This window comes from Jaculus jaculus, chromosome 12, assembly GCF_020740685.1.
Source record: "Jaculus jaculus isolate mJacJac1 chromosome 12, mJacJac1.mat.Y.cur, whole genome shotgun sequence".
Classification (NCBI taxonomy): domain Eukaryota; kingdom Metazoa; phylum Chordata; class Mammalia; order Rodentia; family Dipodidae; genus Jaculus; species Jaculus jaculus.
The window spans coordinates 55,986,088-56,097,039 of record NC_059113.1 but is presented as its reverse complement, the minus strand read 5'-3'; the positions used below and the strand labels follow the sequence as shown (position 1 = coordinate 56,097,039).

The 110,952-nt window shown below is 43.4% G+C and overlaps 1 protein-coding gene and 2 non-coding genes across 5 annotated transcripts; 2 read left to right on the top strand and 1 right to left on the bottom strand.

Annotated features, from left to right (window-relative positions):
* Nucleotides 1-16,795: 16,795 nt before the first annotated feature.
* Slc5a11 (solute carrier family 5 member 11) lies at nucleotides 16,796-104,605 on the top strand. Of its 3 annotated transcripts, XM_004670169.2 has the most exons (16): nucleotides 16,796-16,985; nucleotides 39,929-40,086; nucleotides 40,820-40,891; nucleotides 45,913-46,017; nucleotides 46,754-46,813; nucleotides 62,243-62,347; nucleotides 71,685-71,790; nucleotides 74,210-74,290; nucleotides 77,820-78,025; nucleotides 92,076-92,211; nucleotides 95,141-95,248; nucleotides 95,583-95,733; nucleotides 101,374-101,542; nucleotides 102,414-102,629; nucleotides 103,438-103,606; nucleotides 104,326-104,604. In XM_004670169.2, the coding sequence occupies exons 2-16, from the start codon at nucleotides 39,952-39,954 to the stop codon at nucleotides 104,529-104,531; spliced, it is 2,025 nt and encodes a 674-aa protein (XP_004670226.2). In that variant the 5' UTR covers nucleotides 16,796-16,985; nucleotides 39,929-39,951; the 3' UTR covers nucleotides 104,532-104,604. The 3 variants fall into 3 exon arrangements, with proteins under 3 accessions (XP_004670226.2, XP_044987069.1, XP_044987070.1); XM_045131134.1 differs by lacking the exon at nucleotides 62,243-62,347 and having other exon boundaries at nucleotides 104,326-104,605; XM_045131135.1 differs by lacking the exons at nucleotides 39,929-40,086; nucleotides 40,820-40,891 and having other exon boundaries at nucleotides 16,798-16,985; nucleotides 104,326-104,602.
* On the top strand, nucleotides 76,178-76,340 carry LOC123453958. Its single transcript, XR_006633119.1, has one exon. It is a non-coding gene; the product is annotated as a U1 spliceosomal RNA (small nuclear RNA).
* LOC123453887 lies at nucleotides 84,864-84,967 on the bottom strand. The gene has a single exon (XR_006633061.1). It is a non-coding gene; the product is annotated as a U6 spliceosomal RNA (small nuclear RNA).
* Nucleotides 104,606-110,952: the final 6,347 nt, after the last annotated feature.

Here is a 110,952-nt window from a genome sequence, read left to right as displayed (position 1 = left end):
CTTCCTGCTCCTGTCATGCAGCACGCTGGACTCTATCCTCTGGAACAAGCTGTAAGCGGAAATAAACCCTTTTCCTTTCATAACTTGCTTCTGGTTGGATATTCTGTCCCGGGGAAAAATAACTGATACAAGTGTGCACTGTCTGCAGCAGCCAGATTGTGTAAAGTGTGCAGACAGGCTGGTTCGGAGGAAGTTCACAGTCAGTGTGGGGAGTCTGCAAGAACTGAAGATAGAAGGAAGCTGCACGAACCAAGGCCTTCAGACATCTGAAATTTTTTTTAAATAGTTTTTTTTTAAAAAATTTTTATTTATTTGAGAGTGACAGACACAGAGAGAAAGACAGATAGAGGGAGAGAGAGAGAATCGGCGCGCCAGGGCTTCCAGCCTCTGTAAACGAACTCCAGACGCGTGCGCCCCCTTGTGCATCTGGCTAACGTGGGACCTGGGGAACCGAGCCTCGAACCGGGGTCCTTAGGCTTCACAGGCAAGCGCTTAACCGCTAAGCCATCTCTCCAGCCCGACATCTGAAATTTTGAAGTCACCCAGCCACTTAGTTGAGAAGCAATGGGACAAGAGCATCTGCCTGACTTTAGACCAGTGGTCTTAGAAAGGTTTTGAGCCGGACGTGGTGACACACATATTTAATCCCAGCACTTGGGAGGCAGAGGTAGGAAGATCGCTGTGAGTTTAAGGCCAGCATGGGACTACAGAGTAAGTTCCAGGTCAGCCTGGGCTATAGTGATACCCTACCTTGAAACCTCCCCCAGCCAAAAAAAGGTTTTTGAGAACCCCTTTAAGCAAAAGGAACTCTCATGCCCCTGTGAGGGAATACAAAGTGATAAAACAACCTGAGAAATGATTTGGATTTGGTTGGTTTTGAAATAAACACACACTGGCCACGGCCTCCAGTCATTTCCCTCCCCAGTCATTATAGAAAGAAAAGAAAGGGTGTGTCTACACAAAGATGGGTGCAATTCCTCATAGCACCGCGGCTCCAGAGATGCCCAAAATGAAACCAATTCCAACAACTCCATCAATAGATAAATGGATAAAAGAATTGCAGTGCAACCATATAGGGGAACTCTTCATACAAGCAACATGAATGAATGCCAAAATAATTATGCCAATTGAATAAATTCAGATTTTAAAGAGTGCACACTACATGATACCATTTGTAGAAAACTCTAGAGCTTGCAAGCATATCCACAGTGATGGATGTCTGGAGATGGGACTCAGGGAAGGTGGCAGCAAGGAGATTACATAGGATACTGGGATCCTAGAAGGGATGATGGATGTGAATGACAGGTTGTGATGGCTTTATAAGTGCGTGAAGATGTCAAGACTATTTTCGTTCATTTTTTATTTTTTATTTATTTATTTGAGAGCAACAGACACAGAGAGAAAGATAGATAGAGGGAGAGAGAGAGAGAATGGGCGTGCCAGGGCTTCCAGCCACTGCATACGAACTCCAGATGCGTGTGCCCCCTTGTGCATCTGGCTAACGTGGGACCTGGGGAACCGAACCTCAAACCGGGGTCCATAGGCTTCATAGGCGAGCACTTAGCCACTAAGCCATCTCTCCAGCCCAAGACTATTTTCAATATGTGTACTTTGTTGTGCATTATTTATGCTTCCATAGAACCTTAGAACCTTTTTCTTTCTTTCCTTCTTTCTTTCTTTCTTTCTTTCTTTCTTTCTTTCTTTCTTTCTTTCTTTCTTTCTTTCTCTTTTTTTTTTTTTTCAAGGTAGGGTTTCACTCTAGTCCAGGCTGATCTGGAATTCATTATGTAGTCTCAGGGTGGTCTTGAGCTCACAGTGATCCTCCTATCCCTGCCTCCCATGTTCTGAGATTAAAGGCATGAATCACCACACCCAGCCCATAGAATCATTTTTAAAACTATTTTTATTTATTTATTTGCAAGGAGAGAGAGGGAATCAGGGAAAGAGAATGGGTGTTATAGGGCCTCTTGCTGCTACAAACTCCAGATGCATGCATCAGTTTGTGCATATGGCTTTACGTGGGTACTAGGGACTCAAACCCAGGCTGTCAGGCTTTACAAGCAAGCACCTTGACTGCTGATCCATCTCTCCAGCCCAGAACCATTTTTATCTTATTTTATCATTTTATTTAACAAAGGTTGTAATCTTCTATCTCCACTACTCTGCCCCACTTTCCCTAAGTGCTCTCCTCAGTGGGGTTGTTGATACTCACTGTTGGGTAATTAAGGTCTTAGTCACTGTACCTTGGGATAGTTCTACTCACTTTGGGGCTCTTACGATCTTCCTGCCCCCTCTTCTGTAATGGTCCCTGAGCCATGACAGGTGTTTTAGCTGTCTTGTTTAGTGTTGTGTTATCTGTAGCCTCTGGGTTTTTGATTCAATGTGTTTTGATTGACCACAGTCTCTGTTGCTGTTCCCTTGGAGCTCATTGCCAGGGTAGCAGTGAGAAAAATACCTGTGTTGCTGCTCCCTAAGCAATTTCTCATGGGTTCCAGCTGATGTGGTAGAGGTGACACATTTTATGGAAGGCAGTCAGCTATCATTTCTTATTGTATTAATGGGTCTTGGGTCTCCTCAGTTTTCTCTGTCATCTGTAAAATAATACAGATTCTTCATCCAAGGGTCAGAGCAGCCTAGATTAAGCAGTCTAGACATGCTTAGCTACTTGAGAGTTTTGGTATGTAATTCCAGTCTTCTTGTTGAGACAGCAGTGGGGGCTTCTCTCTAGAGTCTATACGTTTCCTGGCCTTATGATTCTAACTTGGTTTTCAGTACCATACACACCACTACAGGTGGTGGTTTTTTTTTTTTGTTTTTGTTTTTTTTTGAGGTAGGGTCTCACTCTGGCCCAGACTGACCAGGAATTCACTATGGAGTCTCAGGGTGACCTCGAACTCACGGCGATCCTCCTACCTCTGCCTCCCGAGTGCTGGGATTAAAGGCGTGCGCCACCACGCCCGGCGGTTTTCAGTACCATATATGAGTTTTTCCCCACTGAGTGGACCTCAAGTCCAATCAGATAATTTTTGGTTACTCACATAGGCTGTGTACTGCTATTGCACAAATGTGTCCTTCTTGCCTGGCTGTTTGATTTTGTAGCTTCAGGGTCCCCCACTTATCCAAACTGTTGGTGACCATTGTCGCCGAGCCACTCCCACAGCATCTTCCAACACTGTGAGGGCTAACTAGGCGAGAACTGGCTTTCCTCTTAGTTACAGTGTCGTATTTTATTTATTTATTTTTATTGATGATTTCCATAATTGTAGATAATAATCCATGGTCATTCTATTCCTCCCCCCACTTGCCTCTTTGAAACTCCACTCTCCATCATATGTTTTCCCCTTTCAATCAATCCAAATGCATCTCTGTTTATTTATTTATTTTTGCTGAGATGATCTGTCAATTGATGAGAGTGTGGTGTTGAAGTCATCCACTACAACTGTGTTTGGTGTTGTCTGTGACCTTAGTTCTAACAGCATTTGTTTGATGAAATTGGGAGCCCCTATGTTAGACGCACATATATTTAGGACTGTAATGTCCTCCTGTTGTAGTATTCCTTTAGTCAATATAAAGTGATATTCATTATCTTTCTTAACTAATGTTGGTCTGAAGTCTGCCCTGTCAGATATTATGATAGTGACCCTTGCTTGTTTTCTAGGCCCATTTGCTTGAAACACTGTTTCCCAACCTTTCACCCTAAGATAGTGCCCATCCTTTATAGAAAGGTGAGTTTCTTGGAGACAACAAATTGAAGGATCCTGCTTTTTAAAAAATATTTTATTTTTATTTATTTATTTGACAGAGAAAGAAGAGAGAGAGAGAGAGAGAGAGAGAGAGAGAGGATGTGCCTGGGTTTCCAGCCACTGCAAACAAACTTTAGACCCATGTGCCCCCTTGTGCATCTGGATAACATGGGTCCTGAGGAATAGAACCTGGGTCCTTTTGCTTTGCAGGCAAACACCTTAACCACCAAACAATCCCTCCAGCCCAGAATCCTGATTTTTAACCCAGTCTTCAAGCCTATGTCTTTTGGTTGGGGCATTGAGGCCATTGATAGTAAGAGTTAATTGACAGGTATGTATTTATTTTTGCCTTTTGTTTTGTTTTGTTTTGTTTTGTAGTTCTTCTGGTTTTACCATTGCTTTCTCTTTTTTAAAAAGTATTTTAAGCCGGGCATGGTGGCACATGCCATTAATCCCAGCACTCAGTAGCCAGAGGTGGGAGGTTCGCCATGAGTTTGAGGCCACCCTGAGACTCCATAGTGAATTCCAGGTCAGCCTGGGCTAGAGTGAGACCATACCTTGAACACCTCCCCAATATTTATTTATTTATGTATTTATTTGACTGAGAAAGAGGGAGAGAGAGAGAATGGGTGTGCCAGGGTCTCCAGCCACTACAAACGAACTACAGACATGTGCACCCCCTTGTGCATCTGGCTAATATGAGTCCTGGGGAATTGAATCAGGGTACTTTGGCTTTGCAAGCAAACGCCTGAACTGCTAATCCATCCCTCTAGCCCACCTTTGCTCTCTTGTATTAACTAGTATTTGAGTATGTTTTTTTTTTTTTTTCAAGGTTCCTTATATGTGTGCTTTTCTTTCTCTTCAGCATAGAGGATCCTTTCAAGTATTTTCTGTAGAACTGGTTTTGTCTTCAAATATTCCTTTAGTCTGCTTTTGTTGTGGAATGTCCTTATTTCCCCGTCTATGTGAATGGATAGCTTTGCAGGATAATATAACCTTGGTTGACAGCAGTTTTCTTTCAGAACTTGGAATACATCATTCTAATTCCTTCTGGCTTTTAAAATTTGTGTTGAGTAATCTGCTGTGATCCTGATGGGCTTGCCTTTGTATATGACTTGATTTTTCTCTCTGACTGCTTTCAATAGATTTTCTTTGGTTTGTGTATTTGGTAGTTTAATTATAATATTATAAGGAGAGGTTCTTTCCAGGTTTTGTCAGTTTGGTGTTCTAAAGGCTTCCTGTATCTGCATTGGCATATCTTTCCCAATTTGGGGAAAGTTTTATTCTGTGATTATGTTAAAAATGCCTACTATTCCTTTGGAGTGAAATTCTCCTTCTATACCCCGTGAGATACACCTACATTCTATGTTTATAGTGCCAAGTCTTAGAAAGTGTCCCCCAGAGTGGGGGTCAGGTGTGGTTTGGTCTTGGGGGTGTATAATTGGAAAGGGGTCAACGTCAGAAGCTAAAGTATTGTCTGCAGATACAAACTGAATCCACCTGCTTTAGGAGGGGCTCAGGACATCTGGTTTTAGGGGTGGGAAGGATGGAGCCACACATATATTTGGCCAAGCATTTTTCATTTAATTCTTGTATAAGCCAATAAGGAAAGGTGGTAGATATCCATCTGTCTGTCTGTGCAGCACACCTTCTCTCTTCCAGAAAGACTAATCTGCTTTTCTCAATCATGCTGGGACTAAGAGCATCTGGCCTCAGCCAAGGTGATTGGTGCAGTGATGGGCATGTGATCTGATGGCCACCAATATAGTCATGGTTGGGACTGTTGTTAAATATGCAGAGGGCCAGGCGTGGTGGTGCATGCCTTTAATCCCAGCACTCAGGAGGCAGAGGTAGGAGAATTGCCATGAGTTTGAGGCCACCCTAAGATTCCATAGTGAATTCCAGGTCAGCCTGGCTAGAGTGAGACCCTACCAATGAATAAATAAATAAGTAAATAAATAAATATGCAGAGGAATCTGGTTCCTATTGGACATGAACTTGTGTGGAGATGTTTTCAAGACACCAAAGGAGAAAAGACCTGCTTGGGAGAAAACACAGGACAAACCCCAGCCAGAGCAGCCAGAGCCTGACGTCATTCTCTGGGGCTGGATTCTGCCTAGCCTCAACCTTTGGCTTCTCTGGTTGTGGCAGCCAATCTTTTTGCTTAAACTAAATTTGAGTTGAGTCTGTATAGCTTTCATCTGAAAGGGTGTTGACTAATAAATATATTTAGAGGATAATCATGCCACTTCCCATCTGTGGGCAAAAATTTCTTTTTCTCAAAGCTCGCTCTTTCTTTTCTTTCTTTCTTTCTTTCTTTCTTTCTTTCTTTCTTTCTTTCTTTCTTTCTTTCTTTCTTTCTCTCTCTCTCTCTCTCTCTCTTTCTTTCTTTCTTTCTTTCTTTCTTTCTTTCTTTCTTTCTTTCTTTCTTTCTCTTTTTTTTTAAAGACCAGATAGGTAGACTCAGGGAAGCCTTTCTTGTGAAAAACATTAAATTTTTATACTTCAAAAGGACAGTCAGGGGCTAGGTAAATGGTTCAGTGGATAAAGTGCTTGCCTTGCAAGCTTGAGTACCTGAGCTTAGAAACCAGAATTTATGTAAAAGCCAGAAGTTGTGTCAGGGGGTCTCTAAGCTGCTGCACTTATTGAAAGCAAGAAGGGAGGCAAAAACAGGAGAATTTTCCAGAAGCTCATGGCCCAGGTAGCCTGGTGGACTACCTGGAAGATGGACTGACTTCACAAGGTCATCCTTGTGTACCTTGATCTCCACACATGTACTTGCACATACCCACAGAAGGTTTCCTGCTGGTGGGAAGAGCAGTACATACAACAGAAGCTATTTGTTGACCTGAACCCCAGAGGTCATGTCACATGACCTCCTGCCTTGTTCTCTGCAACTGTCCCCCTCCCCAGGTGAGAACCTGACTTTTTAGACCACTGGTATCAAGCCCAATACGGCTGTGCAGTGAAGGAGGACTGAGTGGAGGAAGAGACTTGGTGTTGCATTCTTAGCTCATTCACACATTCTTCCAACACTACATATCAGTTACCTGCAACAGCACAGCCACCATCCACTGTTCACAATTCTTTGAAAGATCGTCACTTGCTTCGCCTCAGTTTCCCTCTGTGCTACGATGTGTAGTTGAGGTTATTTCCACTTTCTTAGTCATAATTCTTGTTTCTAGATCATCACTCTAATGACACAACAAAACGTTTGGGGGAGGGTCAAGGGGAGAGAGACAGGGAAAAGGAAAGGGAGGAAAAGAGGGAGAGAGGAAGAGTGGGGAGAGATAGGAGAAGAAGGAGGGAGGGAGGGAGAGAGACAGTAGAGCAAGAAGTCTTTACAGAATACCCACTCTGGAGATAACCAACGAGTCCAGAAATGGATTAATCCTAATCAAATTTGAAGGTCCCACCTCCAAATGTCATTAACATGGCACTGCAGATAAGGTCTCAAACACATGAATTCTGGGAACATTAAAATCACAGCACTTGGCTTTCATGAGATCCTGTTCCACTCCAATAAACTCCAAGTGTGATGGAATTCTAGCCTCCCGAGGATGAGCTGCTGTTAACGTGCTTACTTATTAAGAATCCTTGTTGACATATTAACTTCGCTCTGCACTGAGCTTCCGGGTTTATCACGGTCTTAACGCAGATCCCTCAACGCCTTAGCAGTCTCTCCGGGAGGGCCTGCTTTTATCAGAAGTCACCTTTTAACACATACCATGTGGCTTTGGGTTTAGGAAGAACTTTTACAAGAGCTTTAGCAGAGGTGTGGCTTGCATCTGGTTATCATCGAGAGGTGGTTCTCAAACTTTTTGGCCTCAGGAATGCCCTTTTTTTAAAAAAAGTTATTTTTATTTATTTATTTGAGAGATAGAGGAAGAGACAGAGAGAGACACAGAGAGAGAATGGGTGCACCAGTGCTTCTAGCCACTGCAAATGAACTCCAGATGCATGCACCACCTTGTGCATCTGGCTTACGTGGGAACGGGGGATCGAGCCTGGGTCCTTTGGCTTTGCAGGCAAGTGCTTTAACCGCTAAGCCCAGGAACTCCCTTCTTAAATTTATTTTATTTTTTTGGTTTTTTTTTGAGGTAGGGTCTTCCTTTAGTCCAGGTTGACCTGGAATTCACTATGTAGTCTCAGGCTTGCCTTGAACTCACAGAACTCCAGAGTTCTGGGATTAAAGGCATGTGCCACCATGCCTGGCTAGGAACCTCCAATATTGAAAGGCCCCACAGAGCTTTTATAGTCAACCACTCCACCTCTGAACTACACTTTCGCCCAGCGAACTTTCATTAGGTGTCATACATTGAGAGATGCTTACCATATTAGTCGCTGAAACCATCTGCAATAGAACAATAACAGCTTCATTACATGTTAAATGAATAGCATTTCTAGTCAAAGCAACTCTGTTTTCTGAAAAGAATTAATGAGGAAAGCTGTTCTGCACATGCACAAATTTTGTTCTGCTTTGCTTTGTTGTTTCTATTTACAGCAGGTTGGCTTTGAACACATGACCCTCCAATTTCGGCTTCCCAAGTGCTAGGACTCCAAGTGGGCACCACCACATCAGGCTCTGCAAATTTCTTTAACAGCTGGTTTCACAGAAGACAATTGGATTCTCACCTCTACTTCTGTCCTGTCCACTGTTATGTCTCATGGCACAGTTGCTAGAAAATGCCACTGGACACCCTAAACTAACAAGAGGAAAATGAAAAATAATCATTTAGCATTGTGAAAGATATTATATGGGGCTGGAGGTATGGCTTAGCGGTTAAGACCTTTGCCTACAAAGCCAAAGGACCCAGGTTTGATTCCCCAGGACCCACGTTAGCCAGATGCACAAGAGGGTACAAACAGCTGGAGTTTGTTTGCAGTGGCTGGAGGCCCTGGAATGCCCATTCTCTCTTTCTCTCCTTCTTTCTCTGTTAAATTAAAAAAAAATAGATTTCAAAAAATGTTATATGGGGGCTGGAGAGATGTCTCAGTGGTTAACGCACTTGCCTGCAAAGAACCCAGATTCAATTCCCCAATTTCCACATAAAGCCAGATGTACACAGTGGCACATGCATCTGGTGTTTGCAGTGGCTGGAGGCCCTGTAATACCTATTCTCTCTCTCTCTTCCTCTTTCTCTCTCAAATGAATAAAGAATAAAAAAAAAAAAAACTGGAGAGATGACTTAGAGGTTAAGGTGCTTGCCTGCGAAGCCTAAGGACTCATGTTCAACTCTCTAGGTCCTAAGTAAGCCAGATGCACAATGTGTCACAAGCGCAAGGTCACACATTGCACAAGATAACACACATGTCTGGAATTTGATTACAGTGGCTGAAGGCCTTGGTGTGCCAATTCTCTCTCGTATGTGCTCATTCTCTCTGATGAAAATTTAAAAACTAATATAAACATAAACTAAATTTTAAAATTATATGGACTATGTCATGGAATCTTCCTAATGAAATTGCCAGCCAGCTACCATTATTGTACATTGTCCCCCTTTTGAGATAAGAAAATCAAGGCTCAGAACATTTAAGACATTTACACATGGTCATGCATTGAGAAGCAAAGAAGGAAAAATGAGGACCCAGGTTCACTGTCACTTCCCATCTACAGTAGCTGCTGCAGATGAAGGCAATCCATATCTGTGAGATATTGGACCCCAACCTCCATGTTTATAAATTATCCAGGTTTTGACATTCAGTTACAGCAATAGTAAACAAACTCAGTTTTCAATGAACCAAAATTCCCACCAGTATGTCTGTGTTCTCACCAAGAGAGAAAGAAGACAGAAGAAGTTAATTTTTCCCCTTTGAAGCCACTGCAAAGGAATAGGTTCCACACAAAGGCAGCTCCTGGCCAATTTGAAGGAATATGAATCATTTAGGGAGAATGTGAGAGCTAATGTTTACCCAGCACCTGTCATAGGCCACACCCTTCACCTGTGGCATCCGTGTAGCTCTTTCTTATCAAGTGCTATGGATATGTGTTTGCAAGGGGGCATTTAGGAGCATCCTGCATCTATCTGTGTGGGTGGAATCTGAGCAGAGGAGTTATATATGGCTTGTCCAAAGGCTCTCAGCTGCTAAGTTAAGAGTGTGTCATGCTTCTCAAAGCTGGGACTCTTTCACTCACTCACACTTAACCTTCTGTCTAGGAAAGTGGCTCTGTTTCAAGTTGGGTTTGTACTTTCTGGGTGCTGTAAGTAGCAACGCTCAGGGAAGAGGACTGTGGGGTTGGTGAAAGTGTACTTTCTAAGGACTCAAGATGGACTGTGTACACAGCCCAGAGGCAGAATGCTTACCCAGCAGGTAGGAGGCCCTGGGTTCCATCCAAATGCTACCTCCCACCAAAACACAAAAACAAAACCTCAATGAAGAAGAACCCAGGAAGGATCCCATGACCCCAGGCAGACCCAGACTTGCACTTGCATATTAGGAGACCACATGACTGGGGGATAGAGGGAGAGCCATTGGTACCCTGGAAAAGCATAGTGTTTTGTTTTTAATATTACTCATTTATTTGAGAGAGAAAGAGAAAGAGAAAGAGAAAGAGAGAGAGAGAGAGAGAGAGAGAGAGAGAGAGAGAGAGAGAGAGAGAGAGAGAATGGGCATTCCAGGCCCTCTAGCCACCACAAACGAACTCAGATGCATGTGCCACCTTGTATATCTGGCTTTCATGGGTAGTGCACAATTTAACCTGGGTCCTTAGGTTTCGCAGGCAAGTACCTTAACTGCTGAGCCATCTCTCCAACTTAAGCATAGTGTTTTAACTTTGAATTACTTGCCAAGAGTTATCACTGAGGATAGTCCATAAAACCACCCAAACTTTGGAATGTCTCTTAAAAAATTAGAGGCTTTTTCAGCCGGGTGTGGTGGCACATGCCTTTAATCCCAGCACTCGGTAGGCAAAGGTAGGAGGATCACCATGTGTTCAAGGCCACCTTGAGTCTACAGAGTTAATTCCAGGTCAGCCTGGACCAGAGTGAGACCCTACCTTGAAAAATAAAAAAAAATTAGAGGCTTTGGTGACATGAGATATTTTTAGATAGTGATGAATACTGTGTAGAAAATAGCTGAAAAAAACAAACAAACCAACAACAACAACAACAAATCCCTGAGTTCTCACTCTCAGGTAGCAGTAATGCTTCACACATTTGTTCCCATGGAGTAAATTTTAATCATCTCACTCTCCATCCAATGTTGTTTTCCGTGTGTATGTGTGTGTGTGTGTGTGTGTGTGTGTGTGTGTGTGTGTGTAATTTATGTTGGGTGTATGTGTGTGTGTAGGCCAGAGGTTGATGTCACATGTCTTCTTCATTTGCTCTTCACCTCATTTCTTTTTTAAAATTTTTTTGTTGTTATTTTTATTTATTTATTTGAGAGCAACAGACACAGACAGAAAGAGGCAGAGAGAGAGAGAGAGAGAGAGAGAGAGAGAGAGAGAGAGAGAGAGAGGGAGAGAATTGGCACGCCAGGGCCTCCAGCCACTGAAAACGAACTCCAGACATGTGTGGCCACTTGTGCATCTGGCTAACATGTGTCCTGGGGAATCAAGCATCGAACCGGGGTCCTTAGGCTTCACAGGCAAGCGCTTAACTGCTAAGCCATCTCTCCTGCCCCCTGATTTCTTTTTTTTATTGATTTATTTATATACTTTATATTTTTTAAAAATTTGTTTGTTTATTTGAGAGAGAGAAAGAGGAAGGCAGAGAGAGAGAGAGTGGGTGTGCCAGCCACTGCGAACGACTCCCAGCACATGCGCCTCCTTGTACGTCTGGCTGATGCGTGTCTTCAGGAATTGAACCTGAGTCCTTTGGCTTTGCAGGCAAGCGTCCTAACCACTGAGTCATGTCTCCAGCCCACCCTCTTTCTTTTTATAAAAATATTTTACTTTTGAGCCAGGCATGGTGGCGCATGTCTTTAATCCCAGCACCCAGGAGGCAGAGGTAGGAGGATCACCATGAGTTCAAGGCCACCTGAGACTACATAATGCAACTCAGGTCAGCCTGAGCTACAGTGAAACCTTACCTCAAAACAAAAGAATTTTTTTAAAATTTATTTGAGAGAGAGAGAGAGAGAATGGGCATACCAGGGCCTCCAGCTGTTGAAAATGAACCCCAGATGCATGTGCCACTTTGTGCATCTGGCTTACATGGGTCCTAGAGAATCAAACCTGGGCCCTTTGGCTTTGCAGGCAAGCACCTTAATTGCTAAGCCATCTCTCCAGGGCCCCCCTTTAAAAAAAAAAAAACATTTTATTTTTATTTATTTATTTGAAAGAGAGAAAGAGGCAGAGTTATATCTTTATATAGAGTCTCTCACCAGTTTAGCTACTGTAAGTGACCAGCTTGCCCTGAGATCCTGTCCACCTCCTGAGCACTGGGGTTACAGACAGTCTGGCATTTACACGGATGGACAATGGGGCTTTGAACTAAAGTTCTCATGCTTGTGCAGTGGCGATTGCTTTGCTGACTGATCCATCTCCCCAGCACCTTCTCCAGTTCAATGGGTTTTAACAATAATATACACCCATATTTGTGACCACCCAAGTTGAGATGATAGAAATTTCCACTGGCCCAAAGTGCATTTAGTTCAAGCCATGTTCCATCTCCCTCTCTCTAGCTTCCACTCCCACACCATAAAGTCATCCTTCCTACCTTTGAACACCATGTAGTTGAAATCATCAAGTATGTGCTCTTTTGTGCTGCTTTTAGTCAGCAGAGGGTCTGAGGTCCACTGAAGGTGCTGCGTGTGTCTGTAGCTTGCTTTCTCTTAGGTTTGTTGTTGTTTGCTTTGCCATATTGGGATGGACCCAGGGACTTGCTCATGCTATGCAAGTGCTCTACTGCTGAGCTTCAGCCCAATTTGTGCCTCTTCTAGAGTAGTTTTCTATGGAGTTTGAAGACACCTCAATTGTCTACTCATCCACCTGTCCAATTCGGGTTGCTTTTTGTTTGGGAATGCTATGAGTAAGGCTGTGATGGATATTTGTGTGCAAGTGTTTGAGGGAATTAATGTATGCTTTCATTCCTCTGCACTTCCTGGGGGGATGCATGTTCATGTTGTAAGAAAGGTTTAATAGTTCTCCTAAAGATAGAGTAAGATTGCCATGTTAAATGAAATAGGACAGATTTGGAAAGAAAAATGTCATGTTTTCTCTCATAAGCAGACTCTAGATTTATATCCTGTCATATATGTGTGTGTATATATATGTGTGTGTGTGTGTGTGTGTGTGTGTGTGTGTGTGTGTGTGTGTGACATGAGGGTAGAAGGGAAACTACTTGGAGGAAGGAAGCAGTCTAAAGAGAGGTGGGGAGGGGAACAAGCATGTAAATGAAAGGAAAAAGACAGACAGATATCACAGGTTTTCTTTCTTATGTGGAATCTAGATTTACAAATACATACATACAAATGTGTGTATGTGTATGGAACATATACTTACATTTGTGTGTGTATGTGTGCATGTAGGTCATAAAACTAGAAAGGAGCCAGGAGAGGGGAGGAAGAGATCTTAAGTGAGGGGGAAGCAGCAGAACAGAGGGCAATGGAACGCATGTGACTGGAGAGCAGAGGGAAAGACTGTTTAGAAAGGGATAAGCAAGAGAGGGAAATGAGGAAGGAAAATGAATTAGAATAAAGAGAAATTGGGCTGGAGAGATGGCTTAGCAGTTAAGGCACTTGCCTGCAAAGCCGAAGGACCCATGTTCAACTCTCCAGATCCAATGCAAGCCAGATGCACAATGGTGAGGAAGTACATGGTCACACATGCCTAGTAGATGGCGCAAGTATATGGAGTTCGATTGTAGTGGCTGAGGCTCCGGTGCACCAATTCTCTCTCTCTCTAAAATAAAAAAATAAAGAAAGAAAGAATAAGGGAAAATGGCATATATGTATGAAAAAGGAGGAAACAATGTATAGGCCATAAAAGTATTATGGGGGAGACCCTAAGAGGAGAGGGAGATGCAAAAAGAATGATGGGGTGAAAATGAGCAAAGTATAATAATATAACAGATATAAAAATGTCATAATGAGGACTGAAGAGATGGCTCAGCAGTTAAAGGCACTGGCTTGCAAAGCCTGACTGACAGCCCAAGTTTGATTCCCCAGTGCCCACATAAAGCCAGATGCACAAAATGGCACATGCATCTGGAGTTTGCAGAAGCTAGAGGCCATGGTGTGCCCATGCATTCTCTCTCTCTCTCTCTCTCTCGTTCTCGCCCCTCTGCTTGCAAATAAATAAAGTATATTTAAAAAATGGCCAGGTATGGTGGCACACACCTTTAATCCCAGCACTTGGGAGGCCAAGGTAGGAGGATCATCATGAGTTCAAGGCAGCCTGGAACTACACAATGAGCTTGGGTCAGCTTGGGCTAGAGTGAAACCCTACCTTGAAACAAACCCAAACACCAAACAAACCCAAAACAAAGGTGCTTGTTTGCATAGCTTGACTGCCAGCGTTCCGTTCCCTAGTACTCACATAAAGCCAGAAACACAAAGTGGCTCGTGCTTCTGGAGTTTATTTGCAGTGGCAAAAGACGCCAGTGTACCAACTCTCTCTCTCTCTCTCTTTCTCTCTGCTTGTGAATATAAATAATTTTTTTAAATGTTATAATTAACTAAAAACTAAAAGAAGGGCTGGAGAGATGGCATAGTGGTCAAGGCTTGCCTGCGAAGCCTAAGGACCCAGGCTCAATTTCCCAGTACCCATGTAAGTACATGGTAGCACATGCATTTGGAGTTCATTTACACTGGCTAGAGGCCCCAGCATGCCCATTCTCTCTCTCTCTCTCTCAAATAAATAAATAAGATATATATATATTTAAAAATGAGAGAGAGAGGAAAAGTCACAGAAGCAGGTAAAATACTCCAAACGCAAATAGTTTTCCCAAATGACTATAACTTCAAGCCCAGCAGTCAGAGAAACTGTCAGAGGTAACAAGCCAGTAGCCAAGTGTGTCCTATTTGGCCCTCACTTATGAATAATTATGAGATGTTGTAAAACTTTCTGGAATGTTCTAGGTTCTGACACTTTTGGAGCTGGGTCATAGCTGTCTCTCTAGCAGGAGCACACACCCTCCACTTAGAATCAGCTCCCAAACCCTGCTTTACTATTGAAAAGCTTCCTCTTGAGACCCCTGGATTCTGTCTTGGGTTTCCCTGTAAGAAGTCAGGATTGGATCTGTGCTGGGGTTGTGGTGAGCCATCTGTGACTCCCCACTGCCTTTCTTGCAGTTGTTTCCTCTGTCACAGATCAAAGGTCCCTCATCTCCTGCCTGTCCTCCTCTTCCATGCCCAGTTGTCCTTCTGTAAATCTCTACCTAGGCCTTGACCTCACAGAACACATGCATAGTGTTGGCTCAATTGCCAGGTCCCCCTCTACACAGCTGAACAGTGAACACTAAGACCTTGGGTCCTGATTTTAGACCTTAGTTCTGCTTCTCAGTCACTGGTTATGCACCTGTTTCCTCCTTGGGAAAGTGAGAATTCTACAGGACCTGCTTTAGAGGGCTGTTGGGAATATCAAGTGAGAATATACACACTAAGTACTTGGAACAGAGCTTGGCACAGACAGGCACAGGCTTTTGTTTCTCTTGCATTTAAGGTACTCTATGCCAATGCTGGGGCACTGCCAGGGACCCAACTCCCCAGGCCAAGTGACAGAGTCAAAGGATATAGACACAATTTCACACCAGCCAGTAGCTGTTCTATAGTGACCTGTCTGCTGTGGCCTGATACTTTGTTTTAGAAAAGTTGGAAACTCAGTATAAAATCCCAAATTTCTTGACCTAGATTAGTTAGTTTTTTCATTTCTGTGACAAAATACCTGACTAAAACAACTTATGGGAGGAAGGAAAAGTTTATTTGACTCACAGTGTGGGGTTACAGGCCATCGTGTTGGGCATGACAGAGACAGGAATGGCAGACAGTGTTGCAACCACAGTCAGAAGGCAGAGCGATGAGTGCTGGGGCTCAGCTCACTCTCCTCCTTTGATCCAGTCTAGGACTCCAGCCCATGAAATGGCGCCACCCACATTTACAACAGGTTTCCCACAACAATTAACTTAATATAGAAACCCTCTCACAGACATGCCCAGAAATTTATTCCCATGGTGATTCTAAATTCTGTCAAATTGACAATCCAGATTAAGCATCACAGTACCTGACACTGACCTCTGGCCTCCACATGCACATGTATACATGTACACACACACACACACACACACACACACACATCCAGTGTGCCCACACACATAGGTACATTCATATACACATTTGTGCACACCAAACACACATATACACTCAAAAAAGGAATAAACCAGGCGTGGTGACACACACTTTAATCCCAGCACTCAGGAGGCCAAGATGGGGGATCACTGTGAGTTTGAGGTTAGAGGCCAGCCTGAGACTACATAGTAAATTCCAGGTTAGCCTGGGTTATGTGAGACCCTACCTCAGAAAAACCTATACACACACACACACACACACACACACACGGAATAAAAGGAAATAATGATCATCCTAGTTTACAAATGTTAGTAACCAATGTAGATGGTTTTAGGTGCTCTAAGGAGCCCAGGAAGCATTTGCAGTCCTCCTCATGACTATCCTGGTGTCTTGGGCATGATGTGAGCCTCTCTTCATGACTTGTTCCCTCTTGACAGTTTCTCTGGGATCTGGGTGCCTAGCATCTGCTCTGCTTTGGTCTGAAGAATGATGGGGAATTGTCATTACTGTTGCTGCTGCTGTCAGTGGCTGGAAAAGTCTTGTTCCCTTTATGGCCTACAACCCCCACCCCATCTCTCCTCCTCCTCTTCTCCAGCTGTCCCAAGGCTGCCTGCTCCCAGTGTGGAGGCAGGACAGTGTTGGAGTGGAGAGAAGCAGCCCAGTGCCCTAGCCCCTCCCAGCCATGGGCCTCTTGCCAGGTGAGGGCGCTGGCGGAGACCCAGTGAGTGAAGGACAGGCCCCTTTCCCCACACGGTTTTGCTCAGAGTTCAAGGGTTCTTGGGAGATCATTCATGCCTCCTTTAATCCCTGCTCCTGCAGCTGAGGTTGGAGTTTGGAGTTTGACCTATGTGGAGCCTCCCTTAGCAGCAGGCAAGGAGGCAGAGCCACCATTGTCCTCTGACACTTTCTGCTTCAAAGGGACAGAAGCCCAGGAGTCTCTCTCCTCACAGCCACTTCCTTCTGCCTCTGAAGTCCCCAAAAGGCCAGGGCAGTGGAACCTGCATTGGAAATAAGGTAAGAATCCCCCCCCATCCCCAGCAGACACCCGGCCTCTAAGCTGAGAAGCCTCTCAGGGCAACGGTGCTGGCGGAGGGCTCCCACTCTGAACAGGAGTCAGGAAAGACTTGTCCAGCTACAGGCTGAGTGTGGTTGGGGGGGGGAGGGGAGGGTGAGAGGTTGGGGATGGAGCTCAGCAGGTGAGTTTTGGCAGAAAACTGCATAAGCTATGGGTCTAAGCTCTCTTACTTAACCAAATTTAGGGACATTGAGCCCATCATTTTGGCACATAAGCCTCAGATTCCTTATCTGTCAGTTGAGAATATGGAGGTCAGCCTGGCCCTGCACACAGGTGTGGCATGGCAGGCCTCAAAGAGATAAGGAGGGTGAAAGAAGCTACATGGAGCACAGAGGGCTGGAGGGACGCACACTGGGCCCCGAAGCTGCTGCTGACCATTAAGCAAGGCATTTCCCAGCAGCATTGCCAGGCTTTGACATGTTTCACACCCAGCATCTCCTCCAACTGCACCGTGGCCATGTAAGGTAGGCACAGTTACCCCTTATGCATAGACAAAAGCCTGAAGGTATTGAGCAACTTGTCCAAGGTGACACAGATACTGAGGGGCAAAGTTGAGACCGATTCCCCATGCCTGAGAGCTGACCCATCAGACCAGTGTTACACAGTTCTGGAGAATGGATGGTAGATGATTCTCCTTCCAGAAGGAGAGAGGATTCTGGAGCTCTGACTTGGTAAAATGCTGCCTCTCATTTGTTTGTTAGCTGTGTGTTTTTGGAGGTACAATGTGAGGAAGACACATGTGGTCCCTGCCTTCATGATGCTGACAGTACTCTGAGACAAGCAGTAATAAGACAATTCCATGAACCAGGCGATCTGCTTCATTAAACAAATGAGATGCCATATTTGCTATGAAAGAAAACAAAGTGAGAACTAATCTAGACAGAAGCCAAGAGAAGGCAGCTTTGGAGATGTGTGCCAGCTGACATCCAAAGGCTGAGGAGGGTTTATCACAGTGTAGGGGAGAGAATCTTAGGCAGAGGGAATAGAAGGCAAGGCCCCTGAGGCTGCAAACAGTCTTCAAGGAATAGGCAGAAGCAAATCAGGTAACTTGTGTTCAGACACCTTTCTGGCCCATGGGAGAAGGGCTAAAAGGAAGTTAAAAGGTAGCATTGGGAAGAGAGTAAGTCCTTGCTCTTGGCTGGATAGAATGAGGGTCGCTTGGATGAAGTTGACTGAAGCAAAAGTGAGGGAAAATAAACAGATGCAAGGTATGAGTTGGAAGTAGAAGAGAAAGGAACTAGGGGTGAATAGGTTGAGCTGATGGGATGTTTATCTTTGGGGCATAGATAAGTTGCTCAGAAATCACTGCTGGGTAGATAAGATGGCTGGATTGTTGTATGCATGGGTAGCTGTGTACAGGATAGATGGCGTGAGGATGATTTGGGTTTCCAGCATGGGCAGTTAGGACACAGGGCACAGTGGAGGTACCTGCTTGGTGCTGAAGGGCTTGTTCTCAGCCTGCACATATCTAACTTTGAGACATCTGTGAGAGATTTCATGTGGTATTTGGATGAACAGGCATGGGCTAAGGTAATTTCTATTCTGTCTGGAATCACAGGACAAGGCAATCCTGAAGGGGCAAGCTAGGTGGAGAAGAAGGCTCCCCCAGATCACTGCACGCCTGTTACCCTTTGTGGCCCATTTGGAGAAAGCTGCCTTGTGCCTAGGACTTCTCCTACCAATGCTGAGGTTCTTCCTAACAGGCTGGAATGAGCCAGCTCAAAGTCCTGGAGTCTGTCTGTTGGCCTTTAAAAATATATATGTATGTGTATGTGTATACATTGTGTGTGTGTGTGTGTGTGTGTGTGTGTGTGCAGGCATATGCACACATATGCCAGGGTCTCTTGCCACTGCAAACAGAACACCAGAAGCTTGAGCCACTTTTTGCATCAGGCTTTATGTGGGAGATGGGTGGCTGAGCCATCTTCCCAGCTCCTGTTGGCCTTTTTCTTTTCTTTTCTTTTCTTTTCTTTTTTTTTTTCACACAAGTGTAGCTTGGTGAGCCAGTAAGTTTATTATAGTTACTTACAAGAGCATGGCTGATTCAAAGGCAGCTGGCAGTGTCATTTAAAGACTCACCCCAGCATGGGTGATGACTGACTAAAGCTGCATCCCTGGAGCTAAGAGTCTCCTTTCTTGCAAGATAGATGGCTTAGAAATTGAACCTGAGCCATTAGACTTCACAAGCAAGTACCTTTAACCACTGGGCCATCTTCCCTGCCCCATTTTTTATTTTTCACTTATGTTATTTATTTATTTATTTGAGAGTGACAGACAGAGAAAGAGGCAGATAGAGAGAGAATTGGCATGTCAGGGCCTCCAACCACTGCAAACGAACTCCAGATGCATGCGCCACCTTGTGCATCTGGCTTACATAGGTCCTGGGGAATCCAGCCTCAAACTAGGGTCCTCAGGCTTCATAGGCAAGTGCTTAACCACTAAGCCATCTCTCCAGCTCCCTGCCCCATTTTAAAAAGATTTTATTTATTTATTTTTTAGACTTTATTTATTTATTTGAGAGAGACAGAGAGAAAAAGGCAGAGAGAGGGGGAGAGAGAATGGGCAGGCCAGGGGCTCTAGCCAGTACAAATGAACTCCAGACACATGCACTCCCTTGTGTATTGCTTACATGGGCCCCGGGGAATTGAACCGAGGTCCATTGGCTTTGCGTGCAAATGCCTTAACTGCTAAGCCATCTCTCCAGCCCAAAAGATTTTATTTTTATTTTATTTTATTTATTTATTAGAGACACACAGAGAGAGAGAGAGGGAGAAAGAGAGAAGGAGGGGGAAGGAAGGAAGGAGGGAGAGAGAGAAAGTGAGAATAGGCACACCAGGGCTTCTAGCCACTGCAAGTGAACTCCAGATGCATGTGCTACCTGAACATATGGCTTACGTGGGACCTGGAGAATTGAACCTGGGTCCTTAGACTTCACAGGCATGCACCCTAACTGCTAAGCCATCTTTCCAGCCCCACCCTATTTTTTGAGATGGGCCTCACTAAGTATCTCAGGCTGGCCTTGATTTTGCAATCCTCCTACTTCAGCTTTTGGAATGCTGGGATCACAGGTGTGTGCCTCCATTATTTAAAAAAATTATTATATATATATTTTTAATTTTTCATTAACTATGGGCATATTTATTATGGAAATATCATGTGTTGGAACCATCCTTTCCCTCATCTCTGACCCCTTTCTGAAGGGGGACCTCCTCATTGAGGTTACAGGTTATCCTGTGGCTGTTGGCTTTTTTCTAATGATACTTTCTAGCAATTCCTTTCCTAATGATCCCCAAGCATCAACAGGTCAAGAAGCCACAGGGGCTGGCAAGCTCCTTCCTGTAATAGTCCTCTCATCCCCTTTGCCTTGCTGTTGCCTCTCTACCTCTGACTGGCCTGCCTCCACTGCCAGGTTCCATACACCAGGTCAGTTGAAGGCCAGGCTTGTGGCTATGGAGGAACAGGTCCCTCCATGGAACTGGCCATAAAGGTGTAGGATATAGGAAGCTAGCCAGTGCCAGGCTTTCTGTCACACCTGGAATTTTCCTTGCCGAGGGTTCCTTGTCTCGCTCGGGGTGGATAGGGTCTCAAGAGTTAAACCTGGGCGGAGCCCAGTTCAGTCATTTTTCCATGGTGTGGCCTGGGGCTTTTCTTCAGCTTTACCTGCTCAGTGGGGTTTGTCAGAGGCCTGACCTCTTAGCAGTGCATAAAATGAGATCCACATGCATAAGTGGACAGGTCTGCCTGACCACAATGTCCATGCTCTTTTCCTTTTGTCCACTGACTTTATATGAAGGATGGGAGCAGATCAGACATTCTGTCCTGAATCACATGACAGCGAACTTGCTCACTTAGGGACATCTGATCCTTATCCCTGTTTTAGATGGGGAAACTGAACCTCAAGAGATGCTTCTATGCAAGATCACAACATCACAGCTCAGAAGAAGCAGAGCTGGGGTTTGAGTAAGGCAGTGAGGTTCTTTAGTCTTTAAAAATATTATTTTAAATTTTATTTACTATTTATTTGCAAGGGGGGGGGAGAGAGAGAGAGAGAATGCACAACAGGACCTCCCATCACTGCCCAAAACTCCAGGTTCAAGCACATTCTATCCTTATGGCTCTATGTTGGTTTTGGGAAATCAAACTGGGGCTGTCAGGCCTTCCTTGCAAGTAAGTGCTCTTAGCCATTCAGCCATCTCTCCAGCCTCTAAAGTGATGCATGCATTTCTCAGGGAGTTTTGTCCATAATTAAAATTTATAACTAGATGGTAAGTGTCATTTTGTGGTTAGTGCAAGGGAGCCCCCACAACTCCTGCTAATGTATTTCCTGTTCCTTGGCAAAGATGCCGCAATGCACTGCGTATCTTTGAGTGTTTCTAACATATGCAGACAGCATTTAGCACGAAGTATCATTCTGTGGGTTTCATTCCTTTTTCGCTACTGGTGAAAGGTTTCGGAGGCACAGAACTTATAAGGAGAAAAGGAGCCAGCCAGAGACACCAGATGGAACAAATGCATATAGCTTCCAACCCCACCTGTAGCTGTGGCCTGTGAATGGGCTTCTTGGTTTTTCCCTTTGCACTGTGGTGTGGAAAATTTTCACATCTCCCATTGCAGATTATGTAAAAGGCCAGAAGGAAAGGGTGAGAGCTGTCCCTGCTTGACTGAGCTTCCTTTTGTGCTCTGGCCAGTAGGGCAACCTCAAGGGCTGCCTGTTCTGCTTGCAAAGAAAGCTTTTGTCAGGCTGCCCTAAACCCGCCCCTCGGAAATGAGCCCTGGCAGAAGCCCTGACGCTAGGAGGGCAGGCGCCCACCCATAATTTGGCCCTCCTGAGGCAGGCTAGGAGCAAAAACCCTTGTTGCTCAGGTGGGTTCAGGGGCTGTTGTTGGGCATGCAGTGTGGCAAGGGTCTGGGATGAAAACCTGGGGCTGGGGCAGGGTTGCTTTTCTCACTTTGGAAAGCTTGGCACACAGCTGGAGCCTAATAAGTACTTGCTTCACTGATTCCCCAGGGCCTGAGAGAGCTCACTGTGTGGAGCCTGGCTCACAGATGGTACCTAATAAATGTTCTGTTGAGCTTCCTGGGGCCTAGCTCAGAGTCTCCAGGACCTAACCATACAGCCTGGAGCACACAGCTAGTGCCCCATAAATGTTCCACTGAGTTTCAGTGCCTAGCAGAGTCTGGCACAAAGCTGGTGCCTAATAAGAATCTGTTCCGTTGAACTTCCCAGGCTTACCACGGAGCCTGTCATATAGCTGGTGCCTAATGCTTGCTACTCCACAGAGTACTCCCCAAGGTGTAGCACAGAGCGACACGCACATCTGGCACCTAATACATGTTGGTTCCAAAGCAATAGAATCAAGGGTGAGACGAGACAGAGAGAATGGAGGGGAAGGGAGGAAATGACGACAGACGTGCTGGTATGGCAACGATAAGCTTCCATTCCCACTCTGGGTTCCCTGCGGCCTGGACTGTGACTGAGGAGCAAGTGGCACAGCCAGGACTGTTCAGCTCACTTTGATGTCTTGGTATCTCCTTTCTTACCGTAAGCTGAAGTGTGACTGTGGAAAGGGCAATGAGTAGCCCCTGGGAGAGTGAAGCTGCTTGGCATCTACGTGGAATCCACCCACTGCATGCCAGCGAGGTCTGACGTCTGCAGTGCTGAGGGAGGGTGCAGGGCAGAAGCCGAGCCTGGGGCTCAGAGTCTGGGGTCCAGGATGCAGTCGCCTCTGGCCCCATGTCCATGGCACTGGGAAACGCTGATAAGTCGTGCCAGCCCTGCCTGGGCAGTGGCCCCCAAGCATGATGAAAGGCTTGTTTATCTGCCGCCCTTCTCAGTGCCTGGCAGGGCTGGGGACGCTATGGGCTGCTCCCTCCTTACTCCCCTTCTGTGGTCCAGATCTGCCCCTCTCTAGAAGCATCTGCTACCCCCTTTCAGCATGTATCAGTTTTATGTACCTCCTTGAAGTTCCCTGTTTGGGAAGCAGCAGGTTGACAAGCTGGGTTCCTGGACCCCTTATCTGCGCTGTGACTTTAGACCCGATGCTCAAGCTCTCTGAGCCACACTTCCTCATCTGCAGAGGCAATGAAAACATTTCCTTCCCAAAGGAGACCTAACCTTTGAGACAGTCCCCATGGACCTTTAAATCCCCCTTTCCTCCAGACTCCATAATCTTTCAGAGCTGGAATCTATAAAACCTCACTCCTACTCCAGATGGAGTCTCTGGTTCATGTAAGCAAGTCTAGAGCAGGCATCGTTATCATCCTGAATTTTACAGAGAAATTCAGGATATAGATAAATTTCATAAAACCCAGAGCTGGCTGGGGCTTAGGTGAGGGCAGAGCTGGTGGGAATTGGCTTCTGTTATTTTCTCCTGAATTACAGGAAGTAAGAGGCAAGGGAGCTGCGACTGCCCAACACTGGTGAGTCTGTCTCCCTCCTACCTTCCTCCTTCCCTTGCTCCTCTCCTCTCCACAAAAGCCGGGATCAGTGTGTGCCTGGGTCTTCTCTTCCTTGGAGAGGGCTGCCACATAGCAGTCGGAGAAGCTGGCCTCATCACTTCAGCCGAGGCAAGAGCAAGATCCAGCTTAGGGAGAAACAGACATTCAAGGTAACACCAGCCATGAGTTAGGGCCTTGAGGGTGACTGAGAGTTTTTCAAGGCAGCTCCTCTTCCCATAGGGCTGCTTAAAACAAGCGGAGTAAGCTGGGCGTGGTGGCGCACACCTTTAATCCCAGCACTTGGGAGACAGAGGAAGGTGGACTGCTATGAGTTAGAGGCCCCCCTGACACTACATAGTGAATTCCAGGACAGCCTGAGCTAGAGTGAGACCTATCTCAGAAAAAACAAAAACAAAAACCAAAAAATAAAACAAGCAGAATGTGTGTTCTAGGGAATCTTTTGGCTCAATCCACTTCCTCTGCTGTGATCCTTTCCTTTCCTTTCCTTTCCTTTTCCTTTTCCTTTTCCTTTTCCTTTTCCTTTTCCTTTTCCTTTTCCTTTCCTTTCTTTTCCTTTTCCTTTTCCTTTTCCTTTTCCTTTTCCTTTCCTTTCCTTTCCTTTCCTTTCCTTTCCTTTCTAGGCAGGGTCTCACTCTAGTCCAGGCTGAGCTGGCACTCTCTAAGTACTCTCAGGGTGGCCTCAAACTCACTGTGATCCTCCTACCTTTGTCTCCCAAGTGCTGGGATTAAAAGCAGGCATCACCATGCCTGGCTCTCTGCTGTGATTTTGAATGTATGTCTCCTTAAAAATTCCTAAGTTAAAACCTAAATCCCTAATGCAATAACAATAAGAGAGAGGCTTTGGGGAGATAATTAGATTCTGGACTGGAGCCCTCATAAATGTCCACCACTTGAGGACATGCAGAAGCCTTCGCCAATCGTCTAGCAGCTGCTATAGTGATCTTGGACTTCTCTGCCTCTAGAACCATGGGCAACAGTTTTATGCTATTTATAAACTACCCAGGTAAGGTGTTTTTAAATTTTATTTTTCCTTTTTTTTTTTCAAGGTAGGGTTTCACTCTAGTCCAGGCTGACCTGGAATTCACTATGTATTTTCAGGGTGGCCTCAAATTCACGGCAATTCTCCTACCTCTGCATCCCAAGTGCTGGGATTAAAGGCATGCACCACCACACCCTGCTCCTTCACTTCCTTCCTATTTTTTTTTAAATATGTGTATTTTTTATTGTCAACTTCTATACTTACTTAGCAAACCATGGCATTTCCCTCCCCCTCCTCTATTTCCCTCCACTCCCCTCCCCCACTTTCCTCTTCATAACTCTGCTCTCTGTCACATCCCCTCCCTCTCTCCATTAGTCTCTCTTTTAATTTGATGTCATCATCTTTTTCTCCTATTATGAGGGTCTTGTGTAGGTATTGCTAAGCACTGCAAGGTCTTGGATATCAAGGCCAAGTTCTGTCCAGACAGTTGTATGTAAGGAGTGGTACCCTTCCTTTGGCTCTTACATTCTTTCCATCACTTCTTCTGCAATGGACCCTGAGCCTTGGTGGGTGTGAGATGTTTCAGTGCTGGACACTCCTCTGTCCCTTCTTCTCAGCACTATGTTGCCTTTTGGGTCATCCCAGTGGTCATCACCATCTGAAAAGAGAAGCTTCTCTAACTAGAAGTGAGAGTAGCATTAATTTATGAGTATGAACATTAAGTGTAGTGCTTTCAGGGCAATTTGGTGAGAGTAATATGTGCATTTATCCAGAAAGAGCAGGCTTTATACCACTAAGGCTCATGACCTCCCCTGCCATAGGCTTTTGATTAGGTTTTTAGTACTAGGCATGTATTTCCTCCCATAGAGTGGGCCTTCAGTCCAATTAGAGAGCAGTTGGTTTCTTCCAGAGCAGACATCCACTATTGCACTCTTGCACTCATTCAGTCATTTGGCCTGTCTGGCCAAATTTGAGGCTTCCAGTATCCATTGTTTCACTGCTGGTGACTTTTTTTTCTCCCATAAGCCTGCATACAGTGCAGCTTTATCCAGCTTTCAGTTGGCTGGAAGTTGGCTATAGGAAAAGGTTTTCAGCTCAGCACCAGCTAGATTTATCAGTGACTTTGCTGCTCAGGCATGTGAAGTCCTCAGCAGTAGGGTCTTACTATTGCTTCATGGGAAACTAAGGGCCTTGGCAATAGCCTATAATGTTTTGGAAGGAACAGGGACCTCCCTGGCCAACAACTTGCTGGAAGGTATCCCATCCCTGGCACTGAAAATTTTCTAGTAACAATCTATGGTTTCTGGTTGTGCCATTATTCAAGAAAGTAGATTTTCATATGTCTTATTCAGAATATCTTGAGTTTTGATGGACCCTCCCCCACCTTTCTTTTTTTTTAAATTTTATTAGCATTTTCCATGATTATAAAAAAAATCCCATGGTAATTCCCCCCCCCCCCACTTTCCCCTTTGAAATTCCATTCTCCATCATATTACCTTCCCATCACAATCATTGTAATTACATATATACAATATCAACCTATTAAGTACCCTCCTCCCTTCCTTTCTCTTCCCTTTATGTCTCCTTTTTAACTTACTGGCCTCTGCTACTAAGTATTTTCATTCTCATGCAGAAGCCCAATCATCTGTATCCACATATGAGAGAGAACATGTGGCGCTTGGCTTTCTGGGCCTGGGTTACCTCACTTAGTATAATCCTTTCCAGGTCCATCCATTTTTCTGCAAATTTCATAACTTCATTTTTCTTTACCGCTGAGTAGAACTCCATTGTATAAATGTGCCACATCTTCATTATCCACTCATCAGTTGAGGGACATTTAGGCTGGTTCCATTTCCCAGCTATTATAAATTGAGCAGCAATAAACATGGTTGAGCATGTACTTCTAAGGAAATGAAATGAGTCCTTTGGATATATGCCTAGGAGTGCTATAGCTGGGTCATATGGTAGATCAATCTTTAGCTATTTTAGGAACCTCCACACTGTTTTACACAGTGGCTGGACCAGATTGCATTCCCACCAGCAGTGTAGAAGGGTTCCTCTTTTTCCACATCCCTGCCAACATTTATGATCATTTGTTTTCATGATGGTGGCCAATCTGACAGGAGTGAGATGGAATCTCAATGTAGTTTTAATCTGCATTTCCCTGATGACTAGTGACGTAGAACATTTTTTTAGATGCTTATATGCCATTTGTATTTCTTCCTGTGAGAACGCTCTATTTAGCTCCATAGCCCATTTTTTTATTGGCTTGTTTGATCCCTTATTATTTAACTTTTTGAGGTCATTGTATATCCTAGATATTAATCCTCAATCAGACATATAGCTGGCAAAGATTTTTTCCCATTCTGCAGGTTGCCTCTTTGCTTTTTCCACTGTGTCCTTTGCAGTGCAAAATCTTTGTAATTTCATGAGGTCCCAGTGATTAATCTGTGGTTTTATTGCCTGAGCAATTGGGGTTGTATTCAGAAAGTCTTTCCCAAGACCAATATGTTGAAGGGTTTCCTCTACTTTTTCCTTTAGCAGTTTTAGAGTTTCACATCTGATGTTAAGGTCTTTAATCCATTTGGACTTAATTCTTGTGCATGGCCAGAGAGAAGAATCTATTTTCATCCTTCTACAGATACATATCCAGTTTTCCCAACACCATTTGCTGAAGAGGCTGTCTTTTCTCCAATGAGAATTTTGGGCATTTTTATAGAATATCAGGTGGCTATAGCTACTTGGGCTTACATCTGGGTCCTCTATTCTGTTCCACTGATCTACATGTCTGTTTTTGTGCCAGCACCATGCTGTTTTTGTTACTATGACTCTGTAGTATAGGTTAAAATCAGGTATGGTGATACCACCAGCCTCTTTTTTGTTGCTCAGTATTATTTTAGATATTCAAGGTTTTTTGTGATTCCAAATGAATTTTTGGATTGCTTTTTCTATTTCCATGAAGAATGCTTTGGGAATTTTGATAGGGATTGCATTAAATGTGTAGATTGCTTTTGGTAAGATTGCCATTTTCACAATATTGATTCTTCCAATCCAGGAACAGGGGATGTTTCTCCACTTTCTAGTGTCTTTTGCAATTTCTTGCTTGAGTGTTTTAAGGTTTTCATTGTAGAGATCCTTTACTTCCTTGGTTAGGTTTATTCCAAGGTATTTTATTTTTTTTTTGATGCAATTGTGAATGGGAATGATTCTCTGATTTCATCCTCTGTGTGTTTGTTATTAGCATATATGAAGGCTATTAATTTATGTGTATTTATTTATTTTGTATCCTGCTACATGGCTGTAGGTTTTGATCAGCTCTCACAGTTTGCTAGTGGAGTTTTTAGGGTCCTTTATCTATAGAATCATGTCTCTGCAAAAAATGATAACTTGATCTCTTCCTTTCCAATTTGTATCCCTTTTATGTGTGTCTTTGCCTTATTGCTATGGCTAAGACTTCCAGAACTATATTAAATAAAAGTGGGGACAGTGGACACCCTTGTCTTGTTCTTGATTTTAGTGGAAAAGCTTCCAGTTTTTCCCCATTTAGTAATATGTTGGCTGTAGGCTTGTCATAAATAGCTTTTATTATATTGAGATATGTTCCTTCTATTCCCAGTCTCTGTAGGACTTTTATCATGAAGGGATGTTGGATTTTTTCAAATGCTTTCTCTGTGTCCAATGAGATGATCATGTGATTTTTGTCCTTCAACCCATTTATATAATGTATTACATTTATAGATTTGCATATATTGAACCATCCCTGCATCTCTGGAATAAAGCCTACTTGGTCAGGGTGAATGATCTTTTTGATATTCTCTTGTATTCTGTTTGCCAGTATTTTGTTGAGAATTTTTGCATCTATGTTCATGAGGGAGATTGGTCTGTAATTTTCTTTTTTTCTTCTATCTTTGCCTGGTTTTGGTATCAGGGTGATGCTGGCCTCATAGAAGGAGTTTGGTAGAATTCCTTCTTTTTCTATTTCCTGGAAAAGCTTAACAATCAATGGTGTTAGCTCTTCCTTAAAGGTCTGGTAAAATTCAGCAGTGAATCCATCTGGGCCTGGGCTTTTTTTAGTTGGGAGATTATTGATAACTTTTCAGATCTCCATGTTTATTATGTCTATTTAAGTGATTAATCTCATGTTGATTTAATTTAGATAGGTCATATAAATCAAGGAAATCATCCATTTCTTTCTGATTTTCATACTTTGTGGAGTATATGCTTTTATAGTATGTCCCTATGATTTTTTGAATTTCTCTGGAATCTCTTGTGATGTTACCTTGTTCATCTCTGATTTTATTAATTTGTGTCTCTTCTCTCTTTCTTTTGGTCAGATTTGCTAAGGGTTTATCAATCTTGTTTATCCTTTCAAAGAACCAACTCTTTGTTTCATTAATTCTTTGGATTTTTTTTTTGTTTCTATTTCATTAACTTCTGCCCTAGTCTTTATTATTTCTTCCCGCATACTAATTTTTGGTTTGCCTTGTTCTTCTTTTTCCAAGGCTTTAAGGTAAAGCATTAGGTCATTTACTTGTGACCTTTCTAATTTCTTAATATAGGCACTTAAGGCTATAAATTTACCTCTTAGAACTGCCTTCATTGGTTCCCAGAGATTTTGATATGTTGTGTTCTCATTATCATTTGACTCTATAAACTTTTTGATTTCCTTCTTGATTTCTTCATTGACCCATTCATCATTTAGTAGTGTATTGTTTAGTTTCCATGATTTTGTGTATGCTCTATAGCCTTTCTTGCTACTGATTTGTAGTTTAATTCCATTGTGGTCAGATAGAATGCAAGGAATTATTTCAATTTTCCTGAATTTGTTAAGATTTGCTTTGTGTCCTAATATATGGTCTATTTTAGAGAATGTTCCATGTGCTGCTGAAAAGAATGTATATTCTGCAGCCTTTGGATGAAATGTCCTATATATACCTGTTAGGTCCATTCCTTCTATGACCTAATTTAGTCCAGATGCCTCTCTGTTTATTCTTTCCCTGGATGACCTGTCAATTGATGAGAGTGGGGTGTTAAAGTCACCCACTATCACTGTGTTTGGTGTTATCTGTGACCTTAGTTCTAATAGTGTTTGTTTGATGAATTTGGGAGCCCCCATGTTAGGTGCATATATGTTTAGGATTGTAATGTCCTCCTGTTGGAGTGTGCCCTTTATCAATATAAAGTGACCTTCCTTATCTTGACTAATGTTGGACTAAAGTCTACCTTGTCAGATATTAGGATAGCAACCCCTGCTTGCTTTCTAGGCCCATTTGCTTGAAACACCATCTTCCAACCTTTCACCCTAAGATAATGTCTATCCTTGGTAGAAAGGTGAGTTTCTTGGAGACAAAAAAATTGTAGGATCCTGCTTTTTAACCCAGTCTGCAAACCTATGTCTTTTCGTTGGGGCACTGAGGCCATTGATATTAAGAGATATTATTGAAAGGTGTGTATTTATGTTTGCCATTTTTTTTGTGGGTCCGATTCTACCTGTGCTCTCTTGTGTTAACTAGTATTTGAGTATTGCTTCTTTTTTCTAGGTTCCTTATATGTGTGCTTTTCCTTTTCTTCAGCATGGAGGATTCTATCAAGTATTTTCTGTAGAGCTGGTTTTGTCTTCAAATACTCCTTTAACCTGCTTTTGTCATGGAATGTCCTTATTTCTCCATCTATTTGAATGGATAACTTTGCAGGATAAAGTAACCTTGGTTGACAGTTGTTATCTTTCAGAACTTGGAATATATCACTCCAAGCTCTTCTGGCTTTTAAAGTTGTGTTGAATAATTTGCTGTAATCCTGATGGGCTTGCTTTTATAGGTAACTTGATTTTTCTCTCTAACTGCTTTCAATATTTTTTCTTTGGTGTGTGTGTTTGGAAGTTTGATTATAATATGGGGAGGAGAGGTTCTTTCCAGGTTTTGTCTGGCTGGGGTTCTAAAGACTTCATGTATCTGTATTGGCACCCCTTTCCCAATTTGGGGGAAATTTTCTTCTATGATTTTATTGAAGATATCTACTATGCCTTTGGGGTGGAATTCTTCTCCTTCTACTATGTCCTGAATTCTTTTTTTTTTTTTTTTTTTTTTGGTTTTTCGAGGTAGGGTCTCACTCTGGCCCAGACTGACCTGGAATTCACTATGGAGTCTCAGGGTGGCCTTGACCTCATGGCGATCCTCCTACCCCTGCCTCCCGAGTACTGGGATTAAAGGCGTGCGCCACCACCCCCGGCTTTGTCCTGAATTCTTATACTTGATCTTTTCATAGTGTCCCGAATATCTTGAAATTCCCACTCATACTTTTCTATAAGTTTGTTTTTCTCTTTGTTGGCCTGTATTAGATCTGCCACGTGGTCTTCTAGCTTAGATATTCTGTCCTCTCCTTCATCCATTCTACTGGTGAGATTTTTCTACAGAGTTTTTTTATTTCATTAACTGTTTCTTCATTGCTAGTAATTCTGACTAGTTTTTCTTTATTATTTCTATTTCCCTATTTATGTCTTGTATTGCCTTTTTTATTTCATGAAATTGGTGACCTGCATCTTCTTTGATTCCTTTGATTTCCTCTTTGAGTTCCTCTTTGACTCCTTTGATTTGCTCTCTGACTTCTTTGAACATATTTACAATCATTCTTTTGAAATCTTTCTCAGGCATTTCCTCTAACTCGTTCTCACTGGAGGTCATTTCTGATGCATGAATACTTTTAGGTGGATTTATATCGTCTTTCTTTTTAGTGTTTCTTGTGTTATAATGTATATATTTTTGCATCTTGGAATAAGTTAATGCTTGGATTTTCTAGCTAACTGGGTATTCTTAGCTGTATCAATTGATTTGATGTTATATATTTTCAGGGTAGGAGCTTAAGGTGTTAGGTGTGGCTCTTAAGACTCTCAGAGTATCTACAAAGGTACTCCTAGGGGTTGAGTTTCCCTGCTATGGGAGTATTCAAGTAGGCTGAGTGGAATAAAATACAGGTAGATTCTAAAAGTTAACTAAACACTGTACCCATTCAATCAAAAACAACCCCATGTATGTATGCCAGAGTAGTTATTATAACAACCAGATCCTCTATCAACATAGAGGTTAAGATTTATGGTCTGTCGAGGGATTCAAGTCAGCTTGTGACCAAGTGAGACCCTTCCATGATGCAATCCCAGTTACCTTAGATGATTTTGGTCTCAGTCAAGTTGCTGCCTGGGTCGTCGGGCTGCTGTTCTGATTTCTGGAGCTGGGCACTGGCTTTTCCTGCGGGGCAAAGCGAGCCTGGCAAGTGTGGCCCTGCAGGTCAGCACCCCCGCTGCTGGAACTGCTGCTGCTAAAGGTGCCTCTGCTGGGTCTGTCAGCAGCTGAAGCTGCTGCTGCTGGGACCACTGCTCTGCTGCCTCTGCTGCTGCTGCTGCTGGAGCTGCCACTGCTGGAGCCACTGCTGCTGCTGAAGGTGCTGCTGCTGGGTCCATTGCTGCTGGTGCCTCTGTAGCTGCTGCTGCTGGGTCTGCTGCTGCTGCCGCTCCTGGATCTGCTGCTGCTGGGTCTGCCGCTGCTGCCGCTACTTGCTCACTGCCGCTCTCCCTTCACGTGTCCTGAGTTGCGGAGAGCACGGTGTGAGGGGAAGCTCCCGCACCTGGCTTTTCCTGCAGCTGGAGCCAAGCCTGGCCACTTTCTGGTGCGCTGCCGCCGCCGCGGTTGGCGGAGCTGCCGGGCCACATTTGCTGGCCTGTGTGGGCTCTGGATGCTCTGGATCTCTCCTACTTCTCCGCTGCTGCTTCAATTTCCTATACACCTCACTTTTTAGTAAAAGTGGGTATTTTGCTGAGTTTTTTGGTCTTTTTCTCTCAGGCTGCTTTGGCGTGGTACCTACACCGCCATCTTAACCAGAAGTCTCCACCTTTCTTTTATACAATCTCTTCCCCTGACCTCGCTTAGGCCTTTCCCCTCCCTGTAATTTGTTCTTCCACATATATACAATACCATCCCCTTAAGACCTTCCCTCTCCTCCCTCCTTTATAGCCTTTTTCTAGCTTATGGGCCTCTGCTACTGATTTTTGGTTCCAGTTCATATACAAGTCTATACATTTGTAGCTAGGATCCACATATGAGAGAGAACATGTGACATTTGGCTTTCCTGGGCCTGGGTTACCTCACTTAGCCTTCACTGCCTTTCTAATGATCCTTTGGCAGCATTCTTCAACCCAGAGCAGAGGTGTGCAGGGGAGTGTGGGTACTCTTCAGCATGTGTTCTCAAAGTTATGAGAAGAGATTTGATCATGATGATTTGGGAGTACTTCTGGCATTCAGTGGGTGGAGACCAGAGGTACAACCCACTGAACTGTACAGAGCTTCCCTGCATTGCTGAGACTTCCAGATTTCCCACCAGACATGCATGTGGGCAAAAAAAATAAAATAAAATAAAAAAAATTGATAACTATCTGAGTCTAGGATCTCCTTCCAGTTTATAGAGAACACAAGGTGTTGGGATTTTAACTTGTGCATTGTTTATTTGTTTATTTAGCCACCCCCCCCCCACACACAGGATGGGGGGAGAAGTGCACCAGAGCCTCTAGCCACTGCAAATGAGCTCTAGATGCTTGTGCCACCTTGTGCATCTGGTTTATGTGGGTCCTGGGAAATCTAACCTGGGTCCTTAGGCTTTGCAGGCAAGTGCCTTAACTGCTAAGCCATCTCTCCAGCTCTTAACATGTTCATTTTTAATGTTTACACAGTGCCTCAAATATATTCTAGAGAACTTTTAATAAAAGCATAGTATGTCATGATTCTAGCTCAGCCTTTTTTAAAAATAAACTTGGTTTATTTTATTTGAGAGATGGAGAGAGCAAGAGAGAGGAAGACACACAGAGAGAACGGGCACACCAGGCCCTTCAGCTGCTGCAAATTCACTCCAGATGCAATGTGCCACCTTGGGCATCTGGCTTACATGGGTTGTGGGGAACTGAACCTGGGTCCTTTGGCTTTGCAGGCAAATACCTTAACCTCTGAGCCATCTCTCCAGCCCCTCAGTCCTTTTTTGAAAAAAATATTTTTATTTGCAAGGAGGCACAGAGAGAAAAATGAGTGAGTATTCCAGGGCCTCCTGCCACTGCAAACAAGCTCCAGATGCATGTGCCACCTGTGTATTTGTGTTTACCTAGGTACTGGGGAATCAAACCCAGATTGACCTGGAACTCACAGTGATTCTCTCCCACCTTTGTTTTTGTTGTTTTTTTTCAAAGTAGGTCTCACTCTAGTTTAGGCTATTGTAGAACTCACTCTGTAGTCCCAGGTTGGCCTCGAACTCACAGCAATCCTCCTACCTCTGCCTCCTGAGTGCTGGGATTAAAGGCTTGCACCACCACACTGGGATGATTCTTCTGGGATTAAAGGCATGAGCCAGAAAGGCTGACTTTCTAACTCAGTCTTTGTAATATTTTAAATCACAAAGAATATTTTAGAATGTGTATAGTATGTATGTGGACAGATGTGTGTGTGCAAGTATGCGTGAACAAGTGTGTGCATGCATTTGGAGGGTAGAAGACACTCTCAGGTGCTGTTCCTCAAGTAAACCATTTACCTTGTTTTGAGACAGGGTATCTCATTGGCTTGAAGCTCATCAGTCAGGCTAGACAGGGATTCACCAATCTCTACCTCCCTCCCTTGTGCTGGGATTACAGGTGTACACTGCATTTTACATGGGTACTAGGGATTTAACTAAGTCCCTCATGTTTGTAAGGTAATTTAACTCTCTCCCCAGCTCTACAAAGCATTTTTGTAAATTTAAACATTTGGTGTAGACACTAGCTTTTTCCCTTTCCTTCCTTCCTTCCTTCCTTCTTTCTTTCATCTATCTATCTATATATCATCTATCTACCTATCATGTTTTTTGAAGTAGTAAAATTAAACCTAGAGCCATAGTGCATGTTAGGCAAGTGCTCTATCAATGAGCTATATCCCCAACACTCAGACTTTTTATTTTGAGAGTGTCTGGCAAAATTGCCCAGGCTGGCCTAGATTTGTCCCTCTCCTGCCTCAGTTTCTTAGTAGCTCAGATTATAGACCTGCCAAACAGGTTTGGTTTACTCATTTCTATTTTGATCCCTTTTAAAAAATATATTTTTAATGTTTTTATTTATTTGCAAGGAGAGAAAGAGAGAGGGGGAGTGAGAGAATGGGTGTGCCAGGGCCTCTAGTCACGGCAAATGAACTCCAGATGCATGCGCCACCTCGTGCATCTAGCTTTACGTGGGTACTGGGGAATTGAACCCAGGTCCTTAGGCTTTTTAGGAAAGGGGCTTAACCACTGACCACTGAACAATCTCTCCATCCCCTTGATCCCTTTTTAGGGGTATATATATCTTATACATACAAAATTTAATAACTTATAATTTAATCTTTTTATTATTGACAACTTCCATAATTATAGACAATAAACCATGATAATTCTTCCCCTCCCCCCACTTTCCCCTTTACAACTCCACTCTCCATCATATCACCTGTCTCTCTCAATTAGTCTCTATTTTATTTTGATGTTATCATCTTTTTCTTCTATTATTTCGGTCTTGTGTAGGTAGTGCCAGGCACTGTGAGGTGATGGCTATTCAGACCATTTTGTGTCTGGAAGAGTGCATTGTAAAGAGTCCTACCCTTTCTTTAGCTCTTAGATTCTTCCTTCCACCTCTTCTACAATAAACCCTGAACTTTGGAAGGTGTGATAGAGATGTTTCAGTGCTGAGCAGTCCTCTGTCACTTCTCAGCCTTCTGAGTCATCCCAAGATCACTGCCATCTGAAAAAGAGAAGTTTCTTTAACCAAAAGTAAGACTAGCATTAATGTATAGGTATGAACATTAAATAAAGTGTTTACCAGGCAGTTTTGTGAGCATAATATATGCATCTATCCAGACACCAGCAGGTGTTATACCCCTAGGGCTCATGACTTACCCTATTATAGGTGTTCAGTACCAGGCATGTATCCCATGGGGTGGGCCTCCAGTCCAATTAGAGAACAGTTGGTTTCACCCATAACAGACATGCCACTATTGCACCCATTGGCTCATTTGGCCTGGCTGGCCCAACTTAAGGCTTGCTGTGTCCACTGTTGTTTTCCTCCACTGATGACTTCTCTCTCTCCCATGGAGCTGCATGAAGTATAGCTTTTTCCAGCTTTCTGCCAACTGGTCTACACAGAGGAGGTTTTCAGCTCAGCTTCAACAAGATTTCTCAGTGATCTTGCAGCCCAAGCATGTGATGTCTTCAGCAATAGGGTCTTGCCATCTATTCCTGGTGGGAAACCAAGAGCCTTGACAATGGCCTGTAATGTCTTGGGGGCATCAAGGACCTCCCTGGCCAACAACTCACTGGAAGGCATCCCATCCCTGGCACTGAAAATTTTCTAGTAACAATCTATGGCTTCTGAATGTGCCATTGTCCAAAAAAGTAGGCTTCCATATGACTTATTTATACCCTCTTAGCTTTTGATTAATTCTCCCTCACTTTATAACTTAATAAAGACTACTCTTTCTTAATAATTATCCTGTGCTTCTGGGGACAGAATGACTTTTTATTTTCTTATTTCTCTCAAATCCTAAACTCATTCCACACAGTAGGGAAAAATTTCCATGACCCTCTGGGTCTTCTCCTAGAGTTGGGTGAAAACATTCACATGAAGGCATTCAATATGTTGTTTTAAAGACATTTAAAAATACTTTTTGTTTTTATTTATTTATTATTTGAGGGGGGTCAGAGTGGGGGGGAGAGGGAGAGAGAGAGAGAATGGGTGCACCAGGGCCTCTAGTCACTGCAAATGAACTCCAGATGCATGTGCCACCTTCTGCATCTGGCTTACATGGGTCTTGGGGAATCGAACCTGGATCCTTTGGCTTTGCAGGCAAGTGCCTTAACTGCTAAGCCATTTCTCCAGCCTCATTTTTTTTTATCATGAATTGATTTCCTTTGTCATTTATACTATTTACCGAGGTGCTATACACAATATATGTAACATTATACATATATAACATTAATCCTTTCAGTAGTCAACAAAATGGTGTTACAAAATATTTCCTATCAAAAGGGATGGTGTCAGCTACTCTAGGAATTATTAACCTCATAAAATCCATTGAATGACATCTCACTATACTGACAGCACCTTCGTATGTAACTAGCCTCCTCTCCCGTCTAATCCTTCTGATCTCTCTCAATGCTCAGGCAACCTCAGTGTCTTCAATGCTGCTAGTTTGGTCTGACTTTGCTCTCTAGTCCTGCTCATCCATGGGCAGCCCTTACTCATTCTGCAAAACCCAGCTTATAGGTTACATAGTTCCTCCATTATAACTAAGTGGTTCTTTCCTCATTATACCTTCTGGGAAGTAATAATGTGTAGCGAAGATATAGACCATATTAGGAATAGTTGGTGGTGAATATCCCATCTGGGTTCGATGGAGAAGTGCTAAACAAGGTTTGGGGTGGGATTCCTTATTAACACTGCATTTCTTACTTTTGTAGACTTTTAAGGGGAGAGTCCCGAGAGATAAGGCCAAAATATGAAGAGTATATGACTGGGGTTACTGAGAGTTAGGGAGAAGCGAAGGGACATATTGAACAGACTATAAGATCACAAGTCAGATCATCCTGACTGTTGCCCAGAAACAACTAATCTTGTTGTCTCACCTACATGGTGAATCTGTGTACTAGAATGGTCACAGCAGGAATCCTGCAGAGGTCTCTGTAGCACCAATATCTGTCCTTTTCAAGGAACAATGTCTGTGACATAACAGCAGTGGCTACAATAAAATAAATACACTGAGTACAAGACGCTATGCTCACCAGTTCACCTGCAGCTGGGCCTGATCACATGCAGGTAATGCCAGTACTCTGGAGGTTGAGGCAGTAGGATCGAAAGTTCAAGGTCACCCTACCATGCATCAAACAATAAAATACTTGTGAAAATACCTCACAGGCACAATCTTTCAGCAATCTCTAAAACAAACTGGATTTTTAAGAGAGAGGTGAGAGGCAGGGAGAGGGAGAGAATGGGTGCACAAGGGCCTCCAGCCACTGCAAATCCCAGACACATGCGCCACTACATGGGTACTGGGGAATGTAACCTGTGTCTTTAGGCTTCGCAGGCAAGCACTTTAACTGCTAAGCCATTTCTCTAGCCCTACAACATAAACTGTTATTTCTCTGTTTTGTAGAGGTTAAGAAACATGTGCTTGTTCATGGGGCTGGTGAGGGCTGCAACCAGCTCTGCTGCCCTGGAGCTTGAAGTCTATTTTTATTTTATTTATTTATGAGAGAGAGAGAAAATGGGTACACTAGAGCCTCTAGCCACTGCAAATGAACTCCAGACACATGCACCACCTTGTGCATCTGGCTTACGTGGGTCTTGGGGAATTGAACCTGGGACCTTTGGCTTTGCAGGCAAATGCCTTAATGGCTAAACCATCTCTCCACCCTGAGCTTGAATTCTTAATAGACTGATGTTAGTCTGACTCTAGGGTGTACACTACCCAAAACAATATGTGATTGGCTTTGCATAGATTTGCCCCATGACTGAGTGGTGTACTGTGAATGGTGGGAACTGAGCCCTGTCATTCCTAAACCTGGAGGCTAACACAGCATGAAATAAAGACATCAATGTCCCTGTCACACAATCTGGATTTTTTTTTTTTTGCAGTCCTGCTATAGAGGGTTTTGCACATTCTAAACAAGAACTGTACCACTGAACTACTTCCCCAACATCCCAGCAACATTCCAGGAATTTGTTACTTTCTGACTGTTGCTGCACAAATTATCCAAGGCTTAGGAGCTAAAATCACATAATACACTTGTTATCTTACAGTCCTGGAGTGGGAACTTGACATTGGGTCATACTGGGCTCATATTGAGTTTTCAGCTGCAGAAGACATGGACACTCCAGGCCAGAGTCTGCTCATTTACTTTGATCATCTTCTGAAAGGCACTTGCCTCTGGGGACCATGAGCCAGTCCTTAAAGCTAGCAATGCTGAGTCAAATTCATCTCACACTACCACCTCACTGGTCCTCTCTTCAGATTCTGTGTCCATTATAGTTGTATTACACTCTTCTGGGTGATCCAGGCATTCCCCCACTGAAGGACAGCCAACTAGCAACCTTATTTCTGTCTGCAAACTTAACCAGGCAGTCACAGATTCTGGTATTAGCAATAAACATCTTCGGAGCTGTAATATAATAAGAGTCCTTAAGTTGATTATGGAAGTGTCATCTACTAAGAAACAGCTACTAATAGTTGTTCAAGCCAGTCAGGGTGACTCATACCTTTAATTCCAGCACTCGGGGGGCTGATACCTCAGGAGAATCATCAAGAGTTCAATACCAGCCTGGACTATAGAGTGAATTCTAGGTCAGCCTTGGCTACATTGTGACTCTGCCTCAAAAAACAAACAAACAAAAATAGTAGTTCAAAGTAAGTATCCTAGAGTAAGACTGGGTTAAATCCCAGCCCCACCTCTTTAGCCTAGGCACCTTACTTCTCTGTGCATTCACTGTGCTACAAAAAGGAAGAAAATGACAGTGTTTATTTTGCAGGTTAGTAAACACTGTGAGATCCGAGTCATGTGGCAGGTGTGTGTTGAATACAGGGCAGTCCAGGCACATCTGCAGAATAGAAAAGATCATGCCTGACTGAACTTTGGACACAATCTCTGACATGATACTCACCCATCTGAGAGTACCCTGGTAAGGGGAACTGACTCATGTATCTCACTTGCTTCTTTCTGTAAGAAATGTGCTTACTACGTAGAAGAGGACGATGCTGACGCTTTTGTTTCCTTCTAGGATAAGGTTTTACTGTGTAGCCCAGGCTGGTTTCAAACTCTTCCTGCCTCAACCTCCAGAGTGCTGGGATTAAAGGTGTGAGCCACCATACCCCGCATTATCTGAACTATTTGTTCTTTATGTTTTGCTAAGTGAGTAGTTGAATTGCTTTTAAAAAGAAACTGAGGGTCTGGAGAGATGGCTTAGCAGTTACAATGCTTGCCTGTGAAGCCTAAGAATTCATGTTTAAATTTCCAGGTTCCACATAAGCCAGTGATGCAAGTGTGCAATATTGCACATGTCCACAAGGGGGCACACGTGTCTGGAGTTTGTGATGGCTGAAGGCCCTGGCATGCTCATATCTCAATCTCTCTCTCTCTCTCTCTCTCTCTCTGCCTCTGTGTCTCTCTCTCCTAAATAAATAAATAAAAAATAAATGAACTGAGGATGTGACATGGCCTCATGCATGTCTTTACCAAATGGATGAGCAATGTGGATGGATTGACAATGGATGAATGGATGGATCAGTTAACATGAAGGACCGTCTCCACCATATGCCCCTCCAAGCAGGCACTCTTTCTCAGATGCCCCAGGGAGGCAGCCACTGAGAGGGAGAGAAGAGGGATCCTGGGATCTAGTAGCTGACATTCGCTTACTTTCCCCAGCACCGACAGGCTCGTTCAGCACCATGGAGAGCAGTACCCTCAGCCCTGGGCCTCCACACTCGAAAGACCTGGAGGCCTTTCCTCAGAAGAGCCTGGAGCCAGGTGACACTGCAGTGCTGGTTCTGTACTTCCTCTTTGTTCTGGCTGTTGGACTGTGGGTAAGCAAGACAGTGTGGTAAGGGGGTGGGGCAAACAAAATTTGTCTGGACAGAAGGCCAGAGTAAACTCCAACGTTAAGGAAAACAGTACAGAGAAGTGATAAAACTAGCTCAAGGTCACAGAGTAATTAGAATTTACAAATGAGAAAGCCAGGCATGGTGGTGCATGCATTTAATCCCAGCACTCAGAAGACAGAGATAGGAGGATCACTATGAGACTGAGGCCAGTCTTAGTGTATATAGTGAATTCCAGATCAGCCTGGGCTAGAGCAAGACCTTACCTTGAAAAACAAAACAAAAATAAGACAGCTCAGTAGTAGTACCCTTGCTGAGCATGCTCAAGAGCCTGGGCTACGTGCTCAGAACTACATGAAATGAATGAATATTAAGGTTGGGGAGGATTAAATAATCTGCTGCTCATAAATGCCTAGCACAGCGTCTGGAGCACTGTAAGCAATGTAATCCACTATGAGCTATCATAGCTAAGCCCAGACTCGTCACCCATGAATGTACAAGAGACCATGTAGGTTATCACAAAAGTGGGAAAGTGAGACATGCAGAGGTTCATGCCCCCTCTAAAGACATGCACATTAAAGTTTTCAGAAGACTCCTGTGTGCAGAGTATATTTGATGTCCACATCTGCTCCACTCCACCCCACCTGGCAACCATACCACCTGTGGACACCTCTATTGCTGACATTTTCCCCTCATGCACCTGTCTTCTTCCTTACAGTCCACCATGAAGACTAAAAGGGACACAGTGAAAGGCTACTTCCTGGCTGGAGGGGACATGGTGTGGTGGCCAGTAAGTGGACTCTGGTTTGATATAAGTCAGGGCTGGTGATGTAGCTCAATTGCCTATCATGCATGAAGATCTAAGTTGCAGCCCCATCACTGCCAAAAAATGTTTTTTTTTCTTTTTATTTTATTTCATTTTATTGACAACTTCCATAATTGTAAACAATACCCCATAGTAATTCACTCCCTGCGCCCACTTTCCCTTTAAAACTCCACTCTCCATCATATCCCCTCCCTCTGTCAATCAGTCTCTCTTTTATTTTGATGTCATGACCTTTTCTTCCTATTAAGATGGTCTTGTGTAGGTAGTATCAGGCATTGTGAGATATGGATAACCAGGCCACTTTGTGTCTGGAGGATCACGTTGTAAGGAGTCCTACCCTTCCTTTGGTTCTTACATTCTTTCTACCACCTCTTCTGCAATGAACCCTGAGCCATGGAAGTTGTGATTGAGATATTTCAGTGCAGGGCACTCCTCTGTCATTTCTTCTCAGCAACATGGTGCCTTCTGAGTCATCCCAAGGTCACTGTCATCTGAAAAGAGAAGGTTCTCTAACCAAAAGTGAGAGTAGCATTAATATTTGGGTATGGACATTAAGAGAAGTGCTCACTGGTCAGTTTGGTGAGAATAGTATATACATTTAGCCAGCCAGCAGCAGACATTACACCTCTAGGGCTCATGACTACCCCTGTTCTAGGTTTTCAATATCAGGGATATATTCCCTGCCATGGAGTGGGCCTCCAGTCAAATTAGAGGGCAGTTGTTTTCCTCCATAACAGATGTGCCACTATTGTACCTGTTGGCTTATTTGGACTGGCTGGCCAAATATAAGGCTTGCAGTGCCCATTATTGGGTATCTTCACTGGTGATTTCTCTTCTCTCCCATTGAACTGCATGCAGCATGGCTTTTCCCAGCTTTCTGTCAGCTGGTCTATATGGAGGAGGTTATCAGCTCAGCTCCAGCAGGGTTTCTCAGTGACCTTTCAGCTCAAGTATGTGGACTCTTCAGTAATAGGGTCTTACCTTCTATTCCTGGTGGGAAACCAAGGGCCTCAGTAATGCCTATAATGTTTTGGGGGCACCCCTCCCTCCCTTTCTAGTCCCTTTATATCTCCTTTCTAGCTTACTTGCCTATGCTACTGAGTTTTATTTCTACTCACACAGAAGTCCAGTCATTTATAGCTAGGATCCACATATGAGAGAGAACATTCAATGTTTGGCTTAGTTAATCCTTTCCAGATCCATCCATTTTCCTGTAAATTTCATAACATCATTTTTCTTTTTTCTTTTTAAATTTTTATTAACATTTTCCATGATTATAAAATATATCCCATGGTAATTCCCTCCCTCCCCACCCCCACACTTTCCCATTTGAAATTCCATTCTCCATCATATTACCTCCCCATTACAATCATTGTAATTACATATATACAATATCAACCTATTAAGTATCCTCCTCCCTTCCTTTCTCTACCCTTTATGTCTCCTTTTTACCTTAACATCATTTTTCTTTACTGCTGAGTAGAACTCCATTGTATAAATGTGCCACATCTTCATTATCCACTCATCAGTTGAAGGACATCTAGGCTGGTTCCATTTCCCAGCTATTATGAATAGAGCAACAATAAACACGGTTGAACAAGTATCTCTAAGGTAGTGAGATGAGTCCTTAGGATATATGCCTAGGAGTGCTAGAGCTGCGTCATATGGTAGATCTATTTTTAGCTGTCTCAAGAACCTCTTCACTGTTTTCCACAATGGCTGGACCAGATCACATTCCCACCAACAAGTGTAGAAGGGTTCCTCTTTTTCCGTATCCTCACCAGCATCTATGGTCATTTGCTTTCATGATGGTAGCCAATCTGACAGTAGTGAGATGGAATCTCAATGTAGTTTTAATCTGCATTTCCCTGATGACTAGGGATGTAGAACATTTTTTTTAGATGTTTATATGCCATCTGTGTTTCTTCTTTTGAGAACTCTATTTTGTTGCATAGCCTATTTTTAAATGGGTTGCTTAATTTCTTATTATTTAATTTTTTATATTCTTTGTATATCCTAGATATTAATCCTCTAACATATGTATAGCTGGCAAAGATTTTCTCTCATTCTGTAGGTTGTCTGTTTGCTCTATTCACCATGTTCTTTGCTGTACAAAATCTTTGTAATTTCATGAGGCCCCAGTGGTTAACCTGTGGTTTTATTGCCTGAGCAATTGGGGTTATATTCAGAAAGTCCTTGCCAAGACCAATATATTGAAGGGTTTCCCCTACTCTTTCCTCTAGCAGTTTCAGAGTTTCAGGTCTAATATTAAGGTCTTTGATCCATTTGGACTTAATTCTTGTGCGTGGAGAGAGATAAGGATCTATTTTCATCCTTCTACAGATACATAATCCAGTTTTTGCAGCACCATTTGCTTAAGAGGCTGTCTTTTCTCCAATGAGTGTTTTTTTTTTTTGTAAAGCAATTTCTCAAGTGCTGATATTCTATCTCAGGACTCTAGTTCCATATTTTCTAGAAGTCACAGGAAAACTAGAGAAAGCTTAGCTCCCATTTGAATTATTTAAACAAAAATACATTTATTGGGGCTGGGGAGATGACTCAGCAGTTAAAGGTGCTTTCAAAGCCTGATTATTCAGGTTCAATTCCCTAGCCTTCCAAGTAAAGCCAAATGCAAAAAGTGGCACAAGTGTCTGGTGTTCATTTTCAGTGGCAAGAGGCCCTGGTTTCTCCTCATATACAAATCACATGCAAATAAAGAATATTTTGCAAAGCATTTACCAGCTCACCTCAGGGAAGAATCTAGAGCTGTGTTTGTTATAGAGGCTCCAGTGATAATCCTGTGACCTAATGAACCCATTTCTCCAACTATTTTCATTGTCTGCATCTGTCTGTCTGTCCATCCATCATTTACTCTATCATTTGTTTCTTCTTGCCTTCTAGAAGATCTTAATTCCAAACATGCTCAACTTCAATGGCCACAATGGCAGACACTGCTGCTGGCCTCTCATCTCCAGGTCCAGCCCAGCAGGAGAAGAGCACCATCCCCGTCCATATACTTAGATTAGGAGACTCATGAGACAAACCAGGAGTTTCATCTCTGATTGCATTCCCTGCTTATTCCAGCATCAGTTGTCATTTTAGGATAGTTTGTTGTGATGCCTGAGCTCAAACCTGGCTGTTATGCGCAACCCTGTGAGGGGTGTGTGCTGCGTGTTAGAGTGTGAAGGAACACTGGAGGCTATTTTTAGGACCAGGTGGAATTAATGCTGAAAACACAGATAATGAATATAAGTCAGTTCATTTTTCCATTTCAAATGGATCTAAAGGCATTGTCCAACACACAGATACACACAGACATACACACCATGCACACAGACCAAGCATGCTCATGTATGTAAGCCTCTGCTAGCAAGGCTCCACCTCCTAAAGTTTCCACAATCTTCTTCAACAGTGTCACCAGCTGGGGACCAAATATTCAAATGAGCCTGTGGGGAACATGTCACAGCCAGACCACAGTGACAACAATGTGATCTGCATGGTGTATACCTAACTCAGAAGAACCTTCTCTGAAGACTCAGTCAGGCACTATACCAAACCTTGGGCACCTTCGAGGGTGTGTCTTGACCTCAAGGAGCTTTGGGTCTATTGCAACATTCCCAAAGTGAGTAATAGGTCCCCCAAGCTCTGACAGCTGCACACAGATGCCGCATTCAGGAACTACAGGGTACCAGGGGATGTCATGGATGAAAGAAGGCAAAAAAAAAAAAAAAAAAAAAGACTTCAAAATCAGCGAGGGACTAGTTGGGAGGGGATTATGATCCAAGTAATTATGCCATGCATGAAAATATCAATAAAAAGCTTATAAAAAAAGAACAAGGTTGGAAGACTCAGGATTCCCATTTTTAAAACTTACTACTGGGCTAGAGAGATGGCTTAGTGGTTAAGCTTCTTTACTGTGAAACCCAGATCCTATGTGAGCCAGACATGCAAAATGATGCATGCACAAGGTTGCACGTGCACACAGGTGATTCTCATGTCTGGAGTTCAATTGCAGTTGTTACAGGCCCTGGCATGCCACTTCTCTCCCTCTTGTGCATAAAATCAGGCCAGTCTGTTGGGCTGGCCTCAATTAATCAGTTAATCAATCAATGAATAAACTTACTATAATGCTGGGTGTGGTGGTGCATGCTTTTAATCCCAGCACTTGGAAGGAAGAGGTAGGAGGATCGCCATGAGATGACATAGTGAATTCCAGGTCAGCCTGGGCTAGAGCAATACCCTACCTCAACAAACAAACAAAAACACAGAAAACTTTATTATAAAACTGTGGTGAACAAGAAGGTATGATAACAGTAGGATAGACATGCAGATAATGGAGCAGATTTTGTGAGTACCAGAGACTGGAAACACAGAGGTATAGCAGCTCTCTTCATTTCTCTCTCCTCTTCCTCCCTCTCTTCCTCCTCGATTTTGTTCTTCCCCTCCTCTCTTCCTCTCATTTGACCTGCCTACATGTCCTATTCACCCTCCCATTTCTTAGCAGCCTGGCAATGATGAGCTCATAGTGAAACACACCTCTGTGCCAGCTACCTCCTGTTACCCATACATTCCTGCTTTACACAGACCTAGTACAAGGTATCAGCTGAGACTGGATCCCACTTCCAGACCCCCAGCTTAAATGAGGTGCCCACGCCCATCTTATTCAGTTGACTACGACCAGGAATGGTAGCCACTGAGCACAGCCTTGGCCAGTCAGTACAGCATTCCACAAGGAGGGCTGCTTGGTTTGGTGAATTACAAGCAGAATTGGTTTGCATCACGAAACATTCCCCCTGCTATGCATCAGGGATGCTGCATACAGATGTTCAAGCTGGGCAATGTACAAAGATGGCAGATAGGGTAGGGATGGCCCTGCCTTCTTTACTTACCCAGATTTATTGGTCCCTTTGAAGCATGGACAAAACAGGGCAGGGGCAGTTACCCAGACTTCAGCTCCAAAACCTCACCCATCCATGTTCCCACAGGTGGGAGCCTCCTTGTTTGCTAGCAACGTTGGAAGTGGACACTTCATTGGCCTGGCAGGCTCAGGAGCTGCAGTGGGCATTTCTGTTGCTGCCTATGAGCTCAATGTGAGTATGTTGTCAGGATGTAGGAACCTCACCTTTACCTGTTCATAGACCCTGTGAAAGGTGTGAGAAGACTCTGCACCTTAAAAACAGATCTGCAGGGTTTTTGTTTGTTTGTTTGTTTGTTTGTTTGAGGTAGGATCTCACTCTAGCTCAGGCTGACCTGGAATTCACTCTGTATCTTCAGGGTGGCCTCAAACTCACAGCAATCCTCCTACCTCTGCCTCTCAGGTTCTGGGATTAAAGGCATACACCACCACGCCTGGCTTCAGATCTGCAGTTTTTATAAGCACAACCAGTAGGCTTCAAGGGTACCTCTGGCAGCAAAACTTAGTTATGACTCCCCATATTTGCCTGGTGGTGGCCCATAAGTCCCTAACTCCAGTGAATAGGGGGGAGGATAAGGGGTGAAAGTGCTAACTTGTGGGAGCAAAAAACAGTGGTCAATGTGCAACTGGTGGGCATTCCTTACATGCTAGGCAACAACCAGCTATCCTAAAAGTAAATGGCTCAGTGTGTGTGACATTTTTTGTACCCCTAGAATACACCTGAGATGCATTCTTCTTTGTAGCAGAGGTCTCCCTCCCAGGGTGGTTCTCCCTGGGCGGGGAGATTTGCATTTATTAAGTGGTTGGCTGTCATTGAAATAGCTCAGGCTGGGCTGTCTGGGGGTGGGCTGGAAGGGAGCAAGCACCTTGGCTTGAGCCCCGAACCAGCTCTGACTGTGTTTTCTGGGCAGGGCTTGTTTTCTGTGCTGATGTTGGCCTGGATCTTCCTTCCTATCTACATCGTTGGCCAGGTAAGTGAGAGGGGCAGGATGCTATAGCGTGGGGAGACCCTTTCCCTCCCACTTTTAGGCCTGTGTCAGATAGCCACTAAGGATCCCAACAATGAAGTTGAGGATGGAGGCTGGGGAAACATCCTCACCAGTTCCCAGCTAATACATATGTCCAAGGTATACACAGGATATTTAGAGGCTGGGCTCAAAGACAATTTTTTTAAAAAGATTATTTATTATTTTTATTATTAACAATTTCCATGATTGCAAACAATATCCCATGTTAATGCCCTTCATCTCCCCCACTTTCCCCTTTGAAATTCCACTCTCCATCATATCCCCTCCCCCTCTCAATCAGTCTCTCTTCTATTTTGATGTCATGATCTTTTCCTTCTATTACGATGGTCTTGTGTAGGTAGTGTCAGACACTGTGAGGTCATGTATATCCAGGCCATTTTTTGTCTGGTGGAGCACATTGTAAGGAGTCCGACCCTTCCTTTGGCTCTTACATTTTTTTTTTCAAATTTTTTTTACTAACAACTTCCATGATTATAAAAAATACCCCATGGTGATACCCTCCATCCCCCCCACTTACCCCTTTGAAACTCCACTCTCCATCATACCCTCTCCCCATCTCAATCTCTCTTTTACTTTTGATGTCTTGATCTTTTCCTCCTGTTATGATGGTCTTATGCAGGTGGTATCAGGCACTGTGAGGCCATGGATATCAAGGCCATTTTGTGTCTGGAGTCCTCCCTTCCTTTGGCTCTTACATTCTTTCCATCACCTCTTCTGCATTAGACCCTGAGCCTTGGAAGGTGTGATACAGATATTGCAGTGCTGAGCACTCCTTTGTCACTTTTTCCCAGCACCATGGTGCCTTTTGAGTCATCCCAAGGTCACTGCCATCTGAAAAGAGAATGTTCTCTACCCAAAGTGAGAGTAGGGCTGGAAAGATGGCTTAGTGTTAAGCACTTGCTTGTGAAGCCTAAGGACCCTGGTTTGAGGCTTGGTTCCCCAGGACCCATGTTAGCCAGATGCACAAGGGGGTGCATGCATCTGGAGTTTATTTGCAGTGGCTGGAGACCCTGGTGTGCCCATTCTCTCTCTCTATCTGCCTCTTTCTGTCTGTTGCTCTCAAATAAATAAATAAATAAAAATAAACAATTAAAAAAACAAAAGTGAGAGTAGCATTAATATATGGGTATGAGTATTAAGAGAAGTGCTTATTGGGCAGTTTGATGAGCATGGTATATACATTTAGCAAGCCAGCAGCAGACATTTCACCCCTAGAGCTCATGACTACCCCTGTTGTAGGTTTTCAGTATCAGAAATGTATTTTCTCCCATGGAGGAGGCCCCCAGTCCAATTAGAGGGCAGGTGGTTTCCACCATGACAGATGTGTCACTATTGCACATGTTGGCTCATTTGGCCTGGCTGGCAAAATATAAGGCTTGCAGTGTCCACTGTTGAGTATCTCTCTCCCATTGAACTGCATGCAGAATTGCTTTTTCCAGCTTTCTGTCAGCTGGTCTACATGAAGGAGGTTTCGCTCAGTTCCAGCAGGATTTCTCAGTGGCCTTGCAGCCCAAGTATGTGGAGTCTTCAGCAATAGGGTCTTACCATCTATTCCTGGTGGAAAAACAAGGGCTTCGGCAATGGCCTGTAATGTTTTGGGGGCATCAGGGACCACCTTGGCCAACAACTCATTGGAAGGTATTCCATCCCTGGCTCTGAAAATTTTCTAGTAACATTCTATGGCTCCTGAGCATTCCATTGTCCAAAAAAGTAGGTTTCCATATGACTTATTTATATCATCTTAGATTTTTATTAGCCCTCCCTCTACCTTTCCTTTACTCAATCTCTTCCCCTTTTCACCCCCATTAAGCTATTCTACTTACATATATACAATACCATCCTATTAAGTACCCCCTTCCTTCCTTTCTCTTCTCCTTATATCTCTTTTCTAGTTTTCTGGCCTTTGCTACTGAGTTTTCTTCCTACTCACACAGAAGTCCAATCATCTGTAGCTAGGATCCACATATGAGAGAGAACACACAACATTCGGCTTACTGGGCCTGGATTACCTCACTTAATATAATCCTTTCCAGATCCACCCATTTTCCTGCAAATTTCATAATTTCATTTTTCTTTACTGCTGAGTAGAACTCCATTGTATAAATGTGCCATATCTTCATTATCCACTCATCAGCTAAGGGACATGTAGGCTGGTTTCATTTCCCAGCTATTGTGAATTGAGCAGCAATAAACATGGTTGAGCAACTATCTCTGAGTTAATGAGTTCTTAGGATATATGCCAGGGAGTGCTATAGCTGGGTCATATGGTAGCTCTATTTTTAGGTATCTTAGGAACCTCCACACTGATTTCCACAGTGGCTAGACCAGATTGTATTCCCACCAACAGTGTAGAAGGGTTCCTCTTTTCTGCATCCCCGCCAGCATTTATGGTCATTTGTTTTCATGATGGTAGCCAATCTGACAGGAGTGAGATGCAATCTCAATGCAGTTTTAATCTGCATTTCCCTGATGACTACGTATGTAGAACATTTTTTTAGATGTTTATATGCCATCTGTATTTCTTCTTTTGAGAACTCTCTAGTTAGTTCCATAGACCATTTTTTAACTGGGTTGTTTGATTAGTTATTATTAATTTTTTTTTAGTTTTTTGTATATCCTAGATATTAATCCTCTGTCAGATGTATAGCTGGCAAAGATCTTTCCCCCATTCTGTTGGTTGCCTCTTTGCTTTATTCACAGGGTCCTTTGCAGTACAAAATCTTTGTAATTTCACGAGGTCCCAGCATTTAATCTATGGTTTTATTGCCTGAGCAATTGGGGTTATATTCAGAAAGTCTTTACTAAGACTTATATGTTGAAGGGTTTCCCCTACTTTTTCCTCTAGCAGTTTCAGAGTTTCAGGTCTGATGTTAAGGTCTTTAACCCATTTGGACTTAATTTTTGTGCATGGAGAGAGAGAGAAGAATCTATATTCATCCTTCTACAGATACATACCCAGTTTTCCCGGCACCATTTGCTGAAAAGGCTGTCTTTTCTCCAATGAGTATTTTTGGCATTTTTTTTTTTTTTTTGAAGATCAGGTGGTTATAGCTACCTGGACTTACATCTGGGTCCTCTATTCTGTTCCATTGATCTAAATGTCTGCTTTTGTGCCAGTGCCATGCTGTTTTTGTTATGATGGCTCTGTAGTATAGGTTAAAATCAGGTATGGTGATACCACCAGCCTTATTTTTGTTGCTCAGTATTATTTTAGATATTTGAAGGTTTTTTTTTTTTTTGTGCTTCCAAATGATTTTTTGGATTGTTTTTTCTATTTCCATGAAGAATGCCATTGGAATTTTGATGGGGATTGCATTAAATGTATAGATTGATTTTGGTAAGATTGCCATTTTCACAATCTTGATTCTTCTGATCCAAGAACAAGGAATATTTTTCCATTTCCTAGTGTCTTCTGCAATTTCTCACTTGAGTGTTTTAAAGTTTTCATTGTAGAGATCCTTCACTTCCTTGGTTAGGTTTATGCCAAGATACTTTATTTATTTATTTATTTATTTTTGATGCAATTGTGAATGGGAATGATTCTCTGATTTTATCCTCTGTGTGTTTGTTGTTAGCATATAGGAAGGCTGCTGATTTCTGTGTGTTTATTTTGTATCCTGCTATGTGGGTGTAGGTGTTTACCAGCTCTAACAGTTTGCTGGTAGAGTCTTTAGGGTCCTTTATGTGTAGAATCATGTCATCTGAAAATAATGATAACCTGACCTCTTCCTTTCCAACTTGTGTACCTTTTATGTGTTTTTCTTGCCTTATTGCTATGGCTAAGACTTCCAGTATTATATTAATAAAAAATGGGGACAGTGGAAACCCTTGTCTTGTTCCTGATTTTAGTGGAAAAGCTTGCAGTTTTTCCTCATTTAGTAATATGTTGGCTGTAGGCATGTCATAAATAGCCTTTATTATATTGAGATATGTTCCTTCTATTCCCAGTCACTGTAGGGCTTTTATCATGCAGGAATGTTGGATTTTGTCAAATTCTTTCTCAGAATCTAGTGAGATGATCATGTGATTTTTGTCTTTCAGTCCATTATATAATGTATTATATTTATCATTTTGTGTATGTTGAACCATCCCTGCATCTCTGGGATAAAGCCTACTTGGTCGGGATGAACGATCTTTCTCATATATTGTTGCATTCTGTTTGCCAGTATTTTGTTGAGAATTTTTCCATCTATGTAAATGAGAGAGATTGGTCTGTAATTTTCTTTTTTTTTTTTTTTTCTATCTTTGCCTGGATTTGGTATCATGGTGATGCTGGCTTCATAGAAGGAGTTTGGTAGGATTCCTTTTCTTTTTTTTCTATGTTATGGAAAAGTTTAAGAAGCAATGGTGTTAGTTCTTCCTTGAAGGTCTGGTAAAATTCACCAGTGAATCCATCTGGGCCTGGACTTCTTTAATTGAGAGATTTTTGATAACTGCTTGGATCTCCATACTTGTTATAGGTCTTTATTATTTCTATTTCCTTATTTATGTCTTGTATTGACCTTTTTGTTTCATTAAATTGGTTTCCTGTGTCTTCTTTGATTCCTTTGATTTCCTTTCATTCCTTTGAATTCCTTTTTTACTTCTTTCAGCATGTTTATAATCATTCTTTTGAAATCTTTATTAGGCATTTCCTCTATATCCTTCTCACTGGCGTTCATTTCTGATGCATTAATACCTTTTGGTGGATTTATATTGTCTTGATTTTTGGTGTTTCTTGTGTTATAATGTACACATTTTTGTATCTTGGATTAATTTAATGCTTGGATTTTCTAGTTAGCTGCAGTATTATTAGATGTATCAATCCATCTGTTATATAACTTCAGGGTAGGAGCGTAAGGTGCTAGGAATGCCTCTTAAGACTCTCAGAGTATCTACAAGAGTGACCCTAGATGTTGGGTTTGCCTGCTATGAGATTATTCAAGTAGTCTGAGTGGAACAAAATACAGGCAGATTCTAAAATTTAACTAAACAATGTACACATTCAATGAAAAGCAGCACAGAGTTTTTATGCAAAAGTAGGTATTATGACAACCCGATCCTCTAACGAAGTGTCAATCCCTTAGGATGTGTGTTGCCCCACACCCTTAATCCTGTCAACTAGGAGGTTAAGATTTCTGGTCTGTTGAGGGTTCCAAGTCAGCTTATGACAAAGTGAGACCCTTCCCTAATGAACAACAGAAGAGGAAACAAAGCCACTATAAATCAGGAAGCAACAAATAACAAGCCCAAAATATAGCTTATTTAAGAATGGCAAATCTGACCATCCATCAGATTTAACATACAATTTATCCTGATATGGAAGGTGCAATTAGCACTTCTGATTCAAGCCTATATACCAGGCTTATTTGGGGAAGGAGGGCACTGACCTGGTGTATACCTTTTGGGATAATTTTGGTCTCAGTTATGCTGCTGTCCTGCTTGAGTCCCTCTTTGGTGCACTGTGGGTTCAAGCAGGCTGGCTGGGTTGTTGGATCGCTGCTCTGGTTGCCAGTGCTGGGTGTGGTGATCTCCCTTCCCCAGGTCTCTGGTACTTGCTGGTGCTTGTGCTGGTGGTGGGGAGGGGAGACTCTGAATGGTGACTCCAGTACTCCTGCTGGTCCATGTGATCCTCTCCCTTGTGATCTACTCCTTCGTTGTTCGCTGTGATCCTCCCTTCACATTTTGTGAGTTTGTGAGGAGCTCAGGTGTGAGTGGGAAATCCCCTCATCTGGCTTTTCATGCGGCTCAAGCTGAGCCTGGCATCTGTGGCTCTGTGGACCTGCTGCTGCCACTGCTGGAGCCACTTCTGCCTGCTTATGTGGGCTGTAGATGCTCTGGATCTCTCCTACTTCTCTGCTACGGTTGGGAATTTCTTACACACCTCACTTTTTAGTAGAAGTGTGTATTTTACTTTTTTTTTTTTTTTTTTTTTTTGGCTTTTTCTCCCCTAGGCTGCTTTGGCATGGTTCCTATGCCGCCATCTTAACTGGAAGTCACAGAACGTTGATTTGCCAAATATTTGTAATAGGGTTATTTTAACATTGGGGGTCCATTTCACCCATGTGGAAGCTTAAGTGGTCTATGAGTGAAAATATTTCAAAGATATAACTTTAAATGTTACAAATAAAGCTGGGTGTGGTGACGCATGTCTTTAATCCCAGCACTCAGGAGGCAGAGGTGGGAGGATCACTGTGAGTTCGAGGCCACCCTGAGAGTAAGTTAATTCCAGGTCAGCCTGAGCCAGAGTGGGACCCTACCTTAAGTTTTTTTTTTTAATCATACAAATATACATTATATCTTGAACATATTCCCCAACACCTTCTACCCTTTCTTTTCTTTTTTCAAAATATTTTATTTATTTATTTATTTATTTGAGAGATCGAGAGAGAGCAGGAGTGCCACAGCCTCTAGCCATTGCAATCGAACTCCAGACACATGCACCACTTGTGCATCTGGCTTTAGGTGGGTACTGGGGAATTGAACTTAGGCCCTTTGGCTTTACCGGCAAGCGGCTTAACCACTAAGCAATCTCTCCAGCCCATTCTCGCTTTTCAAGAAAGTTTTCCAATGCCCAAACACAAATGTAAAACTAACAATCCTTTATATGCCTGAGCCAGAACATGCTGCTTTTAACTAAAATACATGCACATATCCACATACATAAACACATGCTCATGTCTGTGTGTGTGCATGTATATGATTCAGTAATTATTTTTTCTTTGCACCCCAAACTATAAAAACTGAGATATCTCTGACTGGTGTGAACTGTCAACATTTTGCTGCAAAACAGATGCTGTTTTAGTTTTTTCTTTGTTTCTTTGTTCTTTCAGTGCTGAGGATAAATTTAGGACTCTGCGCATGCTAAACAGTCCCTCTACCACCGAGAAGCACTCTAGCCTAGACTTGTTGAGAAGCAGTTTGACAAAGCTCCATGTCACTCTCTGCTGTGTCAGTCAAACTCCCTAGGAATTAGTCTGTTTTAGGTGGTCCACTACACATGGCAAGGTCACAGAGCATCCTTGTGTCACTAAGCAATATCTTATTTAACATTTATTTGTTTAGTTAGTTTTTGGAGGTAGGGTCTCACTGTAGCCCAGGCTGACCTGAAATTCACTATGTAGTCTCAGGCTGGCCTCGAACTCACAGCTGTTCCTATGTCTGCCTTCACAGTGCTAGGATCAAAGGCGGGCACCACCACACCTGGTTACTTACTTTTTTTTTCTTCCAAATTTTTATTAACAACTTCCATGATTATAAAAAATACCCCATGGTAATACCCTCCCTCCTCCCACCTTCCCCTTTGAAACTCCATTTTCCATCATACCCCCTCCCTATTACTTACTTATTTTTGAAGCAGGGTCTCATTCTATTAGAAGTTTGAAACAGAAGTACTGGGACCAGTTTATTGGTATAGGAATATAGTTTTAAAAAATATTTTATTTATATTTATTTATTTACTTGACAGAGAAAGAAGTGGAGAGAGAGAGAATGGGTGCGCCAGGGCCTCCAGCCACTGCAAGCAAACTCCAGATGCTTGCTCCCCCTTGTGCATCTGGCTAATATGGGTCCTGGGGAATTGAAACTGGGTCCTTTGGCTTTGCAGGCAAACACCTTAATGGCTAAGCCATCCCTCCAGCCCAGGAATACAGGTTTATTTTTTTGAAAAAAAATATTTTACATGTTTATTTGCAAGGAGAGAGAGAATGAAAATGGCCACACTTTTTGCCACTGCATATGAACTCCAGATGCATGTGCCACTTTGTGCACCTGGCTTTATGTGGGCACTGTGGAATTGAACCCAGGCCACTGGGCTTTGCAAGCAAGTACATTTAACCACTGAGAAATCTCTCCAGCCCAGAAACATTTTATTATCATTGTGAGTGGCTCAGATCAGTGCAGTTTAAGAGGGGATGGGGAGGGACAGGTCATAAAGTTGGCCATGGTTACCCTGCCATTCGCCCAGAAACAGCAGAAAGGGTGGTATATTAGAAAAGAGGGAGCATGCTTTGGAGAAGAGATGGGGCTGGGCAACTGCTGCCTTTGCTTCTGTGACCCTGATTGCTGATGCAGCCAGGCAGGAAGCAAACCTGGATAGCTGTGGTGCTTGAAGGTATTTGAGTGTGCTACTGAAAAGCTGGGGTGATTAGAGAAGAAAGGTGGCGAGGAGCTGGATCTGAACCAGGAAGCTAGGTATAAGAGAAAGAGGGAGGGGGAGACAACGAGAGAACAGAGAGACAGGGATAGAAGGGAGGGTAAGTGTTGGGACAGATGAGAGGCTGAGGCAGAGACAGACACAGAGATATAGACACATGACACTTTCAAGGAAGAGGGCAGGTAAAAGAATGACATCTGGAGCAGGGTGTGGTGGCACACACCTTTAATCACAGCACTTGGGAGGCAGAGGTAGGAGGATCACTGAGAGTTCAAAGCCATCCTGAGACTACATAGGTCAGCCTGGGCCAGAGTGAGACCCTACCTCAAAAAACCAAAAACAAGAGAGAGAATGACAATGACATATGACATTTGGGAAGTCTGTAAGTCCTTGGGGAGGGGCCACTGCCCAGTGGGAGGAAGAACCTTGGGTAATGTGGTGGTCTTCCCTCCTCATGGCCAGGTGATGGGGAGAGAGACTCTGCCACTCTGCCCTCTAGCCCATGCTGATCAGGAATTCACAAGGCCCAGGCTGGCCTTGAACTCATGTGGTCCTCTTACCTCAGCCTCAGTACTGAGTGTCAGGTGTTTGAAAGGAGGGTCTGAGACCAGATAGTCATGAATCAAAAGACTTTATTAATCTGCCCCAAGATACGAGTGGCTTGTTAGCTTTGGGGGGGAAAAGGTTAATTAGAGCAGTGCTGTAACCTTGAGGGATGGGAAAGAGGATGCCTGTGGGGAACCCCCTGGTGTGCAGATGTACCATGCTATCGGGGGAGGGTGGTAGGAGTTGGCATCAGCCGCTGGTTGATTTCACTGGGAATCTGGATCAAGTATCTGGAACACTGAGGCACAGGAAGCTGTGGGTGGTGGCACACAGAGGAGGGGCAAGAGGAGGTTGAAGAGAGGCTGTTGGTTTGAGCCCAAAGAGAGCTCGATGGAGCGAATATGCCATGAAAGGTGGCTGAGGCTAAGAGAGGGAGAGAACTAGGACATCTATGGGCACACATGCTGCAGGCTGGGAGAGGAGCGGAGAAATCAGAGAGGGAGGGAGAGAGAGAAAGAGAGACATAAGGGGGGGAAGGGTGCACACATGGACCGAGAAAAAACAGGGTTATACTCACCCCAAGGCCAGAAGGGATAGAAGAAAAGAGAAAGAAGCTTGTGGCAAAAGCTTATATATCCATGAGGGCAGTGGGATGGTTAGTAGGAGGTGGCATTGTGTGAGAAGCATGGTAAGGCCCTTGGAAGTATGGGAGCCAAGTTGAGAAGGGAGGAGGGCTCACAGACTGACATTCCAGCATCTTTGGATACACACACAGAGTCACTTGCTCACACAAAGGAGCAATTTTGAAAGGGGGGAGGGGGGCCAAGAGGCCTTGGGTGTAGTGGACATGGGAGTTGGAGTTGTACAAGGTATCAAGGCCTGTATCTGTCAGGATAGAGAGATCTATATCCGGAGAGGGGCCTATGAATTAAAAATGTTAGTAAGGCAGCAATAGCTGGGGCTGTTAGAACAGAAGCAAATAAGGGGCTGAGCTGGAGGTGTGTGGGAGAACAGAGCTAAGATCATTGTAACTCAGGGCAACAGATGTCTCAGCTGGTCACAGAGATGTCTAATCACACAGAGAAAGGTAGAAGGAAGCCAGGTATGGTGTCTCACACCTGTAATCTCAGCACTTGGGAGGCAGATAGGAGGGTTGCTATGAGTTCAAGGCCAGCCTAGGACTACATACTGAGTTTCAGGTCAGCCTACACTAGAGTGAGACCCTACCTTGAAACCAAAAAAGAACAGAAAGGAAGAAGGGACAAGACAGAAAACAAAGAGGCCTGTGGCAAAGGGGCTTATTTGCCTGTTGGGGCAGTGGGCTGGTGAAGGGGCATGGTGAGGCCCTGTTCAGTGCCAAATTGAGAGGGGAGAGGGAGTTCAGAGACTGACACTGGGATTAAAGGCCTATACCATCATGAATGGCTTATTTTTCAATCTTTAAAAATATTTCTATTTATTTTCAAGGAGAGAGGGGGAGGAGAATGGGCATGCCAGGCCCGCTAACCATTGCAAATGAACTCTAGATGCATGTGCCACATTGTGCATCTGGCTTCATGGAGAATTGAACTCAGGCCTGCAGGCTTTACAAGCAAGCATCTTTAACCTCTTAGCCATCTCCCCAGCCCTCAATTTGTGGGCAAGAAATAATATTCAAGTCAGTTCATGGCAGAAGCAGCTCAGTATAACATAAAGAATGTAGATATGGGTAAATGGCCTCCATGGGGATAATTCAAAGAGCCTAACAATGAGGTTTTGGTGACCAAGGGGCCTTGGCCTGCTTGTGCACCTCTGAAAAACAGGGGCTTATAGATCAAATATCTTAGGAATCTTGACATAGGACTGGGTGTAAAGAGCTCAAGCCAAAGCAGCAATGAGAATACACTGATCCTCTGTGGGGAAGGGAAGGTCATTCATACAAGACATTGTCTCATGTGGCATGCTCTCACCTGATGACTGCCATTTCCTTTGGCAAGTAGACAACTGTGTCACATGCTGAGAGTGAGAGAAGACCTTGTGGGGCAGAAGGTTGAGAAGAGAGAGCCACACAGATCTGAATGGCTGCTGTAACTGTAACAGAAAAAATCCTGAGAACAACCACAGTGCATCCCAATAAAGGAGGGGACATTCAAGCAGTATGACACTATTCCATGAACAGGGACAAAGTGAACAGAGGTGTGCAGAACTCCACCTGATATTATTATATAACAAGACAAATCGGTGCTGGGACGTAGGTCCACAGTAGTACACTAGCTTAGCCTGCATGAGGCTCTACCTAGGGTCCATCTCCAGCACTACAAAATAATAATTAAATAAGTAAATAAATGAATGAATATTTATTTATTTGAGGGGAAGAGAAATGGGTAGAGGGGAGAATAGAAAGAAAGAGAGAGAGACAGATAGAGAGACAGAGAATGGGGCACCAAGGCCTCTTGCAACTGCAAACAAATTCCAGATGCATGTGCCACTTTGTGGATCTGGCTTTACATGGGTATTGAACCCTGGTTGTCAGGCTTTACAAGCAAGCACCTTTAACTGCTGAGCCATCTCCCCAGTCCAAATAAATAAAAGGAAATGACATAAATAAGTTAATAAATTACTGGGCTTGAAACAGTCTTTGGACATCATCTTAAAGGTATTCAAAGGAGAGGTTAGACCTGTAGAAGGTAACTGCCACAGTGTTGAGAAAAATAAGGAGCTGCCAAGTTTTTAGAAAAATATATTTTCTTTTTTTTTTATTATTTATTTATTTATTTGAGAGCGACAGACACAGAGAGAAAGACAGTAGAGGGAGAGAGAGAGAATGGGCGTGCCAGGGCTTCCAGCCTCTGCAAACGAACTCCAGACGCGTGCGCCCCCTTATGCATCTGGCTAACGTGGGACCTGGGGAACCGAGCCTCGAACCGGGGTCCTTAGGCTTCACAGGCAAGCGCTTAACCGCTAAGCCATCTCTCCAGCCCCTAGAAAAATATATTTTCAAGGAGAAAGAGAGAGAGAGAATGAATAAATATGGGTGCTCTAGGGCCTCTAGCAAATGAATTCCAGATGCATGCACCACTGTGTGCATTTGGCTTTTCATGGTTATGGGGCCTAACGACTGATCCATCTCTCTGGTCCCCCAGTTTGTTTTCATTGAGAATCAAACACACAGTAAAGCAATAAAATGCAAATGTGTCACTTAGAAAACTATTGTAAAGTGAACACACATGTACAGATGCTATGGGATTGCACAAGTAAGACCATCGACTCACGGAATATGAGGCAAAGATTTATTGGATAAAAAAGACAGAAAAGAAAAAGAAGGTCTGGCATACCAGGTCTGTGCCCCAGAGGTAATATCAGGTGGACAGCAGCCCTGAACTGTTTGGAGTGTCAGCTTTTATTGGAAATAACCACATGATGTTAGAAAAAAAAAACAACAAAACAGGATGGAAGTTAAACCATAAATCACAATGTACATGCGACACTTATAGCCATAAAAGTAAAAAAGGAACTTGTAAACAGATCTGCTGGTCAGTTACAGAAAGCACTGCCTGGAGGGTTCGAGGCAGGCCTGTGAACAAGAGTCCCACTTTCCTTAAGGAGTTTGCTCAACAATGCAGGCCCCATGAAATGCTATTCATCCCAGCAGAGCCTCTTGTTTGCCTACCATCAGCAGAGCCTTCTACAAGGAAGCGACTTCTGTATTTCTCTAGGCTAGGTATAAAGAAATGTAGAGAAATATAACATTTTGTTCTCTTTACACAGACATCCAAATCCTCCCCTGGAGCTGCTGAAGGACCACAGTACCTGCCTTCTTCCTGTTATGGAAAGCACTCACTTCCTTGCCTAGCTTTACAGTTTTTGTTTTCTTGGTTTCTCGAGGTAGGGTCTCCCTCTAGTCCAGGCTGACCTGGAATTCATTATGTAGTCTCAGGCTGGCCTCAAACTCAGTGATCCTCCTACCTCTGCTTACCTTTACAGTTTTAGTTATACATCTGGATGATGGAGTTTAATTTTACTCTTTAAAAAATTGTAAGTGAGCCAGGCGTGGTGGCACATGCCTTTGATCACAGCACTAAGGAGGCAGAGGTAGGAGGATCACTGTGAGTTTGAGGCCAGCTGGAGACTACATAGTGAATTCTAGGTCAACCTGGGTTAGAGTGAAACCCTATCTCAAAAAATCAAAAAGACTTGTATGTAAGTAGAATCTTTTCTTAAAAAATATTTTTATTTACTTATTTGAGAGGAAGAAAGAAGCAGAGGGAGAGAGAAACTGAGCACGCCAGGGCCTCCAGCCATTGTAAACAAACTCTAGATGCATGTATCCCCTTGTGCATCTGGCTTACGTGGGTCCTGGAGAGTTGAAACAAGATCCTCTGGCTTTGCAGGCAGATGACTTCACTACTAAGCCAACTCTCCAGCCCTGGAAACATCATTCTTTGATGTGCCTACTGGAGCATGAATTTTTATTGCTGGGCACTGAATTGTTTCTCCAAATATAAAAGTGTGTCTTCTACCAATAACATCAACACATCATCCTTCCCTTCTGATTGAGGACCTGCTAGAATTCTTGTTGGTCTGAGGCCTTAGAGTGAACTCTGAGTCTGGGGTGGGAGTGCAGTCAGCCAAGGGAATTGAGAAAAGATGTTCTTAATCATGGTTCTCAGGGGCACTGCCCAGGCCCTGGGACATCCCACTCAGTAGTGCCTGCTTCTCTCCTCAGACTCACAGTAGAGCTGCCAGAACTCTATTCTCCTCCATGTCTGGAGTCTATGCATTCTGCTGCTAGAATTTCTTGCTGTCCTGGTGACCAGGCTGAAGGTTGACTGGTTGACCCCAAAGTTTAGAACATGGACAGATGGGGATTCTGGAGATTTTTTTTTAAGAAAAAAAAACAAAACAAAACAACTTTGAGGGGTAGCAAGATAGTTTAGCAGTTAAGGCGCTTGCCTGTGAAGCCCAAGGATTCATGTTCTACTCTTCAGATCCCACGTAAGCCAGACACACAGGGTGATGCAAGCACACAAGGTGGCACATGTGTCTCGAGTTTGATTATAGTGGCTGGGGGCTATAGTGTGCCAATTTTATCTCTCTCACGTAAGAAAAATGAAAGGCCAGTTTGTTGGGCTTGCCTCAAAAGAAAAGAAAAACTTTGAAGCTGGGTAATCCCAGTAGTTGGGAGGCAGAGGTAGGAGGATCACTGTGAGTTCAAGGCCAGCCTGGAACTACAGAATGAATACCGGGTCAGCCTGGGCTAGAATGAGGTTCTACCTTGAAAACAAACAACAACAAAAAAATGTGTCTGTGTACAGGTGTGCATGTGTGGAGGTCAGAGGACAGCCCCTAGTGTTTGTCCTCGTCTTGCACCTTAGAGACAAGGTCCATTGTTTACTGCCAGAAATGCCATGCTAAATGACTCATTTAAATTTGTACAATTCTTGTCTTTGCCTCTCTTTTCCTGAAGGAAAATTGGGATCACAGATGTCCAGCTTTTACATGGGTGCTGGGGATCCACTCTCAGGCACTCAGGCTTGCACCGGAAGTGCTTTCCGCTCACAGCCAGGTCCCCAGCCCCTTGAAATAGTTTTAAGTGTTCATCAAAGGGTCAACTACACTATACCACTCTGTTATAGTGAAATTATTCTCTTTTCCATTGTCTTTCAGGGTTCTTTTTTGCTTCCTTCCATTCACTTTCTTCTTTTTCCTCCCTTTTTGTTTCTTCCTCTCTTTTGGAAATGGGCCCTCACTATGTAGCCTAGGCTGGCCTTGAGGCTTCCTCTGTCCTCCTGAGTGTGGGATTCCAAGTGTATGCCACTAGGCTTGGCCATTTTTTCTTAATTTTTAAGGTTTTCATTTTGCTCTTAATTGACATGTACTAATTGCACATGTTTATGGGGTTTAGTGTATGTTGGTCTTATCAGGGGACACAAGGGCAAAGTCTCATTTGGAAGCCAGTATGCTCTTATAACTTCAACAAAACTCTCTCTCTCTCTTTTTAAAGAAAGAATGGCTTGGGCTGGAGAGATGGCATAGCAGTTAAGTCACTTGCCTGCAAAGCCAAAGGACCCAGGTTCGATTCCCCAGACGCACAAGGTGGTACATGTGTCTGGAGTTTGTTTGCAGTGACTGGAGGCCCTGGCATGGCCATTCTCTCTTTCTATCTGCTGCTCTCTCTCTCAGATAAATTTTAAAAATTAAAAAAATTTTAAAAAAGGAAAGAAAGAATGGCTTGTCTCTGGGTCCAGTGAGGGGCTCTTAAGCAGTAAGTTGCCAGGACAGAAAAGGAGAGAAATAAGTTGCTGTATTATTCTTGTATTTATTTTTGAGAGCTCCCTTGAATTTGGGGCTGATTTTCCATTTACAGCATTGATTAAAATTTTCCTTGTTGCAGTATAGCTCAGTGTTGAAGGCCCAAGATTCAATTCCCAACACTAAAAAAGTAAACTTTCCTTTTTAAGATAAACATATTTAAGTAAAAAGGTGAGTTAAAAATACAATGTACATAGGATGGAGCATGCTCACATGTTGTATGTGGAAACAAGGTTGTTGGATGCACCCGAAAGTATCTACACCCCGCCCTTGTTTCACACTGAGAAGGCCAGGAAGACCCTTTGTGTTTCTAGTTTGGGGAAGTGGGGGTGTGGGGGTGTGAGAAGGGCTGATGACCAAAGGACCACATACCTTTTATTCAGCTTTCTTTTCACCTCCAGGTCACCACCATGCCTGAATACCTAAGGAAGCGTTTTGGGGGCAACAGGATCCCCATCATCCTATCTGTGCTCTACCTGTTCATCTACATCTTCACCAAGATCTCGGTACGGCAGGACACAGACTAGCCATGCTCTTGCAGCAGCGTGTGAAGCTACGTCACAGTCCACCATTGGGGATCTCCCATCCATCTGCTTTCCCCTTGCTTAGGCAGGTTTAGAGGAAGATGCAAGGGGAGAGGGTAGGCATGGACAGAGGCAGCTGGGAGAAAGGACAAGCAGGGGCAAGAGCCCTTACCTGCCCCTAACAGTGTCCTTAGTGACAACTCAGCATGATGGTGGGGGTCACTGAATGAGCTCCCGAGAGTCCTTAGGTAGGACTATGTTCTTCCTCCTAAGGCTAGCAGTGATCAGATCTACTGATGGCTGAGTGGGCCTGCTTCACCCTGACCTCTGGTGGGCAGATCTCCAGGAAAGTGGCAAAGACCAGATGTGGTGTAACCTTCAGGCATTTGCTGCTCAGCAGGCTTTGTTCAAGATGCTACCACTGTGGGTGGAGAGGAGCTTGTCCCATGTGGGCATGGAGGCAGAAGAAATTACATTCAATATAAAATAACTAATTCTACCCCAGCTGTAGAATCAGAGTACAAACACAAGCAACCCTTTCTAGAATGTTCACTTGCAGTGTTGTGGAAAGCAATAGACCTAGGGAAACCTTTCAAGGGATAGCCAGATGCCAGGAGGAATTCACCAGTAGGAGAAAGGGAGGGTTGGTTGGAATTTAGATGGATGAACTGGGTTGAGTGAACATGAAGTGCTGGGGAAACAGACAGTGATTCTGTGGGTCTGGAGCCCTAGGAATACAAAGTGAGTAATGAAAGTGAGGCCAACTGGCAGGCAAGTCACAGAGGTCCTAGCATGCAGCTCTAGCTTTTTTTTTTTTTAATTTAATTTATTAGTTTTCTTTTCAGTAAATACAGGCAGTTTGGTACCATTGTTTAGGCTCATCTGTGATCTACCCCCTCCCATTGGACCCTCCTTGTTGATGAAAATGGGTCATGCATTGTGGAGTTAGCCCCCAGTTATTGGTATGATAAATGTCTCTGCAAATCATGACCCAACATGTGACTCTGACATTTTTCCACCCCCTCTTCTGCAAAATTTCCCTGAGTCATGTTGGGTTCATTTTTGGTCTGCTTCAGTGCTGAGGTGTTGGGGGCCTCTGAGGCTCTGGCTCTCTGATTTGGTAGGAGTTGATTTTTCTCTGTGTTGGTCTCCTTCCCCTTTGTGCTGGTATCTGGTTCACTGGAAAACATCACCCTTGCTTGTTTCACCAGTTGTCCTTAGTTTCAGTTGGGCCCCTTTTGAGGTATGTTGGGGCAGCTCTCTTCTTAGGATCTGCATCTATCTGGAAAAGAGAAGCAGATTCTCCAATGGAGAGTAAATTAGCACCCGGAAAATTGAGATAACACTTACTTTTTTGATAGACAGTATGATAGGTGTAGGCCCTCTTATACCCCATGATTGATGGTAGCTTGATATTGTAGAGTGGGCTTGTGTTTGGGTATGGTTCTGACTTGTTTCCCAGTTCCAGCTATGGGTCTAGTACCACTGAGTGGATCAGTTAGCCAAATCAAGAGCAATTGGTTCCTCACCATGGCTGTGTACCACTATTGCACTTGTGTGGGCATCACATCAGGTTATTTGTTGCTAATTAGGTTAAACAATGGGTTGCTTAGACAGATCTTGGTCATTTCCCCCAGTAGCCTATGTAGCACCTTCTGGCACTAGACACGCTGACTGTCTGGGGACTGACTCTCTCCTGGCTTCCAGCCATGTCATTACATTTTACGCGTCAGCTGCGTATGGAATCTTCAGCAATCGGGTCTTACCACTGGCCTTTGGTGGGTCATCAAGTACTCTGACAGAAGTCTGTCATTGTTTTGGGAAACCTTGTAGGTTTCTCTGACCAAAAGCTCATTGTGGATGGTAGGCCCAAGCTGGAAGTGGGGGTTAGAGGTCAGTGTCCACTAAGAAATTGAGGAAAAACATAACTAATATACAAGAGTTAGAGAGGAGAGAGATAGAGGGGAGAGGGGGTGAGGGAGGGAGGGAAGATGTAGGAGATTTAGGTCAGTCTTGATCCTACCCTCTCCAGTGTCTTGTGGTTCAGGTGTTTCCTGTAAGGGTCTAGTGAAGGTTCAGCCATTTGGTCTGTCTTTTAGGAAGTAGAATTTTATGGTACCATTGCCGTTTGGGTCCAGATTACTGTTTTCCACCCTTCGATGCCCTCCCTGTCCTCCCATCCATCCTATTGTCTAGTCCATGAGGTGCTTGCTGGGTATGTAAGGTATCTTGGGTAGGTTCAGGTTAGGTGTTGTAGATGAGTGAGACTATGTGTCGATTTTTTTTTTCTGTGATTGGGTAAGTTCGCTAAGAATGATCTGTTCCAGGTTCAACCATTTTTCCTCAAATTTCTTTATGTTGTTTTTTTCTTACTGATGTATAGAATTCCATTGTGTAGATATACCACATCTTTGTAATCCATTCTTCTAATGATGGACATCTGGGTTGATTCCAGCTTTTAGCTATTACGAATTGAGCCGCTACAAACATGGTTGAGAAAATCTCTCTGGCTTTTGGTTTGAAGGTTTTAGGGTAGATGCCCAGTAATGGTATAACTGAGTCTGTTGGTATTTCTATAGTCAGCCTTTTCAGGAGTCTCCATATTGCTTTCCAAAGTGGTTGTACAATCCTGCATTCCCACCAACAGTAAATGAGTGTCCCTGCTTCTCCACATCCTCGCCAGCATTTATTTTCATTTGACCTTTTGATGTTGGCTATCCTTATTGGGGTAAGGTGGAATCTCATAGTTGTTTTAATTTGCATTTCTCTGATGATTAGGGATGATGAACATTTTCTTAAGTGTGTGTTTGCCATTTGTATCTCTTCCTCTGTGAATTGCCTGTTTAACTCTGTGCCCCATTTTGTGAGTGGGGTATTTGTCTTCTTATTGTTTAGACTTTTGAGTTCTTTGTAAATTCTAGAGATAAGGCCTCTATCAGTTGGATAACCTGCAAATATTTTCTCCCATTCTGTGGGTATTCTATTGGCTTTGCTTATTATATGCTTGTCTGTAAAGAAACTCTTCAGCTTCATATGATCCCAATGGTTGAGTGACTGTTTAAGAACTTGAGCCACTGGGGTTTTGTTCAGGAAGTCTTTTGCCATTCCTATATCATGGAAAGTACTTCCTAAATTTTCTTCCTGTAGTTTTCGAGTTTCTGGTCTTATGTTGAGGTCTTTGATCCATTTGGATTTGAGTGTAGTGCATGGTGAAATGTGTGGATCAAGTTTTAGTTTCCTGCATGTGGTTATCCAGTTTGTCCAGCACCATTTGTTGAAGATGCTATCTTTTTTCCAGCCTATATTGTTTGGGCCTTTGTTGAATATCAAGTAGCTATAGTTGCTTGACTCAAAATCCGGGTCCTCAAGTCTATTCCATTGGTCTATACTCCTGTTTTTATGCCAGTACCATGCTGTTTTTATTACTATGGCTTTGTAATATAGCTTTAGATCAGGTATGGTGATGCCACCAGAGGTATTTCTTTTGCTGAGGATATGTTTGGTTATGCGAGCCCTTCTGCCTTTCCATATGAAATTTGAGATCATTTTTTCTATCTCTGTGAAGAACACTGTAGGGATTTTAATTGGAATTGCGTTAAATCTATATATTGCCTTTGGTAGGATTGTCATCTTCACAATGTTAATTCTGCCTATCCAGGAGCATGGGAGGTCTTTCCATCTTTTCAAGTCCTCCTCAATTTCTTTTTTGAGAGTTTTTATATTTTCATTGTATAGATCTTTTACTTCCTTGGTTAACGTTATTCCAAGGTATTTTATGTTTTTGGTGCTATTGAAAATGGGACTATGTCCTTTATTTCTTTTTCTGTGTCTTTGTCATTTGCATACAGAAATGCTACCGATTTTTGTGCATTGATTTTGTATCCTGCTACTTTGCTATAGGAGTTAATCACCTTCAGGATGGAGTCTCTCGGGTCTCTTACATATACAATCATGTCATCAGCGAATAGAGCTAACTTAACTTCTTCCTTTCCAAATTGTATCCCTTTTATTTCCTTCTCCTGCTTTATTGCTTGGGCTAGGACATCCAGAACTATATTGAAAAGCAGAGGTGAGAGAGGACATACCTGTCTTGTTCCTGATCTCAATGGGAATTCCTCCAGTCTCTCTCCATTAAGTATTAGTTGGGCCTTTGGAGCTTTGTATATTGCCTTTATTATGTTAAGATGTGAACCGGCCATGCCGATTCTCTCCAATGTTTTGATCATGAAGTGATGTTGTATCTTGTCAAAGGCCTTTTCTGCATCTATCGAAATGATCATGTGGTTTTTATGTTTAAGCTTGTTTATGTGGTGTATTACATTGACAGATTTTCATATGTTGAACCACTCTTGTGTTCCTGGGATAAATCCCACTTGGTCAAGGTGGATAATGCTTTTGATGTGTTGTTGGATTCGGTTTGCGAGTATTTTGTTGAGGATCTTTGCATCTATGTTCATTAGGGAAATAGGCTGGTAGTTTTCTTTTCTTGTGGCATCTCTGCCTGGTTTTGGGATTAGGGTGATACTAGCTTCATAGAAGGAGTTGGGTAGCTTTCCCTGTTCTTCAATTGTGTGGCACAGTTTTAGGAAGATTGGTTTGAGTTCTTCCATGAAGGTTTGATAAAATTCGGCTGGGAATCCATCTGGTCCTGGACTCTTCTTTTTTGGGAGGTTTTTTTTTGTTTTTTTTTTTTTGTTTTTATTACTTTTTCAATCTCCATGAGTGTGATGGGTTCATTGAGGTGATGGATCTGCTCTGAGTTTAGCTTTGGTAGATGATATGCATCCAGGAATTTATCCATCTCCTCCACATTTTCCAGATTTGTGGAATAGAGGTTTTTGAAATAAGTCCTGATGATTCTGCTGATTTCACTCATGTCTGTTGTGATCTCTCCTTTTTCATTTTGAATTTTGTTAATTTGGAGTCTCTCCTTTTTTTGCATGATCAAATTGGCCAGAGGTTTGTCAATCTTGTTTATTTTTTCAAAGAACCAGCTCTTTGTTTTGTCAATTGCCTTAATTGTTTCCTTGGTTTCCAATTCATTAATTTCTGCTCTGATTTTAATTATTTCTTTCCTTCTGGAGCTCTTTGGGTTGGATTTTTCTTGTTTTTTGCCTTTAGGAGGATGGTTAGGCTATTGGGATCTTTCTGTCTTTTTTATGAAGGCATTGAGTGCTATGAATTTTCCCCTGAGGACTGCCTTCATTGTGTCCCATAAGTTTTGGTATGATGTGTTCTCATTGTCATTCAATTCCAGGAATTTTGCAATTTAATTTTTATTTCATCCACTATCCATTTGTTTAAGAGTGTGCTATTCAGTTTCCAGTTGCCGTTGGGGTTCCTGTTGGTTTTTTTGTTGTTGATTTCTAGGAATATAGCATTATGATCTGATATCATGCAGGGAATTATGTCGGTTTTCCTAAATATGTGGAGGCTGTCTTTGTGACCCAGTATATGGTCTATTTTAGAGAATGTTCCATGGGCTGGTGAGAAGAATGTGTAGTCTGTGGATTTGTGATGGAAAGTTCTGTAGATGTCTGTTAGGTCTAAGTGCTCTATGATTTTGTTGAGCTCTCTTACTTCCCTGTTGAGCTTCTGTTTGGATGATCTGTCTATTACTGATAATGGTGTGTTAAAGTCCCCAGCTATGATGGTGTTGGTGGTTATTTCTATTTTATTGTCAAGTAGGTTTTGTTTTATGAACTGTAGTGCGCCTGTGTTTGGTGCATACAGATTTATGATTGTAATATCCTCTTGATGGATTGTTCCCTTTATAAGTAGGAAGTAGCCTTCTTTGTCTTTTTTGATTGTTTTTGGTTTGAAGTCAACTTTATCTGATATTAATATAGCTACACCTGCTTGTTTCTTTTTTTTTTTTTTTTTTTTTTTTTTGGTTTTTCGAGGTAGGGTCTCACTCTAGACCAGGCTGACCTGGAATTCACTATGGAGTCTCAGGGTGGCCTCGAACTCATAGCAATCCTCCTACCTCTGCCTCCCGAGTGCTGGGATTAAAGGCGTGCGCCACCACGCCCGGCTGTTGCTTGTTTCTTATTCCCATTTGCTTGGAATATTGTTTTCCACCCTTTCACCCTGAGGAGGTTTCTGTCTTTAATGGTAAGGTGGGTTTCTTGAAGGCAGCAGATTGAGGGGTCTAATTTTTTGATCCACCCTGTTAGCTTGTGTCTCTTGATGGGTGAATTAAGGCCATTAATATTTAGGGTGATGACTGTGAGATTTGATTTGATCCCTGCCATGTTGTGGTGGTAGAGGTGTGTTGGCATTTCCATGGAATTGGAAATTTTTTCTGTCTACTCTGGGTTTGGTTGTTGTGATCTGCTTCTTATAGGCATTTGTGTTTGGTTATTTGTTTCTTCTCTGTGGAGAATTTCCTGGAATACTTTCTGTAGGTTTGGTTTTGTGTTCATATAATTGTAAAGCTGAGTTTTGTCATGGAAAGTTTTCCTTTCACCATCTATTATAAGGGATACTTTTGCCAGGTAGCGTAGTTTGGGTTGGAAGCCATAGTTTCTTAGAGTTTGGAGAGTTTCATTCCAGGCCCTTCTAGCTTTTAGGGTTTCCATTGAGAAGTCTGACGTAATTCTGATGGGATTTCCTTTGAAAGTGGTGTGCTGTTTTTCCCTAGCTGCGTTTAAGATTTTTTCCTTGGTGTCAATGTTTAGAGTCTTAATGATAATATGTCTTGGGGAGTTTCTCCTTTGGTCTAGTCAGTTAGGAGTTCTGTTTGCTTCTTGTATCTTGATGGGCCTTTCTTTTAAGAGACGGGGGAAGTTTTCTTCAATTATTGTGTTAAATAAGTTCTCCATGCCTTTGGTCTGAAATTCTTCTCCTTCTGGTATTCCAGTGATTCTGATATTAGGACGTATCCCATAATTCTCTCATGTTCTGTTCACAGGAACTTTTGAACTTACTGAAAGTTTTGGACTCTCGAACTTTTTCTTCCATCCTGTCTTCCCGATCAGAATTTCTATCTTCCACTTCGCTGACTCTATTCTTGAGAGCCTCTAGCGAGTTTTGGACTTGTTCAATTAAGTTTGCATTTTCCACTACTTTCCTATGTATCACTTCCATCGCTTTGTCCAGCTCCCTTTTTGTCTCATTGTCTGATTTTCTTGATGATTCTTGGAAATCATCCTTGCATTTCTTTATGTTTTCATTTAGTGTGGCCAGCTGATTTTTAAGGTCCTTTTTTTTCACTCTCCCTCAACTCTCTTAGCTCTCTTTGAATTCCTTCCAGTGTCTTATCATATTGCTCTAGCTTAGCGATGGTAGCATCCACATGATTATCTATCCTTTGTAGCTTTCCTGCCAGTTCTAGCAGTAGGTTATTCAGAGTTGCATTGTTCATTGCTTCCACTTGATGTTCTGATCCTAAACACTCTTCTATGTTTTAGTTAGATGTAATCCTTGTTGGACTGGGTGATCTGTCTGGATTTTCTTGCATTTTATTTTTCACATTATTTCTTTTGCGCTGTGGTCTACCCATGTCAGTGTATGGGCAGGTAGGTGGGTGGAGTAGCCTGGGATCTAGCTTAATGAGAATCCATGGCAGCCTGGGGCAGTTGCAAGCAGCCTGGGTTTTTGCTCACTCTTGCCAAAGCCGCCTATTTATAGCCTGACGGGGGCACCAAAGTTGCCTGAATTCTCACCCAGTAATGCACCTAAGCTGCCTGCCTTCGAGCTTGAAAGGGGACTGAGGTAGCAAGCCCTGAAGCTGCCCAAACTCTGGCTGGGTATACTGGGGCCTGTAAACAGTCTGTGCTCTCCCGCCTCAGGGGAGTGGGGGATGGGTGGCGATGTACAGGTAGGGGATGGCACCTGCGCTGGTGCTAGTGACTCAGTGTGGACTTGTGTGGCTCTTGCTATGGGACTGGGCCCACTGCACGTGCAATTGTAGTGCAGAGGCAGCTGATTTGGGTACGGGATCAGGACACAGCAGAGGCTGACCGGCGGCAAGTGATGTGAGCACAGCAGCAGGGGATCTGGCAGCCACCTATTCACGGCAGGGGTGGCCCCCACTGGCCTGCAAACTGAGCACCACGTGGCTGGTCTACTCGCACGATCAGAGAACAAGGGCGAGGTAGGAGGTCTCAGCTTCAGTGCAGCAAGCTGGCAGGCGTGACTGGTGGGTGCCCGATCAGAGCACAGCCTCGCGGGGCACGGGGCGTGTGGAGGGTGCACGGGTGTGGGAGGCATGTGGGGGGCGTGGGCCGCGATGGGGTGTACAGGGCGAGTGGGGCACGTGGGGGACATGGGGTGTGCCGGGGCACCGGGCACTCAGGGCGGGGCCTGTGGGAGGCGGTGGGGCGCAGGGGGCGGGGGGGGGCGCCTGGGAGGGGTGGGGGGCGTGGGGCACTCAGGTTGGTGGGGGTGGGCGAGGGGCACGCGGGGTGTGTGGGGGGCGTGGGGGGGCGTGGGGCGCGCAGGGGCACAGGGTGCTGTGGGGGGTGCGGGGCATCACGGGGTGCACAGGGCTTGGGGCGCACAGAATGCGCCGGGGAGCGCAGGGGAGGCACGGGGCACACGGGGGGGGGTGCAGGGCGCCGAGGTGCACGTGGGGCTAGGGGCGCGGGGTGCTCCGGGGCCGCGGGGCGCTCAGGAAGCATGGGAGGGGAGGGGGGCGGGGCGTTCGGGGGGGAGCGCCAGGGGTGCCGGGTGCCAGGTTGCGGGCCGCCATGGGGCGTGCGGGGGGTGCGGGGTCGCACGGGGGGGGGGGCCGCGGGTGTGGGGAACGGGGTCGCGGGCCATACGGGGCCACTGGTGCGCCGGGCCTCACCGAGATGCGGTGGGTCGCAGGGGTCACGGGTCGCGGGGGTGTGTGCTTCCCTGTTTTACCCCTATCTGTGCCCTCCCTCTAGCAAAAAGTTCCTAATTTCCCTCTAATACTTGCCTTTTCTTTCCCTTAGTATCTGGAGTGCAGCTAGGCGGTCTCCATCTTGGCCGGAAGTAGCTCTAGCTTATTTATTGAGCCCTATCTTGGATCAATGGGGAGCCACTCAAGATCTTTAATTGGGAGGCGGCTGTTGGTGGTAGCATGAAGGTTACAGAGTGTGTGTGTGGTGGGAGGGGGTGTAGAAAGGCTAGAGCAGAAGCTGGAAGACCATGGGGGTCTTCTTGTCTGAGCCTAAGGTAGAACTCCAGACTTCCCACAGGGCTCCAGTTTGGGACCCCTGATCTGGGCTATGATGGATGAGGAAAGGACCACACATTCTTGGAGAAGACCTGATACTTGGGAAACTGCTGTAAATGTCTGCCTACTCTTTCATTTGTTCATTCATTCATTGATTTCATATCTTCATAGGTGGACATGTATGCAGGTGCCATCTTTATTCAGCAATCACTACACCTGGATCTGTACCTGGCCATAGTGGGGCTCTTGGCCATCACCGCTCTATACACTGTTGCAGGTATGACGGAACATGGATAATGCTAGGAGATGGATAGAGGCTATAAGCCACCCATTTTCTCCTGGCCCATCTAATGTTCCAGTGTGCTTAGACCATTTGCTCACCTTAGAAGGAATATCTATGCATGCCCTACACCACTGAACTCCTAGAAATCACTGAGGAAGACCATTGCAATTTGAGTGGATTTATTTCCCATCCTCTGATGTGCATATGCTGTACCAGCAACTCTAGAGTGGTGGCCACCACCTGTTCACTAGATCCAATCAACATGATGTCATTAATATAATAGACCAATGTGATACCTGTGGAAGAGGCAGGCGATCAAGATCCTTGCAAACTAAGCTATGACACAGGGCTGGAGAGTTAATATAAACTGAGAGAAAACAGTAAAGGGGTACTGCTGACCTTGCCCGCTGAAGGCAAATTGCTTCTGGTGGTTTTTATGGACTAATATGGACAAGATAGCATTTGCAAGATCGATAGCTGCATATTGGGTACCAGGAGATGTGTTAATCTGCTCAGGTAAAGAAACTATATCTGGCACAGCAGATGTGACTGGAGTCACCACTTGATTAAGTTTCCATTAACTGACTTTCCTTCTCCAGGATCCATCTGTCTTCTGGCAAAATAGAAGAGTTAAAGGGAGATGTGGTGGGAACCACCACCCTGCATCTTTCAAGTCCTTTGTAGTAGCATTTAATCTCTGCAATTCTTCCAGGGATGTGATGTTTTTGGCTCACTATTTTCCCTGATAGCAGGAGCTCTAATGGCTTCCATTTGGCATTTCTAACCATAATAGATCTCACTCCACAAGTTAGGGAAGCCTGGGGAGGGGGCTTTCTGGGTACCTAGTGTAAAAGTAATGAAAAGACTGGTTCAAGAAGCCTAGAATGGGGTGTTCTGAACACCCAGTATAAAAGTAATGAAAAGACAGGTTAGGTAGAGAGGAATGCTGAGACAGATTTCTTTTTTTGAAAAAAAGGTTTATTTAGGGGGTTTGTATGTCACAGAAGAGCATGACAGGGGCATCAAAGGCAGAGAGGGGCTTTGGCTTACAAAGAACAAAGGAAGCTTCTTACTTTTTATAAGTCTTCAGGAGAGGGAAAATATTTATCCTCTACATGACCCAGCTTTTTTTTTTTCTCTTAGAGAAAAAAATCCAGTTAATCTACATAGCTGTGGTGAGGGAAATAGAAATCCACATGTGAAGTGAGCCATGGAGGCACTCACTAGGGCCTAAGGCCATAATTTAGGTGGTATTGGGTATCACTGGCAGAAGGGAGCAGAGTATGGCTTTCCTGATTAGCCTTGTACCCTGAGCAGCAGGGATCTCTTAAAATGATCACATCTATGTTCTGATGCCTAGATAACACATTCTTTTTCCAACGTTAAAAATAAAAGCATTCAGGGCTGGAGAGATGGCTTAGCGGTTAAGCGCTTGCCTGTGAAGCCTAAGGACCCCGGTTCGAGGCTCGGTTCACCAGGTCCCATGTTAGCCAGATGCACAAGTGGGTGCACGCGTCTGGAGTTTGTTTGCAGAGGCTGGAAGCCCTGGCGCGCCCATTCTCTCTCTCTCCCTCTATCTGTCTTTCTCTCTGTGTCTGTTGCTCTCAAATAAATAAATTAAAAAAATAAATAAAAGCATTCAGAGCTTGAAGATGGTGGCTGAAGCATCCTGTATGGGTGAAAAACTGCTATATAACAAACCACCCACAATTTTAGGGGCATAAATGATGGTCTTTTAATCCCACAATTCCATGGATTGTCTGGGTGGTAGATCTGAAGTCTCAGCTTAGCTGGTTTTGTTGAATTGTGGTAGTTAAGTGGTACATGGAACAGCTGGCTGGAATAGACAGCCTCACTCATGTGAATGGTGGTTACCTTGGTCAGTAAGGTGGACTTAGTTTTTGTTTTCTTTTTCAGGCACACTTTTATGTTGTCTAGGCTGGCCTCCAACTTGCTAAATAGTAGAGGACAACCTTGGACCTCGGATCCTCCTGCCTTTTCCTCTCAAGTGCAGGGATTACAGGCGAGGGCCACCACACTTACTAGATTGGGCTCCTTTAAAGCATGCTGTTCTCAGGGCAACATGAGAGTAAAGGACAAAGCTCTAGGGCCCCCATAGGGTAGGCCTGGAGCTGCACATGAGCACTTCTGTTATATACTATTGATCATAGTAAGATACAGGGCCCAGCCCATAAGTAAGAGTTAGAAAAATCATCTTTCCCTCAACATGAAAGGTGATGCAAAGTCATGGTACAACATGTTCACACACATAGAGGAGCTGAGGTGGCATCTATGCAATCACTCTACCCTATAAACTCTCTTGTCAGATCTCTACCTTCAAGGTTCCCTCTGTAACCCAAAGCAATCCTTCCATCTGAGGACCTGGCTCTCTCCTCTGTTCTCCTCCCCCTAGGTGGACTGGCTGCCGTGATCTACACAGATGCTCTGCAGACCGGGATCATGCTCATAGGTGCCTTCACCCTGATGGGCTATAGTAAGTGGGAAATTCTGCTTTAACCAACATGATAAGCAATGGACATTTTAGATAGAAGAGACCCTTGCTTACTATGGGAATTTGTTATTTCTTTAATTGGAAACTGGTATCTCTTCTGATACTGACGTGGATAAGTGATTATATACATGAATAAAAGGACAACTCTTAGAGAAAAAAATCCAGTTAATCTACATAGCTGTGGTGAGGGAAACAGAAATCCACATGTGAAGTCCCCACGAATGATGGTTGCAGGCAATAGTCAGTGTACAAGTAAGTGGCTGAATGTTTATGCAGAAACAAGATATTTGCATTGTGTCTGAGTATTGTACCCCAAATATTTATTTGTCTGTCTTTCTTTTGTATTTTTTTGACGTAGGGTCTCACCCTATCCCAGGCTGACCTGAAATTCACTATGTAGTCACTATGAGGTGGCCTTGAACTCACTGTAATCCTCCTACCTCTGCCTCTTGAGTGCTGGGATCAAAGGTGTGTGCCACCATGCCTGGCTCCAAATATTTTTATTAATTAATTAATTTTTTTTTTGAGGTAGGGTTTCACTCTAGTCCAGACTGACCTGGAATTCACTATGTAGTCTCAGGGTGGCCTCAAACTCATGGTGATCCTCCTACCTCTGCAAGTTCTGGATTACAGGCATGCACCACCATGCCCAGACAAATATTAATTAAAGAAAAATAAGTCACTTTATAGTAGTTTCTATAGTGGGGGAAATCTTACATGTATCACCATAATTAAGACATAGACATGATACACCTCCTGATATGGTGCACAAAGCAGGATATAGCATTGTTGTGCCCTTGTCATGAAAAAAATAGGAACATCTTTAATCAGGACTAAGCATCAGGGAAACACAAGTTCAGGGCATTTCACAAACTGCCTAACCAGTATTCTTTCAAAGTACGAAGGGCACGAGAAACATAGAAACTGAGGAGCCTGTGCAGAGTGGAGGAGGTTAAGGAGGCACAAATTACAGAAGTAATAAGAAATTCTTGGATAGACCCCAGAACACAGAAAGGAAATTGTTGGTGGTGAAATCTGAAGAGCCTGAAAAATAGTTAATGTGTGTTTGCATTTTGTCACAGTCTACCCAGATGGAATAGAGGCCATCAAGTGGCTGGCAGTGAGCTTGGTCTGTGGGCAAAGGCTTCCTTCCCCACCAGTAAGTCAGACTGCACGTTGTTTCAAGGCTAAGAATTGAGTGCAGAGCCTTGTGCCTGTGCAGCAAGTGCTCTGCCACTGAGCCACTTCTTTGGGCACCTTAGACTGGCTTTTGTTGTGTTGCCTTGCCTTTTGTTATAAAGTATTGCAATTAATACTATACCCTGGGTGGCTTGTAAACCACAAACATATTGCTCACAGTTCTAGAGGCTGGAAAGTCCACAATCAAAGTACCAGCAGATTTAGTGTGGTAAGACTGTCTTCTTGCTGCATCCTCACATGTGGAAAGGGCAGGTTCCAAAGTCTTGTTTTACAAGGGTGTTAATCCTAGTCATGATGACATCACAAAGGTTCCATCACCCCAAGGGCGTCAGATTTCAGCATATGAATTTGGGGTTGAAGGAAGAACACAAGTATTTTTGACCACAGCAAGCATTAATTTCTTTGATAACTGTGATAACTCTACTATGGAGGTAGGGTGTATTGGAACTCTTGGAATTACTTTTATACTTCTTCAATGTCTAAATTATCTCAAAAAGTGAAAAAAAAAGTAATAACCGTTAAAGCACAACTGATCTGGATGTGTCCCATGTAACGCTCAGAACAACCCAAGGACATTGGTATTTCCTCACTCTGGTTTCCAGATGGCAAAACTTAAGGCAGTAACTGCTAAGCAGCTTGCCCAAGTGACATGGCTAAGAGTGCATTTTCATACTTACCTATCAGGGAGATACCATGATCACAAAGGTGGCTTTCCCAGGGTGAGGCTTATCCACTGCACTCCAGATGTGCTGACTCCTGCGATTTCCCCAAATGCAGGAAATTCGACTGCATAATTTGTGGTAATGGGGGACTGCATTCACGCTCTCCCCTGGGGGTGTGGGGGGGAAGAATGACTTTTCATGTCTGAAAACATCTTCATCATTTATTTTTGGAAAAATGTCTTCATTATATAACTATTCTGGGTGGTCAGGTTGTGTGGTTCTTCTTTGCCCAGCCCCAGAGGCTTACTGCTACCTATCCTTACCCACAGAACAGGAAGCAGAAGTTCAGCTGGGAAGTGACTTACTTGAGGTCCTATATGACTTGGCTCCATTTATGATACCATGAATTTAAAACACCAAAGAAGTTCAGAGGCAAAAGGATGTGAAAAAATATATCCCTATTTTCATACGTATAGTTATTACTTCCCAATTATAAATGCGTGTCACAAACCACAGCAATACTAACAGGACCTATGACTTACATATCAAAAGATACATCAGGTATATTATTTTTAAATCCTATTACAGTTGTTGCTGAAGTATTAGAATACTGTTTTGGAGCTCAGCAATGTAACTAACTCATTATTAGACCTGCTGCTACATCATGTTATATAATGGAGCAAATAAGTCTGTCACATTTTTATATACTTTTATATTTATATATTTGAGAGAGAGAGGGAGGGAGAGAATGGGCAGGTCAGGGCCTCTAGCCACTGCAAATGAACTCCAGAGGTATGTATGACCATGTGCATTTGACTAATGTGGGTTCTGAGGAATTAAACCTGGGTCCTTAGGCTTCACAGGCAAGCACCTTAACTGCTAAGCCATTTCTCCAGCCCACATTTTTATATTTTGATGGTTGTCTTCCCTTTTTTTGTTTTTATAGTTTTCTGTGGTTTGTGTCAAACATTAGAAATATTATTCTGAGCGACTAGAGAAATGTCTCAGTTGGTAAAGTGCTTGCTGAGTTTGGATCCCCAGTACCCATGTAAAAGCTAGATACGGTGGTGTGCTCCTGGAATACCAGCACTGGGGAAGCAAAGACAAGGAGGATCCCCAGAACTTTCTCAGTAGCTAGTCTGCTTGAATTGTTGAGTTCTGAGTTCAGTAAGAGATCTTGTCACAAAGAACAGCATGGAAAGTGATTGAAGTCATCCAGTGTTAAGTGATGTCTCCACATGCATACATGTTCCCATTTATGAGCACGTATGTATATTACACACATGTGCACAGGCAGAAAAGAACAAAATATAATGTGGAGCAATCTGGGGTAATTACCAGCAGTACTTTGCTTTAAACAGTAAAGAGGCTGGGCATGGTGGCGCATGCCCTTAATCTCAGCAATTGGGAGGTGAAGTAGTAGGATCACCGTGAGTTCAAGGCCACCCTGAGACTATACAGTGAATTCCAGGTCAACCTGGGCTCTAGCAAGATGGTACCTTGGAAAAAAAAACAAATAAAAAATTTGCAGAACCCCAGACTACTGTTCCTGGGTAGCTCACTCTGACAGGACGTCATCCATATTCATCTGTCACTTGAGTTGGACCCCTGTGAGCTCCTGGCAATGTTGGGCTTCCTCTGCATCCTAGGTTTTGCAGCTGTTGGTGGGATGGAAGGCCTCAAGGACAAGTACTTCTTGGCCCTGGCTAGCAACCGGAGTGAGAACAGCAGCTGTGGGCTCCCCAGAGAAGATGCCTTCCACATCTTCCGAGATCCAGTGACATCTGATCTTCCTTGGCCTGGGATCCTGTTTGGAATGTCCATCCCATCTCTGTGGTACTGGTGCACAGATCAGGTACAAGGCACATTGATGCCTGAAACTTTTTTCCTTGGGATGGCTCACATTGCCATGTCTTTGTTCCATATATTTTCTCCTTCACTTTGCCCCTTCTCCTTGACTAAATTTCCTTCCTTTCTTCTGCTCTACATGATGTTTTGCTTCTTGCTCTTGCAAACTCTAGTGGCAAATTTGAAGCTGTTGATCTTTGCAAAGTGGGACACTTAACATATCCTGCTTGATGTCTGGGAAAACCCAATAAGGGAGCTGATAAATTTCATGGGAGGTTTAGACTAAAATTGCATATCTTATGTTCAACAAATACCCAAGAAACTCCCCCCTAGGCACTTAGGAACCTCAGACAACCCTGCCTCCCCTGGAAGGAGACAGAAATAACAAGTATTTTCTATAAGATGTTGAAAGGTGCCATTTTTTTAAAAGTAGGGTGAGGCAAAGGAGCAGAGAGGAATTTGGAAAATGCAATTTAAACTAGGATGGTCAACAAAGGTGTATGACTGATAAGTGACCTTTAAGCAAAAAAAAATTTTTTGAAGGATTTTATTTTTACTTAATTTTATTAACAGATAATTACACACCTCAGTGTGGTTAACTCTGAACATAACATAAAGAGGTTAACTCTAATCAGCCTTTGGTCTGGTAGTACCCAGGATGTATTCCTTCTCATTCTGGTGGCTTTGCACTCATTAACCAGTGTTTCTATCCATCTCTCCTCATTTCTTCCATGGCCTCTAATAACCACTATTCTGTGTTTCCATGAGGTCAGCTTTCTTAGATTCCACATGTGAATTAAATCATATGGTACTTGTCTCTCTGTGCCTGACATTTCAATTACCATGTGATCTCCAAGTTTATCCATGCTGTTGTAAATGACAGGGTTCCATTAGTTTTTATGGCTGAATGGTATTTCACTTGTATGTGTGCCAAATTTTCTTTAACCATTTACCCTGTGAAGGATAAAATAGCTTAGCTATTATGACTCATACTACAGCAAACATAGGAGTTTATGCAGCAACCTTCTCAGTGCTGGGACAAAACATAGGATCAGAAGCAACTGATGGAAAGAAAGGGTTTATTTTGTGTTACAGTTATTTTTTCTTACAGTATAAGAAAATGCATTTTCTTAAGATACTCATTATGGACCAGTAATGCAGTTAAACAATGCTTCAGAATATTATGAACAAAGAACTTACAGATCACATTTAATAACAAAACATCTAGTTGCTTAATACATGTTTTTACAATTACAATTTAATTTTCAAAATCAAACATGTAAGTATGAAGTAAATCACTTTATAACAAAGGAAATTTAAGTGGATTGCACGAACAGCAGGCAGACTTGTGTGATAAAATAAGAAAGAAGAAAGTCATAATTAAGCCCAGAACTTAAGACAGTATTCAGACACTTCTATTTAACTGAGGCCTAATTTTATAAAGAGTGAGGTCACTGAGTATTGGATTTTTATAAAAATATAGTTATCTGTATCAGCTGGTACCCCCCCTCTGATAATTTGTGATGGATATCTAGCAATTTCCTAAACTACTAATGTAGCTTTCAGACGCTGTGTGTGTTAAGATTTTTCTATAAATGAACTGAGGCCCTGTAACACTAAAACATATCAAGGTAAAAATTGGTTCTAGAGACTTTATTCATGAATTTAGTAAGTATTTATTGAAAACCTACCTTTCCCTTACCTCCAGAGCTCAGTACTGAAAATACAGCTGCTGAAGTCCTGGCTCCAAGTCACTGAGTCTTTAATATATTTTTTTAAATTTATTTTTGTTTATTTTTATTTATTTGAGAGTGACTGACAGACAGAAAGCGAAAGAGGCAGATACAGAGAGAGAGAGAGAATGGATGTGCCAGGTCCTCCAGCCTCTGCAAACAAACTCCAGACGCGTGCGCCCCCTAGTGCATCTGGCTATCGTGGGTCCTGGGGAATCGAGCCTCGAACCGGGGTCCTTAGGCTTCATAGGCAAGTGCTTAACCGCTAGGCCATCCCTCCAGCCCAAGTCTTTAATATTTTAAGACACACATGGATAGAAATTTTCTCTGTAAGGACAAAGCTTCCTTTGGACTTTCATCAGGGGTACTTTTTTTTTTTTTTTTTTGGTTTTCTCTCTAGCTCAAGCTGATCTGGAATTCACTATGTAGTCTCAGGGTGGCCTCAAACTCCCGAGTACTTTGGTTAAAGGCGTGCACCACTATGCCTGGCCATCAGGGTTATTTTTGAAGTGTACACATCCATATAGCCTCCCCTGTCTGTCTGTCATTTGGTACTTAAGTCTAAGTCATGTATTTTGTCTTCTCTTTCCATTTTCTACAACCAATTCTTTTAGTTTTGCTCAGCCCAAGGGCTTTTCATGCAGCTTGGTGCCAGCTCTGTTTCTTTCTTTCTTTTTTTAATTTAATTTTTATTAACATTTTCCATGATTATAAAAAAAAATCCCATGGTAATACCCCCCCACCCTGCCACTTTCCCCTTTGACATTCCAGCTCTGTTTCTTGTCACTGCTGTCCTTTGCTTTCCTGGACCCAGTCTGGTCATCTGAGCTTTACCTCTCCTGGCTTCTTATCCACAAGATGACTAGTAGTGACACTCCCTTAAAGGCCAGGTCTTCAATGAATATTGCTCACCCACACTTCCAATCAGTATTTCTTTACTCAAAGAAACGTTGTATACTTCACATCTCTGTAACAATATTCTTCCTAAATACTCTTCAAAACTATCCTCAAAAAATGGCTTCCTGAGGATTTCTGTCATATAAGTTGGTATTAAAAGAATACATGATGAGAAATTAAAATTTATAGGATATATTAAGGTTTAAACTTTAAAACTCCTCAATAATAAAAAAACTAAGACAGCTTTTCTCTGAAATGCCTATTAACTTCATCAAACTACCTAGTTAATCAAACTACGAGTTTGCAAGTAAGATAATATCAAGTCAATTGCCATCCATGACCCATAATTCTTTTATATTTTAACTCAAAGACAAGTATGATGTAAGAGAAAGTGAACTTTAATTTTCTAACTGTTCTGGGTAAGAATTATTAGACAAAGTCAGATAATCCATTTGCCACAAGTGAACTCTTAATTGTTATGAGGTAGCAATGACCAACTGTACCACCTTCTGTGGAGGTTATGCCCTTCATTCAAAAGGTTCCCACTTCATATGAAAAGTATGAACAAGGGACAGAAGAGCCACCATTTATTGTTCCTTTGATTCTTGGTGTTTTCATAGTATCTTAAGCACCTGATTTCAATTTTACAGCAACAAAAAACATCAATATATATTCTGGTCAATAACTGTGTTCCAAGTTGCATGTATTAAAGACTTCTAATGCAATCTCTAGGAATAATTTGTGGTTCTGAACCATGCTTTAGAAAAAACATTTCCAGCAGTCTGAGCAGGATTTATTCCTATTCCATCATTAGTAATAATTGCAGAACTTTAAATTCTTTTGCTGAAAACTTTAAGAATGCTGTGAAAGGTGTACTTTCAGGAACAGAGTACTTTGTAGGTCATCTGCAGCTCTGAAATGAGTGTGATCTTAAAGGACACCTTTGATATGGTGGAGCCGCACCAATGCCCTCATCATGGTGGAGAAAACAGAGATTGGACACCACATCTTGCCACAGAAGTTGGCAAGAAGCAGCAAGAAAGTCAGTCAGCTAGCTAGGACTGGAAAGCTGGGACAATAGCCCTTAAAGGTCCATCCCCAGAGACATTTCCTCCAGCAAGGCTCTACCTCAAAAATTGCCACCAGCTGGGGATCATGAGATTTAATCACAAACACATGAAGCCTTGAGGGATATTTCACATCCAAACTACCACAGAGTCATCCCATTGTCTCTTTGAGGTACTGATTTCATGCTCTCTGGATACACACATACCCGCTAGTGGCATTTCTGGATCATATGGTAGTTCTATTTTTATTTTAATTAATTAATTAATTAATTTGGTGTTTTGAGGCAGAGTCTCACTCTATCTCAGGCTGTCCTGAAGTTCACCATGTAGTCTCAGGGTGACCTCAAACTCACAGTGATCCTTCTACCTCTGCCTCCCACGTGCTGGGATAAAGGATGCACCACCAGGCACAGCTGTTTTGGCTTTTTTAAAAAAAGTTTTATTTGGGCTGGAGGAATGCTTAGCAGTTAAGGTGCTTGCCTGCAAAGCCAAAGGGCCCAGGTTCAATTCCCCAGGACCCACGTTAGCCAGATGCACAGGGGGTGCACACGTCTGGAGTTCATTTGCAGTGGCTGGAGGCCCTGGTGCACCCATTCTCTCTCTTCCTCTTTCTCTGTCAAATAAATAAAATTTTTAAAAAGTTTTGTTTGAGAGAAAGAGAGAGTTGGGGGGGCAGATAGAGAATTGGCACATCAGGGCCTCCAGTCACTGAAAATGAACTCCAGTCATATGTGTCACCTTGTACATCTGGCTTACATGGGTACTGGAGATTCAAACCTGGGTCCTCAGATTTTGCAGGCAAGTGCCTTAACTGCTAAGCAATCTCACTAGCCCTGTTTTGATTTTTTTTTTTTAAATGAGAAAGAGCAAGAGAGAGAGAGAGAGATAGACAGACAGAACTGGCATGCCAGGGCCTCCAGCCACTGTAATCAAACTCCAGATGTGTGCTCCACCTTGTGTTCATGTGCAATTGTGACCTTGCTCATGTATCACCTTGTGCATATGGCTTACATGGAATCTGGAGAGTCAAACATGGGTCTTTAGGCTTTGTAGGCAAGCATCTTAACTGCTAAGCCATTTCTCCAGCCCTGATTTGACTTTCTTTTTTGATGTAGGGTCTCACTCTATCCCAGACTAACCTGGAATTCACTATGTAGTCTCAGGGTGACCTCAAACTCATGGTGATCCTCCTACCTCTGCCTCCCTAGTGCTGAGATTAAAGGTGTGTGCCACCACGCCTGGCTTGCTTTGACTTTTTTTTTTTTATGTGTCTTGTAATTTTTTTATTTTACTAATTTTTTGTTATTTTTTTTATTTATTTGAGAGTGACAGACAGGAAGAGAAAGAGGCAGGCAGGCGGACAGAGAAAGAGAAAGAGAGAGAGAGAGAGAGAGAGAGAGAGAGAGAGAGAGAGAGAGAAAACGGGCGTGCCAGGGCCTCCAGCCACTGCAAACATACTCCAGATGTGTGCGCCCTCTTGTGCATCTGGCTAACGTAGGTCCTGGGGAATTGAGCCTTGAACTGGGGTCCTTAGGCTTCACAGGCAAGTGCTTAACTACTAAGCCATCTCTCCAGCCCTATGTTACCTATTTTTATTGAAAACTTCTGTAATTGTAAACAATATTCCATGATAATTCCCTCCCTCCCCCCACTTTCCCCTTTGAAACTCCACTCTCCATCATATCCCCTCCTCCCTCAGTCCAGTCTCTGTTTTATTTTGATGTCATGATCTTTTCTTCCTATTATGATGGTCTTGTGTAGCTAGTGTCAGGCACTGTGAGGTCATGGATATTCAGGCCAGTTGATTCTGGAGAAGCACGTTGTAAGGAGTCCTACTCTCTGTTTGGCTCTTACATTCTTTCTGCCATCTCTTCCACAATGGACCTTGAGCCATGGAAAGTGTTATAGAGAGATATTTCAGTGATGAGCACTCCTCTGTCACATCATCTTAGCACCATGGTGCCTTCTGAGTCATCCCAAGGTCACCGCCTTCCGAAAAGAGATTATCTAACCAAAAGTGAGAGTAGCATTAATATATGAGTATGAACATTAAGAAAGTGCTTATTGGGCAGTTTGGTGAGCATAGTATATACATTTAGCCAAACACCAGCAGACAGTACATCCCTAGGGCTCATGACTACCCGTGTTGTAGGTTTGCAGTATCAGGGATGTATTCCCTCCCATGGGGTGGGCCTCCAGTCCAATGAGAGAGTGGTTGGTTTACCCCATAACAGACATGCCACTATTGCATCCATTGGCTCACTTGGCCTGGCTGGCCAAATTTAAGGTTTGCAGTGTCCACTGCTGAGTGTCTTCACTGGTGATTTCTCTCTCTCCCATTGAACTTCATGCAATATGGCTTTCCCCAGCTTTCTGTCAGCTGGTCTACATGGAGGAAGTTATCAGCCCAGCTCCAGCAAGATTTCTCAGTGACCTGGCAGCCTAAGTATGTGGGGTCTTCAGTAATAGGGTCTTACCATCTATTCCTGGTGAGAACCTAAGAGCCTTGGCAATGGCCTGTAATGTTTTGGGGCATCAGGGACCTCCCTGAACAACAACTCACTGGAAGGTATCCCATCACTAGCACTGACACTTTTCTAGTAACAATCTATGGCTCCTAAGTGTTCCATTGTCCAAAAAGTAGGTTTCCATATGACTTATTTATATCCTCTTAGATTTTGATTAGCCCTCCTTCCACCTTTCCTTTACTCAGTCTTTCCCCAGACCTCACTTAGGCCTTTTCACCCCCATTAATATGTTCTTCTACTTACATATATACAATACCATCTATTAAGCCCCCCTCCCTCCCTTTCTATTCCCTTTATATCTCCTTTCTAGCTTACTAGCCTCTGCTACTGAGTTTTGTTCCTACTCACATAGAAGTCCAATCATTTGTAGCTGGGATCCACATATGAGAGAGAACATGAAATGCCACATGCTTTGACTTTTTTAAGGAACCTCTATACTACCTTTCTTTGAAGGTAGTTTGTTGGAGGAAGACAGCTGCTGGCCAGCAGAATAGCAGCACAAAGGCTTTAAGGAAATATGTAAGTAGTGTGAAAAAAGAAATGGGAAAAACAAAAAGCAGTGTGGCATGGTAAGGGAGGAGAATAGAATCAGTGTTTACATTTCTCTCTCTCTCTTTCTTTTAAATGTGGAACACTTAACAAATCTGTATGTCATCCTTGCCCAGGGACCATACAAATCTCTGGATCATTCTAATCTTAGTATACATATATTCGCAATGAACACCAATGTTTGCATTTCTTTATGTGCACAAAATGTCTTGAGATATGCATGTGCAAAGCCAAGAGAGTAGATACCCACAGGCAGGGAGATGGCAGATGAGCTAGGATAGATGGGAGCTACTTCTCTGCACACTTGTTTGTGCATCCTCAGATTTTAAGCCAGTGAATATATCACCCATTCAAATGCCCCTCCCCACTGTTACATTAGAGGTTTAGGGACCATGTCTGCCAGCTATTCTTCATAGTTAGGACTGGTGGGGGATTCATTAAAGCAATGATGATGGGGTTGGGAAGAGGAAGCAGTACAGGAGACATTTCTGGGAATGAAACCTAGAACCCTGTGTGCCAGAATTCCTCTGTGTGAAAAGTTGAGTACAAGGCTTGAGTAAAAAGTTAAGTACAGGGCTGGAGAGATGGCGTAGCGGTTAAGCGCTTGCCTGTGAAGCCTAAGGACCCCAGTTCGAGGCTCGGTTCCCCAGGTCCCACGTTAGCCAGATGCACAAGGGGGCGCATGCGTCTGGAGTTCGTTTGCAGAGGCTGGAAGCCCTGGCGCGCCCATTCTTCCTCTCCCCCTCTATCTGTCTTTCTTTCTGTGTCTGTCACTCTCAAATAAATAAATAAAAATTAAAAAAAAAAAGAAAACAGAAGTTTAAAAAAAAAAAAAAGTTAAGTACAAGGCTGAGATCCATGCAAATCTGCACCCTGTCTCTTTAAGGGAGACTTTGCCTCTCCACCTTAGCAAATCTCACAGAATAGAGACCATGAAAGAGCACAGAGCCAGGTCAGCATTGTAGGCTTTATATGTGACAAGCCTGGACTCAGCATGACCTTGGGACACTACTTACCATCTCTGAGCATGTTTCCTCACTTGTTAAAATGGTTTTAAAATGGAGCTATGTGAAGAAATTTCATCATAGTCCTTTTGTTTCTGGGACACAAATGACCATAACAAACCACTGTAGCATTTATAGTTTTTCCATGGCTTATGTCTCTGTTCTGTTTTTATTTATTTATTTATTTATTTATTTATTTATTTATTTATTTATTTATTTATTTTTGATTTTTTTGAGGTAGGGTCTCACTCTGGCTCAGGCTGACCTGGAATTCACTATGTAGTCTCAGGGTGGCCTCAAACTCTCAGCAATCCTCCTATCTGTGCCTCCCGAGTGCTGGGATTAAAGGCGTGTGCCACCACGCCCGGCTACGTCTCTGTTTTTGAAACAACTTACCAGCTCATTTTTAAAAAATATTTTTATTTATTCATTCATTCATTCATTTATTTTGGTTTTTCGAGGTAGGGTCTCACTCTAGCCCAAGCTGACCTGGAATTCACTATGGAGTCTCAGGGTGGCCTTGAACTCATGGCGATCCTTCTACCTCAGCCTCCCGAGTGCTGCGTTAAAGGCGTGCACCACCATGACCGACTACTTTTTTATTTATTTTTTATTTATTTGAAAGCAACAGACCAAGAGAGAAAGAGGCAGATAGAGAGAGAGAATGGGCGCACCAGGGTCTCCAGTCACTGCAAACGAACTCCAGACACATGCGCCCCCTTGTGCATCTGGCTAACATGGGTCCTGGATAATTAAGCCTTGAACCAGGGTCCTTAGACTTCACAGGCAAGCACTTAACCGCTAAGCCATATCTACAGCCCTCACCAGCTCATATTTATAATTGGACAGATACTTATTCAGACTATTATACCAATTCAAGTGTGTGCCCCTTAAAGGCCACCTTCAGTCACCTCATTTTGTAGGAGATTCTAAAGACAGTACACAAAGACTTAAGCTTTCAAATGCCAGGAAAAGTAGGACAAAAGGGCTCAGAAGTCCACAGCCTCTTGTAACCTTTAATTCCTGTCAATGATGTAGAACTGTGAGCCAGGTTCCATAGTGTCCAAACAATGTGCTGGTTCACCGTGCTGGTGCTGCTGGGAGATGCTGGTCACTGCCAGTCCTTGGTCCAGACTCTCTTCAAAACTGAAGCAAGCAGCTGGGTGTGATGTCTCACCCCTTTAATCCCAACACTTGGGAGGCAAAGTTAGGAGGATTATTGTGAGTTAGAGGCCAGCCTGGAACTACAGAGTGAGTTCTGGGTCAGCCTGGGACACAGTGAGACCCTACCTCAAAAGAAAGAAAAGAAAAGAAAAGAAACAAAATTGAAGCAAGGCAAGCCATATTCATTGTTTGCTAATGTAGAGCATATTCCAGTTCATCCCAGGCTTCAATCCAGGCTCACTTCAGAACTGAAGCAAGGAGAGCCACATTCACTGTTTGCTGATCTACAGCACATTCCAGGTCATTCTGGGCAGAAATGGGAAAGAAAAATATTACCTGCTAAGAGAAATGGATGGAGATATTTGTTGATGTCGTATTAGGTGCCAGGCATGATCAGAACATTTCATCTGCATTTACTCAGCTTGCTCTCCTGTCATTCCTGTGAGGTGGCTCATTTGTTTCCCCCGGGGGATGCTGTAGAAAGGGGGCATCATATTCTCTGGGCTTGTGGTTTTTAAAAATATTTTATTTACTTATTTGCAAGCAGACAGAGACAGAAAAGAGACAGAGACAGACAGAATGGGTGTGCCAGGGTGTCTAGCCACTGCAAACAAACCCCAGATGCATGCGCAACTCTGTGTACCTTGCCTCACATGAGTACTGGAGAATCAAACCTGGGCCATCAGGTTCTGTAGGCAAATGCTCTAACCACTGACCCATCTCTCCTGTCCTTGTGGTTTTTTTTTTTAAAGCAGCCCAACCTACTCAGAAAGCTCTTTAGCTACCACTTTTATTAAATGTGTATGTGAACACATTTGTGAGAGTGCATATGAGAATGGGTGCACCAGGGCCTCCAGCCACTGCAAACAAACTCCAGATGCATGCGCCACAGTGTGCATCTGGCTTATGTGGGACTTGGAGAATCGAACCTGGGTCCTTAGGCTTTGCAGGCATGTGCCTTAACCACTAAGCCATCTCTGCATCACTGAGACTGTCATTTTTTAGACAAGATCTCTCATTAGTCTGGAGCTTTCTGGTTAGATTAGACTGGCTGGTCTGTGAGCCCCAGAAATTCTCTGTAAATGTCTCCCCCAAGGCTGCATTATAAGCACCATCACACCTGGGATTTTTTTTTTTAACCTGGGTTCTGAGACTAGAACTTAGGTCCTCATTCTTGCAAGGCAAGCACTTTCCTAGTTGAGCTATTGCAGCATCTTTCAGCTATCTTCTAAAACTGTATTTAGAGACCTCTACATTGTGGCAACATAAGTCAGATGTCTTTATAACCATGGCTCTGGGTCTCTAGTAGAAAAGGTTTTGCTTGATAAAGCTATAAATTCTTTTCTGGATGCTTGTTTCAGTAACTTAATGAAGTAAGAATCCTATCAGTGTACATATATCCAAAGGCATTACAGTTGGTATGACCAAAACATCATGTTTTTTGCAGCCCTATTCACAATGACTAAGTTATGGTGCCAACAGAAGTGTCCATCAATGGATGCATAGAGGAAATGTGATAGATATGCAGAACAGAGTGTTATTCAGGATTAAAAAGGAATCCAGTTATTTGTGACAATAGGGATGAACCAGAAGGACACATTAAATGAAATTAGCCAGTCACAGAAAGACAAATGCCACACAAACTAATACACAGAATCTAAAAGACTCTATGGCCGGGCATGGTGGCACATGCCTTTAATCCCAGCACTCAGGAGGCAGAGGTAGGAGGATCGCTGTGAGTTTGAGGCCACCCTGAGACTACACAGTTAATTCCAGGTCAGCCTGAGCTAGAGTGAAACCCTACCTCAAAAAACAAACAAACAAACAAAAGATTCTATGTTCATTCATTTATTTATTTGAGAGCAAGAGACACAGAGAGAAAAGAGGCAGATATAGAGAGAGAATGGGAGCACCAGGGCCTCCAGCCACTGAAAACTAACTCCAGACGCATGCGTTCCCCTTGTGCATCTGGCTAATGTGGGTCCTGGGGAATCAAACCTCAAACCAGGGTCCTTAGGCTTCACAGGCAAGCGCTTAACTGCTAAACCATCTCTCCAGCCCAAAAAAGAGTCTATGAACTCATAGAAGCAGAAAATAGAGTGATGGCTAACAGGGGTTACACATACACCCCCCCCCCCAGACATGCCCAAAGTAACTTTAAGAACTCTTTTAAAAAAGAATGCTAGCCAGGTATGGGGGCACATGTCTTTAATCCCAGCAATTGAGAGGCAGAAATAGGAGGATCACCGAGAGTTCCAGACTACCCTGTAACAACATAGTAAATTCCAGGTCAGCCTGGGCTACAGTGAGACCCTACCTTGAAAAACCAAAAAAAAAAAAAGAACAAATAAGAAAAAAAAATACAAAAATCCTGGTGTATGCATGCACATACACAGAAGTGCAAATTGTGAATAAACAAATAAATAAATGGCATTAAAAAGAACCAGTCACTGTTATTATCTTTATCCCCATTTTGCAGATTTGATACAACCAAGGCTGGGGAGGGGAGGTGGTTAAGAAACTGTTGGGGAGGGATGATGGTTAAAAAACTGTTGAAGTCCATAAGGACCAGTCTCTCTTTACTGCCAACAACTCTATTCACTAACTGAAGTCCACCAGCCAGATGTCCTCTTGACTCTGATAACTACCCTCAGTTGCATTTCTGTGCAGAAGCTTCCACTGTGGCAATTATCTGTCCTTCTTTCCAGTATAGACAAGACATTTTGTGCATGGTTCTCATGGGAAGAATACATGGTGAGGTGAAGCGATGCCATGACAGATAAGAATACAGCTCCTTTGTGCTGCCCCTGCCCTTGACTTAAGATTACATCATCATTCTCCTTAGTCCATATTGTTTTCGACTGAGATGTGGTCTGTCAAGAATCACTTTACTATCATTTTAGGATCTGAAAGCCACAGAATGATCATGTTCCACTTGGGGGACTAGGACATTTTTGACTTCTGTCTGATTGGTTTAGGTCCAGTGGGTACTGGTATCTGTCCTGGCATTTGTGCCCCGGGAAGTTTCTCTCACTGTTTCTGGAATTAGGCCACCAGTGAGGACACTTAATACTGCTGCTAGTATTTTGGTGCCTCTGGCAATTGTCAATAAGGTTCAGTTCTATAAGTGACATCATCTTTGCCCAAAATTTGTATTGTGAAATACAACAAAGTATTAGGTGTCTGGCGTAGGTTAGGGATAAAACCACCTATGGGCACTCTTCCTATGACAGGTGCTGATTTCGTGGACTCTAGTCAGTGAGAAAAAATAGTTTTAGGGCTATGGAGATAGCTCAGTCAGTAAAGTGTTTGCTTTACAAGTATGAAGACCTGAGTTTGAATCTCAGCATCCATGAGACATGCTAGGAGTGACAGCATGTGCCTCTGACCCCAAGGCTGGGAAGAGTAAGACAGGAGAATCCCTAAGGCTTGAGAATCAGTAGTCTAACCTAATTGGTGAGCACAGGCCAGTGAGAGAGACTGTCTCAAATGAGGTATGCAGCAATCTTGAACATCAACTCCTAAGGTTGTCCTTCGGCTTCCACAGGCACATGTACACATGTGCCCATTGCACCATACACACAAGTGTGCCTATACACACACACCCCCACCACACACAACACACATATGCTCACAAGGTAGGGTCTCACTCTAGCTCAGGCTGACCTGGAATTCACTAGGTAGTCTCAGGCTGCCCTTGAACTCACGACGATCCTCCTACCTCTGCCTCTCAAGTGCTGGGATTAAAGGCACACACAATAGTTTTAGCATAAAAGGACTTTTTACATAATGTCTATCCCTCAGAGGCACATTATGGCAACTAATACTTATGGGGAAAGTTACTGTGTATTAGAGACTATCCTAAATATTCCAAATGTCCTCCCTTCACTTATCAAAACTGTCCATTTGATCAGTGAGAAAACTGAAGCAACAAAGGTGATGTTGGTTGCCCAAGATCACACAGCCAGGAGGTGCAGGGGGAGGATTTGAACTGAGGCTGTATCTCTACCTTGCAGTTCATACTGTAACCAAGCCTGGCACCATGTCATCAGAGATTCTTTCTTTCTCCATCTCCTGAGTTCTTTCCTCTGAGGTGACTTCACTCACAGAAGTTTCCCAGTGTGGTGATAAGAATGCAGCCTGCCTGCCCAGGCCATCTTCACAGTTAGCAACCCTCTGGAGGCTACCAGCATTGGGTGCTTCTTTATTTTTTGTTTTTTCAAGGTAGGGTCTCATTGTAGCTCAGGCTGACCTAGAATTCACTATGTAGTCTCAGGGTGGCCTTGAAGTCACGACAATCCACCCATCTCTGCCTCCTGAGTGCTGGGATTAAAGGCTTATGTCACCACACCCAGCTTCTTTCCTTTTAAAAAATGTTCTGCTGACAAGCTGGCTAGCTAGACTAGCCAAATTGGTGAGCCCTAGGTTCATGTGAGAGACTGACTCAGTAAATAAGTTGAAGAGTGGTCATAAAAGACACCAGAAATCAACCTCTGGCTTCCATGTATGTGTGAATATTTGTTACTACATGCACTGCACACATGCATGCAACACACACATACACACGCATAAAATCAAGAAACCTTTTCTCACCAATGTCTAAAACTTTGTTCAAGGGGATAGAGAGATGGCTTAGCAGTTAAGGTACTTCCCTATGAAGCCAAAGGACCCAGGTATGATCCCCCAGAACCCACATAAGCCAGATGCACAAGGGGACACATGCGTCTGGAGTTCATTTGCAGCCTCTGGAGGCCCTGGAATGCCCATTCTCTGTCCATCTCTCTTCTCTCTCTCTCTCTCCCTGCTTGCAAATAAATAAAATAAGAATAAAAAATGTTCTACTGAAAGATTTGACTATTTGGAATACATGGTTTAACTGATCATGGTAGTCACAGAGTTGGGAAGAATTCTAATTGGCCAGGTCTAACTCTGGAGGGTACCAAGATGGAGTCATAGCCAGTCCAAGTAAACTATGGTAATGAAGGCTAGGAAGAGATGCTTTCTCAAAGCCAAGCCAGGCAGACCTTAATCCCAAATTCACTAGTCCTGTTGAGATGCTATGCACAGCTAATGACAAAACCATCTCAGCTTTCAACCTCACTGGCTGTGTTCCAGGTGATTGTTCAGCGGACCTTGGCTGCCAAGAACCTGTCCCATGCCAAAGGAGGTTCCCTGATGGCTGCATACCTGAAAGTACTCCCCCTTTTCCTAATGGTGTTCCCTGGTATGGTCAGCCGGGTTCTCTTTCCAGGTAAGAAGGCAGGTGGGGATGAGGTCATGTGTCTGCCTACAAGACTTAGACCCTGGGAAGTGTTCCAAAATGCTTCTTCCCTAAGAGGGTAGGACCAGGGTATTGGTGACTAGAACAGAGGTGTTCCCTCCAGGTTCCTCTGTCCAGTAACCTACGGACTTCAGAATGCTGCCCAACACTGGCTAAGCGAGCTGGTCCTACCCACGTTCCAAGCCAACTGGGTGGGCCTTCACTTAGAGGCTTCCTCAACATTTTTTTTTTTTTTCGAGGTAGGGTTTCACTCTAGCCCAGGCTGACCTAGAATTTATTATGTAGTCTCAGGCTGGCCTTGAATTCACAGCAAGCCTCCTACTTCAGTCTCCCAAGTGTTGGGATTAAAGGTGTGTGCCACCACACTTGGCCTCAATATTTTTATACCACCAAACTAGGCTTAAATTGTGTAGTCCCAGATGCTTATCTCCATTCATGCTATCACACTTCAGTATTTGAGCTCAACGATTTGGTAATATTGATCCAACAGATTCATTTTTGGTATACTTTTCTTAACAAATGTTAGGGGACATCAAAGACTCTAAGATATTTAATACATATACACACTTTTTTTTTTTTTTTGAGGCAGGGTCTCACTCTAGCCCCAGCTGACTTGGAATTCACTATGTAGTCTCAGGCTGGCCTCAAACTCACAGTGATTCTCCTATCCCAAGTGCTGGAATTAAAGGTGTGTGCCACCATGGCTGGCATACAAACTTTTTTTGAGACAAGATTTCCCCATGCATCCCAAGCTGGCCTTAAACTCATGATTTTTCTGAATCTGTCTCCCAAGTTCTGGGATTATCAGTGTGTACCATTATAATAGCTTTTATTTTTGTTTAACTGAGGTAATGATAGGTTTGAACCATGGAAATAGATAATACTTAGCAGGGTTATGTGACTGGGATTCACTGTGGTGCGTGGAGCTGGTTATCTGCACAGAGCAACTTTCTTTTTCCTTTAAACATCTCCATCAAGGGTGATATTAGCTTAAAAAGAACTATAAAGTGGAAAGTTTCTTCCCCTACCTTAATACTATACAAAGTTAAGCAAGAAAGGATAGGATAATATGGTCTGTTAATTGCTCCAGCTTGGTCAAAACCACTTTTAGGACTTACAAATATTAGGACAAGGGGCTAGGGAGATGGCTTAGTAGTTAAAGGTACTTGCTTACAAAGCCTACTACAATTCCCCACCCACATAAGGCTGGATGGGCATCTGTTGACAGAGGCAACAGACCCTAGAGTACCCATAAACATAAATACACCAGCAAATAAATAAAATTCTAAAAAAGAATTAGGAGGAAAGAGTTGGGAATGAGAAGCAAGGCCAGGTCAATGGTTCTGAACTCTAAGAAGTCTGCTTCTAGCCCAGGTGGAATCTGTGCCTCCAGTCAGGGGCACATAGTTTGCAAAAACCACAAGGGAGGTAACGTGGAAAATCCAGTTGTTGAGCAAGGCCTGGTAGAGGAATAGAGAACATGGCCTAAAGCAAGCAGCATTCACTGTGCACTCGGTAAGGGCCAGGCCTTGTGGAGAGTCCTCCAGGGTGAGGATTAGAGCTCTGGTCTGGACTGCCCATGTCCAAGCTTTGGCTGAGATATTTCTGAGCTATGAAACCTTGCATGCATCATTTAACTTTTCTTTGCATTTGTTTCTTCACTTGTAAAATGGGGATAATAATACTGCATACAGCTTGAAGCAGCTCCAGCTACATGGCAAACACTATATGCTATGGTTTGGATGAATGTCCCTCAAAAGTCCATATGTAAACATGAGGTCCCCAGGGTGGTGGAAACACTGGCAGGTGTTGTGAATCCTTAAGAGGTAAGGCTTCATGGTGAATCCTTAGGTCTTTGGGGTCATGGCCTCAAATGGGGTTGTGGGAGCATTGGGCCTCTTATCTCCTATCTCCTTCTCTCTCTCTCACTCTTGCTCCAACCACATTTCTGCTTTCATCACCTACTACTTTCATCAGAGGCCCAGGTCAATGAGTTACCTCATCTAAGACTTGAGCCTCTACAACAATTAGTCAAACCGAACTTCTCTGGTCTTTGTAGGTATCCTATATCAGTAACACAAGCTGACCACTCATAGTTTTGTTTATGCATATGTAGTTGGCTTTCCATGCACCTAGTTTTTTTCATCCATATTTTCAACCAACTGCAGATGGAAAATATTTGAAAAAATTATGTCTGTGTGCATACGTACAGACTTTCCTTGTCATTATCCCTTAAATAATGCAGTATAACCACTATTTATACATTTACATCACAGTGGGTTTTATAAACAATCTCAAGATGACTTAAAGTATACTGGATACTGTATGTGGATTCCATACAAATACTACATCATTTATATCAGGGACTCAGCATCTTCAGGCTTTGGCAGCCATGATGGTCCTGGAGCCAGATGCTCCCCCGCCCCCACACAACTATATCACCTCATTTCATCCTCAAACTACCATACTATTATTGCTGTTGTATCGTACAAAAATGAGGAAATTGAAACTCAGGGAGAGGCATTCTTGCATTCATTTTTCCATGTGTCCAACATCTATTTTGAGAGCTAGGCCTTACTTTATTACACCCTCAAGAACCGTAAGTGTCTTAGCTTTATTTAGGTTCCAAGGGCAATAGAAGATGCATCCTCAGTATTTTCTATATACTTGTTGCTAAGTGTTTTTACATGTGTCATTTCAGCCAACTATCACTCTAGAGTTATGCCATTATTCCAGACTGGTCAAGTCAGCTGAGAAAGGTTAAGTAACAAGGTCACAGCTTGAAGGCTGAAGAAGATTCCTATTCCACTTATCTGTTAGCTCATATACAATAGACCTGTCTCCGGGTACTGGTTCTGGAACCTGTCTGCCCCACCCTGGGCCTGTGTTTCTTCCATAGATCAAGTGGCTTGTGCACACCCAGACATCTGCCAGAAGGTCTGTAGCAACCCCTCTGGCTGTTCTGACATCGCATATCCCAAACTTGTGCTGGAACTACTGCCCACAGGTAATATCCTCTTGCCTTCACACTGAGTCCCCAGGAGCACCCAGAAAGGAGAATATTGGCTGGGCGCTGATCTGAGGTAGGGACAAGACGGGAGGCTGTTTGTGGGAATAGGGTTTGGGCTCAGAGGTTGAGTGCCACAACCTAGGGCCCCTCAAAAAGTCAGGATCAGAGGTCTCTGAGGCCCAGTCCAACCATCTCCTTTGAGGTTCTGCCTCCTCAGAACTGAGCCCATCAGGATCAGCTAGCTTTGGGCATGGGGGAACAGGATCATGAATGAAGGCAGACACTGTTACCAGAAAGCACAAGGCCCATAGACCTCCCTTCTGCCCCCCAGGACTCCGTGGGCTCATGATGGCTGTGATGGTGGCGGCTCTCATGTCCTCCCTCACCTCCATCTTTAACAGTGCCAGCACCATCTTCACCATGGACCTCTGGAATCATATCCGGCCACGGGCGTCTGAGAGGGAGCTCATGATTGTGGGCAGGTAAGGTCTTATAGAGAGGGGTTGGGCAGTAAAAACTGTACATAACCAGCAAAGAGAGAACTGAGGTCATAGAGAAGCCCAGATGAGGCATACTATCTACCCATTTAAGAGATGTTCATACCAAGTACCAGCATGGAGCAGTAAGAAGATGCAGCTCTGACATCATGAAGAGGAGAAGCCAACATATGATTACAGCCACAGCCAGAGATCTGATGGAGTCAGGAAGTCTACAAGTTCAGAGAAGGAACACTAAACCTGGGTGGGGACCTGAGAGACAGTGGGGGGAGATGGCCAGATCAAAGTGAGAAGTATGTTCTGAGGAATGATGGGAGGAGCAGATCAAAGAGAGGAGGATATTCTGAGGGATGGTGGGGGTTGGCAGATAAAGGAGAGAAGGATAAAGACCTTGTAATCTAAAACATGCAGAACTCTTAAAACATAACATAGCCAACAACCAGAAAATTTGAATATACATTTTGCTAAGGAAGATAAATAAATGGCCAGTGAGTCCATGAAAGAATGTTTAATATAATTAACCACAAAAAATCCAAATTAAATCTTCAATTAGATACTACTACACACCAGAATGTCTGTCCAACAACAAGAGCCAAGCATTGTGGTACATGCCTGTAATCCCAGCCCCTGGGAGGCTAAGACAGGAAATTCTCCAGTTTGAGACTGGCCTGGGCTACACAGTGAGCTCCAGGCCAGTCTGGGATAGATATACAGTAAGATCCTGTTTCAATAAAAGTGGGATGTTGGGCATGGTGGTGCACACCTTTAATCCTAGCACTTGGGAGGCCAAAGTAGGAGGACTGCCTTGAATTTGAGGTTTCCTTGAGACTACATAGTGAATTTCCGGTCATCCTGGGCTACAGCAAGACCTTACCTCAAAAAAAAAAAACAAAAAAAAAAAAAACAAACAAACAAAACAAAACAGTGAAAACACTGGAACTTTTTTTCTTTTTTTATTGACAACTTCTATAATTATAGACAGACAATAAACCATGGTAATTCTCTCCCTCCACTTTCCCCTTTGCAACTCTACTCTCCATCGTAACCCTTCTCCCTCTCAACCAGTCTCTTTTTTTAGATGTCATCATCTTTTTCTTTTACTATGATGGCCTTGTGTAGGTAGTATCAGGCACTGCAAGATAATACAGGCCATTTTGTGCCTAGAGGAACGCATTATAAGGAGTCCTACCCTTCTTTTGGGTCTTCCATTCTTTCTGCCACCTCTTCCACAATGGACACTGAGCCTTGAAAGGTGTGATAAAGATGTTTCAGTGCTGAGCACTCTTCTGTCACTTCTTCTCAGCACTATAGTGCCTTCTGAGTCATTCCAAAGTCAATGCTATCTGAAGAGAAGCTTCTCTCACCAAAAGTAAGAGTAATATAAATATATGGGTATGAATATTAAGAGGAGTGGTTACCAGGGAGTTTGGTGGGCATAGTATATATATTTAGGCAGACACCAGCAGGCGTTACACCCCTAGGGCTCATGACTTCCCTCTTTATAGGTTTTCAGTATCAGGCATGCATTCCCTCCCATGGAATGGGCCTCCAGTCGTTAGACAGCAGTTGGTTTCCCCTATAACAGACATGCCACTATTATACCTGTTGGCTCATTTGGTCTTGCTGGCCAAATTTAAGGCTTGCAGTGTCCGCTATTGTTATCTCCATTGTTGATTTCTGTCTCCCATGGAACTACATGGAGCATAGTTTGTTGTTTTTTTTTCTCCAGCTTTCTGTCAGCTGATCTACACAGGGGAGGTTTTCAGCTAAGCTCCAGCAGTATTTCCCAGTGAGCCTTGAAGTACAAGTATGTGGACTCTTCAGCAGTAGGGTCTTATCATCTATTCTAGATGGGAAATCACGGGCCTTGGTAATTACCTATAATGTTTTGGGACATCAGGGACCTTCCTGGCCAACAACTCACTGGGAGGTATTCCTTCCCCAGCATTAAAAATTTTCTAGTAAAAATATATGGCTTCTGGGTGTGCCACTGTCCAAAAAGTAGGTTTCCATATGACTTATTTATATCCTCTTAAGATTTTGATTAGTTATCCCCCCACCTTTATCCAATCTCTTCTCCTGACCTCACTTAGGCCTATCCACCCCCATTAATCTCTTCTTCTACTTACACATATATAATACCATTCTGGTAAGTCTCCCCTCCCTTTCTATTTCCTTTATATCCCCTTTTTAGCTTACTGGTCTCTGCTATTGAGTTTTATTCCAACTCACACAGAAGTCCAACATTTGTAGCTAGGATCCACAGATGAAAGAGAACATGTGACGTTTGGCTTTCTAGGCCTGGGTTACCTCACTAAGTACAATGCTTTCCAGATTCATCCATTTCCCTGCAAATTTCATTTTTCTTTATTGCTGAACAGAACTCCATTGTATAAATGTACCACATCTTCATTACCCACTTATAAATTGAGGGACATCTAGGCTGGTTCCATTTCATAGCTATTGTGATTAGAGCAGCAATAAACATAGTTGTGCAAGTATCTCTAAGGTAGTGAGAAGAGTCATTAGGATATATGTATAGAGTGCTATAGCTGAATCACATCGTAAATCTATTTTTAGCTGTCTCAGGAACCTCCACAGATATTTCCACAATGGCTATACCAGATTGCATTCCCACCAACAGTGTAGAAGGGTTCCTCTTTTCTGCATCCTCACCAACATTTATTGCCATTTGTTTTCTTGATGGTAGCCAATATGACAGAAGTGAGATAGGATCTCAAAGTAGTTTTAATTTGCATTTCCCTGACGGCTAAGGATGTAGAATATTTTTTAGATGTTTATATGCCATCTGTATTTCTTCTTTTGAGAACTCTATTTAGTTCCATAGCCCATTTTTTTAAATGGGTTGTTTGATTTCTTAGTATTTAGTTTTTTTAATTCTTTGCATATTCTGGATTCCTGTATATTAATCCTGTCACATGTATAGCTGGCAAAGATTTTCTCCCATTCTGTAGGTTGCCTCTTTGCTATATTCACAGTGCCCTTTGCTGTGCAAAAGCTCTGTAATTTCATGAGGTCCCAGTGATTGATTAGTGGTTTTATTTCCTGAGCAACTGCAGTTATATTCAGAAAGATTTTGTCTATATCAATAGGTCGAAGGTTCCCCCCTACTTTTTCCTCTAGCAGTTTTAGCGTTTCAGATCTGATATTAAGGTCTTTGATCCATTTGGACTTGATTCTTGTGCATGGAGAGAGATAAGGATCTATTTTCATCCTTCTACAGATACATATCCAGTTTTCCTAGAACCACTTGTTGAAGAGGCTATCTTTTCTCCAATAAGTATTTTTTGCATTTTTGTTAAGGATCAGGTGGCTGTAGCTGCCTGGACTTACATCTGGGTCCTCTATTCTGTTCCATTGATCTATGTGCCTGTTTTTGTGCCAGTACCATGCTGTTTTGGTTACTATGGCTCTGTAAGACAGGTTAAAATCAGGTATGGTAGTATCAACAGACTTTTTTTTGTTGCTCAAAATTGTTTTAGGTATTCGAGGTGGGTTTTTTTTTTTTCATGCTTCCAAATAAATTTTAGAATTGTTTTTACTACTTCCATGAAGAATGCCATTGGAATTTTGATGGGGATTGCATTAAATGTGTAGATTGCTTTGGTATGATTGCCATTTTCACAATTTTGATTCTTCCAGTCCAATGACATGGTATGTCTTTCTATTTCCTAGTGTCTTCTGCAATTCCTCGCTTGAGTGTTTTAAAGTTTTCAGAGATCCTTTACTTCCTTGGTTTATTCCAAGGTTATTTTTTTGATGCAATTATGAATGGGAATGATTCTCTGATTTCATCCTCTGTGTATTTTTTAGCATATAGGAAGGCTACTGATTTCTGTGTGCTTATTTTGTATTCTCCTACATTGCTGTAAGTGTTTATCAGCTCTAACAGTTTGCTTTTAGAGACTTTAGGTTCCTTTATGTATAGAATCATATCATCTGCAAATAATGATAATTTGATCTCTTCCTTTCCAATTTGTATCCCTTTTATGTATGTCTCTTGCCTTACTGCTATGGCTAAGATCTTCAGTGCTATATTAAATAAAAGTGGGGACAGTGGACACTCTTTGTCTTGTGGAACTCTTTTATAAAAAAAAATGTGAGCAGAGAGAGGGAGGGGGAGAGGCAGAGGAGGAGGGAGACTTATGTGTAAATGAATGAATGGATATATGGGTGTGCCAGAGTCTCCTTCTGCTCCAAACAAACTCCAAATTTATGTGCCAATTGGCTAATCTAGTTTTATATGGTACTGAAGAATTGAACCTGGAATGTCATTCTTTGCAAGCAAGCACCTTTCATTGCTGAGTAGTCTCCCTAGTCTGAAACTGGAACTTTTTCTTTTTTCATTTATTTATTGCAGTAGGGTCTCAGTCTAACTCAAGCTGACCTGGAATTCACTATGTAGTCTCAGGGTGGCCTCGCACTCATGGCAATCCTGCTATCTCTGCCTCCCAGGTACAGGATTAAAGGCGTGTATCACTATGCCCAGCTTTTTTTTTTTTTTATGTTTTTTTTTTTGACGTAGGTTCGCACTCTAGCCCAGGCCAACCTGAAATTCACTATATGGTCTCAGGGTGGCCTTGAATTCATGGTGATCCTCCTACCTCTGACTACTGAGTGCTGGGATTAAAGGCGTGCATCACCACACCCAGCTTTTTTTGTTTGTTGGTTTGTTTGAGGCAGGGTCTCACTCTAGCTCAGGCTGACCTGCAACTTAACTCTGTGGATCAGAGTGGCATTGAACTCACAGTGATCCTTCTACCTCATCTTCCTGGGTACTGACATTAAAGGCATGTGGCACTATACCCAGCTACAAAACTGGAACACTTATACGTGGTGGATAGGACCAATTCCACTATTCAAAACCACTCTCCAGTTTCTTTGTACATTAAGAATAAACTTACCACATTACCTAGTCATTTATATTTCTAGAAAAGAATGCATTTCAGAGCCCTGGTATATACATTTCATGCAAGCACTATTTATAGTAGCCAAAAGAGAGCAAACAATCCAAACTGTTCATCAATTGGAGAAGGATAATAATGTCAAGGAATAGCATGTCTGTGACAGTGGAATATCTGAAACCATAAAAGCAATGACATGAGCCAGGTGTAGTGGCACACACCTATAATCCTAACCCTCAGGAGGCTGAGGCAGGAAGAGCATAGTTTCCAAGCCAGCCTGGGCTACATAGCCAAGACCTTGTCTCAAAAGTATTGTGTGTGTGTGGGAGGGGGATGAAATAGAACCCTATAAATAATTGTGTAATGAAAGAAGCTAGCTGAAACAGACCACATACTATAAGATACCACTTACAGGAAAATGCAAGAAAGGTAAACTATAGAGTCAGAAACAGACACAAGGTCAGAGCAAGAATAAAATGTCGGTGGGGTTCAGGGAATTTAGGTATGGTCCATGTTCTAAATGTTGATTGTTTATGGCTGTACAAGTTTATAAATTCAGTGAAAGACATGTGATTGTATACTTATAAGGGATGAATTTCATGTAACCTAGACCTCAGTGTAGATGTATAATAGAGGAGAGCAAAGTAGATTTGCAGGGAAGACAGGATGGATGTGAACCTCTCTCTACCTGCTCACACAGGGTGTTTGTGCTTATACTTGTGTTGGTCTCCATCCTCTGGATCCCCGTGGTTCAGGCCAGCCAGGGAGGCCAACTCTTCATCTACATCCAATCCATCAGCTCATACCTACAGCCACCCGTGGCTGTGATCTTCATCATGGGATGTTTCTGGAAGCGAACCAATGAAAAAGTAAGTCTGGATTGTCCAACACAATACAAGCCCCAGTCGCTGCCCATGAAGACTGGGAGAGCTGGTGGGGAGAGGTCTGCTGGGGAACTTGTGTGGTCTGCCCTTGATGTTTTCAGGGGGCTGAGCTCTGTGTTGGAAGAGCTGGCCTTTGATAGAACACAATGGGGGTTCTCAGAATTATCTCAGTACAATTCTGTTTTGAGATAGGGTCTCACTATGTCAGTGCAGGCTGGCCTCAAACTCCTGATCATCCTGGCTCTCGCTTATTTGGCTTACATGTATGAAATACCACATTTGACCTCTTGAAATACTCTGTCATTCAATAGGGAAGCCACACTAGGAGGGCATGAGTACAATGCATGTATTAAGTTCATTACAGGTGGACATGAGGATCTTGGGTTCTCTACTGGCAGATTCATCCAACAGCATATCGAAAAATATTTGGGACAAACTGCTTGTGTACTGAGCATGTACAGACTGATTTCCTTGTCATTTTTCCTAAACCATATAGTATAACAACTATTTAAATAATCTCTACAACATACTGTTCATTTTAAGTAACCTAGAGATAATTTCGAGTATGTAGGAGGTTATTTGTTGGTTACATGAAAACACTGTATTTTTTTTATATAAGTGACTTGAGCATCTGGGGATGTTGGCATCCATAGATGGGCCTGAAACCTGGAACCAATTGCTTGAGGATACTAAGGTCTGTCTGTATTTGTAGAGGATAAACAGATAACTAGCTCCAAACCTTTCCAAATCACAGATATATTCAGTGATCATCACAAAAAAGACATGCTCTGGTCAGGGCTTCTTGATGTTTTTGATGCCTTCAGTGTCCCTAAGGTAGCTTTGCTCTGGTTTGCAGGGTGCCTTCTATGGCCTGACTTTGGGCCTGCTGCTAGGAATGGTCAGGCTGGTCCTGGATTTTATCTACGTACAGCCTCGCTGTGACCAGCTGGATGAACGGCCAGTTGTGGTGAAGGATGTCCACTACCTCTACTTCTCCATGATTCTGTCATTCACCACCCTCATCACTGTGTTCACCGTGAGCTGGTTCACAGAGCCACCTTCTAAGGAGATGGTACATTTTGGGTTGACAGAGCCATCAAGATTATTAACTGCAAGTGACAGAACATGAACTCAAGTTGGCTTAAGCAAACCCCACTAAATATCCAAAAAGCTGGAGAAGGGCTAGAGAGATGGCCCATGTTTGATCTCTCTCCAGTTCCCACATAAGCCAGACACACAAAGGTGACACAAGTGCAAGGTTGTACATGCACACTAGGTGGTGCAAGCATCTGTAGTTTTCAGTAGCTGAGGCCCTGGTGTGCCAATTCTCTCTCTCTCTCTCTCTAAAAAAAAAATTCCGGAGAAAAGTCCAGGGTTCGTCATGTTGATTTATGAGCAGTATATGTTGAGTTAGCTGAGGACTCAGAACATATCACCAGACTCCATTTCTCACCTCTAGTTCAATTCTGAGGCACTGTATGTAGCCAAGCAGTCTCCAGGGATGAGTCCTTTTTGACTGCCATCAATCAGTTCTCTTCCTGATTCCTCAGGATGGCATTAGCTCATCTCTGAACCAGTTAAATTTGTGGGGCTATATGGCTGAGCCAAAGGTACTAACCCATGCATAGTTCCCATAATACATTAGGTCTACAGCTAAGCTCTGAGGGTCAGAATAAGGGACAGTTAGAGAGCATAACTAGAGCACCATGGTGGTCAGCGGAAGGTAGGGGAGTAAGAGAGCTATATGGCAGTGGGGGAGTTGGAGCTTGTTTGAGGTTCAGAACAATTTTGAGCAGCTTCAGGGATGAAGGCTGAGCTGAGAGCAAGCAGGGTATGAGGAAAGATGGACACCTATGTCTTAGTTTGCCTCTGCTCCTTAGGTCAGCCGATTGACTTGGTTTACTCGCCAAGACTCCATGGTCCAGAAGAACCCAGTACCATTAGCAACTCCCCTGCCTCCTACCCTCTCTCAGAATGGTACCTCAGAGGCCACCAGCACTGACATCCAGTTGGAGATTATTCAAGAAAATATGTCCAAAACCCAGAACTGTAAGTTGTCTGTGATCTCAGTTGCAGTAGAGCTTAAAAAGCATGAAGTATTTAAGGGGAAATTCTTTTATCAGATCACAAGCCAGAAAAGTGGGCAGACTTGGAATTTCAGCACCCCCTGGCTTTGCTGTTTGGTCCTTTTCCTCTGTCCACTATCCACAAAGACGATGTGCAACAACTGTCAACAGAAGCTCCTATGGGCAATAAGAGCAAAGCCAGTACCTCCTAAAACACAGCTCATTTAATCCTCATGTGACAACCAAACTTGGGCCTGAGCACTACAGTGTTCTCTGAATTATGTAATTTTTGTTTTGCTCACTTAATAAAGTGTGAGTTTACTTATAAGAACTGAGAGATTTCACATAAGATTCTCATGCCCATTTTCTCTTAAAAAATAGGACTCTCAGGCTGGCCTCAAATTTACAGTGATCCTTCTACCTCTGCCTCCCAAGTGCTGAGATTAAAGATATATACCACCATGCCTGGCTAGAAAGTCTATACATCTTTAATACATCCTTTCCTTGAAAATTTTTTTTAAATCAATATTTGGTTGAATCTTCAAATAAGGGGCCACAAATATGGAGGGTTGAGTGTACCTTGCAGTAAAAGAACATAGAATACTTATCTCAGTTGGTGAATACGTGTGGTAGGCACCGTCTTCTTCCTTCTTGGGGAGACATGGCTTCTCTATGACCTTCCTTTGCTGGGTTCTTTTTTAGGTGCTGTGTCCCCAAAGCCATCCAAGATGGTGAAAACCATCTTGTGGCTCTGTGGAATGGAGACCAAGGACAAAGGGGAGCCCCCAAAGAAAGCAGAGCCCATCTTAGTTTCATTGGAGGAAAACCCCATTGTAAAAACCCTTCTAGATGTCAACTGCCTTCTCTGCATCAGCTGTGCCATCTTCCTCTGGGGCTACTTTGGCTAACACAGGGTGAGCCCAGTGGTCCAAGCTCTCAGTTTGTTTCCAACACCCTATTTTTTAATGAAAGAAAACAAAATAATAATAATAAAGCTATTGTTTTTTTTCCATGAGGTTTAAAGGTGTTAATGAGCCATTTTCAATGACATTTGTCTGTCTTTTTTTTTTTCTTTTCCTTTTTTTTCTTTGGTTTTTCGAGGTAAGATCTCACTCTAGCCTAGGCTGATCTGGAATTCACTATGGAGTCTCAGAGTGGCCTCAAACTCATGGCAATCCTCCTACCTCTGCCTCCCAAGTGCTGGGATTAAAGGCATGCACCACTACGCCTGGCTCTTTCTTTCTTGAAAGGAATACTTGGTCACCAAAGCTTTTCTCATTGTAGTACTTGCTCCTGAACATGATTTCTTGGGAACAGATGTGTGTGTAGTACTCTAAAGTCTAAGAAAATCAGAGGCTATATGGTGGTACATGCCTATAATCCCAGCACATCCTGATATAGGATTGCAAGTCTGAGGCCAACTTGGACAGATAGCAAGACTGTCTCAAAAAGGGGGGGGGCTGGAGGGGTGGATTAGTTGTTAAGGTGCTTGCCTGCAAAGTCAAGGGACCCAGGTTCCACTCCCCATACCCACATAAGCCAGATGCAAATGGTGATGCATGTGTCTGGAGTTCATTTGCAGTAGCTGGAGGCCCTGGAGTGCCCTTTCTCTCCCTCTCTCTAAAATACATGAATAAAAAAAGTTTAAAGCTTTAAAAAATAAAAAAAAACTATATGTGATACTGCATGCCTGTAATACCAGTACATCAGACAATCAGGAGCACATTTAAAGATAGAACTCATAAGAAAAAGACTATCTCTGGGGCAGACCAGCACACAAGTTCACCAGTCCTGAGGTAGTGGGGTGGGTAGAGCTACTTACTGATCCTGCCCCACTGAGCTGGGAAGTCTATCATAAGACCCAAATTCATAGATAATTTCAAGAAAAATAGGAGCTATGCCCCCCACCTAGACATTCAATGATACGAGTTCCTAGTTGATATCCACAGCACCTAGAACCAGCTAATTCAATGGAAACTGCATTATCCCAGAGTGTTCCTTGTTGGAAGGCCTGGCCTTCCCTCACTAATACAAATGGCAGCTGCAAGCTGGACAAAAGGCACCCTCAGCTCTCTCAGGAAGGGCTTATGTGGGAAACTATTTACTAGTGGAGTTTCTAGTCAGACCCATGTAACTGGCTCCTAGCAAGGGCCTAAGATGGCATGAGAGGCAAGTAGGCTCAAAGGGAATCAGTATTGCAAACTGTGGGGAGAGCTCTGGCATAGCCACAGCCAGATCTTGTCCATTTGTCCTTCATGGTGGGCTGGACTTCAGCTTTATATGAGAAACCACAGAGCCCTGCACTGTTGGTGGTAACCGTACCAGAAGAGGAAAAGTGGCCTGGGGAGATGATTCAGTGGCTAAAGGCACTTGCTGGCAAAGCTTGATGGTGTGGGTTCTATTCCCCAGTATCCATATAAAGCCAGATGTACACAGTGCAGCATGAATCTGGAGTTCATTTGCAGTAGCAGGAGATCCTGGCATGCCCATACTTACTTTCTCCTCTTCATATAAATGAATACTAATATAAAAAAAAGAAAAGGAAAAGCCAGACATGGAAGCACACATCTCAATCCCAGCACTTGGGAAGTGGAGGCAGAAGTATCACTGCAAGTTTGAGGCCAGCCTGGTCTACCTAGTAAGTTCTAGGCTGCCTAGGCTACAGAGTGAGACTCTGTTTAAAAACAAAAAAACAAAAATGAGATTTAGATACATAAAGGGAGAGCAAGGATGCCTATGTACTCATGGAACACTGTGTGAGGTCATCAGGTTAAGACAAATGTCTGCACAGCAAGAGAAACCAGCCTTTCTGACCCTTTGGTCACCAAGTTCCAGCTTCCAGAACAGTGAGAAATAGTTGCAGCTGGTCAGAGTTTGTGGTGGTTTTAATCAGATGTCCCTCATAAACTCATGTTTGGAATGCTTGGTCACCAGCTGATTGCAATTTGGGAGGGGGAGCCTTGCTGGAAGAGATGTATTGTTAGGGGTGGGCTTGGGGTGTTATAGCCAGCTCCTCCTTGCTCACTCTCCTGCTGCTATTTCCCACCTGCTGTGGCAAAAGTGATGTCTAGCCTCTGTCCATGTCATGCTTTCTCCTGCCATCATGAAGCTTCTCAAGACTGTAAGAAAAACAATTTTTTTCTTCCCATGATTGCTTTTGTTTGGGTACTTTATTCCAGCAATGAGAAGGTAACTGCAACAGTGACATTTTGTCATAGCAGTTGTTCTGAAAGGTTAAATACACCTCCTAAGGCTCTCATAACCTTCCCAAGTAGTGTTGCCTTGCTTTGGATCAAATATTTAAACACATGAATTTATGAAGATCATTTTACATCCAAATAACCACACACTGTGTCAAATTATCTCATTTCTACACACTATAGTGTTGGGAGAGATGATGTGATACAAAGACATAAAAATAATATGCAATAAATTAAATTATTCAACACAGTGTGCAGAATGGATCTTTCACTCTCAGGTCATATGGCTGAAGAAAGCTGCTGCTCATGCCTCAGCAAAGCACTGAATCACGAGTGGATCTGTGGTCTGAGAAAAGACCCACATACAAAATTCAAAGTATGACTGCTACTAAAACATATTTCTTTAGCAACATGTTATATTCTAAAAATAACAAGTCAAGCCCCATTAAAGAGAGATAGTCTACTCCTACAAGGAAATGAGGCTCCAAACAGCATGGACATACTACAGAGGCAGGCAAGCAGGGATCCAAAGAGCAGTGCTTCTAGGATCATACTGAAAAGACAAGGTGGCAGTGGGTACATATGAACAAGGGTGGCACCTTCCTGAAAGGACTCCTGGCTTGTGTTAAAGTACACACCCAACCATGGGCAGAGAATCACTAATAACTAGAAAATTAGAGCTCTAGCAATGCTAAGCAAATTCATGTCAGAATACTAGATTTTCAGACCTCCTGACCCTCACATATATCCTACCCCATTGGCCTACACAATCAGTACAGTATAATGCATATTCCATATCCCATACCATCACCTAAATCTATGTATTTAGTTGAAACTATTGTGCTTTGTGCTACAGACCAGACATATATGTGAGTTCTTTGACAATGCAGGTAAACATATGACAACATAATAAATACCCCAGATCCAAAACAATGTGACTTCTTCTTGGGTGCTGTAGGCAACCTCATGAAGAACTGCAGCTTCCAGGAAAGGGGATTATGGGTAAGGATACCATGTGGGAGAATACAGATGTTCCTGTAATGCATATATTGTAGACCCTGGGAGAACTTCTTAAAGAAAGATATGTACTCAGCAAACCAAATCCTGGATCTCATGAGATGGTCATATTTGCAGGCACCCTTGTCCCCTTCTGTACCATGGAACCCTATGCTGATCTGAAAATATGTTCTGAATTTTCTTCTCTGTATAACCATGGTGAAAATATTCAAGAGCATACTTCTGAGGAGGGATACAAGCTGGGACAGGGAAGAACACAAAGCTTACAGATGAAGAAATGAAGGAAGGAAAGCCACTGGACTGTGCCTTAGAAATCATCATGAATTTGGCAGGAGGCAAACATCAATGATGTCACAATCAACACAACTAATCATGTTAACCCTGCATCACTGAAGGAACCCCAGGTTCTCACCTGCCTGCCATAGCCCTTCATGGACTCCTGTCCCCAGGATGCCCTTTGCCCCTCTTCCACTGCAGAATGTCTGTCTCATGTTCTGATCCTGTGTACTTTCAAATTTTAACAGCTGTGGTTGATCCTGAGCATCTGCCACAGCAAGGTCACTCTCTGTGTCCTTGTTCTTTGCTTGATTTTACTCACCATGGAAGCTGCCCGAAAGGCATGGTCAATGTCTGATCCTGTGGGGATGATATCAGCAGGTAATCCTAGACTGTCACAGCAGTGGAACTAACTTGCTACCATCCCTTGAATTGCTGGTATAACTGATTGAGTCCAGGGAGGGTTAAGGTACAGAACTGGGCTGCCCCAAGGTTATCTCACCTATGGAGGTTGGGGAACCTATAGCAGGAAGAGCTACATTTTAAGAGGACACTGAAAGGGACACCAAGAGGGACATACAGGAAAACACACAAGGTCAGGAGAAAGGATGGGGACTCCTGGACTGATACTTTCCAGAAAGGACACAGGTCCCTTAAAAACAATTTGCAGGGCTGGAGAGATGGCTTAGCGGTTAAGCGCTTGCCTGTGAAGCCTAAGGACCCCGGTTCGAGGCTCGGTTCCCCAGGTCCCACGTTAGCCAGATGCACAAGGGGGTGCACGTGTCTGGAGTTCGTTTGCAGAGGCTGGAAGCCCTGGCGCGCCCATTCTCTCTCTCTTCCTCTATCTGTCTTTCTCTCTGTGTCTGTCGCTTTCAAATAAATAAATTAATTAATTAAAAAAAAAAAAACAATTTGCAGGCGTGGAACAGAGCCCTTTGGTGGCAGTCAAGGAAAGACCATGACTAAGGACAGGTCCTTCTTTCATCTCTTGGACTTCCCATGTGTATCTTGACTAGAGCACCCTCTATCACTGGAGACAAATGTACCACCAGGTACCTGCTTAGAAGGCCACTCCCTGGCCAAAGAGATCCTGTGATTATCTGTGAGGGAAGGAAGAGTTATACCATGGACAACTTCTGAAACTGGCTCAATCCATCCCTCTCAGTGAAAGCTTCTCCTTTATCAGTTAGCCAACATGGCCAGAGCATCCTGGAAACCTTCCTTGAGTTGTTCTGAATTTCTACCCCACTTTAAAAACTTCAGAGGATTAAATTTTGTGAATGAATGTGGCCATTCCTTGGAGGTCCTTTATGTCACTGCTAACAGGAAGTCCTTCCTCATCCTGCTTGTCACAAATAGGGAACAGATATGGATTGCAGTTGGCTTCACCACAGTGGGTTCTAGACAGCTGGTTTCCTTTCCCACAGGCATTGGAGGGCAGATTTGGCTGGGAATATGTTCTACTGTTGACTATTGTTATTCAGTTAGAACACATGACCTGGCTACTCGGTACAGGTATGGAGGGCCTGGCTTTACTCAATATGCCTGTACTCAAGATGGTGCACAAGAGTTTTTATTGAACTGTGTCCCTATTGGTACCTGACTTGTGCCTGGAACCTCAGGGGTCATTCCTTTATATCAACTGGAGCCCACAGGAAAAGGTCAACACTGGGGCTACGTTCCCATGATTAATTTTGAACATTTGAACATTTCTGGAATCCTCCGCTGACAGTCCCTATCCCTGGCCCTATCCAGTCCTCATCACAACACAGTGGAGGGTGTGCAAGGACAGGACGTCTGGAACCTAACTGCTGCCTTACAGCATGAAACTCTGGGAAGGTGGCCAGAATCTATATCCTCACTGATGTTTCCTGTGAGGTACTAGGAGAGGGAGCAGCAAGATGAGTTGGATGAATCACACAGACACCGTCAGGATTCTTCAGTGCCTGCTTGGGAGATTTCACACTGGTGCTTTGTTTTGTTGTGCTAGATAAGGAAAGGGGTTGATGGGAGTGTGAGGAGAGACAAGACTGTGGAAGGAATGGGGCTATCTGCAACCTGCACATTTCTCCCCTCCTCACGATGCTTCCATGTGGAGACCTACCCCATCCCACTGACTCCTGGGAGGAGAGAGCCTCCCTTTGTGTGTATACTGTCACCCACCAACCCTTCCCCCTTTGTTTCCACAGTATCCTCAGCTATAGGACTGGCATGGCCATGAGTCCTGGAACCTCTATGTCTCAATTCACAACCCTGCCCTCGCTCCCAAATGCACCCCAACCAACATTGCAGCTATTCTGGGAGCATCCCCAAGCACCCCTCAGGACTGCAGGGTTGCCTGCAGGGAATCCTGTTGTACTGTCACCTTTGCCAGTATCAATGGTGCCAGGAGGTGGCATCTGTGGCGTGGGTGCAGCTGTGCCTTTGAACATGGCCCATGTCAAGACAATAGGGAGAGCCATACAGCCTCTGCAAAATGCAACACTGTCATCATTTGGGGCCCTCTTGGGGATGTGGAGCACTCTGGTACCTGACACTTGACAACACCTGCTGTGAGCACAGGAACCACTCTTCCTGCTGCTGTGGATACCCAGGGTGACCAGAGGACCTGGGTCCAGGGACTTTCCCCCTCCAGCCCCACCTCCAGTTGTGCTGATGGACCCTATTATGTCCTCAATAAACATGGCACCACGGCACAAGGGGCATATGGAATGGATGGCCTGACCCACATCCTTCAAAACAACTCATAGCAATCTAGAAGTGTCTATGAGAACTTCTGACACTGGCAGAAGAATAAGGCCTTGGTCCAGACTCACCTCCTGTGGACTGCTGATGT

Bases quoted from the DNA above. Each gene is read 5' to 3' on its own strand.
- Slc5a11 (XM_004670169.2), top strand. From the start codon at position 39,952: ATGGAGAGCAGTACCCTCAGCCCTGGGCCTCCACACTCGAAAGACCTG. The intron at 95,734-101,373 runs GTAAGGTCTTAT...CTGCTCACACAG, and splicing joins GAGCTCATGATTGTGGGCAG to GGTGTTTGTGCTTATACTTG. The intron at 101,543-102,413 runs GTAAGTCTGGAT...TCTGGTTTGCAG, and splicing joins GGAAGCGAACCAATGAAAAA to GGTGCCTTCTATGGCCTGAC.